General features: G+C 38.9%; 3 protein-coding genes across 7 annotated transcripts; all 3 read left to right on the forward strand.

Annotated features, from left to right (window-relative positions):
* Nucleotides 1-7953: 7953 nt before the first annotated feature.
* On the forward strand, nt 7954-84147 carry plekhg5a (pleckstrin homology domain containing, family G (with RhoGef domain) member 5a). 5 transcript variants are annotated; one of them, XM_056735227.1, is made up of 20 exons: nt 7954-8285; nt 54037-54116; nt 64388-64529; nt 64905-65004; nt 65636-65696; nt 65944-66035; nt 66164-66300; nt 66674-66834; nt 73966-74160; nt 75043-75204; nt 75882-75977; nt 76225-76425; nt 77200-77310; nt 77539-77688; nt 77846-77983; nt 78107-78226; nt 78359-78607; nt 78900-79030; nt 80257-81237; nt 82836-84147. In XM_056735227.1, the coding sequence occupies exons 1-20, from the start codon at nt 8231-8233 to the stop codon at nt 82843-82845; spliced, it is 3372 nt and encodes a 1123-aa protein (XP_056591205.1). In that variant the 5' UTR covers nt 7954-8230; the 3' UTR covers nt 82846-84147. The 5 variants fall into 5 exon arrangements, with proteins under 5 accessions (XP_056591205.1, XP_056591204.1, XP_056591206.1 ...); XM_056735226.1 differs by lacking the exon at nt 7954-8285 and adding an exon at nt 51300-51569; XM_056735228.1 differs by lacking the exons at nt 7954-8285; nt 54037-54116 and adding an exon at nt 59385-59655 and having other exon boundaries at nt 82836-84145.
* A 907-nt stretch (nt 84148-85054) lies between these two features.
* On the forward strand, nt 85055-99811 carry mxra8a (matrix-remodelling associated 8a). The gene is made up of 10 exons (XM_056735535.1): nt 85055-85264; nt 91311-91337; nt 91587-91883; nt 92219-92320; nt 92663-93121; nt 97478-97639; nt 97898-97955; nt 98056-98129; nt 98214-98288; nt 98455-99811. Exons 1-10 carry the CDS (start codon nt 85216-85218, stop codon nt 98478-98480), a joined length of 1329 nt encoding a protein of 442 aa, XP_056591513.1. The 5' UTR covers nt 85055-85215; the 3' UTR covers nt 98481-99811.
* An 830-nt stretch (nt 99812-100641) lies between these two features.
* Nucleotides 100642-102229, forward strand: LOC130410566 (macrophage mannose receptor 1-like). Its single transcript, XM_056735300.1, has one exon. The coding sequence runs from the start codon at nt 100757-100759 to the stop codon at nt 102215-102217; it is 1461 nt and encodes a 486-aa protein (XP_056591278.1). The 5' UTR covers nt 100642-100756; the 3' UTR covers nt 102218-102229.
* The last annotated feature ends 18687 nt before the right edge of the window (nt 102230-120916 follow it).

The raw sequence follows: 120916 nt of genomic DNA on the forward strand, positions 1-120916 counted from the left end.
TTTTTTTCAGTTACCCTTTGCATGCATTTGTTTAGGATGGCACAATCATTAATTTTGTAAATAAAATGATTACTCAGAATCCCGTAAGACATAACAATTGCCCATTAGATGTTATTGCAGAAATTGAGATTGTTTCATCTGTCTTAATTTACCTCACACATAGTTCATTATTCAAAACACAGGACCTACATAAATAACCTTTCAATAAACATGATAAACATATTTTTACCCAATCATAATTTATTTAGACATGAAACAATAATAAGTTCTGATCAATTCGGATCTCTATGTATTGTAGATAATGATGTATGTAGATTAACATGGAAATTCAGCGTCTGCATATGTCATTTTATATTAATAAAAAAACACTGTCATGGAAGGAGTCGGGCCGAGTACAAAACAAACTTGTTGCCTGCGTTGCCCGGCACATTTGAGGGCTGAGCAATGCAGGAAGGGGCGTTTGTTTTTTTGTCAAATTCAAACAACAACAACCGTCTTCAGAAATCTGTAAAACACCTTTAACTATAAACAATGTGTCTTATAATTGCATACAGGGTGGTGTGCCATCACTGGTGCAGGCTCCAGAGCGCAGAAGACTGCAGTGTACTTTAAGATGGATGTTCATGGATGCCAGAGTTAAAATTTGATGTACAACTCTTATCTTGTTTGCAGATGAGGAGCTAATTCACGCATAAGGTCTCATTTGCTATCAGTCCAAGGCTTGACCTGTGCAAACATGATATGCTGTAGGAATACAAGAGCAAGGAAGATTAGAAGATAGACTGAGGCGAAGCAGATCAATTCTTCTACAGAGTATTTCACAGCTGTTTTATCCTTCCAGCCCATCATTCTTACACTTTTTCAAAATCTCCTGGTGAGGTCGTTCATTTATGAGTCTGTCAATCATTTCGAGTTTAACCAACACAGTCCTATAGAATTTTTGGACATTTTGCAATGCTTAGTGTTAATGTATACATAACTGCACGATTAAAGGAGCAAATGTCAGTAAAAAACACTTGTATACTTATAAAATGAATTGGGTCTAAAAGGAACAAACCCAACCACTGCTGTTGAGTTGCCTCAACCCAAAATGCTGTGTTAACTTAACACAACGGCTGGGTTTGTACCTTTTTAACAGAACTATATTCTGAATCCAAGCATTTTTTTGAATGTAACATTATGAATGATTATTTTTTCATTCTTTTGTCCAAGACCCCTCTTAAATAGTAAATAGTAAATGATGACAGAATTATCATTTTGGGGTGAACTATATCGCTCAAATGTAGAGAATACTAGATGAACAGTGCAACAATAATACAAAGAAAAAACATTTCAGACTCACATATCAGAAAGTACAAACAAAACAATGCTCCAACAATGATCCCTTACGGACATGTCATAATACCATCACTATGGAATCCACCATTCGTTATTCCATTTTATTGCGATGGATGAGAGCTCTGCCGTAATGCAATCAGTCTGGAGGGGGAACACAAATGAGAACTGTGAGTGATGGAGTTCCTGTAGGCACCTTTAGAAGACTGCAGATCTTTAGAGACCTTCATCCATTTATTTACTTTGAGACCCCTGCGTGCGGACGTGTGTGGAATGCTCAATTACAATTCTGAATCACTCAAGTAGGTTGATTTAGTTTCTCTGCAACATATGTTACAGTACAGGCTGCTAAAAATACATTGTACATCTATGTGGTAGGTTTAAGCAGAGCTACTGTTGCCGTGAGAGGGTTCGCCATTGTTATCTTCACATTGCCTGCCTCCTTTTACTGTGTCTAAAGAGAGAGATAAGAAGCTGCTGACCTCAGGTGGGGACATCCTGGCATGTGGCCCTGTCTTAATGAGACAAAATCCAATAGTTAGCTTTGTAATGAGCGAGGGTCAACCTAAGAAAGACCTGCGCTTGTGGGATAATCCATAAAGGGTTTTGCACAAGGGAGAATTGAAAATTGATTTGTGTCAACGGCAGGCTCGGTCCATGCTTTATCTTAGAAACCTACGTACGAAGTCGAACTCCACTGGGAAGCAGGTTGAAAAAATTCCCCGTCAGGCTAAGTGGCTATTAGAAATGTTAATTGGAATATGTGGTGTGTTGACAGAGGTCCCAGAAGAAACTTCAAACAGTATCAGCAAGTCTACAAGGTTGATAAATGAATGATGGAGATCTGGTTTAATGCAGAGAAATGATAACATATGGCTTGAGGACACAGACCGGTGCTAAAATTAAACTTGCATCAAGTGAAGCAGCATTTTAATTAAACAACAGAGTAACTGTGTGTACAGTGTTTGTTCATGCATTTGTGATTGTGGCTCACAATCACAGCTAGAAAGTTTCTGCTAACTAGAAAAAACACAAATACAGATAATTGGGTGGCTATTTTAAGTGTTAAGTGATAAGACGTTTTTGTGTAAGGATTCTTAGGAAACACAATAAGTGCTATGCTGTGTGTTTTAATAAATTCCTGTAAATCCTTTATGACGTTTATTTAAAATTCCAAAGCCTTTAAGGTGCATTGTCACTTCGTGTCTTCTGTAGGAATTGAACCTGTGATCTTATACCTAATAAGCTACAGGAACACATAACTAAGTAAATGACGCGACACTCATTTTTTGTGTAACTGTGATTTAACTACATTTAAAAGGGTTAAAATTTCCAAATAAAATTGCAAATTATTGCATCATTAGGACCAAGACTTAAATTCTGCTTTTAATTTATCTTGAGAGAATAATGAAGAACGATTGCAGATGTTTAAAAATGATTAAATTCTTAATAAAACACCATATCAGGTATCTGGGCATATTCTTAGATTAGTAAAAAATGAACCAGCACAGTTTCGGCTAAATAGGGAGGTTAAAAAAAAGCATCTTGTTATATTGTTTAGAGCCACAGTCGACAGAATACAGTCTCCAATTTGATATTTGAACACTTAGGCCTACCTGTTGTCATTTTCAAACAAAAACACAGGCGACAGCTGTAGTTAAACACAAAATGAGCGGACTAAACAGAAAATTTTCACTTCATAACATTTACATGTATGATTAAAAACCTACTGTTTTCTGTTGGTGTGGATCATGATTTGGGTATGTGTCTAAAAATGTCTTGCGGTCAGAAACTGGGGAACAAGGTTATTTTCACGTTGCATTAACTTTTGAATGCATGGGGTAAGCTAGCTAACTTTGAAAGTTATACAACTAGGAAACTTCGTCATCTCTTCTTTAGTTACCTTCTAAGTGCGTAAGTATAAAGGGAATGGTGAGAAGGCTCTTATCATGGGTCAGGTTAGTGTTGAAGTAAATGCCTTTACTAACGTTTGCCACTGTTAGTACACGCAGGCATCTTGTATACGATGTCAGTTTATCTTTACTATACAAACGTGGTTTCTCTGTCTGGTAGGTGTACATGTCAGGACACTGAACTGGATGTAATATAATCCTGTCGTTCCATTGAGTGAGCGTGTACAGGTCGGCCAGGTTCCTTGTGTTAAAGTTAACTTTTTCTAAAACAATCACGGTCCTAGACAGTGAGTGACCTTACATGTTAAAATGTTATACAATTTTTTTCTAGTCATTGTCAAAAAGCAAGCTAATAAAACGTGCCACTGACACTAACAGCTGCATGCAAAGATTAGAAACATTCTAAAATTCAAGATAATTTGACATATTAAGGGTGTGTCAGGTTTTCTTAAGTATGCATGTTGAATGGTATGACACCAGATATTCACTGATATTTCCTCATTATTCTAAAAATGAGTATTAACTGTAAATATTCCCATCAAGATCATACTGTATGTGTTTAGATGCCTGTCAAATTTGATTTTATATTGAAATCTAAAATAGCGTGGCCAGTTACACTATTGGACTTCTTTAGCATGTTTACATTCCATCTAGGTGAATAAAATGTTTAATATTTCATATGTTTAGCTCGTTACACCATTTAACATTTTTAGGTACCTTCAGGTTCAGCTTTGATACAAAAAGTATTATTTGTAATTACACAAAATCAACATAAAACCACAAAGTACATTTTAAAATATCTGATTCATGCTTTTAAAACCAGTTTTTTAAAGATATTGAATTTCTTTATTGAACTTCCCAATCTTGTTTTGTCTCTGACCCAATCGTTCCTGTATTCCGCATGTCAAGTTAATATCTTGCATACAATGCACACAAAATGAATAGATTAAACTGTCAAACCCTGGCAGATGTATAATATGAACAGATGCCTAAGTATGTGCCCCAGCTGCTGTCAATATAAAACATTATTTAATGCAATGTTATAATTGATCTGACATATTGTGCATTGCAATTTTGGATTATGCAATACACCTTATGTTAAGCCACAATACACCACTGAACAACATACTGTAGGCAGGTTCAACGTTTGATATGTGATTATTGTAAATCGTAAGTTTTTCTTAAATTCTTTTTAAAATACTAATTTTGCAGTCAGATTCTGCAAGATTAAGTTATATAAACCTTAGAGCTCAACTGGATATCTTCAAAGCGCTATGCTTTCTTTGTTTGTGATAGCCTCTGGGCTGGATACATTAAGCTTTATATATGTGCTTGAGGGAAGGAAATCTGACAGTGCAAGCCCTGAGGGATAGCTAGCAGCACACTTACTCTCGCAAAGTGTTACCAGCTCAAGTCTCCAGAAAAATCCACAAAGAAAAAGAAGAAACCTCAAGTGACTCAATATTTAAATTCATGCATTGTTTTATTGGAAAACCTGTTGTAGATTGTATTTTGGGAGGTATTGCCACCAGGGGGCGGTAAACACTTTAATAAAAACAAGGCAAACACATACACTCACCTAAAGGATTATTAGGAACATCATACTAATACTGTGTTTGACCCCCTTTCGCCTTCAGAACTGCCTTAATTCTACGTGGCATTGATTCAACAAGGTGCAGAAAGCATTCTTTAGAAATGTTGGCCCATATTGATAGGATAGCATCTTGCAGTTGATGGAGATTTGTGGAATGCACGAAGCTCCCGTTCCACCACATCCCAAAGATGCTCTATTGGGTTGAGATCTGGTGACTGTGGGGGCCATTTTAGTACAGTGAACTCATTGTCAAACAACGTTATAAAAATGTTAATATATACAAATTATTTGAGGAGACTTAAGTCTTTTTACATTTTAATTGATGACTTTGATCATTGATTCAAAGGTTTGAAGTGGAGACTGTTGCAGAATCAATGCTTGGATCTTTTTCTTTTTTTACTTGGGGTTGTCATGAATGACAAAAGAAGAGAGATACAGTGTCACAATTATGTCACATCCTCTAAGTGTCCTTTATGGATAACAGGGTGTTTCTACAATAGAGCAGAACACATATTTTCATTTAATATCTGCCTGTTTTTATAGTCTTCACATGTACCTTTTATCAGGTGCAGTTGTATTTTGATTCATTTTGGCACCCACATAAGATCATACATTTTTTTTAGATATTTTTAGTAAGACATTTGAAAGCCGGGTAGGTGTGTAAAGTAAATATGTTAAAGACAATAGAAAGAAGTATAAAATGTTTACAGAGTAAAGAAACTGTTTATGATTCTGTTTGAAAGTGAATCTTTGATATATCACCTAGTCCTGATTCAAAGCCGATCTTATCCTGTCATGTGACATCTGATATAATAGGGATATGGAGGAAAGAGAAGCAAAAGGAGAAAAACTGGCTTTAGACAAAAGCATGGGAAACTAAGCGAAAGAAAGGTCAACACAGGGGAGTGGAGGAAAGGAACTGATTAAAAACCATCTGATCAAGACCTGGGGCTGTCTCTCTCTCTTTCTCCTTTTAATGTTGTCTGTATTCTAGACAGCTGAAATTTAAAGCACCTAACTTTCGAGTCGAAACAGTACTGGATATAACGGCCTAAATATATTCATTCTATCAGTAAACTAATTAATTAATCTGTTGCTAATCAGCTTAAGAAGAGCCTTAAACAGCTTCCCATCCTTCTTAACAGCCAGATTTACTCAGTCTAAAGCCAGAATAAACAGGGAATAATTCCAATATGAAGCATATGTGTGGATGATAATGATAATATCATCATTCTGGGATTTTGTTAAGAACTGAATTCATGACAGCGAATGTTTACATTGATAGTTTGTATGTTTTTGTTAAACATTTTTTCCATATTTAACAAATGAGGTCAAGGTTGAGATTTACAGACCGTTCCATAAGACAAGAGATTTGCCCCCCAGAGCGTTTGACAGACCGGTACAGTTAAAAGCATGTTTGGTGTCAAACTGACATGGATTTAGGATTTGTCACACCTGATAATAGACCTAACGCTATGGATGTGATCCAAAGCAACCCAGGTAACCTTTAGCTCCGCCTCAGATTGTTGCTCTGTAGAGGAACACAACAAACATTCAAATCCTGACAGCTCACCTTTGGCTAGGGAACGCATTATCTATCTGCCAGGAATAAAAAGCAACTTGGTTAAGGCCAAGACACCTTCAACGTGTTCACATTCCATACACCTGATTCACTGTCTATAGAAAAAACGGATTGGGGTGAATAGCATCATAACTTAACATCTACTTTTTATTTATTTATTTTTGTGCAAAAAAGGTTCTATCTTTCAGATGCAGAGGATTAGTTATAAAGAGCCCATACAGTACATCATATGAATGCTACCACAGAAAAGCAAGGCCATGTTGCTTGTTTTGCAGTCTGTCCGAGCAACTGTGGTTTCTGCACAAGGTGTTTAATGTAGAGGAGGCAGTGAGGGGGATGGAGGAGAAGAGAGCACCAGAGGGTTAATGCTCCACATATGGCCTGCCTGGCAAGCCAGAAGCAGGTTTGCTTATACTTAAAAGAGATGAGAAGAGATGGGGGAGGCTGCAGGAGAGGGAGCGACTGTGCTTATTTGCTTGCAACACCAGTGTTTCAAAAAGATTGAGCTGCGGTGTAGGGGCTAAGCATTTCTGAAGGTTGGCAGTCAGTGATGAGAAGGTTTCAGAATTGAAAACACATTTAACAGCTGATTTTGATGTTTGCAGAATTTAACAGACAAAGAGCTTTTTCGAAGGAGGCAGAAGTTGCTGTGTTAATGTTTAAAAGCTGCAAATGGAAAAATGTCCGACAATCAAGCCATTGTTTTCATACCAGGCTTATTATATTTTCAATTGCCTAATCTTACCCCAGCCCCCTTCAAATATCACACAAACATTGACTTGATTCAATTTAAAAGAATTTGGACGATTTATAAGCCAATCTTACTATTGAGGAGCTTTTAAAATCTCTTTGTTGTTTGGCATGTTTCACTATTTTTGAATACACATTTTCTACATTTGATTTCTTACACAAGCAGGCTACAACCAAACCTGTGGTCACTAAGCAATGTAGCCGGTGTGGCCCAAAATTACCTGTAGTAAAACACTCAAATCTCCCCAATCCTATTGTGTCTAAAGTTAAGAGTCATAACTTTGACAGCTTATGAAATCATTAAGTGTAACTGAAGGACTCTGCATTGAGAATATGTAATGCGTATTTGGCAAGGACCGAACATTAAAGTAAGTATTGCCTTTTGCCTTTAATCCAATTTGAAAAACGAGCTGAGATGTTAGATTAGTGTGTCTTGTGAAGACAAGTAGTGGAGAGGGAGAGAGAGGAGGACGTTGGTTCCACGCCTGCGCGTTTAGCATTAGTAGCATGATGCACGTGAAGGACACTGTGATTTTGTGCAACAACAATGCATTGTTTACTAACAGTCGACTTTTTCTTTTTTTAACATGCGCTTAACAAGATGCGCTGTTGACTTTGCAACGGGATATGTCATGATGTTACAACGCAATTCAATACATTTCAGTAAAGCTTGAGGCCAGAAAAGACAAAAAAATGCGTCAACGGCAACAGGTCTTTGTCTCCTCAGCGCACGCAAGGTGAAGCGCTTTGGAAGTCACTCAAGCATACAAATAAGAGATTTTAAAGGGACTGGTTCACCTGGATCGCTTCGCAGTGTAATATTGGGAAGCACATTCACGTTCGGTACGCTGTCTATGAAATGTCAGTGAGGCAACTTTAGTTGAAGTGGATTGTCTAGCACTGTCTGTCTGTTGGCGGCTTGCCAGATGCGCGTCAGCGTCAGTGTCTGCTCGTACTCTGATATACAGAGGACGGTATGGTCGGATCTTTCCTCACTGAGAGCAACACGTGAATAAATTGATTTGGGAAATTTAGCCCCATGGTTAACGGGACATAATGTATCGATACGGATCGCCACCCAAGGGTTGGCTTGGTCTTCGCTTGCGACTGAGTAAGTGTCATTTTGTCTTCTTTTGTTACCGAATGAATTAAAGAGACGATGTGGATGTAAAGTGCACATAAGTGCAAACCTGTTCTGTGGCTGTGTGGACTACAATTGTTCTCAATCTTACAATATTAAGAACAGGGCATACCTTGAAATATAATGTGTTTAAGACTATATATATATATATGTATATATGTATATATATATATATATATATGTATATATGTGTGTGTGTGTGTGTGTGTATGTATGTATGTATATATATATATATATATATGTATGTAGTCTACCTCCTTTAACTGTACTTCATAACCCCAGAAGTGATGTCACAGCAATATTGTCTGATCTCATTGCAATTATTTATAAAATATGGGCTGTCAGATTTGTAAGTGCCATTTTAAGTTTGTGTTAATCTTTGTATTTTAAATTCTTAAGAGTGTGTTCATGTGTCCATTTATCAAAATGAATGCTGATTAAGCACTTTTTGACGTTTCCTAGTGATGTATCTATTAATTCATCTTTTAGTTCGTAATTTGGTTGAAAACCAGGCAAGTTTTGAGTTACCGGTAATCTCTTCAGAGCCATTTTTACAAGAATGGCATATTTGAATAGGTTTTATACCTGAAACTCTTTGTCAGGATGTGTCACTCCTAATCATGTTGGTCTTCCTTTAGAGGATTGTTTCCTTTTTGGTGATTTAAATCCAGTTTTTCTGGCACTCCTTTCCACATCCCTTGTAATCAGGTTTAGATAGGACTTTGTTGACAGTGGTGTTGAATCGTGTTTACTTCGCAACAGGTGAACATGGAGCTCTGTGCTTTACCTCAGCGCTGCCTTTCAAAGGAAGTGTGATTCATCCTGTATCAACAGTCAACAGCCCTGTATCAACAACTGTGAGAGGAGATTACTTTTAGTTTGGAAAAATGTTCGAAAAAATGTTTATGTATTGATGCTGTGATAAGTAATAGTTGTGAAAGGTCTGAACTGAAGTGAAGTCAGCAGGGGAGAATGCAGGAGTTTTAATGCATTGAGAACATTAGGCTTAAATGAGAGATTCCTTACATAGCATGTGTCACAGTACATAAGTATTGACAAGTGTTAAATAAAGTAAAGTACATTAAGGTTGTGGTCAAATTAATGTGATTTCTATTTAAAGGTTGATCCCTTAAGTTTTTTTCTTGATGGGTTTACATTTACAACATTTACTTTTCTTTTGGTACTTTACATAGATCCTCCACTAACCTTTTCTTTCCTAAGGAACGCCAAGCATGTGTATGTTATATTGTATATGTTAATTTTACAGAATAAGTGACCACAATATTCTTTTAAACAATTATTAGAACTGAAAAATGTAACTTTGTGACTTCACCCAAAAGACATTTCTGTCTGTGAGGTCCAGCCTGATTGATTATTACATATAAACTTCAGCCTAACAAATGTTGCTTTCACGGCGCTCTTAGTTTATCGGTAAAGCTGCTAAGGGGTATTTTACCATAATGTCAAACACAGTCAAATCATTGAATTTATTATAAGAGTACTAAAGACCTGTTTACTTGATTCTAAATAGGACCTGGTGCGAGGAACTATCTGAACTGCTTGAGAACTATCACTTGGCTGACTAATCTGTCATCTAGCCTCCAAACCAAAGCCCATTACTGGTTTCAGATCGACCGGCCTGTTCACTGTGTGCATGACTATCCTAATGCTAGTGTTTTAAACAAAGATAAACATAATGTCAGGAGAATCACAGATCAGAGGATTAGTTTTGTTCTTACAATTGACTTTACTTGCTGTCAAACCGCAGTGTTCTTTCATGTGTGGCCAATGTGCTGGTGGTAACATATGCTTTTCATGCTGTGTATCATCAGTTGAAGATAGCATGATCATCAACCAGATGTGAAGTTATAAACAACATTTGGCTTTCGGTATGTATTGATCAGTTCAGAGGTTGTGAGGGTTATATTACATATAACTTTGAGACAAGGAAAGACAAATAGTTAAAGTGATTAGTGAAAGTGAAAATTCTGTCATTATTCACTCACCCTCGTCACTTCTAACCTGTTCGATTTTCTGTCTTCTGCAGAGCTGAAAATAAGATATTTTGAGAATGTTGGTAGATGAACAACGGGGGAATCCCTTCACGTCTATTTTATAGACAGAAAACCAATGTAAGTCAGGATAGCAACATTCTTCAAAATATCTTCTTTTGTGTTCTGCAGAAACATCAGTTTGAGTAAACGACGACAGAATAAAAATTGTGGGTGAACTATCCTTTTAATACAATGTAAAAATATCAACCATTGAAATTAGTTGCAAAAGAATCAAAAGCAGCGATGCACAGATGAGATAAGAGTATAGATCGACAACAATTTTAACCACTCCAGGTTTTTCATTTCACGTTTCCCTCTCGCTCCGTGCCCCATGGTGATCGAAGCAATCCAGACAAAACTGTAAAACCGCTTGCACACCTCGGTTTGCTAGACCATTTACGCAAACAAGCTTCGTGATGTAAACAGCGTAATTTAACAGTGCTGGTATTGTAAATATTAGCAGTCTTGAAATGGCTCTTAAAATGAACCAACAGTTATTACTCTCTCACTAGGTGTGTTTATATTTTTTCTTTAAACTCATTATTTAATTAGGGTTCGAGCCCGTAGGGCTAGAAACCTATTGTATTTGTAGGTTTTTAGGGTTCGAGCCCGTAGGGCTAGAAACCTATTGTATTTGTAGGTTTTATTCTTCTTCTTATTAGGGTTCGAGCCCGAAGGGCTAGAAACCTATTGTATTTGTTAGTTTTATTAGGGTTCGAGCCCGAAGGGCTAGAAACCTATTGTATTTGTTGGTTTTTTAGGGTTCGAGCCCGAAGGGCTAGAAACCTATTGTATTTGTTGGTTTTATTATTATTCTTATTATTATTCTGCCCTAAAACTGATGCTGCAGCCCAAACCGTAAAGCCGACAGAGCTGAGACTTGGTCAGATGGTAGTAGTCCTTGTCGCTACTCAGATACACGGAGCCTGCCAAATCGGCCCATAGGTGGCGCTACAACGATAAAAAGCGCGTTTGCCCCCGATACTCCTAAACCGTTTGTCGCACACCCAAGTGTTTTATATCAGAGTAATCATTGGCTCAAAACTTAAAAAATGTATATCTCCGATTTCATTTCCGGTATGCAAATTTTTCCGCTAATTTGCATTTTATGCAACAAAAAAGAAAATGAACTAGTCCCTGGATTTTTGCCCTATCGGAACCAAACCAGCGCTGATGACATCTGTGGAGTGTGAATGTAAATAACTATCAAAAAAAAGTTGAATTTTCCACTCACGGCCGCTTGGTGGCGCTAAAACGTCCAAACCGGAAGTGGCATATTTAGCTAAAACGGCCATAACTCGTAAACCATTTGAGATATCTTCATGGGGCTTGGAACACATGTGTAGACCCTCAGTCCGGGGTCACAATAAAAAAACTGCGGCGTTTGGCCACTAGGTGGCGCTATAATTTGAATGAGCTAGAAAATGGCTATAACTACGCAATCCTTTGCCCGAATGACTTGATATTTGGTATGGTGGGTCTTTGTCTCATGCTACATGAATAACTAAAAGGACATTGGCGTATCTCAAAAAACATGGCCGCCATTGGTCGATGAATTTTGAGCACTCATTACACCGGGTTAACAGAGGCCGATCAAAACGACACTCGCTGGGCGTATTCGTCTCATGGTCCTTAAGGTCTGTAAGAAACATGAACTTATTCGGCCACCGGGGGGCGTAATAACGCTTTTGGAGTGCATGAACAACTGTGTATCACGTGACATTTGACGTGCGATTCCTTAGCGTAGTGACCAAAGGCAGTCGACATTAGTCCACTTAGCCTGCTCGAACCCGATGATTGCTGCTTGCAGCTATATTATTATTATTATACTTCTTCCCTAGAACTGATCGTGCAGCCCAAACCGTAAGACCGACAGAGCTGAGACTTGGTCAGATGGTAGTAGTCCTTGTCGCTACTCAGATACACGGAACCAGCCAAATCGGCCCATAGGTGGCGCTACAGCGATGCCGAACGCGTTAACGCTTGTTACTCCTAAACCGTTTGTCGCACACCCAAGTGTCTTATATCTGTGTAATCACTGGCTCAAAACTTAAAAAACGTATATCTCTGATTTCATTTCCGGTATGCAAATTTTTTCGCTAATTAGCATTTTATGAAAAAAATTAAAAATGAACTAGTCCCTGGATTTTTGCCCTATTGGAACCAAACCAACGCTGATGAGTTCTGTGGAGTGTGAATATGAATAATTATTAAAAAAAAGTTGAAATTTTCATCCCCCATCGCTAGAGGGCGCAAAAATGTCCAAAACGGAAGTAACATATTGAACTAAAATGGCCATAACTCCTTAACTGTTTGAGATATCTTCATGGGGCTTGGAACATATGTGTAGACCCTCAATCCGGGGTCACAGTAAAAAAAATGCTGCGTTTGGCCACTAGGTGGCGCTATAATTTGAATGAGCTAGAAAATGGCCATAACTACGCATCAGTTTGCCCGATTGACTTATTATTTGGTTTGGTGTGTCTTTGTCTCATTCTACATGAATATCTAAAAGGACATTGGCGTATCTTAAAAAACATGGCCGCCATTGGCCAATGAAGTTTGAGCACTTATTAGACCGGGTTAACGGAGGCCGAACAAAACGACGCTCGCTGGGCTTATTCGTCTCATGGTCTTTAAGGTCTGTAAGAAATGTGAACTCATTCGGCCACCGGGGGGCGAAATAACGCTTTAGGAGTGCTTAAACAATTGTGTATCACGTGACATTTGACATATACAGAAACTATTGGTATCATATGATAGTACTCTTCATTCTGAGCAACTTTGCCTCTGGAACAACTTCTGTCAATCGAACAGTTTGTGAATAATCGCTGATGAGGTTAAAAACCTACCTTCGCAAACTAGTCGTTGGATTTTCGACCGATCGGAACCAAAACAATGCAGATGACTTCTGTGGGAAGTGTTTGTAAATAATTATTGAAAAAAAGTAGAAATTTCCTTTCACGGTCGCTTAGGGGCGCCAAAATAAAAGAATGGGTGGAGCCTATCACATTTAAATGGCCATAAATCCAGAACGGCTTAACATATCATCATATGCCTCGGGAAATATATGTAGATCATCACTCCAAGGTCACCTACAAAATAACGTGGTGTTTGGACACTAGGTGGCGCTATAACAGTAAAAATGGCCAAATGTACATGTCTTTTGGTGGCCTAGACAACTCTGTGTCACATGTCATTTGAGTAATACAAAAACTATTGATATCAAACGATAGATCTCCTCATTCATAACAACTTTGCCTCTTGAACCATTGATGTCTATCAAATTGTTTGTGACTTATTGGTTATGATGTAAAAAACTACTTTTGCAAACTTGTTCAAGGATTTTCAAGCAATTTCAAAATTTCCACCACAGTACATTTTTTCAGATTCTCTAGGTCAATAATCATCAAAAACATGTTGAGTGTTTTTAGTTTTGTGACCATAACAGTGTCCTTTTTGATATTAGCGTGAATCGAGTACGGTGAAGGTCGCTAGTCCTTAATAAATGATCCAACTGACTTGCCATTTAGTACTATTATACATATTATGATACTTAACAATCATGCAAAATGTGATGCTCATAGGAATAGGCTTTCCTTCATAAGAGTCAAAAAGGTGAAATATCATTCATTTCAATGGCTTTCTTATAGAGTCACCAGATCACAATGCATGTAGCTTTGCTTAAGGAACGATAAATGTGTGCAGGATAAAGGTGTGTAGTGTGCATGTGTGTATGTTTCTGGGTATCATTTCCCTCTTTATCATAAGAGTGTGAATGCACTGTATAGTTCTGTGTGTCTTGTGTGATCGAGACTGTGCATGTGTGTGTAATGAAATATGTCTCACAGGAAGACAGTGTTAGAAATATAATGTATTACAGATTAAAAGTTGCTCCATATTTACACATCTATAAATATAGCACATGTCTGGCTGGTTTTAAGATGCTGTGTTGATATATATATATATACAACACACCTTTATTAGATAAAACCAGTTTAATTGCATGTAAACCCAAATTGCTACTCAGCCAGTCACATGGCAGCAACTCAATGCATTTAGGCATTTAGACATGGTTAACATGACTTCCTGAAGTTCAAACCAAACATCAAAATTGAGAAGAAATGGGATATATCATGTGAGGTGTGTCTACCAAAGAAACATAATTTAAATGGCACGTCCTTCTAAAATATTATTGCAGACAATGTCAATGTCCTACTGACCACAATGTATTCATGAATATGAATCAATGTATCCATTTAAAATTGTCCTAAATTTTAAATTCAATTTTAATTCTTCAAAACACAAAAGAGGCTATGTTGAAAAATATGCATTAAATGAACAAAAAAGACCAATATCTCTGCAATCGAATGTCATAGAGACAAAGAAGTTGCTTCGTTCTACTCATGGAAAAGTGTATTATAATATGACAGGTGACAAGCTATGCCCATAGCAACTAAACAGATTAGCTCTACAATCAGTTACACAGACGTATATCTCTGCAGTTGAATATTGTAGAGACACAGGGGTTCGGTTAATTTCACTTGTGACTTAATGTAATATCAATTGGCAGGTGCCATACCACACCCATAGCAACTAAACTGTTAACTTAGCAACCATTAAGCTAGACCTCCATCTCTGCAATAGAGCATCGCAGAGTCACTGGAGTTGTTTCGCCACTTGTGGTTTGATGTGTTATTAATTGGCAGGTGCCATTCCACGCCAATAGCAACCAAACAGATTAGCTTAGCAACCTTTTAGCAAGATCTATATCTCTGCAACTGTATTAAACGTTTCTGACATTTTACTTGGTGCGCTAGAGTGTCGTCCGTCCTTGATCTGTTATGGTGCGATTCTTGAAACTGATCGGCGATGGCAGACGTACCTTAGATGCCTTAAATCGCTCGAACCCGCTAAATGCTGCTTGCAGCTTTAATTATTCTTCTTCTTATTATTATTCTGCCATAAAACTGATACTGCAGCCCAAACCGTAAGGCCGACAGAGCTGAGACTTGGTCAGATGGTAGTAGTCCTTGTCGCTACTCAGATACACGGAGCCAGCCATATCGACCCATAGGTGGCGCTATAGCAATACCAAACGCGTTTGCGCTTGTTACTCCGAAACCGTTTGTCGCACACCCACGTGTCTTATATCAGTGTAATCACTGGCTCAAAACTTAAAAAATGTATATCTCCGATTTCATTTCCGCCATTATAGATTTTTCGCTAATTAGCATTTTATGAAAAAAAAAAAAAATGAACTAGTCCCTGGATTTTTGCCCTATTGGAAACAAACCAACGCTGATGAGTTCTTTGGAGTGTGAATATGAATAATTATAAAAAAAAAGTTCAATTTTCAATTCACGGTCGCTAGGTGGCGCTAAAACATCCAAACCGGAAGTAACATATTTAGCTAAAATGGCCATAACTCCTGAACTGTTTGAGATATCTTCATGGGGCTTGGAACACATGTGTAGACCCTCAGTCCGGGGTCACAATAAAAAAACAGTGGCGTTTGGCCACTAGATGGCGCTATAATTTGAATGAGCTAGAAAATGTCTATAACTACGCAACAGTTTTCCCGATTGACTTATTATTTGGTATGGTTTGTCTTTGTCTCATTCTACATAAATATCTAAATGGACATTGGCGTATATAAAAAACATGGCCGCCATTGGTCGATGAAGTTTGAGCACTCATTACGCTGGGTTAACGGAGGCCGATCAAAACGCCACTCACTGGGCTTATTTGTCTCATGGTCCTGACGGTGTGTAAGAAACATGAACTTATTCGGCCACCGGGGGGCGTAATAGCGCTTTTGGAGTGCATGCACAACTGTGTATCACGTGATATTTGACATTTACCCAAACTATGGTTATAATATGATAGTACTCTTCATTCTGAGCAACTTTGCCTCTGGAACAACTTCTATCGATCAAACGGTTCGTGAGTTATCGCTGATGATGTCAAAAACCTACTTTCGCGAACTAGTTCCTGGTTTTTCAACCGATCGGAACCAAACCAATGCAGATGACTTCTGTGGAGTGTGAATGTAAATAATCATTGAAAAAAAGTTGAAATTTTTCTTTCACCGCTGCTTAGGGACGCCAAAACTTAAAATGGTCTGAGCCTATCACATTAAAATGGCCATAAATCCAGAACGGCTTAACATATCATCATGGGGCTCAGATGATATGTGTAGACCATCACTCCAAGGTCACATACAAAGGAAGGTGGCGTTTGGATACTAGGTGGCGCTAAAACATTAAAAATTGCAAAATGTACATGTATTTTGGTGGCCTGGACAACTTTGTGTCATGTGACATTTGACTAATACACAAACTATTGATATCAAACGATAGATCTCCTCATTCATAACAACTTTGCCTCTTGAACCATTGATGTCTATCAAATGGTTTGTGAGTTATTGGTGATGATGTATAAAACCTACTTTTGCAAACTTGTTCAAGGATTTTCAAGCAATTACAAAATTTCCACCACAGTACATTTCTCTGGACTCTCTAGGTCAATAATCATCAAAAACATGTTGAGTTTTTTTTTTGTGACCATAACAGGGTCCTTTATTATATTAGCGTGAAACGAGTTTGGTGAAGGTCACCACTCCTTAATAATTAATCCAACTGACTTGCCATTAAGTACTATTATACATATTATGACACAAAACAAGCATGCAACATGTGATTCTTATCGGAAGAGGCATGCCTTCACAACAGTCAAAAAGGTGAAATATCATACATTTAAAATTACTATTTTAAACTTGTCTTTAATAAATACATCATTTGCTAGTCAAATTGCTAATCAGCCAGTCACATAGCATAAACTCAATCCATTTTGGCTTCTAGACGTGGTAAACACACTTGCTGAAGTTCAAACCGAGCATCAAAATGGAGAAACAATTGGATATATGGTATGGGATATATTAGATAACACATACCACCTGAGGATTGTTGCCAACCATGTCCATGTTTTGATGGCTACTTCCAGCAGTAAAAAAAATCGACCATGTCAGAAAGCTCAAATGATCTCAAACTGGTTTCTTGAACATGACAATGAGCTCACTGTACTCCAATGGCCTTCAGAGTCACCAGACTCAACCAAATAAGCATCACTTAAATGGCAAGGTCTTCTGGAATATTGTTGCAGACCATGAATGTGAATCAATTATCTATTTAAATTGGTCGTATTTTTTTTATCAATTCTTCAGAACACAAAATAAGCTATTTTGAAGAATGTGCATTGTATTAAAAAAAAGACCTATATATGTGCAATAGAATGTTTTAGAGACACAGGAGTTGCTTTGTTTTGCTAATGGCTTCATTCTTTATCAATTGACAGCTGCCAAGCCACGCCCTTAGCAACCAAACAGATTATTTTTTGCAATCGTCTAGCCAGACCTACATCTCTGCAGTAGAATATTATAAAGACACGGGGCTTGGTTCGTTTGACTTGTGGTTTGATGTGTTATTATTTGACAGGTATTAATTGACACCCATGGCAACCGAACAGGTTAGCTTAGCAACCGTTTAGCAAGATCTCTATCTCTGCAACAAATCATCATAGAGACATGAGAAATGGTTTATTGCACTCGTCCCTTAGGTATTATCGGTTTACGCCCGTTTTTGCATACGAGTGTACGCATGCATGGTCTGTATTAAAAGTTACCAACCGTTTCTGTCATATTTCTTGGTGTGGAAGAGTGTCATTCGTTGTGGATTTGTTACGGTGCCATTCCTGAGCCTAGTTGACAATGGCAAGGCCAATAGAGGCCTTAGACTGCTCGAACCCGCTAAATGCTGCTTGCAGCTTTAATTATTATTATACTTCTTCCCTAGAACTGATCGTGCAGCCCAAACCGTAAGACCGACAGAGCTGAGACTTGGTCAGATGGTAGTAGTCCTTGTCGCTACTCAGATACACGGAACCAGCCAAATCGGCCCATAGGTGGCGCTACAGCGATGCCGAACGCGTTAACGCTTGTTACTCCTAAACCGTTTGTCGCACACCCAAGTGTCTTATATCAGTGTAATCACTGGCTCAAAACTTAAAAAACGTATATCTCTGATTTCATTTCCGGTATGCAAATTTTTTCGCTAATTAGCATTTTATGAAAAAAAATAAAAATGAACTAGTCCCTGGATTTTTGCCCTATTGCAACCAAACCAACGCTGATGAGTTCTGTGGAGTGTGAATATGAATAATTATTAAAAAAAAGTTGAAATTTTCATCCCCCATCGCTAGAGGGTGCAAAAATGTCCAAAACGGAAGTAACATATTGAACTAAAATGGCCATAACTCCTTAACTGTTTGAGATATCTTCATGGGGCTTGGAACATATGTGTAGACCCTCATTCCGGGGTCAAGGTAAAAAAAATGCTGCGTTTGGCCACTAGGTGGCGCTATAATTTGAATGAGCTAGAAAATGGCCATAACTACGCAACAGTTTGCCCGATTGACTTATTATTTGGTATGGTGTGTCTTTGTCTCATTCTACATGAATATCTAAAAGGACATTGGCGTATCTTAAAAAACATGGCCGCCATTGGCCAATGAAGTTTTAGCACTTATCAGACCGGGTTAACGGAGGCCGAACAAAACGACGCTCGCTGGGCTTATTCGTCTCATGGTCTTTAAGGTCTGTAAGAAATGTGAACTCATTCGGCCACCGGGGGGCGAAATAACGCTTTAGGAGTGCTTAAACAATTGTGTATCACGTGACATTTGACATATACAGAAACTATTGGTATCATATGATAGTACTCTTCATTCTGAGCAACTTTGCCTCTGGAACAACTTCTGTCAATCGAACAGTTTGTGAGTTATCGCTGATGAGGTCAAAAACCTACCTTTGCAAACTAGTCGTTGGATTTTAGACCGATCGGAACCAAAACAATGCAGATGACTTCTGTGGGAAGTGTTTGTAAATAATTATTGAAAAAAAGTAGAAATTTCCTTTCACGGTCGCTTAGGGGCGCCAAAATAAAAGAATGGGTGGAGCCTATCACATTTAAATGGCCATAAATCCAGAACGGCTTAACATATCATCATATGCCTCGGGAAATATATGTAGATCATCACTCCGAGGTCACCTACAAAATAACGTGGTGTTTGGACACTAGGTGGCGCTATAACAGTAAAAATGGCCAAATGTACATGTCTTTTGGTGGCCTAGACAACTCTGTGTCACATGTCATTTGAGTAATACACAAACTATTGATATCAAACGATAGATCTCCTCATTCATAACAACTTTGCCTCTTGAACCATTGATGTCTATCAAATTGTTTGTGACTTATTGGTTATGATGTAAAAAACTACTTTTGCAAACTTGTTCAAGGATTTTCCAGCAATTTCAAAATTTCCACCACAGTACATTTTTTCAGATTCTCTAGGTCAATAATCATCAAAAACATGTTGAGTGTTTTTAGTTTTGTGACCATAACAGTGTCCTTTTTGATATTAGCGTGAATCGAGTACGGTGAAGGTCGCTAGTCCTTAATAAATGATCCAACTGACTTGCCATTTAGTACTATTATACATATTATGATACTTAACAATCATGCAAAATGTGATGCTCATAGGAATAGGCTTTCCTTCATAAGAGTCAAAAAGGTGAAATATCATTCATTTCAATGGCTTTCTTATAGAGTCACCAGATCACAATGCATGTAGCTTTGCTTAAGGAACGATAAATGTGTGCAGGATAAAGGTGTGTAGTGTGCATGTGTGTATGTTTCTGGGTATCATTTCCCTCTTTATCATAAGAGTGTGAATGCACTGTATAGTTCTGTGTGTCTTGTGTGATCGAGACTGTGCATGTGTGTGTAATGAAATATGTCTCACAGGAAGACAGTGTTAGAAATATAATGTATTACAGATTAAAAGTTGCTCCATATTTACACATCTATAAATATAGCACATGTCTGGCTGGTTTTAAGATGCTGTGTTGATATATATATATATATATATACAACACACCTTTATTAGATAAAACCAGTTTAATTGCATGTAAACCCAAATTGCTACTCAGCCAGTCACATGGCAGCAACTCAATGCATTTAGGCATTTAGACATGGTAAACATGACTTCCTGAAGTTCAAACCAAACATCAAAATTGAGAAGAAATGGGATATATCATGTGAGGTGTGTCTACCAAAGAAACATAATTTAAATGGCACGTCCTTCTAAAATATTATTGCAGACAATGTCAATGTCCTACTGACCACAATGTATTCATGAATATGAATCAATGTATCCATTTAAAATTGTCCTAAATTTTAAATTCAATTTTAATTCTTCAAAACACAAAAGAGGCTATGTTGAAAAATATGCATTAAATTAACAAAAAAGACCAATATCTCTGCAATCGAATGTCATAGAGACAAAGAAGTTGCTTCGTTCTACTCATGGAAAAGTGTATTATAATATGACAGGTGACAAGCTATGCCCATAGCAACTAAACAGATTAGCTCTACAATCAGTTACACAGACGTATATCTCTGCAGTTGAATATTGTAGAGACACAGGGGTTCGGTTAATTTCACTTGTGACTTAATGTAATATCAATTGGCAGGTGCCATACCACACCCATAGCAACTAAACTGTTAACTTAGCAACCATTAAGCTAGACCTCCATCTCTGCAATAGAGCATCGCAGAGTCACTGGAGTTGTTTCGCCACTTGTGGTTTGATGTGTTATTAATTGGCAGGTGCCATTCCACGCCAATAGCAACCAAACGGATTAGCTTAGCAACCTTTTAGCAAGATCTATATCTCTGCAACTGTATTAAACGTTTCTGACATTTTACTTGGTGCGCTAGAGTGTCGTCCGTCCTTGATCTGTTATGGTGCGATTCTTGAAACTGATCGGCGATGGCAGACGTACCTTAGATGCCTTAAATCGCTCGAACCCGCTAAATGCTGCTTGCAGCTTTAATTATTATTATTATTCTTCCCTAAAAGTGATCGTGCAGCCCAAACCGTAAAGCCGACAGAGCTGTGACTTGGTCAGATGGTAGTAGTCCTTGTCGCTACTCAGATACAGGGAGCCAGCCAAATCGGCCCATAGGTGGCGCTACAGCGATGAAAGGCGCGTTTGCGCACGTAACCCCTAAACCGTTTGTCGCACACCCAAGTGTTTTATATCAGTGTAATCATTGGCTCAAAACTTAAAAAACGTATATCTCCGATTTCATTTCCGGTATGCAAATTTTTTCGCTAATTTGCATTTTATGAAAAAAATTAAAAATGAACTAGTCCCTGGATTTTTGCCCGATCGGAACCAAACCAACGCTGATGAGTTCTGATGAGTGTGAATGTAAATAATTATCAAAAAAAAGTTGAATTTTCAATTCACGGCCGCTATGTGGCGCTAAAACGTCCAAACCGGAAGTAACATATTTAACTAAAATGGCCCTAACTCGTGAACTGTTTGAGATATGTTCATGGGGCTTGGAAAATATGTGTAGACTCTCAGTCCGGGGTCACAATAAAAAAACTGCGGCATTTGGCCACTAGGTGGCGCTATAATTTGAATGAGCTAGAAAATGGCTATAACTACGCAACCCTTTGCCCGATTGACTTGATATGTGGTATGGTGGGTCTTTGTCTCATGCTACATGAATATCTCAAAGGACATTGGCGTATCTCAAAAAACATGGCCGCCATTGGCCAATGAAGTTTGAGCGCTAATTACACCGAGTTAACTGAGGCCGATCAAAACGACACTCGCTGGGATTATTTGTCTCACAGTCCTTAAGGTCTGTAAGAAATATGAACTCATTTGGCCACCGGGGGGCGAAATAACGCTTTAGGAGTGCTTAAACCATTGTGTATCACGTGACATTTGACATATACCCAAACTAATGTTATCATATGATAGCTCTCCTTATTCTGAGCAACTTTGCCTCTTGAACCACTTCTGTCGATTAAACGATTTGTGAGTTATCGCAGATGATGTCTAAAACCTACTTTCGCGAACTAGTCGTTGGTTTTTCGACTTAACGGAACCAAAACAATGCAGATGACTTCTGTGGAGAGTGATTGTAAATAATTATCGAAAAAAAGCAGAAATTTCCTTTCACGGTCCCTTAGGGGCGGCCAAATTTAAAAATGGGAGGAGCCTATCACATTTAAATGGCCATAAATCCAGAACGGCTTAACATATCATCATGGGGCTCGGGAAATATGTGTATACCATCACTCCAAGTTCACCTACAAAATAACGTGGCATTTGCACACTAGGTGGCGCTATAACAGTAAAAATGGTAAAATTGTTGCGTATTTCATTGCTTAAGCAGTTGTGTATCACGTGACATTTGTCATTTACACAAACTAATATAATCATATGATAGTTCTCCTCATTCAGAACAACTTTGCCTCTTGATCCATTGATGTCAATCAAACAGTTCGCAAGTTATTGGTGATGATGTTAAAGACGTACTTTTGCATACTAATTTTAGGTCTTTCAAGCAATTTCCAAATTTTCACCACAGTACAATTCTCTGGACTCTCTAGATAATTTATGATCAAGGACATTTTGAACTTTTTCATAAATGTGACCATAACAGAGTCCTTTATTATATTAACCTCAAAAGTCTACCTGAAAGCTTGCTGCTCCTTAATGAATAATCCAACTGACTTGCCATATAGTACTATTATACATATTATGACACAAAAAAAGCATGCAAAATGTGAAGGTCATCGGAAGAGGCATGCCTTCATAACAGACAAAAAAGTGAAATATAATTAATTTCAATGGCTTTTTTAGAGTCACCAGATCACAATGTGTGTATTTATGGATATTATGTCTCTCTGTATAATAAGAGTGTGCATGTACTGTATAGTTCTGTGTGTCATGTGTGATCGAGACTGTGCATGTGTGTGGAATGAAATGTGTCTCACAGGAAGACAGTGTTAGAAATAAAATGTATTACACATTAAACGTTGCTCCATAATTACACATCTATAAATACAGCACATGTCTGGCTGCTTTTATGATGCTGTGTTGATATATATATATATATATACAACACACCTTTATTAGGTACACCAGTTTAATTGCATGTAAACCCAAATTGCTACTAAGCCAGTCACATGGCAGCAACTCAATGCATTTAGACATGGTAAACATGACTTCCTGAAGTTCAAACCTTACATCAAAATGGGATATACTGTATAATGTGTGTACAAAATAAACACAATTTAAATGGCACGGCATTCTAGACTATTATGAATGGGAATCAATGTATCTATTTAAGATGCTCCTGGCCATAAGCCTTAAGCTTTTTTTATACACGTCTATCATAATGTATGGCAGGTGCCATGCCACATCCATAGCAACTAAACATGTTAACTTAGCAACCATTAAGCTAGACCTATATCTCTGGAACTGAACATCGTAGAGACATGAGAATTGGTTAATTTCACTCGCCCCTCAGGTATTATCGGTTTACACCTGTTTTTGCATATGAGTGTAAGCATGCGTGGTCTGTATTAACCGTTGATGACCATTTCTTTCATTTTTCTGGTTATGGGTAAGTGTCATCCCTTGCGGATGTGTTATGGTCCGATTCCTGACCGTAGTCAGCGAAGGCAGTCGACCTTAGTCCCCTTAGACTGCTCGAACCCGATGATTGCTGCTTGCAGCTATATTATTAGGGTTCGAGCCCGTAGGGCTAGAAACCTATTGTATTTGTAGGTTTTATTAGGGTTCGAGCCCGAAGGGCTAGAAACCTATTGTATTTGTTAAGATTTTTATTCTTCTTATTATTATTCTGCCATAAAACTGATACTGCAGCCCAAACCGTAAGGCCGACAGAGCTGAGACTCGGTCAGATGGTAGTAGTCCTTGTCGCTACTCAGATACACGGACCCAGCCATATCGGCCTATAGGGGGCGCTACAGCGATGAAAACAGCCTTTTTGTTTGTAGCCCCTAAACCGTTTGTCGCACACCCAAGTGTCTTATATCAGTGTAATCACTGGCTCAAAACTTAAAAAACGTATGACTCAGATTTCATTTCCGGTATGCAAATTTTTTCGCTAATTAGCATTTTATTAAAAAAAAAAAAAATGAACTAGTCCCTGGATTTTTGCCCTATTGGAACCAAACCAACGCTGATGAGTTCTGTGGAGTGTGAATATGAATAATTATTAAAAAAAAGTTGAATTTTCAATTCATGGTCGCTAGGTGGCGCTAAAACATCCAAACCGGAAGTAACATATTTAACTAAAATGGCCATATCTCCTGAACTGTTTGAGATATCTTCATGGGGCTTGGAACACATGTGTAGACCCTCAGTCCGGGGTCACAATAAAAAAACTGCGGCGTTTGGCCACTAGGTGGCGCTATTATTTGAATGAGCTAGAAAATGGCTATAACTACGCAACAGTTTGCCTGATTGACTTATTATTTGGTATGGTGTGTCTTTGTCTCATTCTACATGAATATCTAAAAGGACATTGGCGTATCTTAAAAAACATGGCCGCCATTGGTCCATGAAGTTTGAGCACTCATTACAACGGGTTAACGGAGGCCGATCAAAACGCCACTCACTGGGCTTATTTGTCTCATGGTCCTGAAGGTCTTTAAGAAACATGAACTTATTCGGCCACCGGGGGGGCGTAATAGCGCTTTTGGAGTGCATGCACAACTGTGTATCACGTGATATTTGACATATACCCAAACTACTGTTATAATATGATAGTACTCTTCATTCTGAGCAACTTTGCCTCTGGAACAACTTCTATCGATCGAACGGTTCGTGAGTTATTGCTGATGATGTCAAAAACCTACTTTCGCGAACTAGTCGTTGGATTTTCGACCGATCGGAACCAAAACAATGCAGATGACTTCTTTGGGAAGTGTTTGTAAATAATTATTGAAAAAAAGCAGAAATTTCCTTTCACGGTCGCTTAGGCGCGCCAAAATAAAAAAATGGGCGGAGCCTATCACATTTAAATGGCCATAAATCCAGAACGGCTTAACATATCATCATGGGGCTCGGGAAATATGTGTTTACCATCACTCCGAGGTCACCTACAAGAGATCGTGGCGTTTGGACACTAGGTGGCACTATAACAGTAAAAATGGTCAAATTTAAGTGTATTTCTTTGCTTAAACAATTGTGTATCAAGTGACATTTTTTTCATTTACACAAACTAATGATATCATATGATAGTTCTCCTCATTCTGAACAACTTTGCCTCTTGATCCATTGATGTCAATCAAATGGTTCGCGAGTAATCGGTGATGATGAAAAAGATGTACTTTTGCATACTAATTTTAGGTCTTTCATGCAATTTCAAAATTTCCACCACAGTACAATTCTCTAGACTCTCTAGATAAATAATTATCAAAGACATGTTGAACTTTTTCATTTGTGTGACCATAACATGGGTCCTTTATTATATTAACCTCAAAAGTCTACCTGAAAGCTTGCTGCTCCTTAAGAAATAATCCAACTGCCTTGCCATTGAGTGCTATTATACATATTGTGACACAAAACAATCATGCAAAATGTGAAGGTCATCGGAAGAGGCATGCCTTCATAACAGTCAAAAAGGTGAAATATCATTCATTTCAATGGCTTTTTTACAGTCAACAGATCACAATGCATGTAGTTCAATGCACTGTCCACTGTAGCGCCTTATCGTGCACTGCAGTGTGTATTATATGTGCATACGTGTGCATGTATTTCATATTCTGTGTTTGTGTGTGTGTGTATTTATGGATATTATGTCTCTCTGTATAATAAGAGTGTGCATGTACTGTATAGTTCTGTGTGCCGTGTGTGATTGAGATTGTGCATGTGTGTGGAATGAAATGTGTCTGACAGGAAGACAGTGTTAGAAATAAAATGTATTACACATTAAACGTTTCTCCATATTTACACATCTATAAATATAGCAAATGTCTGGCTGCTTTTATGATGCTGTGTTGATATATATATATACAACACACCTTTATTAGATAAAACCAGTTTAATTGCATGTAAACCCAAATTGCTTCTCAGCCAATCACATGGCAGCAACTCAATGCATTTAGGCATTTAGACATGGTAAACATGACTTCCTGAAGTCCCAACCAAACATCAAAATGGGATATACTGTATTATGTGAGGTGTTTTTATAAAATTAAGCATAATTTAAATGCCACAGCATTCTAGAATATTATGAATGTGAATCAATGTATCTATTTAAGATGCTCCTGGCCTTAAGCCTTAAGCTTTTTTTATACACGTCTATCATAATGTGTGGCAGGTGCCATGCCACATCCATAGGAACTAAACAGGTTAACTTAGCAACCATTAAGCTAGACCTATATCTCTGGAACTGAACATCGTAGAGACATGAGAATTGGTTAATTTCACTCGTCCCTCAGGTATTATCGGTTTAAACCTGTTTTTGCATACGAGTGTAAGCATGCGTGGTCTGTATTAACCGTTGGTGACCACTTCTTTCATTTTTCTGGTTATAAGTAAGTGTCATCCGTTGCGGATGTGTTATGGTGCGATTCCTGACCGTAGTCAGCGAAGGCAGTCGACCTTAGTCCCCTTAGACTGCTCGAACCCGATGATTGCTGCTTGCAGCTATATTTCTTCTTCTTCTTCTTCTTATTATTATTCTTCCCTAAAAGTGATCGTGCAGCCCAAACCGTAAAGCCGACAGAGCTGTGACTTGGTCATATGGTAGTAGTCCTTGTCGCTACTCAGATACAGGGAGCCAGCCAAATCGGCCCATAGGTGGCGCTACAGCGATGAAAGGCGCGTTTGCGCACGTAACCCCTAAACCGTTTGTCGCACACCCAAGTGTTTTATATCAGTGTAATCATTGGCTCAAAACTTAAAAAACGTATATCTCCGATTTCATTTCCGGTATGCAAATTTTTTCGCTAATTTGCATTTTATGAAAAAAATTAAAAATGAACTAGTCCCTGGATTTTTGCCCGATCGGAACCAAACCAATGCTGATGAGTTCTGATGAGTGTGAATGTAAATAATTATCAAAAAAAAGTTGAATTTTCAATTCACGGCCGCTATGTGGCGCTAAAACGTCCAAACCGGAAGTAACATATTTAACTAAAATGGCCCTAACTCGTGAACTGTTTGAGATATGTTCATGGGGCTTGGAAAATATGTGTAGACTCTCAGTCCGGGGTCACAATAAAAAAACTGCGGCATTTGGCCACTAGGTGGCGCTATAATTTGAATGAGCTAGAAAATGGCTATAACTACGCAACCCTTTGCCCGATTGACTTGATATGTGGTATGGTGGGTCTTTGTCTCATGCTACATGAATATCTCAAAGGACATTGGCGTATCTCAAAAAACATGGCCGCCATTGGCCAATGAAGTTTGAGCGCTAATTACACCGAGTTAACTGAGGCCGATCAAAACGACACTCGCTGGGATTATTTGTCTCACAGTCCTTAAGGTCTGTAAGAAATATGAACTCATTTGGCCACCGGGGGGCGAAATAACGCTTTAGGAGTGCTTAAACCATTGTGTATCACGTGACATTTGACATATACCCAAACTAATGTTATCATATGATAGCTCTCCTTATTCTGAGCAACTTTGCCTCTTGAACCACTTCTGTCGATTAAACGATTTGTGAGTTATCGCAGATGATGTCTAAAACCTACTTTCGCGAACTAGTCGTTGGTTTTTCGACTTAACGGAACCAAAACAATGCAGATGACTTCTGTGGAGAGTGATTGTAAATAATTATCGAAAAAAAGCAGAAATTTCCTTTCACGGTCCCTTAGGGGCGGCCAAATTTAAAAATGGGAGGAGCCTATCACATTTAAATGGCCATAAATCCAGAACGGCTTAACATATCATCATGGGGCTCGGGAAATATGTGTATACCATCACTCCAAGTTCACCTACAAAATAACGTGGCATTTGCACACTAGGTGGCGCTATAACAGTAAAAATGGTAAAATTGTTGCGTATTTCATTGCTTAAGCAGTTGTGTATCACGTGACATTTGTCATTTACACAAACTAATATAATCATATGATAGTTCTCCTCATTCAGAACAACTTTGCCTCTTGATCCATTGATGTCAATCAAACAGTTCGCAAGTTATTGGTGATGATGTTAAAGACGTACTTTTGCATACTAATTTTAGGTCTTTCAAGCAATTTCCAAATTTTCACCACAGTACAATTCTCTGGACTCTCTAGATAATTTATGATCAAGGACATTTTGAACTTTTTCATAAATGTGACCATAACAGAGTCCTTTATTATATTAACCTCAAAAGTCTACCTGAAAGCTTGCTGCTCCTTAATGAATAATCCAACTGACTTGCCATATAGTACTATTATACATATTATGACACAAAAAAAGCATGCAAAATGTGAAGGTCATCGGAAGAGGCATGCCTTCATAACAGACAAAAAAGTGAAATATAATTAATTTCAATGGCTTTTTTAGAGTCACCAGATCACAATGTGTGTATTTATGGTTCCCTTTCTGTCGGTCTCTCGACGTTGTGTCGAGAACGACAGATGGGGTTCGCCCTTGAGAACCAATCAACTCTGACTACTATAGAAAAGGCCAATGAAATTTGGCGAATGCAATTTGCATGCCGGGCTCCGCCCCCGGAAATCCGGTATAAAAGGAGGCCGGCGTGCAGCATTCACTTACCTTTTGTTCTTCAGAGCCATCGCTCATGAGTACAACTCAGGATTCAATCCTCTACAACTACACGCTGGTGCTACGACGTGTTACAGCGGATCGTCCCTTCCTGCAGCGACCTTCCCCTGGGCGTCTCGGCGGTTCCGGAGGTGTTAGAGATTTTTTCTAAAAGTCCTTTTCAGGACTGACTGAGCATTCTCCAGCGCGGCATGTCCCGCTGTTCTCTTGGGTGCGGCACCCTCATCGAGGAGGGGGATGGACACGATCGCTGCATTAGGTGTCTGGGCGTCCAGCACACTGAAGCAGCGTTCGTTGACACATCTGCCTGCACTGCGGGCAGATTGTCATTCAGAAGTTGCGGTCACGGGTGGCTGTCTTCCTACGGGAACCAGCCACCATTTCGTCTGCTACCCGGGCTGTGACATCTGTGGCTACGGCCCCGATGACCACCCACGTTAGCAGCGTTAGTGATACGGGGAACTCTGCGAACGTAAACCCGCCAGCCAAGTGCTCACGGGCCGATCGCACCCCGATTCGCTCTTCTGAACGTTCCCCAACCGGCGGTGGCATACCGTCCGGATCCTCACGCACACACTCGGAAACGATGTGTGACGTAGATGAGATGTCGCTCGCAGCATCGGAGGGAGACTGGCATCCGACTCTGCCGAATCCAAACTCCACCCCCAGCGGTCGAGTTCAGGAGGAAGCAGAAGTGATGTCATCCGTGCTAACCCGGGGATACGTGGTTCCCGAGGTCGGTGCGCGGTGCAAACCGCGCCCACCCCGGGTGCCATGTTTTTCCCGGAGGTGCATGAGGAGCTGTGTAAAACTTGGAACGCTCCACTCACGGACCGTTCCAGTGAAACCAGCTCCGGCTCCCTTACTTCCCTCGATGGTGAGGCAGCCAAGGACTGCGTCGAGATCCCCCGGGTGGAACGTCCGCCTGCGGTGCACCTGTGCCGCGGACGGCTACCACCTGGGGGGGGATCGACCACTCCTACCGTCCAAAGCACGTAAGACTTCGGCATCACTGGTGTCGAAAGCTTGCGAGGTTGCGGGCCAGGCTGCCTCCTCTCTCTATGCCTTGGCCATCCTGCAGGTCCGCCAGGCCAGGGCGTTGAGAGGGCTCCACGAGGGTAAGGCCGACCCGGGTATAATGCAGGATCTCCGTGCCACCGCTGACAGCGCTCTACGGGCGACTAAGGCGGCGGCACGGGCCCTGGGTCGGACGATGTCCACGGTAGTGGTCCAGGAGAGACACCCCCGGCTATACCTTGTGCAGAAGAGTGACAGCAAGGAAGTCCGCTTTCTTGATGCACTCATCTCGCAGGGTGGGTTGTTGGTAACACCGTCGAGGACTGCGCTCAGCAGTTTTTTGACGGCGAAGCAGACAGTGGCAATTAACCACATTTTTTTCACGCCGCGACTCGGCCGCCTACAGGCCTCCGAGATCTCACGTGACGTCTGCTTCCCTGCAACCCAGGACCCTTTCGACATCGGCTCCGGTTCCTGTGCCCCCACAGGCGGCACCCCGGAAGCAGAGGTCGAGGGGGAAACCTCCACCCCGTCAGCAACCTCCTCGCGAGAAGGGACACTGACGGGAAGACCCCAGGGAGAACAACATCGGGCCCGAACCTTCACAGCCACGGCTCTGATCGGTCGGTACGGGACGACTCCTGCCTCGTCACCAAAGCCGGGCCCTTGTTAGGGCTTGGCGCCCACTTACTCACTGAGTTTTCTGTTCTCCCCGGGTTTACTTGCAGCCGATCGCACACTCCACTGGACTGTGCTCGGCGAACCGACCTCACACCCTGGCGAGGCGTGAGGTCGTACACATACGACAGCCGTCACCACTCTCAAACCGACAGTGCGTGCCGTTGTCCCGCCAGGCAGGTAAGCAGGCGGAGCAAAAACCTTCCCTCCGGGGACTCCCCGCGACATGGTTAGCTCTGCCAGCCGACGAACCACCCCCCGTGGGAATGATGAAGCAGACCGTCCCCTTGGTCACCCTGTCACAGTCCCTGGGAGCTCGAGAGCTGCCCACACTGTCTCGCTGGCTAATGAGGGCGGTCCGTCTTGGTTACTCGATCCAGTTCGCCAGAGACTCACCCAAGTTTCGGGGCATCATCTCTCCCTCTGTCAGAGGCAGGGACGCCTCCGTACTTCGGGTAGAGGTCACCACCCTTCTGGCAAAACAGGCATCGAGTTCGTCCCTCAAAACCAAGATGTTCAGTGGGTCACCACCCGCACTTCATCGTTCCCAAGAAAGACGGCGGGTTGCCCCCAAAGGCTGCGTACCCTGAACAGAGCACCTTCACAAGCTGCCATTCAGGGTGCTCTCACAGAGGCGCGTCCTGACATCTATGAGGTGTCAGGATTGGTTCGTGGCAATCGACCTGAAGGACGCTTACTTTCATGTCTCGATCCTCCTCGACACCGGCCGTTCCCACGGTTCGCGTGCGAGAGGCGGGCATATCAGTACAGAGTCCTCCCTTTCGGTCTGTCCCTGACCGCCCTTTCTCCCTGAGAGGAGGAAGGCGAGCGGGTACTAAACTATCTCAGCGACTGGCCTATCTTGGCACACTCGCGAGATCTGTTATGTACACAAAGGGACCTGGTGCTCCGGCACCTAGGTCGATTGGGACTCCAGGTCAACCAAGAGAGGGGCAAGCTCTCCCCAGTGCAGAGCATCCTCTTTCTCGGTATGGAACTCAACTCTGTCACCATGTCGGCACACCTGTCCGCAGTTGTGCCCAACCAGTGTTGAACTGTCTGAAATGAACATTTTAGGCAGACAGCGGTCCCCCTGAAACAATTCAGAGGCTCCTGGGACACATGGCGTCCTCGCGGGCTAATACCCCTCGAGTTGATGCACATGACACCGCTCCAACACTGGTTTCAGAGTCGAGTTCCGAGGAGAGCGTGGCACACCGGCAGCAGGCGCATGGTGATGCCGCCCTGCTGCCGACGCACCATAACCCCTAGTCTTTATGACTTTTTCGACGGACTCAGGTCCCTCTGAGCAGGTTATGAGGCAGGTCGTGGTGACGACTGAAGTCTCCCTGCAGGGGTGCGGTGTAGTGTGCAACGGGCACGCAGGTGGGGTGTTGGACGAACCCCCGCCTGCGCTGGCATATCAATTGCCAAGAGTTGTGGGCTATGCTACTTGCACTGAGCAGGCTACGGCCTCTCGTGCGAGACATACACGTGCTGTTCCGAGGACAGCACTATAGCTGTAGCGAATACAGATCGTCAGGGTGGCGTTCGCACACAGCAGCTAAACACAACTTGCTCGACGCCTCCTCCGGTGGAGTCAACAGGTGACTCGTTCCCTGCAGGCCACACACCCCGGGCAAACTGAACTAGACAGCCGACGTGCTTTCTCGCCAGTTTATGCCTCGTGGAGAGTGGCGACTCCACCCCCGTGCAGTCCAGCTCATTTGGAGGCTGTTCGGGTAGGCCCAGGTAAAACCTGTTCACCTCCCGTAACACCACCATTTGCCCGCTTGATAGTCCCTGCCCTCGGCACGGATATCCTTGCGCACAGCTGGCCGCGGGATGGGCGGAAGCACACCTTCCCCCCCGGAGCCTTCTTGTACAGACTCTGTGCAAGGTCAGGGAGCAGGAGCACCAAGTGTTATTGGTTACACCACACCGGTCTAACCGCACTTGGCCTCAGAGCCGATGCTCTGGACAGCGACTCCCCCTGAACCATTCCCCTGACAGAGGACCTGCTCTCTCAGGGGAAGGACACGTTCTGGCATCCCAGATCAGACCTCTGGAACACCCATGTCTGGTCTCTAGACGGGACGAGAAGATCCTAAGATGGCTACTCCCCCTATACGGCTGAGACCATCACCCAGGCTAGGGCCCCATCTACTAGGCGGTTACACGCCTCTAGACGGTGCCTCTTCTCGTCCTGGTGTCTTTCTCAACGAGAAAGACCCACTGAGGTGCTTGATCAGGATTGTGTTCCCCTCCTCACGAGACTGGAGACTAACATCTCCCTTCCACACTGAAAGTGTATGTAGTCGCTATTGCCACTCATCACGACTCAGTCGGTGGAAAGTTTCTAGGGCAACACGACCTGGTCACCAGGTTCCTAAGCAGCGAGAGGGCGGAATCCGCCTCATCTCCGCTCCATACCCTCTTGGGACCCTAAGTGGTCCTGGGGAGCCTCAGGGCCCCCCAAAGAGCCCCTCGGAGGTTCCGATCTTCCTCATAGAGTAAGACGGCCCTCCTGACGGCGCTCACTTCCTTCAAGAGGGTAGGGGACCACAGAGCATCCTCCGTGTCCCTGGATTGCCTTAAACTCGGCCCTGGAAACTCTCACGTTATCTTGAGACCCAGGCCCGGGTGCGTGCCCAAGAAGTTCCCACTACTCCCTCCGGGGCCAAGTGGTGAACTTGCAGGCGCTCCCCATAGGGGAGGAAGACCCAACCCGATTAGTGTTGTGTCCAGTACGTACTGGACCGCACGCAGAGCTCTGAAGCTCTGACCAGCTCCGTGTCTGTTGGAGGACAGCAGAAGGGGAAGGCTGTCTCCAAACAGAGGCTGGCGCACTGGGTCGTGGACGCCGTTACGACGGCATTCCGATCTCAGAATCTCCCATGCCCATTGGCAGTGAGGGCTCACTCCACACGGAGTTTAGCCACCTCCTGGACACTGGCAGAAGCGCCTCTCTAGCAGACATCTGTAGAGCTGCGGGTTGGGCTATGCCCAAACACCTTCGCAAGGGTTAACAACCTTCGCGTAAACCCGGTGTCAGCCCACGTCCTGCGTGGCGACATGTAGGACTGGCATCCGGGGGGGCGTATGCCTGCGAAAGCACCTTTCCACCCTCTAACAGGTTGGGTCAGTGTGCTATTTACCTTTTCTTCTTACCCGAACACATCGCTAAGAAACTGGTACCTCACCAGCCTCCCTTCTTACCCAGACACTGGTTAAGAATAGGCATTCCATCCATCACCAAACAAGCACCCCCTGGGGGCTGGCTGGGCAGAGCAGCCTTCCCCCTTAGGCCGGGATACCATGTGAGCTATCACAGATAGCTCTAACCGGACCTAGTGCTACCGGACGTCTGTAACACCCCCTCCGTGGGCTGTTCCGTCTGATGTATCCTCATGAGAATGGTTCCCACTCCTGGTAACCCATGAGCTTCCCCAGGTGGGCCTCCACCTCGCGGTTAACTACTCAGTCCGCACGTTCCATGCGTTCTCCTCCAAGGACGAGACCATACCTATATCCACCATATTCCTCCCCACGGGTAGGAGGTGGCCTCTGTAGCGCTTCTCTGATTAAGAGTCGCGCTTACCCGGTGTAAACTGATCTGGACGGCCTCTCGCCTATAGAGAGCTAAGGCCCCGTCCGTGAAAGTTACCGGTCAGGGCTGTACCCATCTTTCTCCAAGAAAGCTCTGGAACCCCCCGACCACCACACTGGAAGGTTACAGTCTCACGAAAGCTTCGAGATGACACGCCCAGGCTTGTTACCGTCGCTTCGCTAGAGATTGTGACGCGATACAGCGTTGTGGCGTTTTCCATAGGCAACCCCATCTGTCGTTCTCGACACAACGTCGAGAGACCGACAGAAAGGGAACGTCTTGGTTACGTATGTAACCTCAGTTCCCTGATGGAGGGAACGAGACGTTGTGTCCCTTATGCCACGAACACGTATCGTATTCTGCTGCAGTTTGAGAGGTCTCAGGCTCTTCAGAACAAAGGTAAGTGAATGCTGCACGCCGGCCTCCTTTTATACCGGATTTCCGGGGGCGGAGCCCGGCATGCAAATTGCATTCGCCAAATTTCATTGGCCTTTTCTATAGTAGTCAGAGTTGATTGGTTCTCAAGGGCGAACCCCATCTGTCGTTCTCGACACAACGTCTCGTTCCCTCCATCAGGGAACTGAGGTTACATACGTAACCAAGACGATATTATGTCTCTCTGTATAATAAGAGTGTGCATGTACTGTATAGTTCTGTGTGTCATGTGTGATCGAGACTGTGCATGTGTGTGGAATGAAATGTGTCTCACAGGAAGACAGTGTTAGAAATAAAATGTATTACACATTAAACGTTGCTCCATAATTACACATCTATAAATACAGCACATGTCTGGCTGCTTTTATGATGCTGTGTTGATATATATATATATATATACAACACACCTTTATTAGGTACACCAGTTTAATTGCATGTAAACCCAAATTGCTACTAAGCCAGTCACATGGCAGCAACTCAATGCATTTAGACATGGTAAACATGACTTCCTGAAGTTCAAACCTTACATCAAAATGGGATATACTGTATAATGTGTGTACAAAATAAACACAATTTAAATGGCACGGCATTCTAGACTATTATGAATGGGAATCAATGTATCTATTTAAGATGCTCCTGGCCATAAGCCTTAAGCTTTTTTTATACACGTCTATCATAATGTATGGCAGGTGCCATGCCACATCCATAGCAACTAAACATGTTAACTTAGCAACCATTAAGCTAGACCTATATCTCTGGAACTGAACATCGTAGAGACATGAGAATTGGTTAATTTCACTCGCCCCTCAGGTATTATCGGTTTACACCTGTTTTTGCATATGAGTGTAAGCATGCGTGGTCTGTATTAACCGTTGATGACCATTTCTTTCATTTTTCTGGTTATGGGTAAGTGTCATCCCTTGCGGATGTGTTATGGTCCGATTCCTGACCGTAGTCAGCGAAGGCAGTCGACCTTAGTCCCCTTAGACTGCTCGAACCCGATGATTGCTGCTTGCAGCTATATTATTAGGGTTCGAGCCCGTAGGGCTAGAAACCTATTGTATTTGTAGGTTTTATTAGGGTTCGAGCCCGAAGGGCTAGAAACCTATTGTATTTGTTAGTTTTATTATTATTATACTTCTTCCCTAGAACTGATCGTGCAGCCCAAACCGTAAAGCCGACAGAGCTGAGACTTGGTCAGATGGTAGTAGTCCTTGTCGCTACTCAGATACACGGAACCAGCCAAATCGGCCCATAGGTGGCGCTACAGCGATGCCGAACGCGTTAACGCTTGTTACTCCTAAACCGTTTGTCGCACACCCAAGTGTCTTATATCAGTGTAATCACTGGCTCAAAACTTAAAAAACGTATATCTCTGATTTCATTTCCGGTATGCAAATTTTTTCGCTAATTAGCATTTTATGAAAAAAATTAAAAATGAACTAGTCCCTGAATTTTTGCCCTATTGGAACCAAACCAACGCTGATGAGTTCTGTGGAGAGTGAATATGAATAATTATTAAAAAAAGATGAAATTTTCATCCCCCATCGCTAGAGGGTGCAAAAATGTCCAAAACGGAAGTAACATATTGAACTAAAATGGCCATAACTCCTTAAGTGTTTGAGATATCTTCATGGGGCTTGGAACATATGTGTAGACCCTCAATCCGGGGTCAAGGTAAAAAAAATGCTGCGTTTGGCCACTAGGTGGCGCTATAATTTGAATGAGCTAGAAAATGGCCATAACTACGCAACAGTTTGCCCGATTGACTTATTATTTGGTATGGTGTGTCTTTGTCTCATTCTACATGAATATCTAAAAGGACATTGGCGTATCTTAAAAAACATGGCCGCCATTGGCCAATGAAGTTTGAGCACTTATTAGACCGGGTTAACGGAGGCCGAACAAAACGTCGCTCGCTGGGCTTATTCGTCTCATGGTCTTTAAGGTCTGTAAGAAATGTGAACTCATTCGGCCACCGGGGGGCGAAATAACGCTTTAGGAGTGCTTAAACAATTGTGTATCACGTGACATTTGACATATACAGAAACTATTGGTATCATATGATAGTACTCTTCATTCTGAGCAACTTTGCCTCTGGAACAACTTCTGTCCATCGAACAGTTTGTGAGTTATCGCTGATGAGGTCAAAAACCTACCTTCGCAAACTAGTCGTTGGATTTTCGACTGATCGGAACCAAAACAATGCAGATGACTTCTGTGGGAAGTGTTTGTAAATAATTATTGAAAAAAAGTAGAAATTTCCTTTCACGGTCGCTTAGGGGCGCCAAAATAAAAGAATGGGTGGAGCCTATCACATTTAAATGGCCATAAATCCAGAACGGCTTAACATATCATCATATGCCTCGGGAAATATATGTAGATCATCACTCCAAGGTCACCTACAAAATAACGTGGTGTTTGGACACTAGGTGGCGCTATAATAGTAAAAATGGCTAAATGTACATGTCTTTTGGTGGCCTAGACAACGGTGTGTCACGTGACATTTGACTAATACACAAACTATTGATATCAAACGATAGATCTCCTCATTCATAACAACTTTGCCTCTTGAACCATTGATGTCTATCAAATGGTTTGTGACTTATTGGTTATGATGTAAAAAACTACTTTTGCAAACTTGTTCAAGGATTTTCAAGCAATTTCAAAATTTCCACCACAGTACATTTTTTCAGATTCTCTAGGTCAATAATCATCAAAAACATGTTGAGTGTTTTTAGTTTTGTGACCATAACAGTGTCCTTTTTGATATTAGCGTGAATCGAGTACGGTGAAGGTCGCTAGTCCTTAATAAATGATCCAACTGACTTGCCATTTAGTACTATTATACATATTATGATACTTAACAATCATGCAAAATGTGATGCTCATAGGAATAGGCTTTCCTTCATAAGAGTCAAAAAGGTGAAATATCATTCATTTCAATGGCTTTCTTATAGAGTCACCAGATCACAATGCATGTAGCTTTGCTTAAGGAACGATAAATGTGTGCAGGATAAAGGTGTGTAGTGTGCATGTGTGTATGTTTCTGGGTATCATTTCCCTCTTTATCATAAGAGTGTGAATGCACTGTATAGTTCTGTGTGTCTTGTGTGATCGAGACTGTGCATGTGTGTGTAATGAAATATGTCTCACAGGAAGACAGTGTTAGAAATATAATGTATTACAGATTAAAAGTTGCTCCATATTTACACATCTATAAATATAGCACATGTCTGGCTGGTTTTAAGATGCTGTGTTGATATATATATATATATATACAACACACCTTTATTAGATAAAACCAGTTTAATTGCATGTAAACCCAAATTGCTACTCAGCCAGTCACATGGCAGCAACTCAATGCATTTAGGCATTTAGACATGGTAAACATGACTTCCTGAAGTTCAAACCAAACATCAAAATTGAGAAGAAATGGGATATATCATGTGAGGTGTGTCTACCAAAGAAACATAATTTAAATGGCACGTCCTTCTAAAATATTATTGCAGACAATGTCAATGTCCTACTGACCACAATGTATTCATGAATATGAATCAATGTATCCATTTAAAATTGTCCTAAATTTTAAATTCAATTTTAATTCTTCAAAACACAAAAGAGGCTATGTTGAAAAATATGCATTAAATGAACAAAAAAGACCAATATCTCTGCAATCGAATGTCATAGAGACAAAGAAGTTGCTTCGTTCTACTCATGGAAAAGTGTATTATAATATGACAGGTGACAAGCTATGCCCATAGCAACTAAACAGATTAGCTCTACAATCAGTTACACAGACGTATATCTCTGCAGTTGAATATTGTAGAGACACAGGGGTTCGGTTAATTTCACTTGTGACTTAATGTAATATCAATTGGCAGGTGCCATACCACACCCATAGCAACTAAACTGTTAACTTAGCAACCATTAAGCTAGACCTCCATCTCTGCAATAGAGCATCGCAGAGTCACTGGAGTTGTTTCGCCACTTGTGGTTTGATGTGTTATTAATTGGCAGGTGCCATTCCACGCCAATAGCAACCAAACGGATTAGCTTAGCAACCTTTTAGCAAGATCTATATCTCTGCAACTGTATTAAACCTTTCTGACATTTTACTTGGTGCGCTAGAGTGTCGTCCGTCCTTGATCTGTTATGGTGCGATTCTTGAAACTGATCGGCGATGGCAGACGTACCTTAGATGCCTTAAATCGCTCGAACCCGCTAAATGCTGCTTGCAGCTTTAATTAGGGTTCGAGCCCGAAGGGCTAGAAACCTATTGTATTTGTTAGTTTTATTAGGGTTCGAGCCCGAAGGGCTAGAAACCTATTGTATTTGTTGGTTTTATTATTCTTCTTCTTATTATTATTCTGCCATAAAACTGATACTGCAGCCCAAACCGTAAGGCCGACAGAGCTGAGACTTGGTCAGATGGTAGTAGTCCTTGTCGCTACTCAGATACACGGAGCCAGCCATATCGACCCATAGGTGGCGCTATAGCAATACCAAACGCGTTTGCGCTTGTTACTCCGAAACCGTTTGTCGCACACCCAAGTGTCTTATATCAGTGTAATCACTGGCTCAAAACTTAAAAAACGTATATCTCCGATTTCATTTCCGCCATTATAGATTTTTCGGTAATTAGCATTTTATGAAAAAAAAAAAAAATGAACTAGTCCCTGGATTTTTGCCCTATTGGAACCAAACCAACGCTGATGAGTTCTGTGGAGTGTGAATATGAATAATTATTAAAAAAAAGTTCAATTTTCAATTCACGGTCGCTAGGTGGCGCTAAAACATTCAAACCGGAAGTAACATATTTAGCTAAAATGGCCATAACTCCTGAACTGTTTGAGATATCTTCATGGGGCTTGGAACACATGTGTAGACCCTCAGTCCGGGGTCACAATAAAAAGACAGTGGCGTTTGGCCACTAGATGGCGCTATAATTTGAATGAGCTAGAAAATGTCTATAACTACGCAACAGTTTGCCTGATTGACTTATTATTTGGTATGGTGTGTCTTTGTCTCATTCTACATAAATATCTAAATGGACATTGGCGTATATCAAAAAACATGGCCGCCATTGGTCGATGAAGTTTGAGCACTCATTACGCCGGGTTAACGGAGGCCGATCAAAACGCCACTCACTGGGCTTATTTGTCTCATGGTCCTGACGGTGTGTAAGAAACATGAACTTATTCGGCCATCTGGGGGCGTAATAGCGCTTTTGGAGTGCATGCACAACTGTGTATCACGTGATATTTGACATTTACCCAAACTATGGTTATAATATGATAGTACTCTTCATTCTGAGCAACTTTGCCTCTGGAACAACTTCTATTGATCAAACGGTTCGTGAGTTATCGCTGATGATGTCAAAAACCTACTTTCGCGAACTAGTTCCTGGTTTTTCAACCGATCGGAACCAAACCAATGCAGATGACTTCTGTGGAGTGTGAATGTAAATAATCATTGAAAAAAAGTTGAAATTTTTCTTTCACCGCTGCTTAGGGACGCCAAAACTTAAAATGGTCTGAGCCTATCACATTAAAATGGCCATAAATCCAGAACGGCTTAACATATCATCATGGGGCTCAGATGATATGTGTAGACCATCACTCCAAGGTCACATACAAAGGAAGGTGGCGTTTGGATACTAGGTGGCGCTAAAACATTAAAAAAGGCAAAATGTACATGTATTTTGGTGGCCTGGACAACTTTGTGTCATGTGACATTTGACTAATACACAAACTATTGATATCAAACGATAGATCTCCTCATTCATAACAACTTTGCCTCTTGAACCATTGATGTCTATCAAATGGTTTGTGAGTTATTGGTGATGATGTATAAAACCTACTTTTGCAAACTTGTTCAAAGATTTTCAAGCAATTACAAAATTTCCACCACAGTACATTTCTCTGGACTCTCTAGGTCAATAATCATCAAAAACATGTTGAGTTTTTTTTTGTTTTGTGACCATAACAGGGTCCTTTATTATATTAGCGTGAAACAAGTGTGGTGAAGGTCACCACTCCTTAATAATTAATCCAACTGACTTGCCATTAAGTACTATTATACATATTATGACACAAAACAAGCATGCAACATGTGATTCTTATCGGAAGAGGCATGCCTTCACAACAGTCAAAAAGGTGAAATATCATACATTTAAAATTACTATTTTAAACTTGTCTTTAATAAATACATCATTTGCTAGTCAAATTGCTAATCAGCCAGTCACATAGCATAAACTCAATCCATTTTGGCATCTAGACGTGGTAAACACACTTGCTGAAGTTCAAACCGAGCATCAAAATGGAGAAACAATTGGATATATGGTATGGGATATATTAGATAACACATACCACCTGAGGATTGTTGCCAACCATGTCCATGTTTTGATGGCTACTTCCAGCAGTAAAAAAAATCGACCATGTCAGAAAGCTCAAATGATCTCAAACTGGTTTCTTGAACATGACAATGAGCTCACTGTACTCCAATGGCCTTCAGAGTCACCAGACTCAACCAAATAAGCATCACTTAAATGGCAAGGTCTTCTGGAATATTGTTGCAGACCATGAATGTGAATCAATTATCTATTTAAATTGGTCGTATTTTTTTTATCAATTCTTCAGAACAAAAAATAAGCTATTTTGAAGAATGTGCATTGTATTAAAAAAAAGACCTATATCTGTGCAATAGAATGTTTTAGAGACACAGGAGTTGCTTTGTTTTGCTAATGGCTTCGTTCTTTATCAATTGACAGCTGCCAAGCCACACCCTTAGCAACCAAACAGATTATTTTTTGCAATCGTCTAGCCAGACCTACATCTCTGCAGTAGAATATTATAAAGACACGGGGCTTGGTTCGTTTGACTTGTGGTTTGATGTGTTATTAATTGACAGGTATTAATTGACACCCATGGCAACCGAACAGGTTAGCTTAGCAACCGTTTAGCAAGATCTCTATCTCTGCAACAAATCATCATAGAGACATGAGAAATGGTTTATTGCACTCGTCCCTTAGGTATTATCGGTTTACGCCCGTTTTTGCATACGAGTGTACGCATGCATGGTCTGTATTAAAAGTTACCAACCGTTTCTGTCATATTTCTTGGTGTGGAAGAGTGTCATTCGTTGTGGATTTGTTACGGTGCCATTCCTGAGCCTAGTTGACAATGGCAAGGCCAATAGAGGCCTTAGACTGCTCGAACCCGCTAAATGCTGCTTGCAGCTTTAATTCTTATTATTATTCTGCCCTAAAACTGATGCTGCAGCCCAAACCGTAAGACCGACAGAGCTGAGACTTGGTCAGATGGTAGTAGTCCTTGTCGCTACTCAGATACACGGAGCCAGCCAAATCGGCCCATAGGTGGCGCTACAACGATGAAAAGCGCGTTTGCGCCTTATACTCCTAAACCATTGGTCGCACACCCAAGTGTCTTATATCAGTGTAATCACTGGCTCAAAACTTAAAAAACGTATATCTCCGATTTCATTTCCGGTATGCAAATTTTTTCGCTAATTTGCATTTTATGAAAAAAAAAAAAAATGAACTAGTCCCTGGATTTTTGCCCTATCGAAACCAAACCAACGTTGATGAATTCTGTGGAGTGTGAATGTAAATAGTTATCGAAAAAAAGTTGAATTTTCTGCTCACGGCCGCTAGGTGGCGCTAAAACGTCCAAACCGGAAGTGGCATATTTAGCTAAAATGGCCATAACTCGTGAACTGTTTGAGATATCTTCATGGGGCTTGGAACATATGTGTAGACCCTCAGTCCGGAGTTATAATAAAAAAAATGTGGCGTTTGGCCACTAGGTGGCGCTATAATTTGAATGAGCTAGAAAATGGCTATAACTACGCAACCCTTTGCCCGAATGACTTGATAATTGGTATGGTGGGTCTTTGTCTCATGCTTCATGAATATCTAAAAGGACATTGACGTATGTCAAAAAACATGGCCGCCATTGGCCAATGAATTTTGAGCACTCATTACACCGGGTAAACGGAGGCCGATCAAAACGACACTCGCTGGGCTTATTCATCTCAAGGTCCTTAAGGTCTGTAAGAAATGTGAACTCATTTGGCCACCGGGGGGCGAAGTAACGCTTTAGTAGTGCTTAAACATTTGTGTATCATGTGACACTTGACATATAACCAAACTATTTGTATTATATGATAGATCTCCTTATTCTAAACAACTTTGCCTCTAGAACAACTTCTGTCGATCAAATGGTTTGTGAGTTATCGCAGATATTGATAGAAACCTTTCTTCGCAAACTTGTCCCTGAGTTTTTGACCGATCAGACCCAAACCAATGTAGATGACTTGTGTGGAGTGTGAAGGTAAATAATTATCAAAAAAAGTTGAAATTTCCTTTCACGATCGCTTAGGGGCCCCAAAATAAAAAAATGGGCGGAGCCTATCACATTTAAATGGCCTCAAATCAACAACGGTTTAACATTTCAGCAAGGGGCTCAGGAAATATCTGGAGACCATCACTAGGATGTCACATAAAAAAGAACGTGGCGTTTGGACACTAGGTGGCGCTATAATAATAAAAATGGCAAAATGCACATGTCTTTTGGTGGCCTAGACAACTGTTCGTCACGTGACATTTGAGTAATACACAAACTATTGATATCAAACGATAGATCTCCTTATTCATAACAACTTTGCCTCTTGAACCATTGATGTCTATCAAATGGTTTGTGAGTTATTGGTGATGATTTAAAAAACTACTTTTTCAAACTTGTTCAAGGATTTTCAAGCAATTTCAAAATTTCCACCTCAGTTCATTTCTTTGGACTCTCTAGGTCAATAATCATCAAAATCATGTTGAGTTTTTTTTTGTTTTGTGACCATAACAGGGTCCTTTATTATATTAGCGTGAAACGAGTATGTTATATGTCGATACTCCTTAATAAATAATCCAACTGACTTGCCATGTAGTACTATTATACATATTATAACACTTAACAAGCATGCAAAATGTGATGCTCATAGGAAGAGACATTCATTTCGATGGCTTTCTTATAGAGTCACCAGATCACAATGCATGTAGCTTTGCTAAAGGAACGATAAATATGTGCAGGATAAAGGTGTGTAGTGTGCGTGTGTGTTTATGGATATCATTTCCCTCTGTATCATATGAGTTTGAATGCACTGTATAGTTCTGTGTGTCTTGTGTGATCGAGAGTGTGCATGTGTGTGTAATGAAATGTGTCTCACAGGAAGACAGTGTTAGAAATATAATGTATTACACATTAAACGTTGCTCCATATTTACACATCTATAAATATAGCACATGTCTGCTTGCTTTTAAGATGAGTGTTGATATATATATATAACACAGCTTTATTAGATAAAACCAGTTTAATTGCATGTAAACCCAAATTGCTACTCAGCCAGTCACATGGCAGCAGCTCAATAAATTTAGGCATTTAGACATGGTAAACATGACTTCCTGAAGTTCAAAGCAAACATCAAAATGGGGTATATTGTATTATGTGAGGTGTTTGTATAAAATTAAGCATAATTTAAATGCCATGGCATTCTAGAATATTATGAATGTGAATCAATGTATCTATTTAAGATGCTCCTGGCCTTAAGCCTTAAAAAAAATGTATACACGTCTATCATAATGTATGGCAGGTGCCATGCCACATCCATAGCAACTAAACAGGTTAACTTAGCAACCATTAAGCTAGACCTATATCTCTGGAACAGAACATCGTAGAGACATGAGAATTGGTTAATTTCACTCGTCCCTTATCTGTTTAAACCTGCATATGAGTGTAAGCATGCGTGGTCTGTATTAACCGTTGCTGACCATTTCTTTCATTTTTCTGGATATGGGTAAGTGTCATCCGTTGCGGATGTGTTATGGTGCGATTCCTGACCGTAGTCAGCGAAGGCAGTCGACCTTAGTCCCCTTAGACTGCTCGAACCCGATGATTACTGCTTGCAGTTATATTTCTTCTTCTTCTTCTTATTATTATTCTTCCCTAAAAGTGATCGTGCAGCCCAAACCGTAAAGCCGACAGAGCTGTGACTTGGTCAGATGGTAGTAGTCCTTGTCGCTACTCAGATACAGGGAGCCAGCCAAATCGGCCCATAGGTGGCGCTACAGCGATGAAAGGCGCGTTTGCGCACGTAACCCCTAAACCGTTTGTCGCACACCCAAGTGTTTTATATCAGTGTAATCATTGGCTCAAAACTTAAAAAACGTATATCTCCGATTTCATTTCCGGTATGCAAATTTTTTCGCTAATTTGCATTTTATGAAAAAAATTAAAAATGAACTAGTCCCTGGATTTTTGCCCGATCGGAACCAAACCAACGCTGATGAGTTCTGATGAGTGTGAATGTAAATAATTATCAAAAAAAAGTTGAATTTTCAATTCACGGCCGCTATGTGGCGCTAAAACGTCCAAACCGGAAGTAACATATTTAACTAAAATGGCCCTAACTCGTGAACTGTTTGAGATATGTTCATGGGGCTTGGAAAATATGTGTAGACTCTCAGTCCGGGGTCACAATAAAAAAACTGCGGCATTTGGCCACTAGGTGGCGCTATAATTTGAATGAGCTAGAAAATGGCTATAACTACGCAACCCTTTGCCCGATTGACTTGATATGTGGTATGGTGGGTCTTTGTCTCATGCTACATGAATATCTCAAAGGACATTGGCGTATCTCAAAAAACATGGCCGCCATTGGCCAATGAAGTTTGAGCGCTAATTACACCGAGTTAACTGAGGCCGATCAAAACGACACTCGCTGGGATTATTTGTCTCACAGTCCTTAAGGTCTGTAAGAAATATGAACTCATTTGGCCACCGGGGGGCGAAATAACGCTTTAGGAGTGCTTAAACCATTGTGTATCACGTGACATTTGACATATACCCAAACTAATGTTATCATATGATAGCTCTCCTTATTCTGAGCAACTTTGCCTCTTGAACCACTTCTGTCGATTAAACGATTTGTGAGTTATCGCAGATGATGTCTAAAACCTACTTTCGCGAACTAGTCGTTGGTTTTTCGACTTAACGGAACCAAAACAATGCAGATGACTTCTGTGGAGAGTGATTGTAAATAATTATCGAAAAAAAGTAGAAATTTCCTTTCACGGTCGCTTAGGCGCGCCAAAATAAAAAAATGGGCGGAGCCTATCACATTTAAATGGCCATAAATCCAGAACGGCTTAACATATCATCATGGGGCTCGGGAAATATGTGTTTACCATCACTCCGAGGTCACCTACAAGAGATCGTGGCGTTTGGACACTAGGTGGCACTATAACAGTAAAAATGGTCAAATTTAAGTGTATTTCTTTGCTTAAACAATTGTGTATCAAGTGACATTTTTTTCATTTACACAAACTAATGATATCATATGATAGTTCTCCTCATTCTGAACAACTTTGCCTCTTGATCCATTGATGTCAATCAAATGGTTCGCGAGTAATCGGTGATGATGAAAAAGATGTACTTTTGCATACTAATTTTAGGTCTTTCATGCAATTTCAAAATTTCCACCACAGTACAATTCTCTAGACTCTCTAGATAAATAATTATCAAAGACATGTTGAACTTTTTCATTTGTGTGACCATAACATGGGTCCTTTATTATATTAACCTCAAAAGTCTACCTGAAAGCTTGCTGCTCCTTAAGAAATAATCCAACTGCCTTGCCATTGAGTGCTATTATACATATTGTGACACAAAACAATCATGCAAAATGTGAAGGTCATCGGAAGAGGCATGCCTTCATAACAGTCAAAAAGGTGAAATATCATTCATTTCAATGGCTTTTTTACAGTCAACAGATCACAATGCATGTAGTTCAATGCACTGTCCACTGTAGCGCCTTATCGTGCACTGCAGTGTGTATTATATGTGCATACGTGTGCATGTATTTCATATTCTGTGTTTGTGTGTGTGTGTATTTATGGATATTATGTCTCTCTGTATAATAAGAGTGTGCATGTACTGTATAGTTCTGTGTGCCGTGTGTGATTGAGATTGTGCATGTGTGTGGAATGAAATGTGTCTGACAGGAAGACAGTGTTAGAAATAAAATGTATTACACATTAAACGTTTCTCCATATTTACACATCTATAAATATAGCAAATGTCTGGCTGCTTTTATGATGCTGTGTTGATATATATATATACAACACACCTTTATTAGATAAAACCAGTTTAATTGCATGTAAACCCAAATTGCTTCTCAGCCAATCACATGGCAGCAACTCAATGCATTTAGGCATTTAGACATGGTAAACATGACTTCCTGAAGTCCCAACCAAACATCAAAATGGGATATACTGTATTATGTGAGGTGTTTTTATAAAATTAAGCATAATTTAAATGCCACAGCATTCTAGAATATTATGAATGTGAATCAATGTATCTATTTAAGATGCTCCTGGCCTTAAGCCTTAAGCTTTTTTTATACACGTCTATCATAATGTGTGGCAGGTGCCATGCCACATCCATAGGAACTAAACAGGTTAACTTAGCAACCATTAAGCTAGACCTATATCTCTGGAACTGAACATCGTAGAGACATGAGAATTGGTTAATTTCACTCGTCCCTCAGGTATTATCGGTTTAAACCTGTTTTTGCATACGAGTGTAAGCATGCGTGGTCTGTATTAACCGTTGGTGACCACTTCTTTCATTTTTCTGGTTATAAGTAAGTGTCATCCGTTGCGGATGTGTTATGGTGCGATTCCTGACCGTAGTCAGCGAAGGCAGTCGACCTTAGTCCCCTTAGACTGCTCGAACCCGATGATTGCTGCTTGCAGCTATATTTCTTCTTCTTCTTCTTCTTATTATTATTCTTCCCTAAAAGTGATCGTGCAGCCCAAACCGTAAAGCCGACAGAGCTGTGACTTGGTCAGATGGTAGTAGTCCTTGTCGCTACTCAGATACAGGGAGCCAGCCAAATCGGCCCATAGGTGGCGCTACAGCGATGAAAGGCGCGTTTGCGCACGTAACCCCTAAACCGTTTGTCGCACACCCAAGTGTTTTATATCAGTGTAATCATTGGCTCAAAACTTAAAAAACGTATATCTCCGATTTCATTTCCGGTATGCAAATTTTTTCGCTAATTTGCATTTTATGAAAAAAATTAAAAATGAACTAGTCCCTGGATTTTTGCCCGATCGGAACCAAACCAATGCTGATGAGTTCTGATGAGTGTGAATGTAAATAATTATCAAAAAAAAGTTGAATTTTCAATTCACGGCCGCTATGTGGCGCTAAAACGTCCAAACCGGAAGTAACATATTTAACTAAAATGGCCCTAACTCGTGAACTGTTTGAGATATGTTCATGGGGCTTGGAAAATATGTGTAGACTCTCAGTCCGGGGTCACAATAAAAAAACTGCGGCATTTGGCCACTAGGTGGCGCTATAATTTGAATGAGCTAGAAAATGGCTATAACTACGCAACCCTTTGCCCGATTGACTTGATATGTGGTATGGTGGGTCTTTGTCTCATGCTACATGAATATCTCAAAGGACATTGGCGTATCTCAAAAAACATGGCCGCCATTGGCCAATGAAGTTTGAGCGCTAATTACACCGAGTTAACTGAGGCCGATCAAAACGACACTCGCTGGGATTATTTGTCTCACAGTCCTTAAGGTCTGTAAGAAATATGAACTCATTTGGCCACCGGGGGGCGAAATAACGCTTTAGGAGTGCTTAAACCATTGTGTATCACGTGACATTTGACATATACCCAAACTAATGTTATCATATGATAGCTCTCCTTATTCTGAGCAACTTTGCCTCTTGAACCACTTCTGTCGATTAAACGATTTGTGAGTTATCGCAGATGATGTCTAAAACCTACTTTCGCGAACTAGTCGTTGGTTTTTCGACTTAACGGAACCAAAACAATGCAGATGACTTCTGTGGAGAGTGATTGTAAATAATTATCGAAAAAAAGCAGAAATTTCCTTTCACGGTCCCTTAGGGGCGGCCAAATTTAAAAATGGGAGGAGCCTATCACATTTAAATGGCCATAAATCCAGAACGGTTTAACATATCATCATGGGGCTCGGGAAATATGTGTATACCATCACTCCAAGTTCACCTACAAAATAACGTGGCATTTGCACACTAGGTGGCGCTATAACAGTAAAAATGGTAAAATTGTTGCGTATTTCATTGCTTAAGCAGTTGTGTATCACGTGACATTTGTCATTTACACAAACTAATATAATCATATGATAGTTCTCCTCATTCAGAACAACTTTGCCTCTTGATCCATTGATGTCAATCAAACAGTTCGCAAGTTATTGGTGATGATGTTAAAGACGTACTTTTGCATACTAATTTTAGGTCTTTCAAGCAATTTCCAAATTTTCACCACAGTACAATTCTCTGGACTCTCTAGATAATTTATGATCAAGGACATGTTGAACTTTTTCATAAATGTGACCATAACAGAGTCCTTTATTATATTAACCTCAAAAGTCTACCTGAAAGCTTGCTGCTCCTTAATGAATAATCCAACTGACTTGCCATATAGTACTATTATACATATTATGACACAAAAAAAGCATGCAAAATGTGAAGGTCATCGGAAGAGGCATGCCTTCATAACAGACAAAAAAGTGAAATATAATTAATTTCAATGGCTTTTTTAGAGTCACCAGATCACAATGTGTGTATTTATGGATATTATGTCTCTCTGTATAATAAGAGTGTGCATGTACTGTATAGTTCTGTGTGTCATGTGTGATCGAGACTGTGCATGTGTGTGGAATGAAATGTGTCTCACAGGAAGACAGTGTTAGAAATAAAATGTATTACACATTAAACGTTGCTCCATAATTACACATCTATAAATACAGCACATGTCTGGCTGCTTTTATGATGCTGTGTTGATATATATATATATATATACAACACACCTTTATTAGGTACACCAGTTTAATTGCATGTAAACCCAAATTGCTACTAAGCCAGTCACATGGCAGCAACTCAATGCATTTAGACATGGTAAACATGACTTCCTGAAGTTCAAACCTTACATCAAAATGGGATATACTGTATAATGTGTGTACAAAATAAACACAATTTAAATGGCACGGCATTCTAGACTATTATGAATGGGAATCAATGTATCTATTTAAGATGCTCCTGGCCATAAGCCTTAAGCTTTTTTTATACACGTCTATCATAATGTATGGCAGGTGCCATGCCACATCCATAGCAACTAAACATGTTAACTTAGCAACCATTAAGCTAGACCTATATCTCTGGAACTGAACATCGTAGAGACATGAGAATTGGTTAATTTCACTCGCCCCTCAGGTATTATCGGTTTACACCTGTTTTTGCATATGAGTGTAAGCATGCGTGGTCTGTATTAACCGTTGATGACCATTTCTTTCATTTTTCTGGTTATGGGTAAGTGTCATCCCTTGCGGATGTGTTATGGTCCGATTCCTGACCGTAGTCAGCGAAGGCAGTCGACCTTAGTCCCCTTAGACTGCTCGAACCCGATGATTGCTGCTTGCAGCTATATTTAATTTTAAAATCGTATATTATTTTATTATAAACGTATATAGATATTCAATGTGATAAATGAACACAATAACACATTAAGTACGCTATACGAAGAGTAAGGGAAGCGAGACAATCCCTTATTTAATTTTCACTTTGAACTATGAACACACAGTTTATCACAGTAGATGAAGCAATTCGTAAATACATAAGATGTGTTTGTACACAGTCTTACAGAGAGAAATGTTTAGGTGAAGGAGATCAAAAGAGCTTTGTTCTTTGTACATGTCCCAGCAAAAGATGAAGCTGACAGAGTCTGAGAATTTGGCATATTGGCTTGACTGCCACTGGAAGGCTGCTCATTAAAACTAACCCCTGCACGTCACACAAGTCCAAATCACTACCATATGGCTGGAAAAGGTTGGATCGCAACAGCTTAGACTCTCCCATTCTACTCTCTAATTTGTCAGAGCAAAATTAGAAATTTTTGGGGGCTGGAGGCCACTTGCGAACTGTTATAGCTCTTCCCTTAATCTTTATCTGAACTCTTTCTCACTTTCTGCATAAAAGCAGGAAATGTACGTTTTTCCGACTTCTGTTACCGTTGTTTGTCCGTCCCTGAATAGGGCTTTAGTGTCTGTTTAGTGTTTATTGCTCTATAAGATACAGTAGCATTGAGATGTACAGAGTTTGTGGGATGGAGGTAGGCGGACATCTGAAAAGGGAGCTTTGTGTCTCTTTCCATTCTGAAAAGTCACAGGTCCGAGTCTCCCTCTCATCCCAGCATGCACTTCACATGTGCATGAATGCATTGCTTGTCTGTCGTGCTGTGTGGGTCAAGCCCCCTCCTTTCTCCCCTTCGCATACTGGCTCAGAAAGTCCAAAGCTCTCTGTCTGGAAACTTTAGTGAAGCCAGTATTCTGGGAACCGTTCTCCACGAGAGAACTCACTCAAGTTTTGATACATGCTAAAGCATTGAAAACGTGAAGAGAAGTAATGGTTTTAATGGTTTGTTTCATGTCGGGAAGAACCTCATCTCGCTGTCTTGTGTTGTGAAGGGAGATGTAAACACACCGTTAAAATTAACGGATGCGTACGGATTGTAAGTCACAATGTTCTATTGGCGAAGACATGGATCTTATGAACTGGAAACTGTGCCATGTGCACAGAGTGAGCTGGGGGTGGAGAAGTACACCTGGACCTCCCTCATGGACATTACCCAGAAGTCCTGTGGTAAGAGATTTTAACTGACACTGGTTAATGGTGTGATTTACTGTGTGCTTTATCAAAGTCTCTCTCCCCCAAGGTGAAAGCGGACATGCTTTAAAAGTTGTTGGTGAGGTTACTGAAGTTCTATAGAATTCCAAATTAAATGCAGGGATCATTGTGGCGTATTTTCATGTTTCTTTTGCAGCAAATTAAAATTTGATTGAATCAATGATTGATACAAAATCAAATCGCGGTGTTGCAAAGGTATAGGGTTTAGACCTGACCCTTTTAAACAAAAGGGCTGATTTTTTGGCTTTGTGTGGAGAACCACAAGTTCAGAGAACACCGCGACACCAAAGTGGAGAGGCACAGAGAGAGTTTTGGCCTGTCCGTATTATTCTTTGATCTGTGAATTAAATTTTTTGGGTGAACTGTTCCTATAAAGGTTCAGTGTATGAAATTTAGCAGCATCTAGCTGTGAGGTTGCGAATTGCAACCAACGGCTCACTCCCCTCTCCCTTTCAAAGCATTATGGTGGCTATTACAAGGCTAAGATGTTGTCACGTTTTCGTTTCTTTGAAGATAACGTATTTACGAAACATTTTCCTTTTTCACTTTGATTCTCTTATCCATTTTCACTTATTTCTATTCACACACAAAAGTACCCTCAGCTACCAAGATAATCTCGATAAAACTGAGAGGTTTAGCCATATCAAAGAACTATCTGTTACCAGACATGCAGCTGGTAATGTTTTGACATTCTCAGACCTTGCAAATCACGTATCGGCATCCACGGTATTAGCTCGGTGTTCTTTCAGTGCAGTCAAAGGAAACGAGTATTATATCAAATATGTCCACGCTAGCCAATAAAACAGTGGATGTGCTAAATATTCGGCTTCTCAGGAACTTCTGTAAACGACTGGATAAACAGAGGGGCATGAAAAACAGACCCTGGCATTCTACACATTCCTTCATAGAGGATTTCTTTGGTGGTACCCTGTGCCTCTCTGACTAAAGAAGGAGAAATGGAATAGTTTTTATTGTGAGATGGAGGCGAGTATGGAGATGGGATGTCTGCAGTGTTGAGAACAATTTCTATAATCTGTTTTGGGCTGTGCTGTTTTGTTAACAAAGGAGTAAAGAAAAGTAGGATGTTACCACCTTTTATTATTTTGGATGTCATAGTACTCCAAAGTATATCACAAAATACTAGGCAAACAATTTGAAACATCAATATGATCATCATCATATTTTTCTTTCAGCTCCATTTTATATGGACCAAGATTTTTTCCAGTAGTTAGCTTGGAAGCGTGTTTCCAGCCAGTTATAGAAAGCCAAATGTTTGCTCTGTTGAAAATAAATAAATAAATGTACACGCTGTATAGCAAATCGATAGTATTGCTATCAAATATCATTCACAATGGTTTACTATTAAGTAACTTTTTGTAATTCGTTATATTCTTAATATTTTTAACTGCATTCGTTAAATGTTTGAAAATAGCAATGGATTCAGTTTTCCCACTTTTACTATGACAGCGTTGCTAAACAAAAATAGTTATTCACATGCACTTTTCTTATAAAACCTATGAGCTTCTAGGTAAGAGGAATTTCACTGTCCTTACTGAAAGGAAAATCATCCAGCCTTCCAGCAAACTTGTAATGTCTGGAAATCTCAGATTTCCGCCAACTTTTTCCGTCTCTGTCTTTTCTTTTTCCTTTGAATTTCATTTAAGTCTTTCCCTTTCATAGCATTTGATACAAGTACAGTGATCAACCGTTTCCTCATCTGTCATCTGGTACCCTGGTAGGTAGTGGAGAACAGGGATAACTTTGTTGTGCTTCGCCTATTTATTCATGCTTAGAACATATTTAGAAAAAATGATGACGCTAAAACAAAAAATTGCCATTCTAATGGATATGTAGACGTGTAAGAATTAAGTCACATCCAATATTCTAAATAATGCATCAGTTGTATTGTGATTTATTTATTGACATTTTTTTAAAGTGTTGAAATAATCCCGGCTCACCTCTGCTTGTCTTCTGCTTTCTCTCGTGACGATACTGTGACTGAAGAGAGAGAGATGCCATTGCAAATATAATTTGAAAGGTTGATGGGCTTGATTTGTAGATGTTTACCATAGATGTTTATTTTGTTTGTCTCGGTCATCTGTTTTCTCACTCACCGTTCCTTTCTCCTGTTCGTTTTGTTTCTCGGATTTTGATTGAGTCTCTGTCTCACTTTCTTTCTCCCACAGCTGCCTCTTTTCTTGTCCTCCCTGTATTCCTGTTATGTCTGTTGGCTCATGCCCAAGGACAAATCCCCCACAGGCTTATTGTGTTTGCAAGAGTCCCTTCATACTGTATAGTGCCCCTTGTAAAAAATGTCTTGATGATACATTTCTTCATTCATTCATTTTCTTCCAGTACTTCTGATTATTTGATACTTCCAGCATATGGTTGACCTTTAACCTCTGTTTGTGTTTTGTTTCAGGTGAGAAGCCTGCACAGGAGGAGAAAACTGGGATCTTGTGTCAACATCCCAATTGCCCGGAACGCCGGCTCGCTTCCAAGGTGAGCCGTTAAAAAGTCTCACATGGTGTGGGGAAACCCTTCAGGGGTGACACAAACCGGTACTCTTAGTAAATAATCTCATCTTGGTGTTTCACTGTTATATGTAAAAATGTCAAGTATGCCTGTTGCATTCATCACATGGAATATTCCAACACAATAATCATTTGTCAATGTGTGTGCTTGGGGAATGGACAGGAAAAACAAAATGTTGTTTGTCTTTGAGCTGTTGAATATGCTGGAACGAAAGGACGGATGTGGTGTCATAGTCACCATTCCGACAGTTTTCTCTCGGGAATCTGGGGACATGGTTATGGAAACAAAAAAAGCTCCAAAGAACTATACAGTATGAACCTATGAACTGTATTTCTTACCCACACATCCCTTTTTCTCCATCTGTCTTTCTGTCTGTCTGTAAAATATAATACGTACTGCTTAGCGTGATGCTTTTTTGATTATTTTTTATTATCATGGGTCCATTGCCAAAGTGGTTTGACATAAAAGCTAGTATATTCCTGCCAGTATCCCTCTTTTTTTTCAACACCAGGCTCTTCCCTTTTTCCCTCACTCACTGGCAAACATGATGCCTATTCATGAGCAACACTTTCCAGCTTCACTTATTTTAACAGGTGGTCCATTTCCATCCTTCATTACAATGCCACCACATTACTATAAAAAACAAATACCATGTTATAAATCAGGTACAGAAAGTGCTCAGGTTAAAAAAGTTGATGGTTTATGTGGCATCAAATTATCAAAAATATTTTAAATAAAAAAATTGAGGTTTTTTTTGCCTCACACAATTGCCAGTACGGTGTATCACATCCCACTTCAGGCAGTGGGTAGAGATATACTCTTAATAATAATAATAATAAAAGATCCAGATAAAGTTTGTTTTTATCTGCCATGTGGGATTCATTATATGACATCACTGTGATGGTTGATTGTCTTTTAGCGTCCTACGTTTCTATTGAGCACAACTTTACCAGTGTCCTCTGAGCTTTTAAAAAGTTCTCTGGATAAACACTTCTGTTTCTGTTCCTCTGTGATCGAAGCCAGACTTAACTTAATGTACCCGGTGTTTTCATGTCAAACAGGCACGCACTTATGTATATCGTTACCCATAAAATATGGAAAGAATAGCTATGGGAAATATATTTATTTGAAAATGTTTCAGCTGAAAAATAAATATTTTAAAGTATAATTTTGTGTGTTTATGTTTTGAGGTCTTTGTGGTTCTTGCACTTTAGGGCTGTGTTTTGGTTAGATTTCTTCTTCCTGTGCCCGGCAAGGGGTCGGGGGTAGACAAAACACACTGATATCAAGATGAGGATAGTTTGTGTTCAACATTTTGTTTACTGCTTTTGGAAAACTTGATTCTGATTGGTCAGTTACTGCGTTCTGTGGTCAAACTTTTATTTAATGACGCTAACTGTATGTTTGGATGTTATCCCTGGAAGCCAAAATTCTGTGCAATGGTTTCACGTCACATTTTGACATAAAAAATAATTTGAACACAATAAAAGATATTTCATATCCAGTTTTCGGGAACTAGTCATATACTGAGTGGGATAATTTACAGTCAGATGGTCATTATCACAAAATAAACACTTTCAGAGTGTAAAAGTTTGCGATAATGCTTGGGTGACTGTACATTATGTACGTTCATCCTGCAAGCTTACAGGTTTGGTTTCAGTGTTTACATTTGTAAATCGGTATGTTAATTTATTTATACAAAAAAAATTACATTAAGTACAGAATAATTCTACCTGACAACAACTGTAATATTTGAATACTGAGTAAGTGCGTTGGTCTATGTATATGTGTGTATATATAAATGCTCAATTTATGTGTGGTTCGTGTGTATGTGCATGCATGTGCATGCTTATGTTCCTGTGGACGTGTAAATGTGTTACAATTTTTTTTTAAATAAACCGTGTATATCACTCCCACATTTGCAGACTAAACACTGACTGTACTATAATAAACACAGACATTAATAGTTGACAATAATTTTGTTTAAAAGATTAATACGCTGCTTACAAAGACATTACTCACTAAGCTGGAGTCCTATAGTAGGGAAGTATTATAGTTTGGCAGAAAACGTAATATCGGCGGACGTTTTTTCCTTTTTTTTAATGAAAACACCAAAGTGTGAGATCTTTGCCAATACCTTGTCTTCAAAGGCTTGAGTTTGTTTAGAAAAGACGATTCATTCAGGCATCATAGTTAATTACCATTAACATGCTGTTTTACTCTTAAGCAAAGCACAGAAATACTTATTCCTGTTTGTCGCATTGGGTAGAAAATGCAAAAATCAGGTTTGCGTACCATCAGAACAGATGTAAATATGATTGAGAGGATTATTTCAGCATCGGTTTATAATGTAAGGCACAGTTATCCTCCTGTATAGTGTGAGGACAATCTGGTCTAATCTCAAGAGACACACATGACACTCAGAGTGTTGTCTGAAATATTTCAAGGCCAAAAGAATTGAAAAAATATTTGTAAGAAAAAAATATGTTAAGTAAGTTATCCCCATGAAATGCTTTACAGAGCAGACGTCATTACCTCAGCCTGCCACCAGATGGGGCAACAATCGTCAGAGACCTTAGATTTCTATTTTCTGGGAAAGTTGTATTTTTTCTAAATAAAGCCTAACACCATATTGGATTTAGATACTTAATTTAAATTAAGTATATAAATATTGCTGCTGGAATGAGAACGTTGCAGTTTCAAGCTACAAGCCGTTTGATAGGCCTCGGAGGTCATTTTCATCATTTTCTGATTTTTTCTTCACTTGTATTTGTTAATTTTTCCTTTTTTCTTCCTGCAATGCATTTGTGGCTGACAAACACTTGTGACATTCTGTGCAAGTTATGATTAGTTGAACAAGTGTTGTGATATCAATAAAAGCTGGCATTTTTTCCTGTGACAAGCAGCTTCCGCTTATAGTCATGATGGCATTTATAATGATAACGTACTTAACACATATTTCGGATTAAACGCTGCAATGTGAAGAGACCAGCCCATATCACTCTTTTATTTTCCTGATGTAAGAAACGTCAACACGAAGATCTCTAATTCTCTCTTTTTGCTCCCTCTTGCCAAATAGCATCCCGTTCTGCCAAATACAGCTCTCTGCTCTCATTCACTCCTTTAAAGGATACCTGTGATGTCACCAGGCAGGAATTAAGACTCTGCAGATGAACAAATCGTTCACAATGCATGACCCCCGGGGTGTAATATTACAATTAATTTCTGCTCTGCATCAGCCATCCGAACCTTCCTTTGCCTGAAGCATGCACACGTGTAATAACAGGCTAAAAGTAACAACAAATGTGCAGAGGTTGTCATTCATTTCCTTTCGAATAGTACAGAATATGATACTATTTATGATTACAGTTATCTCCAACAGAACTGTAATGCAGTTCTTTGTTTTCTTTAATAAATATTGGTTTCTATGGTGGTTTGTAAAAATATTGTCAATGTGACTATTAGCAGATGGCAATATTATATTTGTGCTTATTCGAAATCTGAAGTGTGTCATTTTTGCGCCACTATAGCATCACTAAACAGATATGCAGAAAGATTAAACAGATTTCATCAGACAGTCATGTCCATACAAACAGTTCTGTCTCAAACTCGCACTATTGGTTAAGACAATTCTGCTTTGTCGGGCCAAACAAATGTAACAATTGTGCCACAGAATCACAGTGTTTACACTGTTTAGTGAAATAAACCTACAAATGACGTACTTGCAGTTGTCTCTGTATTTAAAACCGGGACAGATTTCAGCTTTAATCCAGGACATTTTTCAAATGTTGAATTGCTTTCCGTCTTACTGTAGGGCAAACGGTGAGCTCACACGTGTTCATATACGATAAGACCGCGAGACACCCTTAGAAGTTGTTGTGGATTTAACATTGTGTAAAAACAGGAAGTAGATACAAGAGAGTCGCCTGACCGTTGGAAACATCCTTCACGATGACACTCCTGTCTCCTCATTTTCTCAGACATTGCCCTCCCTGGGGCATGTTTTACCTGACCGGTCACATCCTTTGCTTTTTTTATAGGTTTGTTTTTCGTTTAAGTGACCTTTGAGTTTGCCCATGGTTATATCATTTTGAACAATATATTAAGCTATGATATTATTAGGTTCTACATCATCCTGTTTCATAAAAGACAGGCAAGGACACAGAGGAAGGATGGAGAGAGTGAAAGAAAGAAGGTTCTGATACAGTAATGCTCTGGATTTGATAAAGATAAGTGCTGCCTCAGGCTTCAAAGGCTTTGTTTTTATGTAGGATATCCTTACTCAGCATGTCCCCTGCGGTGATGCATTCTGGGAACTGTCTGTATCAGACGATGGTAGGAGAGAATTACTGTAGAGTTAGGTAAACTTAAAAATGAGTCACACAACAGCACTGTCTGTGGTTACGACACACCCAACAGATTTAAAGTATATAGTTCACCCAAAAATGAAAACTCTTTCATCATATACTCAGCCTCTTGTCATTTCAAACTGATATGACTTCCCTTCTTCAGCAGAACACAAAAGAAGATATTTTAAAGAATGTTGTTAACTAGCACATATTCACTTGCATTGGTTTGTGTCTATTCAATACAAGTAAATGGGTGCCTGTGCTGTTCGGTTAAAATGTCTTGAATGACAGAAGGGTGAGTAAATTCATTTTTTCCATCGATTTAACATGAAGCGCTGGTCTTTTAATATAATTGATATCATGCATGTTGTTTGTTTTATATTACTGGTACACTTAAAGGGAAAGTTCACCCAAAGATAAAAATTTGGTAAAATTTTTGTTCAAAATCTGAATTTGACTCTTTCTTTCTGTGGAACACAATAGAAGATATTTTGAGAAATGTCTCAGTGGTTTTGTGTTCATACAATGGAAGTCAATGGGGGGCATGTGGTTTGTTTACCAACATTCTTCAAAATATCTTATTTTGTCTTCTGCAGAAGAAAGCAAGTCATACAGGTTTGAAATTAACTTAATGTTAGAAATATTGTCTGAAAAACCATCCTAGCCTATCAATAATACTGCACAAGAATTAATTTCTCTTAGGACTGAAGGTCCTGTTTTTGGGTTGTTATCCAATGAGAGATTGTATTAGAGAGAGATCTTTGTGTGTTTGTTTTTTTGTACAGTAGGTTGGGCACGGAAAAATCAGTGTGTGCGGGTGTGGCTGGGAAACTCTCACTTACGCTCTCTTCTAGACCTCTTTTAGTCTGTACACAGTACTATACACGGCTGTTCTCTCTATCTGAATCACCTAAACCAGATACACACAAACAGAGAGTATTCTAACAGGCTGTAAGAGAGGAAGGAAGCAGGGGAAGTGAAAGAGGGGAGAGCAAAAAAGTGGGGGCATTGGACGCTCAAAGGATCGGGTTGTCTCGAGACTCTCTGCTGTTCTCTGCCACTCTTGTATGGACTGCCGAGAAACCCAGACTGCGGGGGGAGAGAGAAAGGCGCACGCTCGGAGACTCGCACACACATGCGTGTGAAACCGGCATCAGGTGTGTGTCATGAATGCATTATTATTGCAGAGTTGTGGCTGAGACGGTTTTATGGTTGTTATGAAAGTCTCAGAGCCATGTGAAGTGGTGCGGATTTCTCCACAGATGTGCGAAAGGTTTCTGAGAAATAAGGCATATTCAGGCTGATGGGTTTGTGCTCTCTCTCTCTCTCTCTCTCTCTCTCTCTCTTTTGCTCAGGTTGTGTTAAACTGTACAAAAAAGGCTACTGTCTGTGTGCTTTCCTTCAATAGCTTTTTGTCTCCAGTTAGAAGTTGCATTGTGGGTCACTTAAATAACTTTTCCCTACGTAAACGTTCTGCGATGACCTTTAAATAAGGCGTGCACTGGTGTGAGATTGTATGACTTCTGCTCAGGTCCTGATAACAATCGTTGACTTTCCAGTCATCTCAAGACCCTTTGTAAGCTGTGGCACAAGGCGATCACAAGCTGCTTTTAATAATGTGCCTCTACATATTCTATGAAGGTCATGTGGGGCCACAGGGTCTTGTTATAGCCTACTGCTGAATTGTGTGGTGTATTATGATTTATTACCTTGGACACACAGACAAAACGCAGAGAAAATATATGAATGTAAGATGTTAGTGGTAGTGATTTGAGTTTGTTTTTATTTCATATTTTATTTCATATTTTTAAGTACATTTCATTTAATGCAATTGTAAGCTCTTGCATGAAATGCTGCCTGGTCTCTGCACTGTAAAACATGTATTGTAAAATACTTTATACATCTGTAAGATCTGTAAATAAATAAGAACTTTAAGTCATACAGCATACACTGTAAATTGCATTTAATATACATTTGCATGGTGAAAAAAACTGTATATAAAAGGTTATATACCCCTTTTTTATGGTTAAAACTGGCTGCTGTGGTTTCTTGTAAAAAGCAATAAACAACTTTAAAACATAAGAAGACTCATTTTGGTAGGCACAGGTATTAATGTATGTATTACCCATTAGGCAAAAGTAATATGCACATATAATAATGTAGATATTAACATACAGATATTTAGTGAATTTTACAGTTTGTTTATAGAGTCAGAGGTGCAATTGTCTGAAAGTATGACACAAACACAGTTTTGAAATCAATCTTAAAATTAGATTAAGACTTTTGCCTGGATTTCACAGATAGGGTCACATTTAAACTTACTGTATTTGGCAACAAAAAAATACCGTAACATTTAATACAGATGTGCATGTTTCAGAGAAAGGTTTGCTTGGTCATTAGCAAAGATTGGCATTTCATTTTCTTTACAAATTGCTGTTAATATTACGTTTAAAGAGTAGGTAGCATGAGATCATGAAAATGACATTTCATCCAGTCTGTTATGTTGCTGTGTTTGAAAGTAAGCTGTCTGCCAAGTTGTAAGTCCGTAGTTGAATAAATAAGTTATTTGCATGTTAAAATGGGAGTCGACTCTGTATCACACAAACGATACGTGGAATAGTTCACCTGCGTATCTACGTCACTACACATAGTCCCCGACTACGTTTTGCTGAGACTGCTGAGAAAATGTATCTCTCCTCCCCCAGACACTGTCGCTCGTTCGTGATGCGTGTGTATAATGTCTAGAACCTGTGTTCTACAGTGTGACACAGTCGTTCTTATTTCAACTACCAAAGGAAGAACGTCTGAAGGAAAAATGGTTACAATTCATTTTTCCAACGATACTAAAGGAGTATAACCCCAGGGTTTAACTGTGCGCGTTTCTTTTCACCAAACATTGGTTTAATAATCATTGCGCGTTCACTGCAGGATATGTCAAACGACGATCCTTGAAAGAGGGGGGAATACCAACTCTATTTTGACCTGTTAGCTCCACCGAATGACAAACTGTAAGGGTGTCTATTCATTTTTGTCTTAACTTCAAGAAATATTTTTGTACCTTATGTCTGTGTTTAGCTAATGCATATAACGCTAACATTAGCATGTACCGTTATTTCTGGGGTGTTACAGTTTGTTTATCTGGCTATTAACTTTGCATTTTGACACATTTGCTGCATGTGCATCTATATAGATATATTTGGGTGAAACTACAATAATTTTTCATAACGTTGACTTTCTGAAATGCTCTATGTACCATGACAATGCACAGTTACGACGAAATAATAGTATTACTAACGTATTAACAGTATTTTAAGAAAAAAAAAAATTTCATTTCATTGATGAGCAAAAGCATAACATGCATGTCACACAGGGAGTTTTTATGACAAGAGTTGTCACTTGCCACTGACAAACATCCTGCTCCAGTCGTGGTGGAGTTTGTTGTGGATTAGCGTCTTCTTCCTCGTCAGACTCGGGCTCAAATTGGTACAGTAAAATCGCCGCCATCTCTAGCTGATCATATAATATAAATGACATCCAACCACATGTAAACCGTAATCCTTTAATGATGGTAGGCATTCCATTTGCGAGAAATGATGAACGCGTTTGACCAATAACAACAGACTACACCATCTGACCAATCACATGACACAAGATTAGCAGGTAGGCGGGGCCTAGACCGATGAATCGTGGAACGAATCATTTGAGAGTCAGTCAAGAGGAAGGTATGAATAACTGCCTATTATTACAACATTATAGTGTTTAAACACATTGTATGTACATAAACTTGTTGTTGGACACTCCATAAACCAAAGTAGGGCCTAAAGAAACATATGCTAGGTACTTAAAATAATATTGCACATACCCCTTTTACAGAAGAATGAACCGGGTGCTGGTTCGGAGCCAGTGCTATTGTTGGTTGAGAGCTGGTTCCACTGGTTTGCTTCCACGGGTTGGAGAGCCACATGGGAGCGAGGTCATACGTCACTGACTACGTCTCATCTTTCCCAGCAACGTAAGCTCGGTAGCGCCAAACCTAAAACCCCATCAACAATGGCGGACGTTGCGTTGCTTGTGATGTTCATGGCTTTGCAAGCGTACATCTGCATCCAATCACGGCGAAACCAGTGTGTTTTTTGTATCGTGTCCATCGGGAATTGAATAAAAAAAATGGTGGTCAGTGTTTGTCCAGTGGTCACGGTAGCCCTGCCCCCAGCACCTGACGCAAGCAGTTCTTACTTTCTAGCCCAGCAACGTTTCGGTGCAAAATAAGAACCACTTTTCTGGTTCGGAACTGGTGGTTTGGATGTGGAAAGACAAAAAATAGATTTGGAACTAGGCTCTTGCTCCGAACCAGCACCGAAACTGCGCTGGTGGAAAAGGGCTAACAGTGGTTCTCTAACTGGGGACCATGGTCCCCTGTGAGGGCCCAGGATGGATCCAGGGGGCCACAGTTTTTTTTTGCCATTTAAGAAATGTATCATACATTTCGTACAATCAAACATCACAAAAATCAACCCAACCAAAAGAATTGAAGTTCCAGCATTATATAATAGAATATGTTTTTGGTTTCAATAAAATTCTACGGTTAAGCATAATTCTTTATTTGGGGGTCACAAAGTGTTGCACCCACACACAGAGGGGGCCTTACAACGAAATGTTTGAGAACCACTGATATAGCAAATTGGATGTCATATTGTCCTAGGTATTGTTTTAGCCATCAGGGTGCTTCCACTGGCTTTAATTCTTTTTACCGTACCTCATTACAAATGCATTTCAAGTAACAAGACAAAGAGAAACATGCGATTTTCCCCCCCATTTTTGGATAAGGTAACAGTTTGGCTTGGCAGTAGTCCTTAAGTATATAGCTTGAAATTTTGCCTATTGAGCAGCAATCGGGCTTCGCTCTTTTTAAAATCCTGCAAGCTTTATAAGGAAACTTACATAATATGTCATGATTGCTTATCTTCACATTTTCAGTCATCAAGATCATTTCTCAATATGTTGTTTTTGTGATTATATAACATCTAAACTCTGCCAGTTTTGTCTTCATTTGTTTGTTGGGGTTTGCTGGCACATGCCATGTCCGGCTTTCTAAGTTATTGAGGTTGAGAAAGTTTTTGGTCAGTCCGTCGCTGTGTAGCGTCCAGGAGGCGCATTTGTTTTGGCACTCTGAGAAAGGTCGGGTTGTGATATTTGAGTGGATTTCATATGATTGCGTGCTGGATTGAGACGGACCTCTAATTCAAGCCTCTGTGTGCCGATTCTGACATTCAATTTAAATTTAACCTTTGTTACTCACTGCATCTGAATGGTGGTGCTGGCAAGTTTGTGCTAAACCTGATGATCCATCATGACTTAAGAATGTTCCAATGAGCGTTTTGTGCACATGAATTAAGTAAGAAAACTCGCACAAAAGCTAAAAATAGTCAACATCACATTTGCATTTGATTAGTGACCTAGAAATAGTGCTTCGATAAATATTGGTATTCGCAACGTTGTGTCAATGCTTTTTTGGTTCATTTTTTTCTGAACCTAACATCGTTTGTTATCTGGTTTAAATGAAGAAGAAGTCTTAAATAAATGTACAACTTTTGAGAGGTGGCCAAAAATCATCTTTCATACGGGGAGTTTCACATGCTGCTGTGTTTGAGTTTAAGCTTCATCAGTTATAAAGCGCATCAAGAGAACAATCGAAGGAAGTGCATAAGTAGGAGGTCTTAATCCCTCTTTCTTCTATCTTTCCAAACTGCTTTTGTTTCCTGTCGCTGTTGCCGCAGTTCTCGTCATTTCTATTGATACACACAGTTAGGTGTAATTCAACCAGCTATTCGATTTTGCCAAGAGTGGTGTTTGCAATTTTTCTATATTTCTTTATGATTTCTGCTTCAGGTTTGTCATCATCCTTCGTGTCAAGACCTTAGAGACGGCAGTCCACTCCACCTCTGTGAGTCATGTGACTCAAGCTGCCACCCCGTCGCCCAGGACGGCATGCTTTTTGACAGGCACCCGCGATTTGACCTGCAGCCACAAGGTAAAGCCATTTTTTTAATGATGATGATGATTATTTATTCTTGCTTTGCACTTTTCCGTCACCTAGAATTGTTTTATTTGAAAATATTCAGAAGTGTCAAAATGTTAGAAGTGTTTTAAAGTGGCACCTTTAGCTTTCCAAAATCACGCCTTTAAAAAAATATCAAACAAATATATACAAACATAAAACAGATAAAAATTACACAAAATGTATATCATGAAGTCAAATAAGAAAGAAGAATCACAAATCTTGAATATGGGTGAAAATATATGCCCTCAGGGCCTAAATGACTCTTAACTCACAGTGTGTGGTGTTTGATTATTATTACCAGCTCCTGGCAGGATGTTAGTGTTATATCACTTCCTGTCCCCACAGGTTCCATCCTGGCCCGGAACGTGTCCACTCGTTCCTGTCCGCCTCGCACCGGCCCCCCCTCAGACATGGAGGATGGAGAGGAGGGGTGCTCTGACCTAGGGTCAGTTTTTTCACTGTTCTATCTCCATTCTTCCATCCATTATGGGCACAATCGGGCTCGTACTTTCCAGTGGCGTCATTCGCTGGAGAACATCTGGGATTTGACGATCAAATCGCTTTAGGAAATGGAAAAATGAAACGGGGAGTGTAAATCTGAACAAGCTGTGTCTTGATGAGCTTGAGATGAATGGGTACAATACTTAGGAGTTGGTTTAGTTTACAACATGATTTGCTTATTATGGATTAGTTCACGCAAAAGACGTTTATGTCATCATTTACTCACCCTCACTCACCACACCTTTCAAACCCAAATGACTGTTTTACATGGAACACAGCATTTTTATGAACTTAGATGTTGCTGTAAACTCTTCTATATTCAAAGTCTTCTTAAGCCATACAGTAGATTTGTGTATAGAACAGGCTAATACAAGTCTGTCTACCTCTCCTAGACAAATTAATCTGCTCTTTTCAATGATTTAGTAGGTTTGATTCACAAAATTTGTCTACATTTCTTCTTTGTGTTACATGCAAAAAGGAAAGCCAGACAGTCTCAGAACAGCGTTTTTTTTTCAAGAATATTTTTAAGTGTGTATAAGCTTGTGGTAATAACAATTTTATGCTTTTTTTCTCAGGGATCGCAGAAGTGGAGGAATGAAACTTGTAAGGAAGAAAACCAGACGCAGACACACAGATGTAAGAAAAGAATTTGCGTTCTTATTTTACTTTGTACCACTTCTCAAGTCGGAGCAAGAACGAGAAGAGATTCATTTTTGACTCGATTCTGAGTCATGGTTCTTTTCCCGTGTCCATTTCTGATGGTTTAGTCATAGTCTCTATCAGTTATCCGTAATCATGTCCATTCATGGATTTGGCTCGATACACCAGCTGTAACTTGCATGCCCTAAAGCATACAATGACTTTACACAACTGTCTCTTTCAGGACCCTAGCAAGGAGTGCTTCACACTTAAGTTTGACCTCGATATTGATGTCAGCATGGAGATTGTTCCAGCGGTGAAGAAGAAAACTTTAAGGTGATTGCGTTTTTTAACCCCTAAGGGGTGCCATGAACAAACTGCAGGGAGGCTCAAGCATTTATACTGACCAGTAATGCACATCCAAACCATCTATTAAAATGTAACTGTGTTGATTTGCATTTCAGAGAAGTCCTTGGAGCTGTGTTTGAGAGGAAAGGCGTTGAGCTGTCACGTGTCAACCTGTTTTTAGATCAGTCCAACACGCCGCTTTCACTGGGATTTGAAGCCTACCGCTTTGGTGGCCACTACCTCAGAGTACGAGGTATATCCGCTTGCTTTTATCATTGTAGTTTGTAGTCAGCACACACAATACTCAGTCTGTTGGCTATAAATGAAGTTTAAAGGGATATTACCCACCAAAAGAATCTGTGATCATTTACTTTCAGTCAAGTTGCAGATGTGTCTGCTTATAGAACATTGCAGAGGTATACATAGTGCAATGTAAACATAATTCAATTTTAAATTAAATACCAAAAAATCTTTAGTCTATATGTATATACTGTATACTGCATTTAAATTGAAGTATATTGCACATTATAAACCAAGTCTTTTGAAATATAACGATGTGAATGTGAAACAGATTTGAAGTTCTTTTACACATTTAGTGACTGAACATATATATTGTGTGCGTGTAGCTCGTCCAGGAGAGGAGCTGAAGGTGGAGAGATGTGTAAAGGACCCTCGTTCACTCAGTTTGCCCATCATGAGATCCTCTCACACTCACAATTTCTCTGGTCAGTTAGCCGAGCACGGCTCCCTGGGACGCAGAGAGGCTGCGGACCTCCTCGTTGGCCTGGTACGTTTCTGTATTTTCTAGCTCTAATTCTCTCTGTTTTGTTACCTTTCCTCTATCTCTCTATTTAATTTTCTCTATCTAATATTCTCTACCTCTATCTCTCTATTACAATTTCTTTTTTGGAAATGGGCAATGAGACTTTTTGTGCATTCATGTCTCCCACACATAAATGCAAAAAGAATTCCTCAGTCATTATATTTTACTACATGCTGTCAACCCCGTGACCGCAATCACAGAATGACTAACATTCTTTACAGAATCATTTTTGCGGGAACATGTCATGCCACTGGTCAATTTTTTTGTTTTAACTCTTCCTTAAAGAAAAAGTGCATCATTTCTGTGCCAGCAGCAGCAATAAAACAGAATTGTGAAAATAATTATGTGTTTCCAACATGTTTTAAACAAACTTTCCATCTGCAATTGCTCCGACAAACAGATTCCCCAAACGCCGCACACCACTGGTTAAACCATAATGAAATGAATAAAGAAATGATACACTTCACCTTGAAAGATCACAAGGTTTATTAAAGGACAGTTTAATATCATATCAGAGACACCTTCAGGGTTTGAGTTTGTTTGAATATAGGGATGTGTCTCGGAAATCCTGATGGCGCTTGCCAAGTGAATCGACTTTCACATAGCCAGCGTGTGCCAGCTTGAGCGTTCAAGTTCAAAATACAAAGAAACCTTCCTTATAAAGTAAACACGTATGTTTTTTCTGTAGCACATTTACTGAATGAAATCTAAGACGTGTGTTTTCTGTATTCAGCTGACGTTACCGTGAGTTTGTGTGAAACACAACAATATCAAACAGGAGCAAAGGTCAATGCTCACAAGATAATATTTCCTTGTGACTGTTGCCTGCTTTCTGCTCCATCAGCAGTTCACTGGGGAACAAGGTTAACCAACTTCACCCTGGATGTCCCTTGTGGAAAATTCAGGGGAATTTATGTTGTAAACTAGTTTTTATAGATTTTTCTCAGCAAAAACAATCTCATGGATACCTCCGAATAAAATGAGGAAATATTTGGCTTCTTGTAAAGAATAAGCCATGATTCAGCTAGCAGTGATGTGATGTGATGTGTAACTAAGACAGGTGTAATAACTGATACAGTATAAACTGTACGGTGTAAGCATGTCAAATGTATGCTGGGCCATAACCGGTCATGCTTGCATAACTAGCCATAAAGGTGATATGCAAGCCATAGAAGGGAGATAAGATAGTGCCTTGCCGTCTGTTAGGGCTGTGGAGAAAGGCAGTTGTGTCTCACCTGAAAGGAAGCACAGAGCTGACCAGAGCGAGTTCTTCGCTCCACCTCCCATACACTGGCACTGAGGTCAAAGGGCACAACAGGAGCAGAAGAATATCAACGTGAGGAACAACAAAGAAAAAGTCTGTGTCATTTTGGATGATTTGAAGGTGGATTTGAAAGAATAGGCTCATCCGGTGCGGTCGTGTTTTCAAGGGATAATTCTTCATCCATGCAGACGATACCAAATCTAAAATTACAGAGAAGTGGATTTAACAAGTGTCATGGTGTCTTACTTTTTTTATTTTATTTAGATAGAATCCATATTTTATATTAGGAATCCTATTTGTACCTTTCCACTTGTTAAACACTGTGAAGGTTTGCCAATTCGTTTGATCTTCAAAATCCAGAGCCTCATCTGGAACCGTTCCATCTGGACCATTAAGGTCTTACAGACTCTTGCATGGTAGATCAACCTGTGCCAGCGTGGAAATGCTGAACTTCCGTCAGAGGACCTGGAATGTTCCCGGCTTGTCCGTTTTGCCGGAGGTGCCTGGTGGAATGCTGATTCACTACAGTCCTCTGAATGAGCCTCCTCGGCTTTATGCCCCCCGGCGTCAAGCCACGGGGCTGGTGGCTGCCCGTGTGCAACGCTTTGAAGCGGAGGGTACGCCGCATCCTGTCCCCGTCTCTCTGGGGACACCAACTCCTCCTAATAGCCCTTTGTATGTGTTGGAAGATACCACAAAAGAGATAAAGGTATTGCTGCATTTTGCAGGTCTATTTTATTTATCGGTCTGTCAAATATAAAATATTGCAATATTAATCTTTGTTAGCGTGATCTCAACCAGAAAACCAAGGAGTTGTCACATGAGTGCAGTTTAGATGATGCAGTATTGTACACACAGTCTTTATTTAACATTATTTATAGATCTTAATTGTTTATTTTACGTTTCTTTTTACATATTTAGTAATTATTTGCTTATCATTATGTAATAATTTGCGAGGAAACCGAAACCTAAATGATCTCTCTGTTACAGTATCTCTTATGGTATCATATGAGTTGAACAGGGTTGGGAACAGAGATTTCTGAGTTAATGTGTTACTATACAAAAGCACCAGGAAAATTGGACACTTTTGCACTTTTGAGTGTTTCCTTATTTCCGTGTGTAAAATGTCTCATATGACATATGATATAAACATATTCTTCAGTACACTGTACCCCAGTAAGATTAAAGGGATAGTTCACCCAAAAATAAAAATTCTGTCATTATTTATTCTCTCTCATGTAGTTTCAAACCTTCCTTTGTGAAACACAAATTAAGATTTTTTGAGGAATGTCTCGGTGGTTTTGTGTCCATACAATGGAAGTCAATGATGCCAATGTCACTTGTTTGTTTACCAACAGTCTTCAGTATCTTATTTTATTTTCTGCTGAAGAAAGTCGTACATGTTTGAAATTACCTAAAGGATGAGAAATTGATGAAGACTTTTTGTTTTTGAGATGAACCATCTGTTTACATAGAGAGATGTGTCTTAATGGAGTCTGACTTTTTGTATATGATCTCAGTGTTTTGAAGTGTTTAGAGAGACCCACTCTTCAAAATGCAAATCAGGTCGTAATGTTGTTGCCAGTTCCTAATTAGTCACAGTTACTTAAGTTACCTTTGGGTTTGGCACAAAGTAAAGAACTGTGTGCAGTACCTAAGAAGACAACACACCGATTGTGTGCTGTATTAACAGTATTACTTTATGCATTCTGATCATCTTTTAATAAATACTTTTATTCGATGCACCAACAAGTCTAACCTAATGTATACAATCCTTTAACCAAGTGGATTTTAGATGCAATTTTGAAAAAGCTGCAATTTGTTACTTATATAATATGAGCCTAAATCAGTTGAGCACTACTTAAAAAATGTGTACAAAACATTCTGCATATCTCAATCCCATTCACGAAGTTAAGCCTTTATTAAGGTTTATAAATTGAGCTGTCGGGTATGATTTTACATAAAATGTCAGCCCACGCACAGCAGATATGTAACCTAACGTAACTTGCAAAAGAGATGGTGATAGAAAGGGCAATACTTCAGATCGCAGCTTTAAAAATTCCACATTTTCCACAATCCAAATTTGTAGTGATCATTCGCTGTCAAATTCAGTTCCAGATAAAGGTTAAAGGGATTGGAAATTTAAAGGGGTATGAAATTTTGCAGCATCTAGTGATGAGGTTAGGAATTGCAACCAATGGCTCACTCCACCCTTCACCCCTCTCTAGAAGCACTACGGCAACTCACACACAGTGTTGTGTGTAACAGTTACCGTAATAAGTTACCGTTATTTAATTACCCCCCCTTGAAAAAGTAAAGTAAGTTATTACACTTAATCTCTCTAGTTTAATTAGTTATTTCTGATGTAATTGAGCTAAATACTGTGTAATATATTCAATAGTGGAAATTACATCAAAATTATAAGTCTTTTTTTTAAAATGTATGCTTTAATGTATCATTCTCACATTTGTTTACTTTGGTCAGTTAATTAGAATAATTTATCTAGTCATTTATTATTTATTTAAATCAATTAAAAGAGCTGTTTCATGTCTATCTTTGAATAATTTTCAATCAACATTGATAGGGTATAGAACGGAATTAGTAATAAGTAATTAAGTACTTTTTGGAGAGAGTCATTTGTACAGTAATCGTATTACACTTAGACTGTTGAATATGTAATAAGTAACTAGTAATTAATTACTTTTTAAGAGCAACTTAACCAACACTGCTGACACAAGACAAACAAGTCACGTTTTCACTTCTTTGCCGAAGGAGATAATTACGAAACATGCTCTATAGAGCAGTTTGTCTGTTTAGGGCTACTGTACAAACAACATGACGAATTCCATGTAAGGGCACCCGCTGTGTATGTAGAAAGAAATAAATCATTCTAAGGTAATATAAACATAACGCTTCATTATGCAAGGTCTTTACACACCTCGGAAGACATAGTTATATTGCATTATTATCAACAGATCCTCCAAAAAAATTTACATTAGAAAAAAATCATGTTTTTTTTGTTGTGGATTCCAATTACTATCAACCAAACTGCAGTTGGTTTGTTTTGATTTAATACATAATAACTAATAAATACATCTAACTAACACAATAAAAACATTGTAACATAATGAAAAACATGATTCCATTCTTCATTTTTAAGTTCTCTCATTTTGGAACCAAATTCTTCATATATACAGTAAGTGATTAAGGGGTTCCACTAATGCATTATGCCTCATCTGCCTTAACAACAGATGTGCATCATAAACACTGTTCTGCAGTCAGCTCATGGCACTGGCTCAGAGCTGTTCATTTCAAAGCCAACCTCCGAATAGCTGCTTTAAGATCAGTCGTTTGAGGTAGCAAATGTAGCTCCTCCCCCTCCTTCCCTGCCCCTGCTCCTTTCCCCTCTCTTCCTGTTCACACAATAGGAGGGCAGGATTCTGCAGTTACTATGACACCCGGCCAGCCCTCCTCAGCAATGCAGCGGGCTTCTGTTCAATCTCCTTCAGGTTCACGCACATATACACACAAGCCGAGCAGCCTGTGGAAGTGGATTTGAATGCGCCAGTCCATTTGTGCTCCTTTAAGGGTGTGCAACGTCAATGTAGCATTTGTAAGGCCTCAGATAGTCCAAGAGGGAAGCAGGTTGCAGGAGGTACATTTAAGAAGCAGCATGGGCCTGGCTTTCTTTTGATGCCGTGCAATGTTGTATACTGCTGTGGAAATGCCTCTGACATCTACGGTGAGCTTATTATTGCTTGTCTTCTCTGTCTGATGCTGTGTGCCTGGAGACATAAATATTTTTGAACCAGATATGAATGTACAGTGAGCATCTGTCTTGGGATTGGTGTGAAAAAATGTTGGCTGAAATTAATGCGGTGTCTTAATTAGCTGTTTTTATTATCAAGCTATACGTCTACCATTGATAATATTTGTAATATATGTAATGGTTTAACATTTGATGTTAAATGTTTTATGTTTATGTATTGGCTTCCAGGTGGAACATTTTTCAGAGGTGGATTTTTCACAGCATAGTCTTGAATGTCTCAATTATGTTTAAGTCTGAGTATTATCCATGTTGTTTCTCCTCAAATTGCTCAGGAAAAACAAGACACTAAGAAGACCAAGTATGCAGTTGTGTAAATAATATACATCATATGAATGTGTTATATATTTATTGTCAGATTCACTTGAAATTTTACACCATAGATAGAAAGACAGAGAGATAGATAGAGAGAGACTTAAGCTCCTTTGAAATGTTGTGACTTCTGGTGATTTGAAGGCGTCTTGGCAAATCTGAGTACGGCTTGAGACATTCTTGAGATCATTTCTAAAAGGAAGATGCATGCCCATAAGACAAATGTTAATTTTCTATTTGTTTAGAAACTGAGACATTAAACGTTTTGTGACTTTACTATCCTATTAGCCTTTCATAGAGAAATGACAATTGGAATTTTCAATTATTCTGTTATAGCAGACGAGCCACAATATGCTTTTTTGGCTTGTGTGGGTATACATGCCCTCAGAGAGGAACTAGTTAAACAAATGAGTCAAACAGGTTCTCCGGTTGAGCATAGAGCGGGACAGTGTCAGCCTTGTCACCCTTGAAGGATGATTTTAATGAGTTTCTTGCAGCCTAGGTGTGCGGTTAAATGCTTTAGAGACCATGGATTGATGTTTTTTGTTCTGAGGTCAATTCTGGTGTGAACTATTCATTGACATTGATTTGGGAATCTCTTTCTCCAGAATCTGTTTGCTGGTTTGATTTTGGCTTCAAAAATGGCAAAGAACTAGCTGACATGCTAAAAAAGTTTAACTGGCTATGCAGCAGTGAAATGGTTTTCGTCTTTCTAATTAAACCAATTTTGGTCACCAGGAGCAATGAAAATTCCGTACAGCCAGAGGCATCAGTATCGTCACTGAACATTGACCAATAAGTTTGCGTCCAGATCTGTTTTTTAATAAAAAATTCAGATTTGTTTTTAACCCATTTTAATTGCATTTTCCATTAAAAAGTCCAAATAATGAGCCCCGGGGGACGTTGAGTGGCTTTCCCCGCTCCACTCATGCATTCTTCATTTCTCTCCATTGTCGTGAGCGGGGAAAAGCCTTTCCCCTGTTTTCGTAGACTTGCCTTGCCTCTTTCCTGTTGTTGCTGAAGGGTTCCTCTCGACGCCTCGGGTCACAGGGTTCACTCGTTTTTGTCACTCAAACCCCTAGCGCCTTAACCTTTCTGCGCGCTGAATGTTGGCAAAACTTAAATGACCTTTTCACCTGTTGACAGCACAATGTGTTCCCTAAGGTCAGTAGACGCACTTGTGCCACCTCAGGTGAAAGATGTCAGGGAATGTGCAAAGATGCTCAGAGAACAAGCTTGTCTTTGTTTATGGGTAAATGTCCTCTGGATTTTTGTGCTCTTCCTCACCTGTCAGCGCAAGGATATGTCTGGCACTTAAAATTCCTCGGCGTTAAAACTTTGACAGACTACAAACGGTTTCTGCTTTGACTGGTTGTCACAGTATGTTTGACAGATGCGTTTCCTTTGTGAACGGTGCTACTGTGACATCCGGGGTCTAATATTAACACTCACTCAAAGCTTCAAATTGGTTTGGTGAGTTAACTGCTAGAATTATTTTACTGGTAGCTGATAAGCATCCTTATACATGGTTCAAGTGGAATTGTGTAATAAAAATGGAGTTTAATTTAGACCCTTGATTTTATTTAGCTTTTGTGTCATGTCTTTGGTCTTACTTTATGTAAAATAACAATAAAAGCATTTTTGGATTATAATAACAATCTCTATTCTTTTTCTTTCTGTTCTTCTGTCACAGGGTCACGCACGCCGGCGAAAGAACATGCCGGAGTTTCTGGGCGATGCCAGCGTTGCCCCCACCCAAGACTCTTTGTCCCAGCTGGGGGGTTCAATCCCAGGTTCCATAACGGGTACGGATCGCTGGAGGAACCGCGCCGCCAGCCGTTTCAGCGGACTCTTCGGTTCTAACTCAGGAAACGGTTCTCTTGGGAAGGTCAGTGTTTTTAAACATCTAAGAGTTGCATGTGCAGGACAGTTTCTCATCCGCGAATACGGGCTCTTGACTATTTTTGGCGAGCTTTGTGCATTTCACACTTGAACAGTTTAGGAAAAGATATTAATTTGTCAATGTATTAACCCACTTAACTTTGCAATTGAATAACCAAAAACAGGAAGATGTACAAGTAGAGTTTTCCTTGTCCAGGATGTGAGGGACGAATGCGTTTTACCTCTCACACGTGCAGGAACCTTTGGTGGCTTTTGTGTTAGCGAGCTGTAATGATTCAGATAGGTTTACATGTTCCGTCTGGCCCTGAAGCGTAAACGTAGGGTCAAAGCTCAGGCTGGACTCTCTTCCTCTCAATGTGACGGTTGTAAAAAATTTAATAATGGCCTGACGTTGGTCCGGTATGGACAACAATGTAAGCTTGGGGAGATTGTAAAGGTGGCTTGACCTTTAGAGTATGCGGCAAACAATACACTATAGTATACACTTCATATTCATGTCTATAATAATATTCTATGTAATGTTAAATATAACTCATTTGGGTTCACAGTACACAGACAATACATCATGTTACATCAATTGTTGTTAGTTAATAACTGATGTATAGTGGGTGTAAAAACCTGGGAATTCTGGGGGAAAGAAGAATTTAAATTGGGATTTCCAAGGCCTCAAAGTCAATCAAATCCTAAAAAGTTCCAAAATATATACAGTATATATATTTCTAGTTCAATATTTTTTTGTTTAATTGCTTTACTTGAAATTGCTTTTCATGTGTCCAATCCACATTATTTAGCAATCTAACAACTAACAACTATTTAAACCCATTTCATTTCCTTTTCCATCATCCTCTGTCTTTTCTCATCTCCACAGGAGTGTGATCGTGTGGAACAGTTGCAGAGTAAATTATACTCCTACACTATGTTCGGGTTACCCAAGATGCCTCCACAGCTCTCGTTCCACAGAGACTCATGGGAAGAAGAGCCGAACCTGGAGCTGGAGGAGAGCTGGAAGCAGCTGCTTGAGAACCCAGAGGTACAGAATACACATTCCCATTATTACAAACACAAACCAAAACAAGAGAATTATAATACCCATAATAAATTTAAAATGAATATCATCTGATTTATGCAATAAGTAATCTGTCAGATCAGTCACCATAATCGGTGATGAATGAGTTTATGACTTCTGCATTTTCATTAATGTTCTGGCCTTCTCATGGTGATGGATGTTTCATTGTTCCTGTAATCAATTGTAAACGGGTAACAAATAACAGTACATGTATTTTTGTGTTGTTAATCCTAGTTTAATTTAAGGATAATACTGTAACAAACACGATGTGGGTCACCGAAGACTTTAGTCTACTCACCCTCTTGTCTTTTCAAACCTTTATGACGTTCTTTCTACCGCAGAACATAAAAGAAGATATTTTGAAGAAAGTCGGTAACCGAACTGCGCTGGCCCCCATTCACTTCTATTGTATGGGCACAAAACCAATGCAAGTGAATGTGGGCCAGTTCACAACATTCTTCAAATTATCTTCTTTTGTGCTCTGCGTAAGAAGGTTTCAAATGACAAGAAGTTGAGTAAATGATGATACGATTTTTATTTTTGGGTGTACTATCGATTTACGAAGGTCTACATAACACTTTTTAGTACGTACAGTACATTTATGTTAAATATTTTGGCACGAAATGTTTTCGTTTCTGCAGATTTTAAGCAGACGTCAGTGTCATCAGCAGGAGGCTGTATGGGAACTGCTTCAGACAGAGTCAGACTACATCAAGAAACTGCACGTCATCACTGATGTAAGAACCAGCTGCACAGCTGCTTATATTTACTGCATTACATAACCAGTTTCATATAACAATTTATAACCGTGGGTTATTCATTTAAGACTTTCATACAAAGATTTCACACAAAGACTTTACAATAAACTCATTTTAATAATGTTTCTTACGCTAAATGTGTATAGCTTCTATTGCTCTCCATGTAGCAGTTTCTGAGCAATGTGCAGTCCAGTTTAACCATCTCTCACTCTTGCTCTTTTGACAGCTGTTTCTCTGTGGACTGCTGAACCTGCAGGAGAGTGGTTTACTCAGTGAAGTCGAACCCGCGCGTCTCTTCAGTAACATTCAGGACATTGTGCAGCTGCATACATCGCTGTGGGCGGAGGTCATGCTGCCTGCACTGGAGAAGGCCAGGCAGAAGAGAACATTGCTTGACCCCACCGACCTACATCAGGGCTTTAGCACTGTGAGTGACATACTCAAACACTCATATACTGTACTCAGAATATACTAGCCATGATGATTATGGTTGGAATTACAATATTTATTAATATGAAAGAATGGGCAACTTTATGTTTCAGATGTTGGTTTAACTGTACAGGTCAGGCACCAGACTTTCAATCTTGACACAGTATTAAAGGAACAGTTCACCCAAAAAGGGAAATTCTGTCTTCATTTACTCACCCTCGAGTTGTTCCAAGTCCGTATAAATTTCTTTCTGTTAATGAACTCCGAGAAAGATATTTGGAAGAATGCTTTTATCCAAACAGTTATTGGCTACCTTTGAATACCATAGTAGGAAAAAATGCTTTATACAGTTATTTTTTCTCTTGAATACAAAAAAAATTAATTTGAAGATTGTAGGAAAGCAAACAGTTCTGGGGCTTGTAATCGTCCTACTCCTATAGATTAAAATATAAATACTGGTCTATAAACCAAGGATGGGTAATAAACAAGGAAAGCACCAGGTCAGTTGCAATGAGCAGTACAGTTAAGCCCAGATAAATTGTGACCCTGTATGTGAAATCCAGGCTTTAGTCTCATAATCTAAATATAAACATTAATGTTTAATTTCACTTTGACCTACATTTATGACATGGCCTTTTTCAGTCAATATTTAAGATATCAAGGTTATATCTGCACATAAGCTTTGATATTATGCAAGATTTAAAACAGTATTCAAGTAATGTATTCAAGATACATTACCATTAACTTATTTTTAATTTCCTTTTGTGTACAGTTTAGTTTCAGATTCAAGCCCTACATCTGTTACTGCATGGAGGAAGAGGGCTGTATGGAGTACATGCGCACATTACTGAAAGACAATGAGCTCTTCCGAATATATGTAACTGTGAGTAAACATTTCTATCCACATCCAGCTGCTCTTCAACCACAAACATAAACCTGTGATGAATTAAGTGCGTCATATACGAGCAAAATACAAAGTCTTTAGTACAATTATCTGTATTGTAACAGCAGCCCATCATTTTGACTCCGTGGCTTTCTCGTGGTCTGAGTGTGGAGTATGTTTAACATTGTTTACGAGATGAGACTTTCAATAAACTTTTCCATCCTGCAGTGGGCCGAGACTCATAAACAGTGTAACCGGTTGAAGCTGACAGATATGTTGGTGAAACCTCATCAAAGACTCACTAAATACCCACTGCTGCTCAAGAGCGTACTGAAGAAGACAGATGATCCGCCGACTCGTGAGGCCATTAACAAGATGGTAAGGAAGAATAAATATGCTACTGTTTGTGTATTTTAAATGGAGGCGAATATGCCCAGTATAGGAAATACAAATTAAGTCTTTTAAATATTATTTAAAAAATGATATCTATTGTTTTTTAACCTGTTGTGTTGTAAATATTTGTTTCCTCTGTCAGGTGGCTGCTGTCGAATGCTTCATTAACAGTGTTGACTCTCAAATGAGACAAAGGGAGGAAAAACAGAAGCTGGCTGCCATCGCTAGTCGTATTGAGTCATATGAGGCTGTGGAGGGGGCTAGTGAAGAAGTCGAGAGGGTAAATAAATAATTTTACAGGAAAAAAACTTCTATTGAATTCTATGAAATTTAATACAATGTTATTTTGGCCACATGACCTGCTCATGTCTCTTGTCTGTTCTATTGTGCATCTGTCTTTCAGATCCTCAAAGAATATAATAACTTCGACTTGACCGCTCCAGTGATGGGAGTCCCACCAGAGGAGACCCGTCAGCTGCTTCTCGAAGGTTCCCTGAAGATGAAGGAGGGTAAAGAAAGCAAGGTACGATTAAGAAGTCGCAAATAATTTTGGCTTGCGACTGAGTGCACTACAGCAAGAACCATTCACAACTAAACGGGCAATAGTTTGCCTAAAAGCCTCTCAGCAGATTCCCTTACCTCCTGTTTCCAACAGATGGATGTGTACTGTTTCCTCTTCACTGATGTTCTGTTGATCACTAAGCCGGTGAAGCGTGTGGAAAAAGTGAAGGTTATTCGGCAGCCCCTCATCATCCGTAACGTAGTGTGCCGGGAGCTGAAGGACCCAGGGAGCTTCCTGCTCATCTACCTCAATGAGTTTCGTTGCGCCGTGGCTTCTTACTGCTTTCAGGCCAACAGTGGCACTCAGGGTCGCAGCTGGATGGAGTCCATCCACAATGCACAGGTATGCTGTAATATTCACAGGATTTACAGTATTTTGAGAATATAGAAGATGGCACTTTTACAACGCTTCAAACATTGAAAGTTTAGAAAGAACAGTCATTTTATTGCACTGGCCCGCATCAGGTATATGCTACTGCTTTTAATATTGAAAAATATATGTTTTAGAATCTTTACAGAACTATTTTCTTCATGGTGGTAGTGTTATCTTGAACCTGCAACCCTTTGATTACCAACTCGGATCTTTTAGCGTTAAAGTTTGTTGCTGATTGTGATATGATTTTTATTCCCCGCAGAATCAGCTCCAGAGACTTTATTCGGAGTCACAGAGGAGTGACAGAGATGACCGTGATGAAGATGAGACTGAAAGCAGCATGTCCACATCCAGCTCTCCATCACTACAGCACAGGGAGCCATTAAACAAGAGGTAATGTTTATCCATGGACTCTAAAAAATCATCTTGCATGACATAATGCATATTAGTAATTCACTTATACAATAATTAGAACTTTGCAGATTTTATTCATGAATGGAACTCAGTGTAAGGGAGAGCTGGGTCAACTATAGCATTTCCTTTAAGGAACTGTACCCTTAAAAAGGTACAAATATAAATTAAATTATAAATTTATATATTTAAAATTATATTAGTTTATCTTGGTAACACTTAAAGGAAAAGTTCACCTTCAAAATGGAAATTCTGTCATTTACACCTCTTTTCATTTTACACCTATTTGACTTTCTCTCTTGTGCGGAACAGAAAAGAAGATATTTTGAAAGTGTTGGTGATAGATAATCGTTGGTCCCCATTGACTTGCATTAGTTTTGTGTCCATACAATAGAAGTCAATTGTTTTTGGTTACCAACATTTTTTTAAATATCCTCTTTTGTGTTTTGCAGAAGAAAGAAAATCAGGAAATGAAAGTAATTGAGCATGTATTAATCATTGTAATCCTTGTTATTGTAATTAAATGTCAATTAAATTACTCATGTTAGTTCGTACTGCATTCACTATATTTAATGGTTGTCTACTTGACAATTTTAATCATTAACTAGTGTTACAATAGCCTCCGACCTCAGTCCTGATTAAAATCTTAAATGGTATTTACTATAGACTGTTTAAGCATATGTTATATATGTTTCAGTTAACCTTTAACCAACCACCTACAGTAAAAATACATTGGATGTTACATACATATACACTATGAGTAAGGCTGAAGAAGAAAAACAGACTGGTGTTAAACTCCTTTTTTCTCATACAGTGATGCGATCACACTTCTATTTCTCAAAAAACAAATGAATGAGTTGAACGAGTGACTTGTTTGTGATTAAAGTAATTTAGGGCGTTACAATTGCTTCATGTTTGAATTGCCAATAATCTCCCGTACTGTAGTCAATACCAGAGCGGCACTTTTCATAAAACGTCCTCAAAGGGATAGTTCATCCAAAATTGAAAAATCTGTCATCATTTACTCATCCTCAGGTTGTTTCAAACCTGCAGAAATGTATTTGTTCAAATGAACACAGAGAAAGATATTTGGAAGAATGTTAGCAATTTTCAGTTCTGAGACCTTTAAATCCCTTTAAATGACAAAGCATATTTGGTCAATGAACAAAGTGCATTAGTCTAATAAAAATATATTTTCTTTTCCAAAGTCTCTCTCTTTCACCAAGTCATTCTGATGGCTCAACAGAAACCCTTTCTGTGGCTGCAATAGAAGAGGTGGATGAGGTCAGGTCGGCTGGGGAGACGCTGCCGGCTACGTCCTTGAGAAATTCCCTGCTTTCAGATACTTCAGTCCTGCAGGACTCCTTCCCCGCTAATGATGGAAGAACCCTTGAAAGGTTGGGTGATTTGGTCCCCACAGATCTGGATCCAGAAAGTCGCTCTCTTTCTATAGACAGTGCATATGGAACGCTCTCACCGGAGTCCCTGATAGCAGAGCTGGACTTAAAGGGACAGGTGAGCCAGAGTGAGGGAGAAGACACAGATGCTGGTGAGGAAGAGGTGGGGTTTGAGGATGACGAAGATGCAGAGGATGAGGATTCGATGACATGGAATGGCTCCCAGATTACTGTAAATGAGTCCTACATTTTGGATGACTATTCAAACAATCAGACGCCTGGCCAGGTCGATGACAAAGCTGGAACTTCTCAGGTCACGGGCTGCCGTTCCCACATGCTGAGACGTCGCTCACCCATCCAGCCCCGCCCGGATTACCTGCAGCACTTTACCCTAAGGTCACGGTCTGAGGATGACCTCCTTCAATGCATCACTGGCCCTCTCCGGCCCTCTGACAGGAGCAATTTTAGCCGGAGCCTGACACACCTGGCCGAACAGACGTCACATGCCGCAGAGCTATCGCAGACAGATCAGGAAACCACAGCTCTGTCGAGTAAAGTGAAAGACAGTCTTAGGCGAGCAGAGGCCGGGCATGTGCAAAGGACCCTGAGCTGCCCCAATGGCCAGACAGACTGTAAATTTACGGATATTGAGACGCTGGCCCCCGATGGGCTGGAGGAAAAAGGCACCCTGGTTCTATCGCAGCAACCCCGTCACCAGCAGAAGAAGCTGACAGTGGCTCAGCTGCACAGGATACGTGCCACCATGGTGCTTAATTCAACACTGACTGCATCGTAAGTCTGCCTTCATATTAAGTGTGCTTCTGTAGCTCATCACATCACAATTTTGCTTCGACCACATGCTTTATTGGTTAGATTCCTCTTTTAAGGTGATAAGTGCCTTTAGATTAAGTGTGGCCAAAGTACAAAACCATGTAATAATAATAATACATATTTGAATCATATTAAAGGAATTGTTTACTCAAAAATGATAATTCTGTCATCATTTACTCACCCTCATGTTGTTCCAAGCCTGTATTAATCTCTTTGTTTTGCTGACGCAAAGGGAGGTATTTGTAAGAATATCAGTAACCAAACAGATCTAATCCCCTATTGACTCCTATAGTCAATGACCCCTGACTCCTTTATTTTCCCTACTTTGGCAGTAAATGGGGGATAAGATATTTTTTGGCTACTGACATTCTTCCAAATATCTTCCTTTGTGTTCAGCAGAACAAAAACTTGTCTACAGGTTTGAAACAACATGAGGGTAAGTAAATAATGGCAGAATTTTGGGTGAACTATCCCTTTGATAACATGTCTACTACTGCTGTATACTACTAATAATAATATTATTAAATCAGGTTTTGTTTATTTAAAAGTATTGCAGTTGCCTCTTACCTGTAGTATTAACAATAGTAATTAATAAAATATTATTATTATAAATAAATATATATATATCAAATCTAATATAATTATAATTATTAAAATCATAATAAGGATGTATATAAATAGCCATATTTATAATAATAATAATAATACTAAAGCAGTTTTTATTTATTAACTTGTGTTGCTATTGCCTCACCTGTAGTAGTAATAATAATAACAATTATTAATATATTGTTAATAATAATTTTGTTGTTGATACTAAGGTTGTATAGGAATATGTTCGTTGTGATACTATTCTCATTATTGCATTGTGAAAATATACAGTATAGATCATTTAAACCACAGTGTAGTGTAATAATACAAGAAATCTGAATGAGCTTTTTTTTTCTCGTTTGAATACATATAATAATTTTGATTTCATGTAGAGTTAACACAAGGGATCAGAATGCACCCTCTTAAATCTAAATCGATGCTTGCTGACAGATTGTTCCTGAATGTTGTTGCAAAATCTTGTCCTTATTGTCCAGACATGCCTACACAACGTGAGCCCTCATTGTTAATGTTTTCCTTCGAGCGTGGCAACAATTCATTACTTTTACATTGTGGACTCAGCCCATTAGGAGACAATGTGCTCCTGTGATACAACCTTATAGAGGGTGAGACACAGTGACCTCAGTCAGTGAGGCAAAATAAAGCCAGGCCCTATTGTGTGGACTCTGTGGGAAGCTGGCATTTCAACATCCAAGTCTTTTGTTCTCAGTGTCTTTTATCTAATAATCTGTGATCTCCACCCAGAGTTATTAGAGAATTGTAGTTTAAAGAGACCTTCAGAGAAAATGTTTGCATCTGGACACGGAGTACAGCTTTTCACTTTTTCTATTCTGGACCATTCTGGAATGTTACTTCGTGTTTGAATGATTTGTTTTGTAATAAGATGCTATAATTGTTCTGTGTGTGTATATATAAATGAATAATGTTATATATATCTGTTTTGTTCTCTCTAGGGAGGTGTAGTGTCTGACGAATAAAGCTTCATGCCATAAGATGGTCTATTGGTGGGACTTAGACCAGATCCAGGACTACATATGCAAAGAAGCTGTCGCTGGTATCACTGACAGGGCTTTCAGCACCTTGACATCATCTGCCCAAAAGGGGAGACTTAACTCATATATTAACACAGGCCAACACAAGGAGAACACTGTGGAACTTTTAGTAAACAGCCATGACCTTAATTTAATAATAACATAATATTGACCGCACAGTCAATATTGTATTTCAGAGGATTATCTGCACAAAGAAGTACATTATGTCTAATGTCTGTGATGTTAAAAAAGATAATCAATGTTGTATGTGCACCAATCAGGGCTTTTGCCAAACAAAGGGAACAGATATAATTTATCTTTGCTTAAGACATTCATATCAGAATCAGTTTGCTGTTTTGTGGAAAGGAATGACTATTTCGACAAAAGCATGTTAAGCTTTAATCTAAGGTCTATTCTGATCTTAAAAAAGAAACTCGAAGACTAAAAAAGAAACTTTTCATTTCATAAATGAAGAGTGTGTTGAATATAAACTACCACAGCATTACAAGTCATCAACACATGAGTATTTCCATTATTTCTTTCTTTCTGAATGTCCGTTTTCTTACTAATAATAGCACTCAGATATTTGTGCACTTGAGACTGAACAGAATTTCAGAAGGCGTGGGTAGATGTTTGCCAATGCATTACTGCCCTCTTGTGTATATATAAGGAACTCATTAAAATGTTAAACTAAACCACTCTTAATTCAACTAAGAAGTCTTGTTTAAAGGACAAAAAAAAATTATAATTGAAACCCAAAGAACTTTAACATGTAGCTTCTGAAGCTGATTGAGGTGTTTTGTATGTACTTAAATGACATGTGAAAAAACAATTGTGGACTACTTTTGCGCCAAGCCCCACACAATCATAAACTTGCATGCATTTACAGTTTTTTTTGTTTGCTTGTTTGTTTGTTTGTTTGTTTCAGCGCTTTGTAAATACAGTATTTATTGAACCTGCATTGTTTTAACAATAATATACTTATTGTTAAAGCCTTTTTTTTGCTTTTTGAATGTTAGCACTGTTTGTAATTTTTTGACACACAAATAAGGGCTGAATTAATGTCTTTCTCCTGGATTGAATCAGTTTACATATGTAGCTTACATATTTACAGTTTACAAATGTGCACCTGTTCCCCCAAAAAATAAAAAGCACAACACACACAAACTTTCAATTAAAATGCTTCAGATGCCAACTCTGACGCCATTCGTTTTTGTTTGTTATTGAGGTTAAGCAATTCTGAATGACTCAAGTCATTCACGAGTTTAAAAACTTATATTGTTTACAATGTGTGCATAAATGTTTCTCAAACTTCATTAAACAGCGCAGTTGGTGAGCTTTGTTTCGAAATTGCAATATTCTCGCAATCCGCAGGGTGGCAGCAGAGATCTCTTCGATAAAAGTTTGTTTTTATCACTTTGTTTATACAGCTCATGTTAAGACGTCATGTCACACAACTCGTTTTGCACACATATAAACGTATAAAGTAAACCTAAATATCAGCCGCCCAAGTGTACAAAAAACATGAACGCAAGCACGTCTTTGGTCACAGAAGCGGAAGTTCTACATACACTGGATTGTTTATATCTTTGTGTTGATTGTCAGTATTTTTAATTTTGTATTCTTATATGTATGTAGACTGTAGCATTTGCCTTTTGTTTTGACAAAAAAACGGGACCGTACCAGGAAGGCTTGATTGTTTTATCCCCCGGAGTTTTATTGGTGTTTGAGGGAGCTGAGTCTGCACTGTTGTTCATGAGCAAAACCTGTAAACACACCAGCAACACTCTGAAAGGGCGCTGAACTAATACTAACCATGTGTTATACTACACATACCGTACGACCTTTGAGATAATCTTTTCAAGTTTACTTATATACTGTATATATGGGTATTTTTTTTTAAATATATGCAATGCACATCTGTCTCATCAAAAAGAACATCAGAGACCGGAATCTTTAGTTAAGAAATAACTAGAGATTTGGGTTTTTGCTTGCAAAATGTGAGACATGCTAGCCTAATACATATTGCTAATTTGTATTTTATACAGAGTGTTTGGGTGCGTGTTTAAAAGGGGGCAGGCCGAGAGAGAGAGAGAGAGAGAGAGAGAGAGAGAGAGAGAGAGAGAGAGAGACTGAAAACTGAAGGTGAGTTAGTCCTGCAGACCGTTGCTGATGTCGCTGGCCGACAAACAGCAAGTCTTCGACTTTGGGACACAAGTTTGTCTGCTGAATCCTGACACTCGAGGCTAAACCTTTTAACGCGTCTGTGCGCTTTTCTTTCCTTCAGTAAGATCAACCCAAGATGATATCGGACATGAGACTGTGCGCTCCATCGCTTTTCTGTTTTCAGCGTGAGTATTTGATTTGCCTGTTAATCCAAAAATTCACAACTACTTAATTCATTAGCCATCAGTTATTCACTTTAAGTGCTCTTGTTTTATATATTTATATCGCGTATCTTTTATACGGTATACATAGAGTTACAGTGTACAAATATAAAATGTACACATTTTCACGAAATGCATAAAAGCGTGTTTATTATCAGACGGGAAAGTACTGAAATACTAGCTAATTCAGTAGTAGATAGATATAGTCGATAGCCAGGTTAAAGGAACAGTTCACAAAAAATGAAAATTCTGTCATTATTTACATTATTAAAATTGTACCAAATCTGTAATAATGTCTTTGTTCTGATGAACACAGAGAAAGATATTTTCGGAAAAATGCCTGGAACCAAACAGTTCTTGGCCACCATTGACTACCAGGAAAATTGGTTTATACATTTCTTCAGTTGAACACAAAAGAAGATATTTAGAAGAACGTAGAAAGAAACAGTTCGGGAGCACTTTTCACTACCATTGTAATTTTCTACTATGGTAGTCAAGGGTGACCAAGAACTGTTTGGTTACAAGTATTCCTCAACATATCTTTCTCTGGGTTCATCAAAACAAAGACATTTATACAGATTTGGAACAACTGAAGGGTAAGTAAATGATGACAGATTCATTTCTATTTTTACGTACTGTCCCTTTAAAGTTGAGTTTCACTGTGACACCAATTCTTGTAAGGTAAACTGTACTGTATCTGGGCAATCACACTTAAAATGTTATTCAGATAATTTTTTAGGCCAGAGATGAAGGTATGTGCCTTTATAGAAACTTGACTTTAAGAAATAAACCTACCCTGTGAAATATCACCTGCGTTAGAGATCTATTCCTAGTCTGCTAATATGTACATGTCGAATGAGTCTTGGGACCAAGTGTGTGTGACATTGCATGTTTGTGTCTCCTCGTGCAATTCATAACTTCTGTTTAAACGATTTATAATCTCATGTAATAGCTTTTCAGTCTGTATTTTGGTCTGTTGAGACAAAGCCTAAAATGTTAAATCAAGCTGGTGCAGATACTTTTAAATCTGTGTACAAGGCTGATGTCTTTGCTTTGCTGTAAGGTTCTGCTTCTCACCAGTTTGAAAGACAGAAGCACCGAAAGTCAAGACACATAAAAGAAAGCAGAGGGACTATATTTCTGGACTCGCTCAAAAAGTGAGATGAGAAGATTTTTTTGTGAATCTTCTTTGTAACAAATTCCAGATGTTTTTAGGCTAATGTCTTTATCACACGAGAGAGAATTTTAGAGGAAAGTCCAGTGCTGTTTTGGAGGTGGGTGTGTGATGAATATCCACAATGATCAACTTTGATGCTCTTGTGTTTAAACTTAATGCTCATGTTAGTAACTGATATGTCTGATCCAATGATGCTTCACAAATGAGGAAATGTACCCCATCATGCGACTGGAAGCATATTAAAGGTCCTTGCACTGCCAACAGAATGAATCAAGGTAATTCCCCTTGCATAGCACATTGGGCCTGGATCTGCACTTTCATCAAAACCACAAAGTGATTCAGGATGATTCACTCTGCTCAACCAATACCATGTTTTATCCTAAAAGAGAGAATATATTTCAATATTCAGGTTTACTCATCTCATCGTCAGTATTGTATTGATCTATTGGCCGGATCCATTGGGTGTTCTGTCTTTAATTACAGAGTATAAAACAGTCAGTTCTGGTCCTTGATTTTGATTGGTTGAACCGAGTTCCAAGCCATTATAAAACATCCCGATTTATAACTGCTGACCGCATTACATAGCGTAAATATCACTTTATTTACTTTATTTTATGAAACCTTGCTGTATTCAAATGCACAGTGACCCACTGCTTCTTGGGTCTTATTGCTTTAACAATGAGTGTCAGCTAACTGAGATGCTTTTGTTCGAATTGGACCATGATTTTATATCTGTTTCTAAGGAAATATTGTGTCAAAACTCCATTTATAAAAGCTGTTGCCAGTCTCCTTGCTACTTTGTACCCTAAATACTGAAGTAAGGCTCAGTTTTTTGTCTTTGACCTGGGGCATAATGTTAATTATGTCCTGACAGGGCTGGCTTAAATCAAACTGGTTCTTTAAAAGAGTAGAAACATTTCTTCTTTTAAACCCATTTCATAATTTCTCTCTGATTTTGTTTCAAGAAACACGTCAAACATTTGATTGGGTTTGATATGAACACATTTCAGAAAGGCATGTATAGAGTAGAGAGACAGGTTTTTGACCTCCCAGTCTTGTGACCAGGTGTTGCTTTGCCTTCATCAGGTTAGTGTGAATATGTGTGTGTATGTGAATGTAGAAAGAATATGAGTATAAGGATGAGCCGCTGAGCTTCAGTCTGCTTCCTCAGCAAATTCCAAAGCCTTGACCCTCTCCCTCCTCCCCTCTCCTTCACTCTGATGTTGGTGGTTTCTAACACATGCTTATTACTGCCTGTCTATTGCCCTCAGGGTTTGCTGTACATTTGCACAGCATTTCCTCTTTTTCCATTTGACACAAATGATAATGACATTAGACAGCCCAAAAGATATTAATGAGATTTTAACCCAAATAAAAAGTTGTACACTTTACAATTTTAATGCTAGAAGCATCGCTTTATATTTTGTGTCGTTCGGAGAAACGGTCTCTGTGGAATTACTTGTACAGACTGAGGCCAGTTACTGTTCCAGTAGTTGAGTCATTTGAATGGTAGTCACAGCTGCTAGAGACAGCTGTGTAAAAACACTGGCTCTCTGTGAAGCTAGGTGTGCTTGAAATGGCTTTGATGAGTTAATAAGCAATGTTCGTCAATCATCCATCAATGTGTCTTGTGTTAATGGAACAAAAAATGTATAATTCTCCTGTATTTCAATATTCCGAAACCCTTTGTTAATGCAAAGTCTGATATTATCCAACCACTCCCTTTGTCGTAAAGGTAACAACATCTGTGCAGCCTTTTAAAAGTAATATTGTGTAATTTAAGGATCTGAATTGTCTGTTTGAATGCAAAAATTATGTATATGTAAGGAATAATTGACGACGTGCGGTTTAATTATTCGAAAGTCAATGGACACCCTCAACGTCGTGGCCATAACATCTCAGGTACGCATTAATTTTCGAACAATTGAACGGACCAGACTCCGTTATTCTGCTTATAGCACAGTTACCACACAACGGGAAATTGTTCAAATGTTTAATTTCAATGGTTGTCATGTTACGTCTTTTAAACGCTGTTTATGGTAGGACTACTTTCTTGCGCATCTCATTTCAAGCGTCCGTTAGAGCTTGAGTCACATGGTGTGTGTGTATGAGGTGTGGTTAGTGCATCTGCATTGCAAACACAGTAATCAGTTGTGTCGATCGTCTCGCACTATGCCGTGTCAAAAAGCCGTGAACAATTATGGCGCTCCTTTTGTGTCGTTCCTTTACTGACCACACTTGTAGGCTATGTGTTCCTAAATCTTTGTTCTCTCAGATCGCAAGCTAGTTTAAATAGTATTTAATTAAACATTATTAACAATAAAGCCAGACATTCTTGTCAAATCTTTGTTACAGGGAGTTAGAAGAGCAACGCATTTTCTACGCTGTCAGTTTGTTAACCGGTTGAGGAACAAATTTAGCAGAGTGAAATAGGCCTTTATGCTTGTTTCTTATCAAGAACATGTCAAACAAAATGATCAAGATAACCATATACCTGTCATATACTCTCAAAATTGCGTATTTACAAGATTTCTAAATATATACATTTTACTGGTGGGTGGATCACTGTAAATAGACAGTTTCATTTTAACAACATAAACGTTACTGCGCATGCGCATTTTGTGACACTAATTTAACTTCCCGTAGAAATTGAAAAACAAAAGTACCTGTAGATATTCTCTGATAACAATCAAAAGAAACCACGAAGATTGTTACTTGGCTAAATTTGTCTCTTCTATATTATGATACACACATTGGCGCATCTGTAAGCATAGCTAGTTTAGACGTTAAGACGCACGTACGTTCTCCACACGCATGTTTACACGCACGTCAACACAACGCGCGTTCTCAACACGCTTGTCTACACGCACGTCGACATGCATGTGAGCTTGGTCTGTAAAGGAATGACACAAAAGGAGCGCCATAAGCGAGTAGCTAAATTTGCACAAACCACACCCCACATTATGGATTGCTCTCTGTGGATTTGTGGATTTTGAAACATTTCTAACGTCCTAACAATCCACAAATAGGTGGAGTCCGCCCACTATCTACACAGGCCAATCGGTTAACTTCCGCTTTTGTTGTCCAATAGGCCACGTTCTAACTTCAGCCAATCACGTTTTGTTCTGCACTAAGATTCACAGAGCTAACATGGTGACTTGTGGCGGTCTAAAATGTGTGTTATACTGAAAAATTATAATGGCCTCTTCTTTATACTATTTAATGATTGCTTGTGTTTATATACATTGTCCGTATTATTACATTTATGCTGTATTTAAACGTTTATGACTTGATAACAGCGTGCACGGACTGGAGTGGAAAATCCTGGTGACTGAGGAGTCGGGACTGATTTGGTCTGCCAAAGGGCTAAATTCCGATTTTTTGAGCAATTCACAAATGTGTGCACTGATCCACAAATGCGTGCAGCGATTCACAACTGCACAGAAATCGATCCACAAATGTGAAGCAAGCGATCTACAAATAAATTTCATTAAAATACATTTGTTAATAATTTTTATTTGCAAATCTCATTGTATTTATTTGTGAATTCCATTTATTTTTTTGGAACGTCTAACATGTATTTATGGTTCGCTTTATGTGGATTTAAAAAATGTTTGTGAAATTCTCTATATTTATTTGCGAATCGTAGTTTATTTATTCAGAATAATGAAACAAATCTGATCCCATAAATCTGATCCCATATTCCTCGTATTGTTTCTATCTTCAGCAGTAGCTTTCCTGTAGCTCAGTGGTAAGAGCATTGAGTCACCAACTCAAGGTTGTTGGTTTGATCCCAGGTCATTGCAAATACCTAAGTATAAATGTACAGGATAAAGCAATGTAAATCGCTTTGGATTAAAGCGTCTGCCAAATGCCTATATGTAAATGTAAAAAAGTAGGTCTGTCAATTACATTTGTTATCAGGTATAAGCAGCATGAAGAGGAAAGCGAACCAGGCTATCAGTGTTCATTAATATTAATGTATTTAGTTTTTCTATTTAGTTATTTTATTTATTCGATTTCAATACATATATTTCTTGTTTTTGAAATGCTTTGTTTATTGAAACGAAACTGCACACGTTTCCTTTAACAGTAAAATTTGACATTATAAACGTCAGATCAAGAGCAGGGTGCTGTGTGCGGTGATGGCCTGTAGGCTGTGATATTATCGAAAACCAACGGGATCACAATTCGCGCGCTTTTGAGCCTATTTGTTATTTATACCTGGCGAAGTGATGTTGAAATGTAATACCGTCAGCAGACCTGGAACACCTTCATATGTTTGCATTAACTAAAAGTTAATGCATACTCATAGAACCTTTGTCAATCAATCAGATTGAAGCATTCGACAGCCCCGTGGTATAATATGTATTATATATTGTTTGATTTTTTTAATATCTTGGGCATCAACCTGCCTCTATGACTGATCAATGAAAATTAAAATGTAAAATGTTTTCTTTTCTTTTGCTATCTTTTATAGGTGAAAGGTAACATTTAGATGCAGTTCTGTAATGGTCTATGATTGTTTGTACACCTCAGGTCTCTCTTTAGTAGTCCTCTGTGAGCACTTTCATGGCCCAGTTAAATCACACTGAACATTCAGCCCGGTTAACAGACATGTCAGATTAACTCTGCTGCTCAAGCTTCTGTTTTCTTTTCTTATTGTCCAAACAGTGATTTCTGAAAACACAGTAATAAAACCCACATGGTGCCTAACATCGCAGATCCTTAACCCAGTGATTTATGAGGGGGTCTTGACTCTTGCTAAGTGCTGTTTTGTGTTATTTATTTACTTTATATTTTAACAATTTTTTTGTTTCGTATCTGTTACAGTTCTGGCTTTGATCCACTTCAGCCTTGGTAAATACAGTAATTTATTTGCCTTAGATTTTATAATAAAGCTAAAGCCAAACGTTAAAAATATGTGTATGCAATGCTATTGCATGAGGTCTCCCAGAGAATGCATGAGTTGATAATTTCATACTTGAATACACAGTAAATAGTTTTAATAAAAATATTTGCCAATTGTAAAATGCTTTTCAGATACTTATTTGCTATAGTATATCATAGACAAATGTGTGTTTGAGTGATTGGCTTTTTGTATTTCAGTACTAGGCCAAACTGATGTCAGGGATGTGGTGGTGGCCAACATTAGCGCCCCAAAGGGATCTCGGGCAGTGCTGCAGTGTCATAGTCAGCGCATGGTGTGGACGCAAGACCGCCTAAAAGACCGCCAACGTGTAGCGCACTGGGATCTTCTCCGTAGTGGCCCAGAACATGCGATGGAACGTGTTGTTGATATGTTTTCTGCCGGGGAGCAGCGCATCTACAATAACTACAACCAGGGACGCATTGGCATGCCAAAGACTGCTTTCATAGATGGCAACTTCTCATTAGTAATTAAAGGTGAAATATGTAAAGTTTACACCCAGTACACTATAGCAACTTCTTAGTAACAGTCTAGTCAACTCCCTAGTAGCAGTTGAAGTCACCCTATATTCACTTTTATGTCATCCAAAACCTGCATATCTGTGGAAAAGAAGAAGTTTTGAGGGATATTTCAGTGGTGTCCACACAATGAAAGTCAATCAGGGCAGTGTTGTTTGGTTACCAGCGTTTTTCACAATATTTTCTTTTGTGTTCTGCAGAAGAAAGCAAGTCATTTACATTAAGGTTTGGAATGACAAATATTTTGGGTAAACGTTCCCTTTATAAACATTATGTTTTGGTTCTTCCTGTAGATGTTGTTATGAGTGACAAAGGGATGTATTCCTGTAACCTGCATCATCATTATTGCCACCTCTATGAGTCCATCAAAGTCCAGCTTAATGTCACCAAATCAGGTTGGTAAAATCACCTCAATATCCTGGAATAGTTTTTTTCTGTCTGGCTATTTTTGGCATTTAACCGCCCTCATGATTAAACATGATCAAAGTTCATCCCAAATAAGGAGCTTGCTGCAAGTTAAAGAATGGAAGGAATGTGAGGACAACTGGGAAGAAAATTTGGACTCTCATTCTTTTACCAGGCCTTATTTTCTGTGTTACAAAGATAAATCAAGGCTTTTTAGATTACGTTTTTATGGTTCATGCATCTAAATACAGTATACTGTATATAATCTATGTGGTGTCTATAGTTGTATCTCAAAGAAGATGTATACTAATCCAGCCCCATTTTTATCTCAGCTCGTAAGGAGAGGAAGTTCTGGGACGGTCAGAAGGCAGTGTTTGTGGTTTTGGTGGGCAAGACTGTTGTCCTCCCCTGTGTTAACCGCCGACCCATCTGGACAGAAGGCAACAGTCAGGAGGACCAACAGCAGGTGGTGCATTGGGACCGTCAGCCTCCAGGGGTCAGGCACGACCGCGCCGATCGTCTCATTGACCTGTACGCCTCCGGCGAGAGGCGTCATTACGGACCTTTGTTCGTTCAACGTAAGATGAACATATCGGCCACAGCATTCTCGCAGGGAGATTTCTCTCTCATCATCTCAGAAATCCAGCCACTAGATCAGGGTCTATACTCCTGCCATCTCCACCATCACTACTGTGGTCTGCATGAGAGACGTATCTTCCAGCTGACAGTAACACCTCCCATCCCTGAGGAATCCACTGATGAACCTCAATACCTTCCCAGTGAAGACCAAAGTAAGAGACACTCATCTTATATGATAGTAGTATGGTCCACAAGGGGATAGATACCTGTGACATTTTGGACATAGGTCATTCTGGAATAATCCAATATTGTGAAATAATACAAAAAGAAATTACAGGGATTGTTCACCCATAATCATTCAAATAACTCAACGTCAAGTTGTTCCAAACTTTTGTAAATTTAGTTGTGCTAAAAAAAAGTTGTCCGCTATTCACTAAGAAATTAGGAAGAATTTGTTTGTAACCAAACAAATCTGGGGCACTATTGACTACCAAAGTACTGGAAAACTATGTCAATAGTGCCCCAGAACTTTTTAGTTCACCATAGTCTTCGAAAAATATTTTTTGTTGTTTAAAAGAACCAAGGATTTAATAAAGCTTTGGAACAACTTGAGGATACGTGAATGAGGACAGAATTTTTCAAAGGGAACCATCCCTTTTAAAGAAAGATGTCGTGACCAAATCTTTGCTGGGCAAAGTGTTGGCTTATTTATTAAAACTATTAAGCATTAAACAGTAATTCAGTTTTCTAAATTCACTACACAAATGGGACAACCAAATACAACCAACAGAACATTTACTTAATGTTAAACAAACAATCTTTAAAATGTATTGTGTATATATATATATATATATAAAATACATATGTATTTGTAATATGTAATATGTTTGTCTTGCAACATGGTCGGATCGTGTCTAGTTTGTTCTCTCAATGTGACTATGTTTATGCTTTTTTAGTCTTTTTGACAAAAAAGGAAAAAATATATATATAAGAAAAAGGAAAAACAGCCGGTCGAATCCATGTTTTTTCTTTTCGTTGTTGTTGTTAAGTGCCAACAGGGTGGGTGTTTTAATCATGTTTTACAGAGGAATTTCACATTACATTGTTTGCATTTATTGAGCAGAAAACTACCTCACCACAACCATACCGTAATAACGAATCCCTCCTGTTTTTTAATAAAGTCAAAATTGATGGGAAAACCAAGGGAAAAAGTGAAAAAAAAAGAGTAATCTGGGTGTAAACACAATGAGTGTAAACAAACAACGATGATCTAAATCATAACAGTAGAAGTCTGAAGATCTCGTGCTCAAGCTTGCCACGTGTAGGACTATTGCTTATTAAAAAGCAGCAGTTCTCCTTTAAATCTTCTTTTGCATCAGCACACTTTTTCCTTTCATTTTATTCACTCCCACTTTTACAGCTGGATCTCTCAGATCATTTGATAGCCTTATGATTTCATTTGAGGTTCTGCCAGCCAGACAGGGGAAGAGAAGAAACATTTTTATTTGCATAAGGCAGAAGAAGGTAAATGAGGTGAAAGAAGAAATAAAACGAGGCAGATTTAGCTTGAGTCAGAAAGGGATTGAGAATAACTTTTGATCATTTTATAGAAGCACAAAAACAATCACTTATAAGAGTATGTGAGAAAGTCATATTTTAGGGTGTAAAATGCTGCGTTTTTTGCACAAACCTCAGTGTGGAATCTTGTGGGATTACATCACAGCACATTAAAAGCTCAAAAAAAATTGTACTGCTGAATCCATTATTGACATTTCATCAGTGAGTGTAAATGCTTTACAGTAACTTTCTTTGAAAGGTTGTTGATCTGATTTGTGATGTCTGCTTTTTATTTGCTGATTGTTTGTTTTGGCCTGCTGTGAACATGCTGGTAAAGCATCAGATTTCCTCAAGACACTCAAATTGAGCTGTTTTTGCGTCGTTTGACGATATCCAGACTATTTGTCATGTGGATTGGCTAATTTATTCTTTATCTCTTAACAGTTGTCTCATCTAGCTGTGGTTTCACTTCTTTTTCTCAGTTTTTCCCTCTCTGTCTTCCTTTGTTGTTTTCTTTCAAGCCTTTTTGCTCCCACGCGTATTCCCGTCTACCCACTTCTGTTTCTTTCATTTTCCGTCTTTTGGTTTCTTTTGCCTCTCCCTCTCATAACAGTTTTCTCTTTTCTTGGCTATTATGTCTGTTTTTTGCTTCGTCTTTTTTTTACAGTGTGGTGTTTATCTACAGGAAAAGGGAAGTGCTTCATCTGTGAAGCATCTGGCCAGCTGTTGCTAGAGATCCACATCAGACCGCAAGCCATTCGAGGAGACTTTAGGCTTTTTAGATTTAGGTCAGCCCACCCTCAACATCCCCTTATTTGCCCTTCAACCTTCAATCCACCCTTTCTCAGTCGTCCGTAGAGTATCGGTTCTTAATGTTTGAAATTCTGTTTGAAAATCTTCAGAGAATTAAGTTGATTTGAACAAGCTGTCAATCATGTGAATCGGTCACTCATAGCATTTGACAGGGTCTGACAGATCACGTATAGTAGCAACATTTTATGTTGCATTTTCTGTAATATATAAATGTTCCCGTTAACTCCAAACCTGTCCAGCGCTGTGCCTCTTGTTTGAGAGCGTTTGGCACAAAATTGTCCTGCATTCTTAAGCCTGGAACTAAACCAGTTTAAGTCGGAGGCTTTATGAACAGGGCTGTCCTTGAAGACATTTTATAACAAGCAGGAAGTAGTTCTCAAGAATTGGCAAAGAGAATTTACAACACCCCTCTATTAAAACCACATGAATTTCAGTAATTATAACAATTAAAACATATTAATTTAAACAAACACGTGGTCGCATGTGAAATATGTGGTTTTGAAACGTGTTTATGTGAATCCCATGTGAAACCAAGAAGACCATATGTGAAACAAATGGTAACATGTTGTCCACATGTGATCATATGTGGACACGCAAAAATGTAAAATATGTGTATATATATAATTATAAAATAGTATTTTACAAATCGTATAAGCAATACACCCAAAATATGGATACTACACTTAATTGTACCTTAAAAGAATAGTTCACCTTCAAAATTAGAATTCTGTCTTTATTTACACACCCTCTTTCCAATTCAAACCTCTATGAGTTTCTGTCTTCTACAGAACACAAAAGAAGATATTTTGGTGACAGAAACCTGACAGTCCTCATTGACTTGCATTGGTTTTGTTTCCATACAATAAAAATTAATAGGGACCAATGATTTTTGGTTACCAACATTTTTCAAAATATCTTCTTTTGTGTTTTGCAGAAGACAGATCATCACAGAGGTTTAAAATGACAACGGGTAGAGTAAATGAAGTCAAAATTTTCAGTCTGAAATTTTCAATATTCCTCTAAACCACCGTTACTCACAGTGAGTCGGTAACGTCCAATTTTTTATGACGTCTCTAGAATAGTGAGGTTAGATGTTCTCAGCTGTTAGTGATTACAGTAATCCACCGTGAGACATTGGTCTGTTTCCCTCTCTCCACATGGGTTCAGACAGGCACAATGAATGGTTGGGATTGAAATTATAGGGCAGAACCTGTATTTTACAGCTAACAATTACTTGTGGGTACTTGAAGCAGGTAATATGCAGATTGTTCTTGTTGTCACAAAGAGAGTGCTAATAGATTATATTCAAACAATGTCCTGTTGTCTTGCTACAGATGGCTCATAAAAGAGTTTTATTGTACAGTATAAATGAAATCTGAACAGACCTCCACACATGAAAACCAGTCAGAGGACAGATGCCTGATCTGGTTCGACAGATTCATAAGCATGTCAGAGAAGCTTTGGTTGACCTTAGGGACATCAACTTTAAACAGTGCCTCAAGCCTTGATCCTTCAACTGCCTTTTGATAGCAATTTCCTACAATAACAATAAGAATAGATTTCATGGTGATTTTTCACTTTACTGTATTTCATGTAAGTATCAAAACAACCGTGTCACTTTTTGCCTTCTGTTGTAATGTAAGGATGTGTGTCTCTTTATTGTGTGCAGTGCAGATTTTTTGGGGGGGTGTTGAATTTTCCCTTGACAGCAAAAGTGCAAAGTCACTCACAGTTAAGCACGTACCTCCCCAATTCCCTGTCGTTCCTCCCTCTGTTTTCTACCCATTTTCTCTTTTAAGTCTGTTTTACTTCCAGGAAAAACACACATGCACACACACACAAGTAAAAATGTATTTTGTAGATGTAGTAGATACAGATTCTTGAGAAATATCCATGCATTCATGCTTTTAGTATTTTTATTTAAAAAAATGAACATTATTGTGTTTGTGAATGTAGGAAATACACATACATTTCTTTTTATTTCTATTTAAATGTCTTTGAGAATATTTTCTGCAATACACGGATGACTCTGAACTCTACCAGAACTTTCTCCTTTAAAACAAAATTCCTTATTTCCATAAACCTCCAAGTAGCTTTATGGTAATAGAGAGCCCTCTAGTGGCCACAAGAATGACGACAGCTGATCAAGGTCACAGGCAAAACTTCTCAACACATATTATTGATTCTTTTTGTTGTAGACACCAACATGGTAGAAGTGCCACCACATGTCATCAATGTCATCTTGCCGGACCAGAGATATCACTTCCTGCAACAGCTCGGCTACATCCTGGCCACTCTCCTCCTTTTGGCCCTGTCAATACTGGGTATCATTCTACTCACACGTCGCCGAAAAAGACAAGGTATTTTTTTATCCTTCATTTGCTCCCTATTCGTCTACTTTTTCTTTTTGGTTAAAATGTATAGTTATGTTATATGTAATATTATTGATTGTATTGTACACAGGCTTCAATTTCAGCTCATTAATTCAGAGCCTATTTATTTTACATAGAATGTTCATGAAAGTGTCTTCAAACCACATGTTTGCAATGTGTGACATTGTGTCCTCAGATATTATTTTTCTCTTACTTTCTTTCATGGCACATTTGGTTCAAATTTAGGCCAAGAGTTTGATCCACGGAAAGTTGAAAGCCAAACTCTGCCTACGGTGAAGTATGTGTGAGTATCCAACGCTGTTTAACCACTTCATCTATAAACCTTCAAGCACAGCTGTCATTCATAAAGCATGAACTATCTATGTGTCTTGTGACTACTGTAGGAGCCAAGCATCGTGTGTTCAAAAGGAATGTGTCCAAGAGATGAAGTTAAGGAACCAGGAAGAAACAAAGTTGGGTGAGTTTACTTCACATTTCCTTTGATAATGCAACAGCACCAGTGAAAGGCTCGGACAGACCTATTTCTGTTCTATCTCCTCAGACTACAAGAACAATCTTCTGAAAGAAGCAGAAATGTCCAAACCGTGTCCCGCAAAAGCTGTTGATCTAGACAGAGGTAGGCCCTTCTGAATCATTGGCTATTCACAATGTCAATGTTTGGGATTGACTGTTATGCATGCTTAAAGGTTTGACTTGGTTTGTGTGGTTTGTGTGAATGTAGCAGTTTACTTGAGGAGTTTTTTACTTCTCTACTTATCTTTCTCCTATATTTTTTTCTGCAGACATAGAAAAGCCATCTTGGAAATAATAAGCCCTTTGTCTCTGGCTGGTCCAGGGTCCAAGTTGAAAAAAGGAGAATGGACGATGGGTGAAAGTTTGGGAAGAGAGAAATGATAGACAAACATGGTTGAACAATTCCTTACTTTTTCCTTTTTTGTTGACTCACCTTATAAACATTGACAGCAGTATACAACAGAGTCAAAATTTCGGACAGATGTCATTACATTCAACTAGTGTATCTCATTTACATGTCTTTAGTTGGTTATAGAAACTTATTAAAGTTAAATATTCTGGTGCATTTTGCCTTTTGTTTACATATGTGTATTGTTATGCGTCCTCCCACAGTATCCTAGACTTCAATAATGTTTTTAATATTTTGATGTAATTACTAACTTTTTACCACTAAAAAGCTACTTTCCTTTTTTTATCAAAAGGAAACCCTCTGCTATCATGCTTCATGTTTACTTTTCTGATGACGAACTGCCTTTGTCACTGTTTATTTGTAACTTCTAGCAGTAACTGTAAATGTATTTGCTTGTATTCATACAGCTCTAGGCTAACAGACAGGTCAGCTTTGAGGAAACCATTGTAATAGACTGATGCGACGGCATCAAGATAGATATAAAACTGTTGTTGTGTAGCTCTGTGTATTATTTTTATACATGGAAGCAGCATTTGTGGGTTTTTCTGTAGTTTTCTTTAAATCATTGTTATTATGTAATATGTACAGCTATGCCTTATTCGATTTTAAGGTATTGGAAACAAAGCTAGTGCCCATTGTGTAAAAAATGTGACATCTGCTCTTATTATTTTCTTTAAAGGGATACTCCACCCAAAAAGGAAAATGTATTTACTCACCCTCAAGTTGTTAGAAACCTATATACATTTCTTGGTTCTGTTGAAACAGAGCCATTTCTGGGAAATCAGTGACTACCTTATTTTTTTTGTTCCTACGAACCAAAATGAGATATTTAGTAGAATGTTGGAAAGCAAACCGTTTCAGGGTACATTTTAATTGTACCTACTACGGTAGTCAATGATGTCCCAGAAATTTCTGTTGCTAACGTTTTCTTCCAAATATCTTAACAGAACAAAGAAACTTATACAGGGTGAGTAAATGATGACAGAATTTTCATCTTTGGGTGGAGTCTTCCTTTAATATTGTCTTAGTATGACAATGATTCTCAGGCTAAGACAAAACATGTTGGCTAGACCATAGACTGCATTATTATGATACTGTACATAATGGATTCTCAATTAACATCATCCTTAACCATTTTTAATATTGATGATCAAATTTTCCAGACCGCTGCTGATGTTTTCTCATTAAAGCGGAATCAAATAAATCTTTGAACTTTCTCTGAATTATAATCTGCATGATAAAACACCACAGACCTACAAATGAAGTGAAATGTAGAAAAAAGCACACAATAAACATCCAATGATGTGTTAATATTAAAAGATTTCTAGGAATATTATCACAAAACCCAACACAGAACGGAAACTACTTTCTTTTTCATTGTTTTTGTTAAACAATACACTGTAAAAAAAATCTGTACCTTAACAGTTAAATGACTGTATATTTTAACAGACATTTTCCATACTACATGTTTTACGGGAGTTTTTACATATTTTAACAGAAATGTTCCGTACTACATGTTTTACGGGTGTATTTCGGTTTATATACATTTGGACAAGTTCTGCAGTTACATTCACTTTTTACATTTTCTCCTTTTAACTGTAAGAACTCATTTCTTTTACTCATTTCAGTTCATTCGGTTTGATTCGGTTTAAACAAGGAAAAGTCCACGCTGACGTTGTTGGCAGTAAAATTAGTTGGAAAGGTCCTTACAAAAATGTAACTCATTTTACTAATGGAAATTCTATGAGGTTGGGTTTTACAGCAAGGCCTGGTACGTGACTAAATGCGGATCTGAAAATCTGAAATTGATATTGCATTTTTTATAGTTCACCTTCAACCTATCAAATCAAACCTGTAAAACCTTCTTCTGCATAACACCAAAGCAGATATTTTGAAGAACATAACCAAACGACCTACTATCCTCTACTGAATGGACAAACAATATTTTTTCATAAGCATACTGTTAGTCCAGTCTAAAGACTGGCTCTCATCCCAATGTCATTTTCTTGAATGCTAAACAAAGGATGCACTCTCATGCAAACAGCCACGTCTGGTTATGTAAGGAAAACTAAAACTGAATGTTTTGAATGGTTCCTTCATTTGAATGGTATTTGCTTTTGCAAAATGATGAATAACCTTGCACAATAGGTTAAACCTTAGTGATGATATCATGTCTCGATCTTAACGTGACATCTGGTTTGGTAAGAGTCACTCAGACTCTGACCATGGAGAAATTTGTCCTTCTTGTGGGTCTGCTGCTGTTGCTCCATACATCTGCCCATAACGTACCCGGATCAGTTAAGGAATTCATACATGTGGAGACTAATTTGACATGGTATGATGCACAAACATATTGCGGAAAATTTCTAGGAAATCTCTTCACGGTTTCAAATAAGAATGATCTGAAGAATTTGACCGGCTTTGCTAAAAATCTCTCTTGGATTGGACTTCTCAAGGGAAAGCAATTCTGGAAATGGGTGGACGGATCGACGGCCAATTATTTCAACTGGTATAAACTTGGGGACTGTGCCTCAATAAGAAGTGATGGATATTGGCACAACAGGTCATGTGGTGATGAGTTACCCTTTGTGTGTGGGACATTTCCAATGTGGGACTTTAATAGGACAAAATTGTCTTGGCATGAGGCAGACAATTTATTTAAGGGAAAAACTGAAACCCTCGCAATTTTACATGATAAGCGAGAAAATGGAAATATCACCGGTGTGCTCGAAGGGAATGAAGCCTGGATAGGGTTATACAAAGCTTCTCAAAACCAATGGTCTTGGATAAACAACCAGACTCCCCTCACATACTCCAACTGGTTCACAAACTTTTTGTGTGCAGTGATGGATTGCAACGGCTTCTGGCACGACACCTCTTGCTTTGAGGAGAACCCATTCATCTGCATTGATCAAATCAACGGTAATCTCACAAACACGCTGGTCAGTGAGAGGAAAACCTGGAAAGAAGCTCAGAGCCACTGTGAGAGGATGAACATGAAGCTGGCCATGTTGAAAACCAAAGAAGATATCACTCCACAATTGAATCAAATCTGTCAGTCAGTGGACAGTCAGTACCTTTGGATCGGGTTATACAATGACCCGTGGTTTTGGAGTGCTGGATGGGGTTCAGATGTTAGAAACTGGAACAGCATGCAACCTGATGGTAAAGATTTTGGCAATGAATCCATACCACGTTGTGCAGCTGTTCAAGACGGTGAATGGTTTGCTATGGAGTGTCACGATAACCTTCCCTTCTTTTGTTCGGCCATAGTACGCTCCATAATCCTGCTGTCGGAACACAAATCATGGGAAGAGGCGTTGAATCACTGTAGAGACAAGTATGTGGATTTGGCCAGTCTGGGATCAGAAGCTGAACAAAAGGTTGCTGTTCGGAAAATTGAAGATGTTCAGAGTGTTTATGTGTGGACTGGACTACGTTTTTTGGCAGGTTCTTGGTTCTGGGTGTATGGGGATGGTTTAAGGTATGAGAACTGGTTAGACGGTAAACAGCCACAGTGTCCAAATGTCACACGTCGCTGTGGTGCTCTCGCTGTAGCGACGGGGAAGTGGGAGCCCAGATCATGTGAGGAAAAACTGGAGTTTCTCTGTTTCCAGAAATGAAATGTTTTCTTTGTTTTTCTAGATAGAGACAGAATCAAAATGGAAACAATTAACCATTTTATTAATGAAAGTTGTGTGCAAAAGTTAATCTCTCTGTGGTTATCTGGAGGGCTATTTACATAAAACAAATGCTAAACATAGATTTTTGGGTAGATTGATGTTTTGCCTTTAGTCAGAAAATATTATATATCTGTAAAATAAATGCTACTTTAGAACATTGCATTAATTTTTTATTTACTTTTTACTTTGCATTCTGATCATGTTTTAGATGTTCATGTTACACATTTCTTCTGGATATTTCTAAAAGAGATTTGGCTAATTGGGATATAGAAATGTCAATAAAAGATGGAACTTGATTAAGTGAGTGAGTTATTGAAAAAGAGCAGTCAATGCGCAAACTAGAGCTATAACTTCCCCAATGACCATTCAACTCTAACATCTACGCAATTCTACAACAACCTTTTGGAATAGTTGAAACTGATATGTTTGATCAAAATTACATAATGAACTTCACATATTTATTTGATTTTATCTACTATGTGTATATTATCATAGTACAAATTTTGTAAGTGTATTGATTCATGGACTAAGCTACAAGGTCAGGAGAATTTCCATTGCAAATACAGAGTAGCCAGACAGACATCAATACCCTTAATATCCTTTCTCGGTTGAAAACTGATGAGGGTCACAGGTGGGTCACTCCTATGGATAAACAATCTGTTGACAAACTGTATATGTGTGCAGTCAAATCTGTTTCAGTGGACCGCAAGACTGAATAACAACCGCCACTAGCCATCTCAGAAGAGTCAACTTCCAGATTTAAAAAACTGGCATGGAAATTTTAGAAATGAAAATAGAATGAGCATAGCTGTGAAATACTGCTCTTATCTTTTGATAATACCACTATCCACATGCAGCTTTATGAAACCAGGGGGTTAAACTCACCAGCTGAATCATTAAGTACACATGGTGGAATTAATGCAAAAAACAACAATAAAACACATGTTAAGATGTAGACTGCAAACTAAACTCCCTATTCAAATGATCTCTCTCCCTTTCTTAACTCTCTTGACATAGGCAAAACAGTTTCCAACTAATTTAATTATTCTTTCCATCACTATCAACAGAAAAAGTATAATCCTCACTTTTTTAAGGTTTTAGATCAAAATGTTAAATTGTTACATTTCTAAATTGCTTGGAATAAAAGCGTCTGCTAAATGAATACATATAAACTGGACCTATTCTACTGCCTATATACTTGGTGATCAATTTGACATGACGGTCACTTAACATTGAGGATTTAATTTTGGGTGAACTGTTACTGTAATAGCTTTCCTGTAGTTCAGTGTTTAGAGCATTGCGTTAACAGGGTTTGATCCCAGGGGATTGCAGATACCTAAGTAAAAATGTATAGGATACTGCAATGTAAATCGCTTTGGATAAAAGCGTCCGCCAAATGCATAAATGTAATGTAAATGTAGAGCATGGCGTTAACATGGGCAAGGTCATGGGTTCTAGCCCAGGGATTACACATGATTCGATGAAAAAGTTTAGTAAAATATTAAGAGTACAATAATACAATGTCGCTTTGGGTAAATGCGTAAATGTTATAATGCTTTCATGCGTAATTTTTGTGTTATGAAGAGTAACTAACTTCTTTCTACCACACGATGGCAGCACATCGCATATAAATGGCTGGCAAAACCAGCCGACACAAAAACTTTCGCATTCATTTTGTGGTGAGCATGAACCTCTTGGCAGATGCTAAAAGTTGTCTGCATACATAGCATGGTCTTAATATCGACGTAAAACTCAATAAACAAAACATGACACTATTTTTAACTTTTGTACAAAACCCATACGTACTTTTATAAACGAGATCAAACACTGAGTTGCAGAGTAAGTTTTGAGTTGACAAAACCAGACAAACCCAACCTGGATTAGATAAGGTTCAGCTGTAGCACAATGCTTAGTATAAACCTCAACTCCAGTTTGACCCAGAGTTCATGAGGCGCGTGCACCTGAAAGTGTGCCACGTGCGGCACACAGCCAATCACATGGAACATGGAAAGCATCATCAGTTTGATTGACTTCTCACGAGTATCAGCGCAATAGGCCCTTGTTCCGTTCGGCACGCCTCTTCCGTTCTGCCGCAAAGCAATGTATCGTTACTTCCGCCAGCGCCTCAGAATGGAGTTTACCAATTAGTATTAACTTTGATCTAATTCGCTCTAGCCCGTTATCGTGTTGTTGAGGGAGGAGAACCTGTTCGAAATGATGATAGGGGTAATGTGGTGCTGCGTTCCCTCATGTCACCCAGGTGTCCCACAGTATCGGGTCTTGTCGAAAACCACAGAGAAGCATATGATACATGCTACAAGTGGAAGCAAAAAGGAATTTAAGGCACACTGCACGCTTGCTTTGAGTTTATAATAAACAGCATGTAAAATTAATTGTCCAGTAAAATCAGATTCATTTATTAAAATAATATGTCTTATTTTGTGCTGTTAATTAATAGCTATTATTTGCTTGCAGTACATAGGTGGTACGTGCCTGAGGTTAAAAAGGGATGATACCGTAACATTTATGTGAGACAACTGTTACTGGGTGTGGTGCAGATCAAAAAGGACACCGAGCAGAGGTATTAAAGTTCCAAAAGTCTTTACTAGTCGCGTTGAAGAAAAATACACATAATTACAGAAACATAAATATATGGAATACAACACGAAAAAAAGCAAAAAAGTAGTGTCGCCCAAATTAAAGAAAGAAACAAAATAAAGCAATCTTATACTAACATTTAAACTGACTAACAAAAGAAATATGAAAATAAAACCGAAGTCTTCAGCGTATACAACGCCCAACTAAACTCCTATAATCTATAAGCAAAAGTACTAGGGCGGCGTCACACTCTCAAATCTAAACTAACAAAGTATAAACTAACATGATGCACTGACATGCATTCTCATAGAACTCGATAGAAATCAATTGTCAAAAGAATAGATCTATAAATAGATTTTAACCTCCCGCTTCAGAAACAAATCAGTCTCCCTTCATCTCAAACACCCCAATTCATGCTGCATGTGGTATCCAAACACTCTGCAAAAGAGTTTAGTTCAGGCGTGTTGTTCGCTCACAGACCTCATAAACAACAGCAGATTTTATGTGAAGTTCATTATGCAGTGTAATCAGATTCATTCATTAAAACAAGAGTTTTTTGTTAAATTAAACAGAAGTCAGTGATCATTTAGTGATGGTGAATATCAAATTTGTTAGACATCGCGTTTCTTTCCTATTATGGCGAGGGAAATGACACCTGGGAAGTAGAGGGCTGGAGTGTAGTCCACCCGTTCTCTGTAATCCTTGAAAAGAGAATTCTGTTAAAGACAATATCTCAATTGGCATTGAACTCTGAGCCTTGTCCTTTTGCAGATATTATTTATGCTATAATAGCAATATTACACACTAACCAAAGTTTGAAAAATGTGATCGTGTGTAATGGCCCCTTTAATTTTTCTTCGGCTAAATACTGTATGTGTGGTTGGGGTATTTCCACCCAGGATATCTGATAGCCCACCTTCATGCCCCTGGTAGGAATAGGGCCTGATAGGATGATAACTGCACAATAACCTCAAGCAGTATCAATAACTCAATAGGGTGCAGATTTCGTATGATGACATTATTGATGATTTTGCATTAAGGAAGGCCAGAAAGGTCAGGTTTTAGTTTGTGTTTTCTGTTCTTAGTGCAATAGTGTAATAATTAGATTTGCTTTTGTGTGATGAAGGATTTGTGCTATTTAGAATATTTTTTCTATATTTTATTTGTATATTATTCTTAATATTTTAATGTTGTTGTTCTCTGGTCGTGTTACATCATGATACATATGTACATCATGTACATATGTTGCAACATTTATGTACATAGAGTATATTTAAGTTCTGATAACTTATACTGATTTGTGCAGAATTGTGTTTTTAAAATGTTCTGTTGAAGGATTTGTGCAATTGAGGAATATAAGGTTCGTCTTACACTTATATAGTTATGGTAAAACATGGCTTTTTTTCTCTCGGATGGGTGGGAGTAGATGGGGGGGCACCCAGAGCGGATCTCGCCCGGGGAGTGATTCAATGTAGAACCGCCACTGCCCAGAACATTTTGCTGTCCCACATTCTTCAAAATATCTTCTTCTGTGTTGAAGAACAAAAAAACAATTAAAAAGAAATTGGTCAAACTATGGTGGTCAATAGGGTCCAAGAACTGTTTGGTTATAAGCATTCTTCCAAATACCTTTTTCTGTGTTCAGCAGAACAAAGACATTTATACAGATTTGGAACAACTTGAATGAAAGTAAATGATGACAGAATTTTAATTTTTGAAACCTTTAAAAGTCTCAATATTTTCGAATTAATAATCCACACTTGGTTAAAGTCATAAAATACGTCAGGTTTGCTTCACAGTGCTAATGAAAGCTCATTGGGTTTAGGAGAGACAAATAAAGTAAATGATTTTAATCGGTTAGGCGGAAGGCACATTTGAATAAGAATAATTCAATGAGTTATCGCCTGGTATCACTCATTAAAGAAACATTTAAATAATGAAATATCTAATATGTAATTACAGTTTTTCTCAGTCGCTTTGGTGCATTTCTCACAACACTATTTACATTTGCACAACAGTTAATGCATTTCTCAGAACAATTAGTACAAACTGCAAAACCTAGTTGATAACCTGCAAAAGCGTGTCACTTGCTCAAAATGGATAGCTCATTCCTCAAAAGCAAGTATTCATGTCAATGAAAGTGTCAGTGTCATCAAGATGAAAAGTCCTGACGCCACTGTTTATGAACAATGTAGTCAAGTGGCTTAGTCATGGTTTCATTTTGACAGTTTACTCTGTAAAGGTTTTCAAATGCAAAAAAGTCAGTGACACTTCCTGAAAATGCTCAAGACAGCACTATATACTATTTGCACAGCCATTTGAAAAGTACAGTTAAGTTAGACATTACTGTATTTAGTGAGGTATCTGAGTACAAGACACTGAATATGTTTGTTTCACATTTTTATGTAATGCATATGCTCTTTGCAATTGTAATTTGTTCACAGCATTGTGCAAAAGAAAAAAATACACCCTTATTCACAACAAACATAAACTCCCTTTGGGTAGAGCTGTGCACAACTGTAAACAATATTGCAGTACATATTAGAACTGAACATAAAACATACATAGTACTGTAAATCATTCCTGCACATCCAGACGTTCCTCTCTGTCTGGCCACATAGCTTCATCTACATCACAGCGAACATCATCTCTTGCAATGCAGCGAGGAAAGTATCTTCTTGAGTGGCGAATCCACCCTCTGCAGGACTCTGCTGTGATGTCATCACATGCTGCATCCATGGCCCCTAGCAGGGCCATTTGGGTATGTGGATGCCGGTCATATACCTTCCACCTCCAGGAAGAGAAAAATTCCTCTATTGGATTTAGTAATGGTGAGTAGGGAGGGAGATATTCCACCAGCATCCTATCATGTGCTGCAAACCACTGTCTGACAGCATCAGAGTGGTGAAAACGCACATTATCACAAACAACAACATGCTTATTTAGATGGTCTCCAGTTAGACCCCTCTCATTCTCAGGGATTATGTCCCTGTAAAGAGTGTCTAAAAAAGTCAGCAGATGTTGTGTGTTGTATGGACCAAGACGGGGTAAATGGGTGAGGACGCCGTTTTCTGAGATGGCAGCACACATAGTAATATTCCCTCCTCGTTGGCCTGGGACATCAATGGTTGCTCTCTGTCCAATGCGATTCCTTCCACGTCTTCTACCTTTTGCCAGATTGAAACCCGCCTCATCAAGGTATATGAATGTGTGCAGCGGTTCCCTGGCCTCCAGCTCCAGTACACGCTTTATTACAGAAGAGGGGGCGAGAAAAACTATAACAAATTTTCCTCTGTAACAATGCATTTTGGACAACATATTGTACAGTATGCACTGTGAACACATACACAGAACTGTCATGTAAGTGTATTGCATGACACTACACAAAGTAAACGGTTTACAGCACTGAACATTAGAGTATGCATAGAACACATATGTTTTACCTGTACATATTGGTGACGGATCTCCTTCACTCTGTCGCTGTTCCGTTCAAATGGCACTTTGTACAATTGTTTCATGCGCATTTCATTTCTCCTGAGCACTCTGTCAATTGTAGCGATTGAAACGGACTCAATATTCCCAAAGATGTTGGCATCCTCTATAACAGCACTTTGTATCTCTCTCAACCTTATGGCATTGTTTGCAATCACCATTGCACAAATGGCTTCCTCTTGTTGCGGAGTAAAAAGGGGCCCTCTTCCACCTCTGCTAGGTTGTCTTGCAATCCTATGTGGTTCAGAGTATAATGACGTAAATATGGCAAATCTTTACTGTAACACTACAATACACTACATCTGTGATGCATTAAAGCTGTAAGTCTAAATGTAAAATGTAAAAAGTGACAAGTTCTTGTCCCACTAAAAGCTTCATGTATGACACAATCACAGTAGTGCAGTGCAGATTGTTTGATGCTGAATTACTGTACATTTATACACACCTGTTCTCCCGACGAAATGTTTGAATAATTGAATTTACAGTGGTTCTCCCAACATTTGGCTGCACCCTTCGACCAGCCTCAGCCATTGTGAGGCCGTGATTGACAACATGATCCACAATTGTAGCCCTGATTTCATCGGGAATCCGCCTATGTACTTGGCCTCTTCTTCCTCTTCCCCTGTTTATTCCTCTTCCCCTGTTTATTCCTCTTCCCCTGTTTATTCCTCTTCCCCTGTTTATTCCTCTTCCCCTGTTTATTCCTCTTCCCCTGTTTATTCCTCTTCCCCTGTTTATTCCTCTTCCTCCCCGCACCCTCACCCCTCTTCCACGAGGCTGACCTTCCATTTCTGTGTTACAGTATTGTAGAAATGCTACACACTTTGTCCTGCTTGGTTCATATATGCTTGTGAAGTGGGGGTTTATGGGATTCAGCTCTTAGTGATTGTACAGAAGTGTCTTATCATTGGTTGCAACTAATGCTTCACACACCCCTTCTCATCAGTGAAAGCTGAGGTTCACCTGAGAGAAATTGTTCAATTTAGGAGACATTTTCAGGATTTTTTTTTTTATTTTTTTTAATAAAATTAGCTTGACAGATTTTGACAACTAGTTCATCATTTTTGTATGTAATGACTCAAGCAATGAAATACGGACTATTAGTTTTATATGGAATGACTATTCAGCATTCACAAGTTTACTTAATTTTGACTGACATGACATAAGCAAATGATAATGTTATAAAAAAGCAGAAAGTTGTATGAAAGCAATTGATGCATGTCCAAAAGCATTTGCAATTTGTTGAAAGGAATGAGAAACTGCTACTATGATGTGGACAAATGACTAAATGTTTTGTAGGTTGAACTAAATATTGTGCAAATGTAAATAGTGTTGTGAGAAATGCACCAAAGCGACTGAGAAAAACTGTAATTGTCATTTTTAAAACAAAACACTTTGTAATGTGATTAAGAACTTTATTGTTTTAGCTAGGATCATTTTTCTGACCCATTTAATATTTAATGTAACAAACTGAAGAAACTACAGAAAGGCTACTTTATAAATTACAGTTTTCAACACCAGATGAACAGCCCAGACAAATATTGAGGTACACACATTTTTATAGACTAAATTTAATTGATATTGGTTCAACTTTAGATAGATAGATAGATAGATAGATAGATAGATAGATTCTTTTCACAAAATAGCTGAGAAATTAAATTTGATAAATTTCCCTGTTATGGTACTTTTTGAGGTTTTTCACCTCTTCCATTTCTGTCATTCCTGGAAACAGATAAAGTCAAGTTTTTCCTTACATGATATGGCCTCCCACTTTCCATTCGCTACAGCAAGGGCACCACAGCGATGTGCAACTGGACACTGTGGTTGTTTATCATTTAGCCAGTTCTCATACTTTAAATCGTCCCCATACACCCAGAACCAATAACCTGCCAGAAAACGCAGTCCAGTCCACACATAACTGCTTTGAGCATCTTTAACCCTCCTCAATACCACTTGCTGTTCACCATCTGATGCCAGACTGGCCAAGTCCACATATCTGTCTCTACAGTGATCCAACGCCTCCTCCCATGATTTGGGTTCTGACACCAGGGTCACAGAGCGCACCCTATCTGCACAAAAGAAATAACGGGGCCTGAGACAGTCCTCATCGAACCATTCACCATCCATCGTTGCTACACAACTTTGAACGTTGTTGGATATGGTCTGGTCCAGAAAATCTTTACCATCGGGTTCCATGCTGTTCCAATTTCTAATGGCTGAACTGCCTTCACTCCAATACCAAGGGTCATTATATAACCCGATCCAAAAGTAAAGGCTATTCTGAAAGAATTCACTCTTTTCACTGATGTACATCTGGAGTGCAGTGTTTTCCGCTAGGGTTTTCACCATGGCCAGGTTCATGCCCTCCGTCTTGCAGTGTCTCTGAGCTTCGCTAAAGGTTTTCTTTTCAGAGAACAGCCTGTATTCAAGCACGCTTTCAATATATCCGCAGCATACAAATGGGTTCTTTTCAAAGCAAACACGGTCATACCAGAAGCCTCTCTGATCCATTGCTGCACAGAACAAGGTGGTGAAAAAGTTGGAGTATGTGGTAGGCTCGTCATTAGTCCATTTCCAGGTATCTTTTAATGGGGTATTGGCTGTAACTTTAGACAAACCAATCCAAGCCATATCCCTAATCTTACCAGTGGCGTTGTAATTTTCGACGGCATTCCTAATAATTGCGATATTTTTAAGGAGAATTCTACAGCCCAAATTAGCAGTATCCCAGTCTGTAGGTAATTGAACCAAGTTCCATTTCAGTGGACCGTTTTGGCACAAATAAGATAGTGAAGTGTCACATCGGATGTCAAACCAAAGTCCATTGTTGGTCATTGCGGCACAGTTCCCTTCTTTATACCAGTTAAAAAATTCTGCTCCTGTACCATCTACCCATCTCCAATGTACAGCCCATCTAATAAGTCCAATCCAAGAGAGCTGTCTGGCAGAACCAATGAGATTTCTTAGGTTGTTATCATCTGAGATTCGGAAGAGTTCATAATAATTATTCTTGCAGTACTCCCTTGCTTCATACCATGTCAGATTCCGTTTCACATGTATGTATTCTCTCTCTAATCTAGGTACTGGTCTTTCAGCAAAGGCACAGAGCAACAGTTGTAGGAAGGTAAGCAGCCCTAACTTCTCCATGGTCAAACAATGACTGAAGACTGATGATGTCTTCAAAGCACAATATTACTTTACATAGTCTCCTAACAAGATCCCGCCTAGAGCCCAGCATTGTATGCAAATGACTGGAGTGACGGGGAAGACCGTCTTAAACCAACCATGTGAACTCACAGTTTACCATGTCATGTACACATGGTATTATTGGCAATTCTCTATGCATGTTTATACACTCCTACTCTTATGTAATTTTGTTGTCTAAGGAAGGGCCATTGCCACGTACTGTAAGCTGGAAACTTATTATTAGTGATATTTAAAGTGGCCGCTTCACGGGTGTTTAAGGGAACACAACAAGACAGGGTAAGATCATTTTTATCCATTCTGCAAGGCCTGACATTTAACCACTGAATTCAATAAAAGCTCTTGATTTTTGAATAATGACGAGAGAATGTATTTGGTGATATTTTACCTGACAAAAATGAATTCACATTGCCATCCCAAGAATCAGTTTATTGCATTTTTCACATAAATATGTTTTGGGTGAGAATCCCAATTATTTACATTCAACAAAAAAAAAACTGCAAGAACAATAACAATTTGTATCTTATTTTCAACCTTTGTAAGTAAAAGTCCAAAACACAACACTTAGGAATCAATAGGAGTAACATAGTTCGGCCCAAAGTCACATCCAGTTATATAAATATGACACAATTATTTTCATTAAAACGGATTAGATACATTTGGATTTAATGGAAGACTAACATTTTATTGAGCTCTGCCCTCGGCGAGAATTGTTTCAGAGAAAATGCAATAATTATAGCTTTTTGACTTAACTTCTGCCAAAACAATATTTTCACTGTATCCACCACAAATATACCTAACAAGACCAAAGAGACACGTTTAATTAGAGCTATAAATATGTAAAATACAAACCTATACTTTCGAGATAAGCGGTAGATAATGTGAAAAGCACATTATGTAACTATAACCGTACAGCAAGTATAAATGTCAATTCAAAAATTCTGTTCCAAAATCCACTGCCTGGCCAGCCACTGCCTACAAACTATGTACCGTAGATCCTCTTTGGCAGCATACTGAAGTCATGAAAAATCATACTTCAAATTAAATATACACACACTTTTTGGGTGAAATTGTTTTAAACAATTTCAAATCTCAATACTTTGATTTACTGTCTGCCATACTGGATAACTTTTCCACTAAGCTTGTCACAATGCATAAAGAATACATGCAATACTGTGTCATAACTCCCCCAAGACAATAAATCTTAAAAAGCACATTATTCAATGCACAGCATACATGACCACCCCTCCGAATATCGATTTAAGCATCGAACCAGTGTTAAACCTAACAGGACCCTAAAGACTCATCTATGCGCTCTAGATAATACAACTCTACTAGCAATTTCCTTGAAAATGCTGGCGAGGTATTCATGATGTATGCAGTGGATCTCCCATATTGGCTGTTCTGTCATGGTCCTAGGAAAGTTTGCTGAATCTGACGAGAGTCAGCCGAGAAGCAGATGCTGTGCAGCTGCAGGGCACTGCCACGCATGGATCGCAGGAGCTGAAGAGAGTTACGGCCTCATTACAGAGTCCACAACTAAGTGGGTCAGTGTGCAGCCTGGCATCACGCGGCACGACATTCCATATCACCTGCTGGCACAGCTGCCGACAGGTGGGCTTGTGGGTTTTGTCATGTGTGAAATGTTGGTGGGTGTAGGGAAATGTCAGAACAGGCGTAGTATGGGGTGGCATTGTGATTTTAGGCGCATTTAGGGAATGGTGACACCTGTCATCTATCATCTATAGTGGAGACACGCAGAGCAGGCATTTGTGTATGTCAGTCTATTTAACATACTGTTTACTATATGTCTCCAATCTTTCAACCAGGTTTGTGATGTTTTAATAACCATAAAGTGTATCTAGGCTACATTTAGCATTATTGGTCAGCATGTTAACATCTGTGACCCTGTGAAAACCCAAGCTAATGTCTCATAATCTAATTGATTATTATACAAAAATCATTTAAAATTTATTTCAAGCATTAATTTCATTAAGAATTTGGTATTATTCAGTCAATATTGAAGATATTGTTATATTTTCACAGAATATTCTTTAGGATGATTTTATGAAGGACATTTGCAGGGTTTTGGATCAGTATGTGAGTATGTTTTTATATATTATATTGTATTTCTGTCAATAGATCCTCCTAAAAACCCTGTATTGTTACTTTGAGACGTCAGGAAAATTTCCATTGCAAACTACAGATGAGGTACAGACAGTCACTGATGTTCCTCATTGAAATAAAAACCTTCTGAGCCCTACACACACCTCTTTCTGGCAAACTAACATCACATATGTGCAGATTCACACAATTTGTAGTAAAGTATTCGCTTAATAGGACTAGTTGTTATAATCCCACTATTTCAGCACATTTGAATTGCCCAATAGAACATTTCCCACACCTTATGCAGTGGGGAAGCAGGAAAGAATATGAATGGTTTGTGGTAAATGAATGTTCTGTCAAAAGACAAGTAGTCCGATTTAGTATCGTGGACATGTATGTTAAACAAGAGATTATTCCCCTATACTTGCCCAGTGTCTATTTACATTTGCTTGTTCCTCAGTATTCACTGACACTTTGCATTCAGGTTTTTTGGTCAATATACCACTCAAGTCATATAGATTGCACTTTCCGTCCACTTTGGAGCTTGAAAGTTCTGATCCCAGATCAACTTTAATTGTGTGGGGAAGCAAATCTTATTTATTGTTCCTGCAGAAGAACAAACATTTGGAACAGTATGTAGATGATGAGTAAATGATCATATAACTATTCCTTAAATGTATTAATACAAAAATGACCTCCATTTAACTGTATTTAAACATAAATGAACAATTTCTTTACAAATCCTCCTGCACCGTTCCCCAGCCAAGCTGCTTGACCCACAATGTTCTCTTGCACATGTACAGTATTCATCTGAACCATTTGTATAGTTTGTATTTTTTTTTTTAGATTATGTATAGAAAAGCATTTTAACATAGTATAGTTTGTATTTTTTGTTTATTTATATGTAAACATTTTTTACACATAGTATGTTTTTTTGGTCAAACTATCAGTAGGGTAGTTATGTATGCCTGTATATATGTAGCACTATGGTCCTGTGAGGCACGACATTTCGTTCCACTGTATGTCCCACATGTAGCGGACTGACAAAAAAGATCGAACTGATAAATCATAATTATACATACAAATTATTATTAACAAGCAGTACGAAGAAAACTCAGAAAAAAATTGTTGGCTAACATATTTATATGTTTATGTACTTGTACATAATGTACATACTGTATTTGTACGTTTTTTGTCTGAATACTGACTGAATAATGAAGAAAGAATTGACAATACGAGTCCAGAATAGATTATATTTCCTTCAAAACTGCTAAATAAACATCCCAAGGAAAGAACATTTAAAAAAAAACATCTAAGCAAAGGATGGCAATTTATTTTTATATAGTTCTTCTGTTTATGAGTTTACTAGGATTGTAAAATGTGTAATAATATAGAATGAGTACGTTTAGCAAAAGTACAACTTTTGCGAAGTGTGATTTACATTGCATTTCCATACATTTGACAACCAGATGCCCTATGTGTGCATTGTTTAAAGGCCTTCCATGCAGTGCATTCCTTTGCAAAGCAAAAAGCATGTTTAATTTATTCAAAGTTTTTTGAAGACTCATTCTCTATAGAGCACTTTACTCCTGACGGTAGCTCATGTCACGATATTAGCTGGCGGCAAAACAAAGGGAAAACTTGAGGCGGCCAATACAAACCAGCACAGTTTCAAGGAGCTTAAAATATCATCTTGTTGTGTTGTTTAGTGCCACAATCGACAGAATACAGTCTCCAATATTTGAACACATACCTTCTGCAATTGGCAAACAAAAACACTGACGACAGCTGTAGTTAAACACATTAAATGATCAGACTGAATAAAAACGATCATCAAAAATGCTTGCGTTTCACTTCATAACACATAAGAATAAAAACGACTGTCTTTTGTTGTTGTGGATTATGATTTGAGTGGGATCTTTCTGCCTCCAACTAAGCTCCGCCCACAAAAACACATCACAATGTCTACTACCAGATCCTATTCTGTTACCTGTTGTGAAAGAACATTATACTTCTCAGTATAATGATAAAAAATCTCAGACATTACTCTTTACACATTTACACATTTGCTATAGCACCATGCTCTAACCACTGATCTACAGGAAAGCTTTTTGCTTTCGATAACCTAATAGGGAATTGGGGAACCCTTGTTCATGATAATTGTCATGAATGTTCTCAAGTTTAAAATCTTATGATGCAAAACTCTTCATGCTCATTTTTTTCTGAAGTTCTATAAAATGAGATATCTGAAGTGGTGACCGGTGCACTAGTGTCTCCTGTAGGAGTTGATGTGCAATTGTGCCATCAAAACCCCCATATAAACAAGAAAGGGCTTGAATACTTTTTTTTAAATGTTATATGAATTTCAAATTTTTTGTCTTTTCCTCTTCTGTATTTTATGTTTGTTAAATGTCTGGAGTTTCTAGCTGAAAACATTACATATAAATATTAAAAACGTCTTATCATGATGTTTAGACTATTATAGTCTAGTAATGTAAAACATTTTGGCCCGTTTCACAGAAACAGCTTAGTTTAAACCAGGACTAGGCCTTAATTAAGATATTTTGTCGCTTTATAAAAATGCCATAGAAGAAAACTTTCCTATGTGTGTCTTGAGACAAAACAATGGCACTGAGATATTTTAAGATATTTCTGGGCAAGTTATATTTAGTTAAAATCGAAGATTGATTATAGTCAAGGACTAGCTTTAAGGCTTGTCTGTGATACCGGGCCTATTTGATTTATTGTAATGTCAAGGTTACATAAGGTAAGATTGATTACAATGTATTTTGTTTTCTTATATGCATTACATTTCCATTTACAAATAATATATTAGCTGCATAGACTTCAACAGACTCACTGAACTGGCTCATTCAAATACATTTCTCAAACAAACTTTTCCTACTCATTCAAATATTTACACAAATACACGTCCCCTTTTCTCAGGTAAACACTGTTCATTTGGTCAAGTGCACATGCCTGCATTGGTAGATGGTCATAGGGGGTTCATTGCTGATGGATGTTGTATAATGTCGCGGACAGGGATTCTTTTAAACCAGCACTAGGTCTTTATTAATGAGGATATTTAATTTACAAAAATAAAACATTACAGGTGTACATTTAGAGTTATTGTACAAATATATTTTAAGATGAGTCCTTGTAAATTGTTTGATCAAGAAACTTGTAACATTTAAATTTGTCAGGGACTATAAGCCCTGTCAGGGAACCGCCCATTTGTGTTGTCATTATTTCTTTGTACATAAGGATGATATGAATTCTTCTTATTTCAGTTACACAGAGAGCAAAACCTCCTCATATTGGCTTGTGATAGACATGTTAGACTAACCACCTGTTTATATTTCTATATTGTAATCCACAAAGGAACTACAAAAGGACTACAAAAATTGAGTTTTTGTAAACTTGTGATTTAATGTCAGAAAATCACAAGTTGCACAAGTTGCATAAGGTAACATTCTACTCTGTATATTTTTTTATGTTGTTTACTCAATGATTTATCTCTAGGCTTTGTTTTCTTATGCAACTGAATTTCCATTGCAAAATACAGATTAGTTAAACACATCAACATACACACTGAACCCTACAATTCAAATACATTTTCATTTTTCATTCATAGATTTATCCTTTCATTCAAATACATAATCACATGTAAATTCATTGTGTCACTTGCACATCGGTGGGGTGTCACAGTTGGATTGTTATTGTAATGCATTATGTTAAACACACTGTAATTGAATTTTCCATGTTATTTTATTGTTGCATTTCAGACTTTAGGAAACAGGATGGCCAATAGGATAAAACCGAACAGGATGTGTTCATTTATGGCTGCAATCAGGACAGCTGTGTAAGAATCTGCAAAATTTTCACTTGGTCAAGTCTGAAATCTACACCAATTCCAGGGTTTTGAATGACACTTTCTGTCAAAACTTGAAATATACATTTTCAGAGAATGTATTTATTGCCAATACATTGAATCTTCTCTTCTTTCTTTATTTATAAAGATCAATTTAATTAAACTGTTGTTGTTCAATGGTGTACAAGGATAAAACATATTCAGTACAAAATTACACATCCAACATGTTTTCTCTACACATCTGAATCATCTGTTTAAATTTTACTAAGGATAATAGAGTCCAGAAATAATATGAAAAATATCATTATTTATTATTATACGTTATGGACGTAACGAGACAGGACACGCGTTTTTGAGAGAAAACATTCTTTTAATTAAAATGTGCAAACCACAAGCAATAATACCCAACAAAAGCAGAAGGGCTTAATAGAAAATAACACGTTTTTATGTGCCAATGTATGAGGAATATGGATTGTTTATGGATGTGATGATTCACTTACCTGACTATGCAAAATGATGCTTTAAAACACAAAAATGCTTTACAAACTTTAAGAGGGACTCCACAGGGGTATGTAAACCACCAAATATTTACATCTAAGGTTGACATTTGCATCCCACCTGGCCTTTTATAATATGCTTGGAATTAAATTTTATTCTTGTCTTAATTAATACTACATCTATTTGTTTATTCATTCTGGTCACATAACCAATTACTTAATTAGATTTAGCAGAAAGTTTCTGTTGTCATCACACAGTGACTCCAACTTTTCCATTCAATTATTCACTATGTCACTATGCAAAAGAATATGAATAAAAGCTAAACTAAAATCTGTTCTGGGAGCAGTCACCCACATTGTCTGATCATGGAGAAGTTTGGATGTCTTAGCTATCTGCTGCTTGTGCTGTGTACATCTGCTAATTCAACTGTACCTGGGCTAGTGAGGGATTTCATACACGTGGAGAAGAAAATGCCATGGTTAAATGCAAGGGAGTATTGCCTACATAATGCTGAAGACTTATATTCAGGCTTTGGTAAAAATGACGTGATGAACCTCAACGCTTCTGCCAGTGAGTTCTCTTGGGTCAGAGCTATGTCCGGATTTGTATCGTGGAAATGGGTTGATGGGACTAAAGCTTCTTATTTCAACTGGTTTGGAGAGTGTACCTCGATGAGGAAGAATGAATTCTGGTTTATGCTGTCCTGCAACACAACATTAAGCTTTGTGTGTAATAAAGTTTCTGGAGGATGGGTCGTAATCAAACAAAATAAAACTTGGCATGAAGCGAGACTACACTGTGAAGCACATCATGCTGGTTTAGCATTTATAAGTAATCCAACGGACAACAACAATACCCATGGGGTGCTAGAAAACGACCTGTATTACTGGATTGGTTTGGCTGTTATTACAGGAGTAACCGCTTTAAAAGATACCTGGATATGGATAAATGACCAGTCCCTCACATACTCCAACTGGTACACATTTTGTGCAGTGATGGATCAGAAAGGCTTCTGGCATGAGCGTGTTTGCTTTGAGAAGAACCCATTTGTCTGCTTTACTGAAATGAATACTGAATACAGGCTGGTCAATGAGAAAAAAACCTTTAGTGAAGCACAGAGCCAATGCAAGCTGTGGAGAATGAACCTGGTCATGGTGAAAACCCAAGAAGAAATCGCTGCACTACTAAAGCAAACCCATGGAGCAAACAGCTCCTTTGTCGGCCATCTTTACTTTTGGATCGGCATTTCTAGTGACCCTTGGCTGTATGCCCAAAGCAGTCCATTAATAATCTGGAACAACACGCAACCTGATGGTAAAGACTTTATGAGCCAGCCCATACCAAACACCCTCAGATCTTGTGTAGCTTTAAAAGATGGTCAATTGTACGATGACGCCTGTCAAAATTCTCATCCGTTCTTTTGTTCGACTACGGTGCGCTCCATGATCCTGGTGTCAGAACCCAAGTCATGGGAAGAGGCTTTGGAACACTGTAGGAATAGATATGTGGACTTGGTCAGTCTCGGATCAGACGCAGAACAGCAGGCGGCTGTGAGGAAGGTTCAAGATGTTCCGAGTGGTTACGTGTGGACTGGACTGCGTTTTCTTGCAGGTTCCTGGTTCTGGGTGTATGGGGATGGTTTACAATATGATAATTGGCTAGATGGTGAATTGAAACAGTGTCCAGATGTCACACGTCGGTGTGGGGCTCTCGCTGTAGCGACGGGGAAGTGGGAGCCCAGATCATGTGAGGAAAAACTGGACTTTCTCTGTTTCCAGAAATGACTTTATAAGGCACAGATGTAATGAGAATCTACAAACCTGCTGAAAATCTACATATCTTACTTTTTTCTACACATTTGATGCGGAGCTTCGCGTCCGGTGTAGACACGGTGTTACAATACAATTCTGTTTGGCTATATATTGAAAATGTATGTTCTAACATGGTGTCTACACTGGACGCGACACTCTGCATCAAATGTGTAGAAAAATAATAATGGGTTCTAATGCGTCCGATGTAGACACGGTTTAAGAGTTTGAATTAAGCTGTTAGAATGAGGGCTATTTTTTATTCTTTATAGATAGCACAAGAATTAAGAAGTAGTTGATAAATATTGAAGAAATAATTTTTAGAAGACTTACTGCTTTTTATATGCATTTTACTATTGTTTTATCTTCGTTTTTGTTTGTAGCTCAGTGGTAAGAGCATCGCAAGGTTGTGGGTTTGATCCCAGGGGAGTGCATATACCTATGTATAAATGTATAGCATAATGCAATGTAAGTCGCTTTGGATAAAAGCGTCTGCCAAATGCATAAATATATATTTGTAAAGTGGCTTCTCATATGTTTGGAACATTGAATTAAGCACATGATAAATAAATCTAATCTTGCTGTCAATACTGTTTTCTGGCTTTGCCTTTGCAAATATTTGAGAATTATAAACACTTTTTCATCAAGCATAAAACAATATTTGGCAAATCTTAGTTTTATAGTCATTAATGTTACAATACTATCTGACTGCAAAGTTCAACTTCTGAATTTTTTACATTATGAAAAAGCAGAAGTTGCCTTTGTATAAAATTATAGTTTCATTGATCGATTTATTTTATTTTATTGAGAATTTCTGAACACACTCAAGCAAGAGACCTATATTTAAAGATCATTGAAACAGTACATAAAGCTAGACACATTCCACTTGTAGGTTTAGGCTACATGTCCATTGCAAATAAGATATTAGCTGTACAGACACCAACAGCCTCACTGAACCGTCTCATCAAATACATATCCCTTCTCGGACCTACACATTTATCTTATTTAAATATTTTTTCATCACACAAATGCATGCGCACTTTTCCATGCAAACACCATTCA

Source organism: Triplophysa dalaica, chromosome 21 (genome assembly GCF_015846415.1).
Source record: "Triplophysa dalaica isolate WHDGS20190420 chromosome 21, ASM1584641v1, whole genome shotgun sequence".
Taxonomy (NCBI): Eukaryota; Metazoa; Chordata; class Actinopteri; order Cypriniformes; family Nemacheilidae; genus Triplophysa; species Triplophysa dalaica.

Bases quoted from the DNA above. Each gene is read 5' to 3' on its own strand.
- plekhg5a (XM_056735226.1), top strand. From the start codon at position 51,449: ATGTTCTATTGGCGAAGACATGGATCTTATGAACTGGAAACTGTGCCA. The intron at 74,161-75,042 runs GTCAGTGTTTTT...TCATCTCCACAG, and splicing joins GAAACGGTTCTCTTGGGAAG to GAGTGTGATCGTGTGGAACA. The intron at 78,227-78,358 runs GTACGATTAAGA...TGTTTCCAACAG, and splicing joins AGGAGGGTAAAGAAAGCAAG to ATGGATGTGTACTGTTTCCT.
- mxra8a (XM_056735535.1), top strand. From the start codon at position 85,216: ATGATATCGGACATGAGACTGTGCGCTCCATCGCTTTTCTGTTTTCAG. The intron at 91,338-91,586 runs GTAAATACAGTA...TTTGTATTTCAG, and splicing joins TTTGATCCACTTCAGCCTTG to TACTAGGCCAAACTGATGTC. The intron at 98,289-98,454 runs GTAGGCCCTTCT...TTTTTTCTGCAG, and splicing joins AGCTGTTGATCTAGACAGAG to ACATAGAAAAGCCATCTTGG.
- LOC130410566 (XM_056735300.1), top strand. From the start codon at position 100,757: ATGATATCATGTCTCGATCTTAACGTGACATCTGGTTTGGTAAGAGTC.